Source organism: Nycticebus coucang, chromosome 7 (genome assembly GCF_027406575.1).
Source record: "Nycticebus coucang isolate mNycCou1 chromosome 7, mNycCou1.pri, whole genome shotgun sequence".
In the NCBI taxonomy this organism is placed as follows: Eukaryota; Metazoa; Chordata; class Mammalia; order Primates; family Lorisidae; genus Nycticebus; species Nycticebus coucang.
In genome coordinates this window covers 31,403,558-31,547,736 of record NC_069786.1, presented here as the reverse complement: position 1 = coordinate 31,547,736, position 144,179 = coordinate 31,403,558, and the positions used below count along the sequence as shown (strand labels likewise).

General features: G+C 37.1%; 1 protein-coding gene and 1 non-coding gene across 8 annotated transcripts; both read right to left on the bottom strand.

Moving 5' to 3' along the window:
• Positions 1-30,510: 30,510 nt before the first annotated feature.
• SPOPL (speckle type BTB/POZ protein like) lies at positions 30,511-105,730 on the bottom strand. 7 transcript variants are annotated; one of them, XM_053597566.1, is made up of 12 exons: positions 105,145-105,730; positions 90,855-91,086; positions 60,394-60,529; positions 60,105-60,226; positions 59,680-59,831; positions 57,810-57,937; positions 51,705-51,882; positions 51,568-51,623; positions 49,831-49,953; positions 38,492-38,634; positions 38,348-38,401; positions 30,511-34,744 (listed from the first exon to the last, which is right to left on the bottom strand). In XM_053597566.1, exons 3-12 carry the CDS (start codon positions 60,469-60,471, stop codon positions 34,600-34,602), a joined length of 1,179 nt encoding a protein of 392 aa, XP_053453541.1. In that variant the 5' UTR covers positions 60,472-60,529; positions 90,855-91,086; positions 105,145-105,730; the 3' UTR covers positions 30,511-34,599. The 7 variants fall into 7 exon arrangements, with proteins under 7 accessions (XP_053453541.1, XP_053453545.1, XP_053453547.1 ...); XM_053597570.1 differs by having other exon boundaries at positions 90,855-91,035; XM_053597572.1 differs by lacking the exons at positions 57,810-57,937; positions 59,680-59,831 and adding an exon at positions 55,966-56,062.
• On the bottom strand, positions 64,976-65,037 carry LOC128591029 (U7 small nuclear RNA). The gene has a single exon (XR_008381473.1). It is a non-coding gene; the product is annotated as a U7 small nuclear RNA (small nuclear RNA).
• Positions 105,731-144,179: the final 38,449 nt, after the last annotated feature.

Genomic DNA, 144,179 nt, shown 5'->3' with positions numbered 1-144,179 from the left:
CAATGTGTCTTGGAAAAGCTCTGTTTGAGTTGAGACAACCTGGGGTTCAATATCCCTCTTCAAGGAGTGTGTCAGAGTCTTTGTTGATACTTGGAAATTTTTCATTTATGATATTCTCTAGTATGGCTTCCATTCCTCTGGGACAGTGGTTCTCAACTTTCCTACTGCGGCAAACCTTTAATGCAGTTCCTGTGGTCACGACCCACAGGTTGAGAACTGCTGCTCTGGGGCATTCTTCTTCCCATTCTGGAATACCTCTAATTCTTATGTTTTAATGCTTCATGAAGTCTCATAATTCTCTCTGTGAATGTTCTGCTTTCTCTGTATATTTTTTCCATCTCTTTAACAGTCTGTGCTAGCTCAAGAGATTTATCCCCTGAGATTCTTTCTTCTGCATGATCTAATCTGTTATAGATACTTGCTACGGCATCTTTATGCTCTCTGATTGACTGCTTCAATTCCTTGAGCTCCATTATATCCTTTCCATATTCTTCATATTGTTCATCTCTTATTTGATTCTGTTTTTGAATTTCCTTTTGGTTATTTTCCACTTTCTCAGCAATTTCCTTCATTTTTTTTACCATCTATATTTCAAATTACCTTTCTGTCATTTCTAACATTTCTTTATAGGTGGAAATTTCTGCAGTAACTACCTTATTATTCCTTGGGGGTGGGGGTTGGGGGTGGAAGGTTGCTGTGTTCTGGTTTTTCATGATGCCAGGATTTCTCTGCTGTTTCTTCCCTCATGAGTGTTTTCTTTTTGTCTGTTTCCTTGCCCTACTTTTTCTTTTTATTTTCTCCTGCTCTTTAAGTTACCATGTCTCTGACCTAAGCAGTTGAAGTGTCCTTTTGGTTAAGGATTAAAAGAAAGAGAAGAGTGAAGAGTAAGAAGGAAAAAAAAGATTTTTAAAAAGAGAGAGACAAAGGAAAGGGGGAAGTAAATGGGAAAAGAGACAAAAAGAAGAGAGAAACAGAAAGAGAGAGACAGGAGTAATACTTGTGTATAGTAGAGTATTTGACCCACATCCACAAATTCCAACCTCTGGGGGGTGGTACTGGGTTGGGTGGGTCCCCTGAAGTCTGGAGCTCTTTGCCAGCCTAAGCAGACACAAGACTCTACTTCTACCAAATAGTGAAAAAAGAAAATACTATAAATCAAAGTAAAACAAACAAAAAACCTTAAGGGATACCACTGGGGGGGGAAAGAATAACAGAGGAGAAAAACTAGGAAAAATGAAACTCTTATTAAAGAAGGAAACAATGAAAAATTATATTATATGAAAAAATAGAAAGAAAAAAAGGAAAAGAAAAATCTAGGGGGGGAAGTTGGAAAAAAAATTTAAAAAGAAAAAAGAACTGGCGTATGTGTGTGTGTGTGTGTGTGTCTGTGTAGGCTATATGTATATATAGATAGCCTGGGAAACAGGTGATCTTCTAGGGTATGTGATGCTATTCACCACGCTGATACAACTATATAAGATGGAGACTGGAATTCTCTGCCTTGCTGAGGAGACTGTGTCCCATCTTCCTAACTTCTTTGCCCTCAAACCTCATAGGATTTGGAACCTGAAGCTCTCCTCAGCCCACTTAATAGACATGCTTTTCCAAACCATGCCCCTTGGCTACACAGTGGCTTTCCTAGGAAAGTGTGTGTCACTAAACTCTTCCCAGGAGTGGCTGCCCACTTATCAGGGGCACTACAACTAGGCTCACACTAGTACCCTGGGGGCCAAGCCTGCAAGGCAACCTTCCCACAATGGCTATACCTGGCTTACAGCCAAACAGTGCAAACTCCACTCTGCCTAAATGGCTCAGTCCTGGCCCCTGTGAGCTGTTCAAAATCACTCACTCACTTGCCCAAGGTCTCCCAAGGTAACTCAACCAAGTGCCCAGGTCCATAAAAAACCCCTCAGGGCAGGGCTTCTCTGTCTACAAACTATCCCGGCTGTAGCTATGCCTGCACTGGCAGGCCTTCACCTGAACACAAGGACTTGCTTTTTCACTGCTTTCATCTTCATGTTGGGGTCCTGAAGTGTCCTGCTGCCTCCCTGTGCCCTGAAGGGATGTTTCTGGGCAGAGCCCACAAGCCAGAGGTGCCTGAAGTCTTTTCTCCCCAACATCACCACACACAACTGTAAAGACACTGTCTCTAGTCCACCATCTTGATCCATCCCTTCTTTAGGTGGAATATTTTGATTCTCTGAGTTTTCCTTTCACTCTCATGCTGATTTCTTCCAGAGAAAATAGAATCAGAATGCCCTAAGCTTCCTACCATAAAAATATAAAACTTACTATCTTCTCTTCAGATTCTGTTCTTCTCTCTTGTAAAAATAAACCAAAATAACTTTTTGTATATTTAAGTCCACCAGCTTTATTTAATACCATTGAAGTGCACATACACAGCAATTTTACACAATCCACTAGACTGTTTCTTGCATATTCATGTTTTCCTTGCCTCTGAGCTATTCCCATGACCTTAGCAAGTTTTGTTTATCAGAGTAGTACATGTACATAATAAAAAAGTCAAATAGTAAAATAACTTATTTTGAGAAAGAGTCGTCCCCTACTTTGTCAATTTCTCCTTCCCAGAGCCAAACCCTGTCATTTCTCACCTTTTCCCTCTGGAACTTCCTTTTTATTTCCAAACTCCAAATTTGTTGATATTGGTCTTTCTTGATTTTAAAAATTTATTTAATTTTTTGTTCAGACATTGTCTATTAAGTGCAGACTAACAAAGATTAAAAGCATAAAGTCACAATTTTGGTTATGGTAATCTTCAACATAAATATTAATAGGTTAGTGTGAAAATATTACTTCCAGTTGACCTACATAATATGCTCTGATTATATTTCCTTTCTAACTATTTTGGTTCCCTAGAGTTAACAAATGTTTCTGTTAGTATATTTGCTTAGTTTTCTACATATTAATCACTAGCCTAACCACAGACTCTCTGGAAGAATTTTCTAAATACATGCAAAAGTATTTGATGGAAACTCAGATTTACAGGAATAAGTAAAGAACATTGAAATAGTAAATATTGGGTAAATATAAAATATTTTATTTCATCGATCTCTTTACTTTTAAAAAAGATATTGAATGTTTAAAATGATAGGTATAACATGGTATTCTCAGGCTTGTCATGCATTTGAAAATAAAGTGTCTGACCAACAATGGTGCAAAGAATAGGGAAGCAATAAATTAAATTAAATAGTTGTATTTTTTTTATTTTGTATTTTTTTTTTTATTAAATCATAGCTGTGTACATTGATATAATCATGGGGCATCATTCACTAGCTTCACAGACTGTTTACCAAGTTTCACATATACCATTTTAAGATGTACCGCTGGTGTAATCCCACAAATCCCCTTCTGTCTACTCACCTCCCCCCACCTCCCCCCTCCCCTCCCCTCCCTTTCCCCCTTCCCCCTATTCTTAGGTTGTAACTGGGTTATAGCTTTCATGTGAAAACCCTAAATAAGTTTCATAGAAGGGCTGAGTACATTGGGTACTTTTTCTTCCATTCTTGAGATACTTTACTAGGAAGAATATGTTCCAGCTCCATCCATGTAAACATGAAAGAGGTAAAGTCTCCATCTTTCTTTAAGGCTGCATAATATTCCATGGTGTACATATACCACAATTTATTAATCCATTCGTGGATCGATGGGCACTTGGGCTTCTTCCATGTCTTAGCAATTAAGAATTGGGCTGCAATAAACATTCTGGTACAAATATCTTTGTTATGATGTGATTTTTGGTCTTCTGGGTATATGCCCAGCAGAGGGATTACAGGAATGAATGGCAGATCTATTTTTAGATCTCTAAGTGTTCTCCATACCTCTTTCCAAAAGGAATGTATTAATTTGCATTCCCACCAGCAGTGCAAAAGTGTTCCCTTTTCTTGACATCCGTGCCAACATCTCTGGTCTTGGGATTTTGTGATATAGGCTAGTCTCACTGGAGTTAGATGGTATCTCAAAGTAGTTTTGATTTGCATTTCTCTGATGATTAAAGATGACGAGCATTTTTTCATATGTCTAAAGGCCGCACCCCTGTCTTCTTCAGAGAAGTTTCTCTTCAAATCCCTTGCCCAGCCTGCAATGGGATCACTTTTTCTTTTCTTGATTATGCGTTTGAGTTCTCTGTGGATTCTGGTTATTAAACCTTTGTCGGAGACATAACCTGCAAATATCTTCTCCCATTCTGAGGGCTGTTTGCTTGCTTTACTTACTGTGTTCTTGGCTGTGCAGAAAATTTTTAGTTTGATCAAGTCCCAGTAGTGTATTTTGAAGCTGCTTCAATTGCCCGGGGGGGTCCTCCTCATAAAATACTCGCCCAGACCGATTTCTTCAAGGGTTTTGCCTGCACTCTCCTCTATTATTTTTATAGTTTCATGTCTTAAGTTTAAATCTTTGATCCATTGAGAGTCTATCTTAGTTAATGGTGAAAGGTGTGGGTCCAGTTTCAGTCTTCTACAGGTTGCCAGCCAGATCCGGGGTTGAAAGTTATTTTGCTTTAGGAGATTAAAAGTCGGTGACCACCCTCTTCTGGCTTGAAAAGTTTCAGCAGAGAGATCTGCAGTCATTCTAATATTCTTCCCTTTGAAGGTAATGGTTTTCTTTCTCCTGGCATCTTTGAGAATTTTCTCCTTCATATTAACTTTAGTGAAGTTAATTATGATATGCCTGAGGGATGTCTTATTGGGGTTGAGTCATGCTGGGGTTCAGAAGCTGTCCATTGTCTGAATTTCAGAATTTCTAGGCATGTCTAGAAAATTCTCTTTCACAATTTCATGCGTAAGGGCCTCTGTGCCCAGCGAGGCCTCTTCATCTGTTTCTGGAACTCAAATGATTCAGATATTCGCCGCCTTCGAATTATCCCAGAGCTCTCAGAGAGAATGATCCGTTTTTACTCTCCATTTCTCTTCCTCTTTGAGAGTTTGGGAGCGTTGAAAGGCTTTATCTTCAATGTCAGAAATCCTTTCTTCTGCTTGCTCCATTCTGTTGCTGAGGGATTCTACTGTATTTTTCATATCTCTGAGGGCTACAAATTCTTGCTTCAGTGTGTCTAAGTCTTTGGTGGTTTTGTCTTTAAATTTGTTAAATTCTTGAGACAGCTTTTGAATTTCTCCTCGAATTTCTAATTCCACTTTGTTAATCTTATCTGCAATCCAAATTCTGAATTCGATTTCTGACATCTCAGCCAGTTGTTTATGAATGGGATCTTCAATTGCATCTGCCATATCTTTCCTTGGGGGGGTTGATCTATTCTGGTTATTCATGTTACCAGAGTTTTTCTACTGATTCTGCCCCATGGTTGTTTTACTCCCTTTGATTTTTTCCCCTGGAGCTTTGTCGAGGGCCTGTACAGTGTTGTGGCCTGAGAAACTGGAGCCCTGTCTCGTGTGGTGTGGCTAAGTGGTTCTGTCTCGTTTTCAGCTGGTTTCTGTTCCACCCTAGTGAAACACATACTCTGGATTGAAGTCTCAGCTGTGGAGAAATATAGCAATTAAGTCACCCCACCCCCCACCGGCAAACAATTGGAAAAGAAAAAAAATCAAACCTTCCTACCACCATGCACCCAGGGCACCACCTGATTTGTCCTCAGGTGATTGGTTCAGTTCAAAAATGTCCAAATCAATTGTCTCAGTCTGCACCTGTCTCAGGTGAGAGAGTTTAAGAGGTCTCTGGGAACTGGATCACAGGGGTCTGGTGACTACTCTGGTGTGGCTTGCTCCAGTGCTGTGTGGAGTCAGGAGGAGCCACCCAGCCAATAGATCAGTCTGAGAAGGTTGCTGCCTCATTCCCCACCTTGCACCACTATCACACCCAGTCACTGATATCTTTGCAGTTGGCTGACCCAATTGCCTGTAGTGAATCAGTAACCCAGGAGTTTGCACCTGCCTGAATCACAAGGAAGTCTGCCAGGCCGCTGTGCTCTGCCTCTTTCTAGCAGGAGGAGGTTAGGCCTGACAACCTCGGGCACTTGATGAAGGTTTGGGGGGTTTTCACTCAGGTCCAGTCTTGCCCCTGATTAATGTTATTGACAGAACAGAACAGAACAACTCTGCAGTTCCCCTTCAGAAGAGAAGCTGAGTTGAGTTCCAAATCAGCTTGTCTTTGCTCTTGTATTGTCTATAGGCTGACGGTCCCCTGAGGGCCAGGTGCATCTTAGGTTTAGTAAAGCGGACCTCTGGGTCAGCCCCACCCTGGGAGTTTCCCCGGTTTGCAGGTGGAGTTGCCTCAGGCAAATCCTATACTCAGAGTCTCTGGTTGCCCAGGGAGACAGGGGGTGTGGCTTCAGAATATTCGGTAGTGAGCCGTATTGCTAGCAAAAGAGGGCTGCTGCTTTATCGCTCAGGCAACCGCTGCTCCAGTGTAGCTCCCTTCCAGCCAACCATCCTTTCTCTGCTCCTGTACTCCAGAGTCTGCACCAACTGGCTGCAGCCCAGGACTGTCTACACCCCTTGAGCAATTGCCCAAGAGTCTGTACCCCTGGGGGACAGGCCTCCAGTCCTTGGAGCGAGAGCAGAGGGGAATGCGGGGAGCATTGGGAGCCTGGGGTTGTGGGCACAGAACACACACAACTTTACACAGCTTTATGCCTGGCTGTATTGTCACCAAAAGACAGCTGTCGCACTGTGCCTCAGGGAACTGCCACTCTGGTGTGGTCCCCTCTCCGCCGACCAGGACTGGCCTCCAGACCTCAGTGTGAGTGAAGGGGAGCGTTGGGAGCTCAGAATTCCAAGTAGAGACTATATACAGTTTATACAGTTTTATGCCTGACAGGAGGATGCCATGGCACCCTAGTAGGGGAGGTAGGTCCAGTTTTTAGAGGGTCTCTCCCATGGAGTGCAGTGGGAGGACCTTTGAATTCTGCCCGATTGTTTGTGGGGCACTCTGAGCCGTTCTCATGGGGGAGGGGACTCCCATCCGCTTGGTGATGGATTTTGTACCTTTTGTTTGTATCCTTGTGGTCGTAGCTTGCCTCAGCAGGGTTGACGTGCATTCTTCAACCTTCTCTCTTAGTGCAGCTCAAATCTACCAGGTTACTTGCTGAATTTTTGTCCTTTAACTCTCCTACTGGACGGGAGCCTCTGTGGAAAGCTGGCTTCAGTCAGCCATCTTGTCTCCTCCCCTCAGTTGTATGTTTTTATAGGTTACATTAAATGATGCACTATTCAGTATAAGTAGATTATGATCTATTTCATTAGGATATATATTTAATCTAGAACAACCACTAAAAATACATAGCTTAAAAGCAAACAGAAAATATAAATTAAAATTTTAAAAACCAGAGAAAACCAGGAAAGGAACAGGAGAGGAATGAAAAACAAAAGGGAAATATAGGGGAAGGAATAAGATGGTAGATTAGAAGCAAAGGATCAAAGATAGTAGATATTTAAGCAGATATTTACTATCAATCAGCCTACCTGGGGAGAGCATTGTGAATCATCATAGAAATGATTGGAGACAATCAGAATGAAAGAGAGGTTGACAAAGTGATCCATTTGGCAAGATTAGAAGGTTTTTGGGAGAGACCCCTACATATGGGGAAGGACAGGAGGAGAGAACGCTGGGACGCCATATTTCCCCAGTGGACACTGTAGCCCACGCTGAGAAGGGGACTCCATCACCACCACAGATCTCCAGACCAATCAGGAAGCTTCTTGGAGTCTGTGCAGCAATACAACACCAAAGAATGGAAACAGCAGGTGCCAGGAACCAGCCTAGCCAAGTTATTAGGAACCTGGTAGTAGACAGGAAAAGAAACACAGAAAATAGTGGGATCAGAAGGACCTTTCCTCAATAGGACAAGGCAACCTCAGCTTTATTGCACAGATTTTATATATAGTAGCTTGAAGGCATGATTTTGCCATAATTGCATAACTTGATTAAAAAGCAGCCCAAAAGCAGAATAGCATTATCAGCAGTCTGAGATGACAAAAAGGGTATATCTCCATTTGAATCTGGTTCAAGAACCAGCCATAACAGGAAACAGCTGGGGCCAGGTTGCATTCGGTCTTTGACTCAGATGCGGATCCTCAAAACTGGGGGACTTTGCCTCCCAGGAGGTCAGCTCCCAACAAGCAGGGACTGGGTGGCTTGAATTCTACAAGCTGCAAGATGAAAGCAACAACTAAGATGTAAGGGAAAACCCATGAGACTAAAAAAAGAATTATCAGCAGAGACATTACAAGACAGAAGTGATAGGGAACACACTTTTTGTCATCTTAAACAGAAGTGATTCCATAACACTGAGAAGAGCATCCTCCCTAATTCATTCTAGGAAGACAGTATCACCTTGATAACAAAGCCAAGAAAGGGTACAACATAAGAAAACAACAGAAGAATGTTCCTTATTAACATATATGTCAAAATTCTTAAAAAAAATTATAAAACCAATTTGACAACACATCCAAAAGAGGATTCACAATGATCAAATGGGTTTCATTCCAGGGATGCAAGGAGAGTTCAGCATACACAAATCAATAAATGAGAATTACTACACAAATGGAAATAAAAACAAAGATCATATGATCATTTCAATAGATGATTTGATAAAATCTAGCACCCTTTCATGATAAAAACCCTCAACAAACTAGGCATAGAAAGTATATAACTCAAAATCATAATAGCTATATTGACAAACCCACAGTCAACATCATACTGAATGGAGAAAAATAGAAAGCGTTTCATCTAAGAACTAGAATAAGATGAGGGTACCCACTGTCACTACTTATATTCATCATAGTATTGGAAGTCATAGCTAGACGAATTAGGGAAGAGAAATAAATAAAGTGCATCCAAATTGAGAAAGAGGAGGTCAAACTCTTCATAATGGGTGATAAGATTTTGAATCTAGAAAACTCTAAAGAACTCCACCAAAAGACTACTAGAATTGATAGATTCAGCAAAGCCTCATGTTACAAAAGCAATATGCACAAATTAGTAACATTTCTATGTGCTATTAACAGTCAAATTCAGAACCAAATAAAGGACCGAATGCCATTTACAACAGCTACAAAGAATATACAATACCTAGAAGTATACTTAACCAAGGAGGTGAAAGATCTCTACAAGGAGGAACTACAAAACACTAATGAATGAAATCATAGATTATACAAACAAATAAAAAAAATCCCTTCATCATGGATTGGCAGAATTAATGTCATTAAAATGTCCATACTTCCCAAAGGGATTTATAGATTCAGCATAATCCCAATCAAAATACCAATGTAAATATTTCACATGCCTAGAAAAAAAGTCTTGAACTTCATTTGGAACCAAAAAGAGCCCAAATAGCCAAACCAATCTTAAGCAGAAAGAACAAATCTGGAGGCTTCACATTACCTGATTTCAAATTATACTACAAGATCAAAGAACCAAAATAGTTGACAACTTATTAGGCCATATAAAAAAAGACCCACATGTTTGTTGTTGACAAAAAACTCACTATAGATAGAAGGACACCAATTGGTTCAAAGCAAAGGGTGGGAAAATTTGTATCACGTAAATGTAAACTGAAAAAAGCTGGGGTAGTTACATTAATAATACCAAAGTAGACTTTAAGACAAATGGTGTCATTGGGGATAAAGAGGAATATTTTATAATGATAAAAGATTAATTCATTGTGAAAATATAAAAAAACTAAATGTGTGTGCCTAATGCAAAGAGCTTGAAATAGAGTAAATAAAAAGGCAATAAAATAATAAAGAATTAAAATCGGCAAGAATAAAAGAAGAAATAAACAAATCCACAATTTTAGTTGGTGAGATTAACATCCCTCACTCAGTAATTGATAATGAAAAGTAGACGAAAGTTAGGATAAAAGATTTGAATAGCAGTATCAACCCACTTTGACCTAAAAGACACTTGTAGTTCATTATACAAAGCAACTGAAGAATATACATTCTTTTTTTAATACATACGAAACATTTATCAAGGTATGCTATATTCCCAGTCATAAAACAAGTATTGACAATTAATAGCCAGAATGTCCCCTGGCCATAAGAGAATTAAATTAAAACAATAAAAATAAGATATATATAACCCCAACTATTTGAAAACCAAGATAAAATATTTCTAAATAACTCTTAAGTCAAAGAAAAATTAGAAATTAGTTGAGATCACAGGGAAATTAAAAAATTGTTGAAATGCAACAATATTGAAAAAATAACCAAAAGCAATTTGTAAGATGCAGTTACAAAATTTTCTCAGGGGAAGAGTTATAGCTTTAAATTTATATGTCAAGAACGAATAAAGCAATAAAATCTATGATCTAAGTTTTGACCTTAAAAAGCTAGAACATTGATGGGCAAATTAAACCTATAGTAACTAAAAAAGAAAGGAAATAACTAGATAAGTTCGAAACTAATGAAATAGAAAATAAAAAACAAGGTCTGTTACTAAGCCTGAAGAAGCTTTGTGCCTTTTCACTTGTGGAACTTAGCTGAGCCACTCCAGCCAAGGCCAGCCTAGAACAAGTGAACCTCAGCGGACCCACACATACTTCAAGGAGCCTATCGGAAATCCACATAGTCAACAAACACGTGGCTGAACTAACTATGCTTATTGGTTTGCCACCGTCATTTTGCGATTGTTTGTTCTGTAGCATTTGTGTGGTCATTGGTAACTGGTCTAAAGACTAATACCTCTGATTGAGCTCAGTCCATTGACTTTGATTCCCCCTTCCTTCAAGATAATTGCATTTTTTCCAGGGACTTTATAGATCTTCCCTATCCATTTCTGTGGTTAGGGGCTCCCTGCTTACCTACAGTAGATCACCATAATTTTGATTCTTGGGACACAGTGTTGAGATTTCAGTTCCTACTATCTTAGAAGGCCCCTAGGGTCCTTTGCAAAAAGTTCCTAGCCTTTTATCAGAAGTTCCTTCCCAAGGAGATGGGCAAATTGTGAAGCCTCAAAAAATCAGAAGGTCTGGCACGGTGCCTGTAGTTCAGTGGTGAGGGTGCCAGCCACATGCACTAGGGTTGGTGGGTTCAAACCTGGCCAGAGCCTGCTAAACAATGACAACTGCAACAAAAAAATAGCCGGGCATAGCTGGCGCCTGTGGTCCCAGCTTCTTGGGAGGCTGAGGCAAGAGAATCGCTTAAGCCCAAGAGTTTGAGGTTGCTGTGAGCTGTAACACCACGGTACTCTACTGAGGGCGACATAGTAAGACTCTGTCAAAAAAAAAAAATCAGAAGGTGCACTTGTACCCTTCCCCCAGAAGATGATAATCTAATCAGCCAACTCCCATGAAACTAACAGGTATTTCTTAGGTTGTGCCTTCGCAGAGCTCTGAAAGCTTTTCTGGCCCGAAAAAAGTCTCTGACACTATATTGTATTCTGGGTAATTATGAAAGTTTTGAGACAGATCATGTCGTAGTTCATTATTTAGCTTCTAAGAAACACAATCAACAGCATCCTTTCCGATTCACCTGTCCAAGTTTCAACTTGCTCAGCTTGTCAGTGTTACTGGAAGAGCTTCATTTGTTTCCATCTATGTTGACTTTACATTTCTTGATTTTTGTGAATCTCAAAACTTTCAGAATGACCCACATATAAAGCTTGGTGTGACATCCTATTACCCATATGTATCCCTTTATCTGGGGTTTTACTTTCTGTAGTTTCAGTTACCTGAGGTGAATTGCAGCCAAAAAATATTAGTTGAAAAATTCAAAAACCAAATAATTCATAGAAAAAAAACCAGGAAAAGAAAATTCAAAACATTTTTAAAAAACAAAATTTGTTTGAAAGAATTAATTAAAGCTGACTTTACCAAGATAAATCAAGAAAATGAGAAAAAATCCCACGATCAAGAATGGCTAATATTGCAGATTCTACAAACATCATAGAATTCTAAAAGAACATAATTAACAACTTTATGCCAACAAGTTAGGCAATATATATAAAATTGTCATGAGTAGGGCAGTGCCTGTGTTTCAGTGAATAGGGCGCCAGCACCATATACCGAGGGTGGCAGGTTCAAACCTGTCCCTGGCAAAACTGCAAAAAAAAAAAAAAAAAAAGAAAAAGAAAAAAGAAAAATTGTCATGAGTGAAAAACACAACTTACCAAAGTGGACACAAGACGAAATACAAAATCTGAATAGCCTTATGTTATTAAAAAATTTCAATTGTGATAAGAATATCTCAGTAAAGAAAATTTCTGGCCTAGATAACTTCATTGATGAGCTATTTGAAAAATTTAAGAAGGCAATATTAATATTACATAAATTCAGAAAATAAAAGAGGGGACATTTCCCAACCTATTTCATTATGCCAGAATAATCATAGTACCAAAACCTAATATAGCTATTGCAGGAGACACACACAAACACAAAATATCTTTCATGAACCTATGCACAAAATTCCTTAATCATATATTAGCAAATCTAATACAGAGATATAAAGACAGAGTAACACATCATGTCCAGAAATGCAAGTTCGGTTTAAAATTAATCAATGTACAAGATTCTGGATATGCTAATTACCCTGATCTGACCACTAACAATACATTCATTATATGTATCCAAATATCACTATGTACTTTGTAAATACATGATAACAAATCTGAAGAAAGGAACAAGAGTACATGTCAATTAAAAAATAAAAAAAAAATTTAGAGAGGCAGGGTCACCACAAAGGTTGGGGCTTCCTGGAGTGTAGGGGCCATGCACCCCAGGCCAGACCTGCTGTGTTCAAAGCCCAGTCACCACATCCCACATCTGCACTGGGATGGCGAAACTAGCGGCCCTGGTGTGGTGCAGGTAGCTGTGCAAGAGGCTTTTCTCTTGTCTATTTCCTCAGCGGCACCTTTAGTCAGGAGAAGGCGGTGGTGAGAAATAGGATTCTCCACCAGATTCAAGACCATGATCTTCCCATTCTGTGGAATGTGCAGTTTAACTTGGGAAATAGCAATTGGTGGAACAATCAGCACTGGAACTCCATCCAAGGGAAGCACCTCATCACCAACTAGCTAGGAATGTTTGTGAAAAGAAGGATTAGCTGGTGAACAGCTGCTGTAATGTCAACGTTCCTAGCACAAAACAATACTATTGTGATGGGTGCTGGCCCAAGGACTGGGGCAGTACCTACGAATATTGTGTTTCCTGCTGCCTGCAGCCCAAGAAGCAACTTTTGGAGCACTTCCTCAACCTGGCAGTTGTAGCATTTCAGAATCACCTTGGGGTAGTTGAAGATCACTTTGAGTTGTGTCTGGCTAAATGTAGGACCTCATCCCAGAAAGTGCCCTGGAGCTTTTAGTGACATTTGGAAATGGACTCTGCCATCCTCCTGCAGGCACAGTCTGATAGCAGTCCTACTTGACTCTTGCTTTTCTGAGAGGTGTGTGAGACTCTGCTCCCTCTCACAGCCTCTTACCTTCCTTTTGCCAACAGAGCATGCTGCATGAGAACACCTACTGGGATCTCATAGCAAAGAATTGCTACAAAGAAAGCCCACCCTACCTCTTCCCAGCCTGACAGGTGCAGTGGACTTGCTCCAGTGTGGGCAAGGAGGCTCCACTGAAGAACTTGCCTTTTGGAGCTAGACTTCAGCCATCTGGCTAGTACATTGGAAGAAGACTTTTATTCTGTTATTGTCATCTTTGGCTTTCTTCATCACCCAGCATTACCAGATGGAACTCTTTTGTAAAGCATCTTGGAACCTCCAGCCAATCCCATTTGGGAAAGATAAAAGCATGGGCACAGCTTGTGGCGCTGGCATTGTTAGATGGTTTGACCCTGGTATGTGTATCTGCACAAGGACCTGTGACTTGGGTTCATCAGGGACCAGGTGTTTATTTCCAATTTGATATAGGCCTTTTCACTGTAAAAATTATTTATTCGATTCCTTTGAAGTAGGGGGGAATTATGATGTTTTATGTAGGGAAATATCTTGCCATTCTACTTAAATATATGCAAAAAAGCTTTTTTAAAATAAAAAGCTGAGGAATAAATTAATGTAATTCACTGCATTAAAGTAATAAAAGAGAAAAAAACATATGGTCTTCTCAACAGACTAAATTCAACACCATTAATTATTAATGAGAAAAGTAGGAATAAGAGGGAACTTCCTCTGTTAAAACCAACTATGATTCACTTTGATAGACCAAAAAGAGAGGATCGCTTGAGACCAGGAATTTGAGACCAGCTTGGGTAACATAATAAGATCTCATCTCTACAAAAATAAAAAACAAACAAACAAGCAAATAAAAGCCAGGCATGGTGTTGTGCACCTTTAGTCCTGGCTACTTAGGAGGCTGAGGTGAAAGGATTGCTTGAGCCCAGGCATTGAAGGTGTTAGTGTTGCATTGTACTCTATCCTAGGCAACAGAGTAAGACCCTGTCTTCCAAATTTGAAAAAAAACAAAAAAAGCTTCTATGATAAACTACAGTTAACATTAACCATTCACATTATATTAATGGTAGAATAGTAAATGTTAAGAGACAGAGAGAAAAAGAGAAAGAGAAAGAAAAAAACTTAGACATGAATAGAAAAGAAGAAGTAAAACTTTCTTTTGTCACAAAGAATAAAATTTATGTATAAAATTCTAACGAATATACAAAAGCAAAACAACCCCCCCAATAGAGTTTTATTATAAACAAATAAAGAAGATCACAAGTACAAGATCAATACAAAAATTGTGTATCTATATCTTAGAAGAAACCCATGGAAAACAAAAATTTTAAAATAGCAGGATTTCCACTTCTAGTCAGGATTTAGATGGCTGTAAGAGCCTATTATGTTCATGCTGCCAACTAAAATAAGCCATGCAAAGTACAGTACCATAATTTTTTCTAAGCCCAGCAGACAACTGAGTATGTCATTTAAAGAAAAAAAAAAAACATGCAAAGAAAACTCCAAAAAGTGGCACACTTTACTTTTCCTAAGGGAGAAGAGATCCACAGCTGTCCTCATCTGTGGTGGAATGGGATCTACCATAGATTCAAAGTGAAACAAGCCAAAACTTTAAATGTAAGGCTGTGTAGACTAGTATGACAAACTAGGATTCTGAAAGCCACAGTCACAGAGCAATAGTGGCACCAACCTGACAAATATTCCTAAGGGGACTTTATACAGTACTAGAGACAGTACACCATATCTGAAGGTAGAACAGGAAAGACAACTCTAGGCATGCAGAACCTCTCCCAGATGAAAGGCAATCACCCATTGAATTGGATGAGCAGAGCAGAAGAAATGAGAGATCAATTAAAGGTCCTTAGAGGTTTTACCTACCAAAGGTTGAGGTCAGAGCTGAAAAACTGAGAGAATACTCTACCCCCTTCACTTCTACCACTGTAAGCTTTCAGGTTCAAAGTGTTGGGGGTGAGATAAGTGATATCCTTCCAAGGTTTCCTAGGTAGAAAGAGATTTCCCAAGGAATAGAAAGTCTGGAATAAGACTAAAGACCAAAGGAAACTTCTAAGCCGGTAATTTGGCTATAAAACACAAGAGATATCTGGAATATTGACAGTGTTCATAAGGGAAAAGTCTTGATTTTGGGCAGTTGTGAAACGTATAAACCCAAAGTTGCAACAAAATCCAGAACAGAATCACTACAGATCATATAGACTCAGTCCCATTAGCCCCATTTTAGAGCATGACATAAAAAAGAGCATGCACTTTTGTGGGATAAATATTATTTAATTTAGTTTCTATTCCTTTTTTGCTCATGTATGGCAAGAAATCAAACATTGCAAAAAAAAATTAAGAAGAAAGAAAACATGACCCATAATCAAGATAGGAAATAATCAATAAGAGAAGACCCAGGTATGGCCTAGAAATAGGAATTATCAAAGATTTGAAAATATAATGAATATATTCAAGAATATAGTGAAAAGATGAATAATATACATGAAGAGAATAAGAAATGTCAATAGAGACACTGAAATATTGAAGGAATCAAATGAAAAGTAAACTTATTAGATATGATTAACAGCACATTGGACTTCATTTAGAAAAGAATCTGTAAACTTAAAATTAGGCCAACTGATAATACCCACACTGAAAAACAAACAGGATAAAAAATAAAAATAATAATAATTAAATGAAACATCTGAGATATGTGAAGCAATGTCAAATTATCTAATTTATACATAATTGGAGTCACAAAAGGAGAGGAGAGAAAGACTAGGATAGAAAAAATATTTCTCAAAATTGATGGAAGGCATCAACCTATACATCCAAAATGCTCAGGAAATCCCAAGGAAGATCATTTCAGAGAAAATGATACCTAAGATCAAAACTGCTGAAAACCAAGAATAAAGAACAATTTTTTTTTTTTTTCAAATTGAAAGTTTACTTTATTGTGTCTTAAACAAGAAGTAGTACAATTAATCGAAGTAGGGTCCTAATATGCCCGGCTAGTTTTTCTATTTCTAGCAGAGACAGGGTCTCACTAAATTTTAAAAGCAATAAAAGGAGAAAAAGACATATTATCTATAGCAGAACAAAAAATCACCAAACAAACAAACAAACAAAAAAACCACTAGAGGCCAGGACACAAAGCAATAACATCTGTAAAACGTGGAAAGAAAATAATCTATCAACTTAGTATTCATATCCAGTGAAATGGTCATTTAAAAATGAAGGGAAAAAAATAGAACCATTATAAGACAAAAGCTGAACGAATTTGTCTCCACCACAACAGCACTAGAAGAAATGTTCACAGAAAGTTCTTCAGGTTAAAGGAAATTACTCTAAATGAAAATAGAGATCTGAAGGAAAGAACAAAGAAAACTACAAAGAGTTAATATCTGGGGAAATGCAAATTATTTTGGTAAAAAAAAAATCTCCATAGATACATGTATATGTAATCTTTAAAATATTGCCTGTTTAAAAAAGAAGATAACAATGTATTTCTGGTTTTATAGCATGTGCAGAAGTAAAATAAAAGCAGACAAAAGTACAGAATGTGAGTTGGAATTACACTGCTATATGTAAGCATTAGTTGAAGTAAATTGTGATAAACGTGCATACATATCATCAATTTGAAAGTAGATCAAAGGAATTATAGCAAATACTTCATTATGCAAATAAAACTGAACAATTAAAACTATGTATTTCACTCCATATAAAGCAGGAAAGGAGGAAGAATAAAGAATGGATGGGATAAATAAACACTAAATATTAAGATGAGAGAGTTAAACACAAACTTATCAATAATGATATTAATTAGAAATGGAGTAACATACCAAGTAAAATGCAGAAATTTTCACACTAGATTAAAAAACAAGATCCAACTATATGCTATTTAAATAAAACACCCTCTAAATATAAAGAGAGGGACAAACAGAAGGCAAAGAATGGGAAAAAAGATATGGTTTGATAAGAGTGTAAGAAAGCTGATGGGCAATATAAATCATTAAAGTATCCTCAAAATGAAAAGTATCACTATGGATAAATATCTTTTATGAAGATAAAAGGATCAACTTATCAAGAAGACATAACTCTAAGTGTAAGTAACCTTAATAACACAAAATGCACAAATAAAATTAACAGAACTAAAGGGATAAACAGACCAATCTATAGATGAAGTTGAAGATTTTAACACCATTTTCCCAATAATTGCTAGGAAAAAAGCACACAAAAGTAAGTAAACATCTAGAAGATTTAACTAGCACTATCAACTCTACCTGTCAATTATTGCACACAACACTGAACAACTGCAGAAAACACTTTCAAGTACATAAAGAACATTCACCTAGACCATATTCTGTGCCATAAAACAAATATCAATACATTTCATTGAAATGACAGAGGATATTCTGACATCACTACATGTAGATTTAAATAAGAAATCAATAAATCTATGGTATTTAGGAAAATTCTCCCAAATATAGACAGTAAACCTATGGGCCATAGAATAAATCACAAGGGATATGAGAAAATATTTTGAATTGGCAATAATGAATAAACAAAACAAAAAATTGAAGGGTATAATTTTAATCTTTTATTATTAATAATATAATGAACTCTTGCTTTATGAAGAGTTTGGAAGATGCAGTACATTGGAAAAATAAATCCCCAATAATATGAAGACAAATATTATTATGTTCATGTGTTATATTTTCCTCAAGTATATTTTTATTAAATCTTGTTTCATAATAATATGGCTTTTTCACCCTAACTTTATATAATAGTCCATTTTTACCCTATCATCCAATATAATTTTGGATAGGATATTGTTCCCCTAGTAAAGTCCATACATCTCAAGCCAAGATTATTCCTAGGCATTTTCCATTTTATTTTCTGCCTTTGTGATTGGAATATTATTTCCCATCAATGGTTTCTTCCAGTAAACATATCTGGGTCCTCAAACTTTTTAAACAAGGAGCCATTTCACTGTCCCTCAGACCGAACAAATTCCTATGCACACTGCACATATCTTATTTTGAAGTAAAAAAACAAAACAGGAACAAATACAATCACACTGTGCCGCATATGGCCCGCGGGCTGTAGTTTGAGGACCCTATTGTCTCTAGATTTTTCCAGCCATTTTACCAATCTAGCATTAAATTCTAAATTCAATTTGGGTATTCTAGGAAAACAATCATTTATAATTTCCAAATATAAGCCTATTTTCCCACACTTACATGGCTTTTTTTTTTCATGTATATTTCATAGATGAAAATTCCTAGAATAATTTAAAGAGTAAACACATTGTCGAGTTCTTTGTATTTTGGCCCTGATTTTAATGGGAATAACTCTAAAGTAAGATGGGAATAACTCTTTAATGTGTCATAATTGCGATCTTTTTGGCTCCTGCTTTTAGAGTGATATCCCCCATGGTTTGTGAAAACATCCTCTGTCATATTTGGTTTATAATGATTTCTTGTGTGAAACAGATGTGAAGTTTTATTAACATCTGAATTCGATTTGGTGTTCCTGGCTATTAATTTACCTTGATATGGCATATAACCAGTACCCCTAATACTGAACCATCCACAGAGTTCATGGTTAACATTAGATGAGGCAGTTTGATTTGTTATTTATTACTTCAAGCTAGTGGCATTTGATTTAGGATTCTAATGATAACATTCATATTTATAGCAGAGACAAGTCTGTGAGGCTTATTTTTTGAGGATTCTCCCTTAGTAAAGGGGGAAAGGGGATAGAAACTAGTATTGACTAGGTTATGGCTACTCCTAGGACATTGCATTACTATCCCACACATATAATTTCATTTATTTTTGCAATTTTCTAAGGCAATCTGGTTTATACTAGCTTGATTAAAATTCCTTATTTAAATTTATTTTTAGTATTTATTTCAATTCACTTATCATGGGCATTATCAATGCCTAGAACCTTTGAAATAATTCCTATATAAAGCCATCTTACTTCCAGGCCTTTTGTAGAGGTAATTATTTGATAGTTGCTTGCATGTCTTCCTTGTTTTAGTCAAATTTGGCCAATTTTAGAGCTTCTATTTCAAGCACTAAAAAGGATGCTCCTGACTTAGTCCCACTATTCAGAGTTCTCTCACTTGGATTCCTACTTCTAATAATAAAGATTTCTCTCTCTGTCTCTCTCTCACTTATACTCCACAGTAACTAAAAAGCACGGCCTCACAGCCCTTTCCCACACTTAATAGCTTTTTTCATATATATTTCATAGATTAAAATTCCTAGAATAATTTTAAAGAGTAAACATATTGTCAAGTTCTGTATTTTGGCCCTGATTTTAATGGGAATAACTCTAGTGTGTTTGAGTTATTGAATCACCATTCTCTCTTATGCCTGAGTCTGAGTCTTCTCATTTTTTCCCTTAAAAGCACTTTTTTATCTACACTTAGCTTGGAAGTAACTACTGTTCAGATGTCCCACACAATACCCTCTATTTCCCATTCACGAGGTTTGTGTTTTGTTATTTATTTAAATAAATTTCATGATATCTATCACATATCAAGCTATCACAAGCTGCTGAATGACACCAGTGCTGAGTAAGTTTTTCTTAATACTAGGTGCATTTAAGCCATTGCATTTGTTATATTAGTTGCACTTGATCTTTGAAATGTTATCTTTGCTTTCTCCTTTTTCAGTGTTCCAATTGTTATTCTTCCCTCACTTTGCCACACACAGTGTTCAGTTTGTGCTTTTCAGGATTTGTAGTCTATTTAAAATTCTACCAATAGAATAAATTGATAGGATAAAGCTATTCAATTAAAAAAAAAAACCTTGGTTCGGCACCTGTAGCTCAGTGGTTAGGACGCCAGCCAAATGCACTAGGGCTGGCGGGTTCAAACCGGCCCTGGCCTGCTACACAACAATAACAACTGCAACAAAAAAATAGCCAGGCATTGTGGAGGGTACCTGTAGTCCCAGCTACTTGGGAGGCTAAGGCAAGATAATTGCTTACGCCCAAGAGTTTGGGGTTGCTGTGAGCTGTAACGCCACAGCACTCTACTGAGGGTGACACAGTAAGACTCTGTCTCAAAAAACAAAACAAAACAAAAAAACCAAAAAACCTTAGAAACTTATAACTCAAAAAGCATTTCTAATTTCCATTTATGGAAGAGGAAGAATTCTGTATTTTATTTCTTTATTCTAATTCTTTCTTGCCTACTTTCCATTTTATTTATAATAGATGGTGATTTTGTCATTTACATTTATAATAGTGGTATAAGTTAGCCTTTCCTGTAACAGTTTAATCCTCACTGCCAGTCCTTTAAACTTCAACTTCTTAAAATTAGATTTAATTTGATCTATTTTTAGCATTTCTTATGCTTTGGTTACTATGTCAATATACTTAAAAACATTTCTATATAGTTTAAATGTTAACTTTAAAAGAGAATTCTTGGCTCAACATTTGTCTCACTTAAAGTGTTACCAGAGAAACAGGATCTAATATATATTTTTATATGCGATGCTCATATTACTTATCTTTCCAATGTAAAGTCTAAGTTTGGATCGCCATTCATGAATTCCACCTGGAACACTATGAATATTCTCATTTCTAAAATTCACTTAAAAAAAATTCTGGTATCTTTGTCGATAGGATGGCTTCTTTGGAAACATCAGTTATACAAACACTAGTTCTCAATTCATCCTTTGTAAATTCATGGCCTTCAATGTCAACTGGACCATCTATGTTTTCTTCTCCATATCAGTTATTTCAAAGCTCCTATGCTTGCCTCAAAACTTTCAGCTCGGCATGCTGTGGCAAATCCAGCTTGCCACCTGCTTTGTAAATAATTGTAATGAAATATGGCCACAAGTTATTTCTTTACATATTGGCTATGGATGCTGTCATTCTACAATGGCATAGTTAAGTAGGTGGGGCAGAGAATGGCCAGCAAAGGGTAAAGTATTCACTACCTACTTTACATGTACGTACAACAAATTTAAGTTTCCTGATCCTGCTTGAAACCCCCTTTGATGTGAATAGATGAATTCACAAGGAATACAAGGCACAAAATTAGCATAATATCAATTTTAAGGCAAAAAAAGGTACAAATTTGATTTTGCATTGTGCAGGAGACTAATGAGTAATATCCCTGTCTGGCATTTGACTCTGTTCTTCTCTTCTCTTCTATTTTCTGACTCATTATCACTCCCACCAAAGAGTATAAGAAAACAAAATAACAAACCCTACTTAATCCTAAACCTACAGCTACAGTTTCCCCTCACCAAACATCCCATGCTCTTACTTGGCACATCCATTTCCTCACTCCAATTCTACTTCTTTCCTTACCCCAAAGACTTCATTCATTTCCTCTTTGAACTACCTAAGTTATATTTTAACTTCGTATTTGGCTGCTCAACAGCATGTGACACTGTTTGCCACTTCTCTTGAAACATCCTCTTTGTCAACTGCTGGGAGGGATACTTTTCTGATTTTTATCTGATTACACATTGTCTTTTGCAAGCTCCACTTTCTCTTTTTGTCCCTGATTTATTATTTGCATAATGATGTTTCCTGACTTGGTAACAGATTATGCTCATATTTAAGATTCACATACCCAATGAGAATGCACTACAGCAACCTTAAGCTTCAACTCAAAAGGCTCCAAATCGAAATGGGTTCCCACCCCCACAAAATTGCTTCTACTCTTGTGAATGGTACTACCCTATCAGTACTACTACTATCAGTGAATGATACTACCCTCTACCCAGTTACCCAAATGTAAAACCTGTTTGTCACTTTTCCTTCCCCTCTCTGCTTTCTACTATATGCAATTTATCTCCTTGTCAATATTTCCTCTCAATCTCCCATTTTTTTCTCCATCCTAATGTCCCTAGCCCAACACAGAGGACTAGCTAGCATCTTGCACTTCTTTAGAGAGTCTCCCCACCCTCTCCTCCAGACCCCTCCAAACTATATGAAGATTGATAGATTGTTGATGATAATGACATACCCCCATTCAAAAATCCCTCTACGCTCATAGGTTAAGTCAGACTACTTTAAACTTTGGCTTACTGGTTTACATTAGTCTTCTCTCCCCTTAACATAACTAGGAGATAGCCATGTTGTCTCATTCCCATAAATGTTCCATATAAACCTTGGCTCGGATGACATCCCACTAAGCTGACTCCTATTCAATCTCAATTTAGATATCACTTCCTTAGGAAGGCTATGAGACTTCAACCTCCACCCCAGGCTAGGTGGTCCTCTTGTATTCTTATCACAATTATCACACAGTTATACAATTGTGCTTTCTTTAAACAATATACACCATATAAAGACACAGACCATTTCTACTTTATCACTATAAACCAAGTTCCACACAGAGCCAGGCATTCTGTTAATTGATAGAAAATAAACTGAATCATCCTGATTTTCATCTATTTTTGTCCTTGTGACAAAAGCAGAGCATCTCTGGGAGCATTTCTCAATCTTGTCTTCTACTGACTCAAATGTCTATTTTATCATTTCTGGTGTTTATCAAATTTAATACGTCTAACTCTCCTACTCTTTTTCAATTGCATGCCATTTTCATTTTTTATCTATCTGTTCAATTTTTGTAATAACTCTCACATTTTTTAACACTTTATCAAGTATACATTCTAAAACCCTTTTGCTTGAATAAGAGAGTCCTCAGGGCACTGGTTGCTTTTTTTGTGTTATAATTGTTATTCATAAATCCCATATTTTTTCTGCTTGCTTGTATCTATTGAAACCTGTTGTGATTTGGAGTAAAGGAGTAAGATACTATAGGAATCACTTGGTTGTTATATTACAGACTGGCACAAAATTACACCAGAATCCTTTAGTAGAAACTGGTGGGGGGCTGGGAGGTCTGGAGGGCATAGGAGAGAAGGCGAAGTCTAAAGGAAGCACAACAGGGATGACACACTTTTTTTGAGACCATCTACTGAAAATTTATTCAGTATACTCTGTTGCAAAATAAAGAAGAAAGGCAGCAATAGCATATTATGTTTAAGGTTTCTACCAATGTGCCTTCTTCTAAAAACAGCCGTCAAAGCAAATGCTAGTCTAGGCTTTCTCGTATAAACAAATAATTCTGAAGTGGCAGGTGGAGGAGACACAACATACCAGTATTATTGAAGTATTAAGGTGCTGACTACTGTAGAGGAGGTGGCAAAATGTATGTACAGTTCATTAGTAACATGTAGAACAGAACTCACCACTATCCTATTTAAGGTTTTTCAACCTACCTTTTATTCAAATAGAGTGTGTGAGTATTTGTGTGTGTACATTTGAATACAAAGAAAGATTTTCACTAAGGCATTCTACTGCTGTGTTGGCAATAATTTCAAGGCATTGTGTTGTTACTAAGCTGATTCAGGAATATACTGCCCCAAATCTGCTTTTAGATAGCAGCAAATAATTTAAGTTGTCTAATATAAGTGAAATTAAGAAGGGGTAGGAGTGACAAGAAATGGTATGTAGCATTAGAGTAAGTCACTCGATACATGTTAAAATAAACATAAGTAATATTTCAGTTAAGAAATAAGTGTTACGACTCATGGTAAGATCGGGGAGAATGGTCTCCAGCCACCTTTGGCTGGGGACTCTGCTGAGAAACATTGCTTTGAGAGCACAAGGAGGCAGCAGGAGACTCCAGGAGCCAACAGAGGCTGGGAACAGTGGAAAGCTGGCACAGAAAGCAAGTGCTTGAATGCCGACAGAGGCCCAGAGGCCAGCCTGTTTGGCAGCAGTTTTCAGAGAGAGAGGCCCTGCCCTGCAGGCTTTTTTTTTTATGTGGACACACTTGCTGGAGTAACCTTGGGACAGCTTGGGCAAGCACGTGTAGCACCCTCTTGTCCCTTGGCTGCTGGCCAGGCACAGCCATTGTGGGAGAGCTGCCCCAGAAGAATAGACTGCAGAGTTAGTGCAAGGCCAGTTCTGTCACACCTGCTGAGCTGGGCAGCCACCTGTGGGGAGACGTGAGCAAAACATGCTTCTTGGGAAAGCCACTGCATGGCCAAGGGACATTGGAAAGGTCAAGGTGTGCCTAAGGGCTCCAATTTTGCTAATGTTTTCAGCTACTTTATTTTTTCCAATTTTTTCTCTTAGGGTTTTTTTTGTTGTTGTTTTGCTTTGTCGTATTTTTTTTTCCATTTTTGCCTTCTTCAATAAAAAGAGCTGTCCCTTTATTCTTTCCTTCCATTTCTTTTTGTAAAGCTTTTTCTACTTATCTTTCCCACATAAATTTCTCAAATAACAACTAAGATATATCCCTCTTTTATAATGATTTTTAATTTTCTTTATATACCTTTATTCTTTTTTCTGATGTTTTATTCTTTGTCAATCTATAGTCCATTATGGGACAGAGCCTTACTCTGAGGCCTGAGCTAGGTGGGCCACAGCATTGGCCTGGCTCAAAGAGAACTTGATTCCCTTGTCTAGGGGGTCCTTCTAGCTTTGGACTTTGGAAAGACACTATTGGTAGGTTTCCATGGTGACATTTTTTTTTTTTTCTTCTCTATTTGATGGAGTTGGGGGTCTTATATTTGCTCAGGCTAGTAAGAAGCTCTTGACCTCATGGGACCCACCAATCCCAGCCCCCTAGATTCCAGGAAGTGTGGGTGTGGGTAAGAGCACCCTGCTGAACATCACTATTACTCCTGTCTTTCTCTTTATGTTTTTCCTCTTCTTTTTGTTTATCTTTCCTTTTACCCACCTTTTTTTTTTCTCTTTTGTTATATTTTTTCCTTTCTTGACCTTCAAAATGCTCTTCCTTTTGGTCCTATACTAAAAGGACAATTCAACACCTCATCACAGAGACAAGGGAAGGAGAAAGTGAAAGGAAAAAGTAGAGGAAAGAAGCAGATAAGAAAAAAACCATTAGGAGAAGGAAACAGTAGAAAAATGCTGGTAACATAGAAGACCAGAACACAGCAACCCCAGCAAGGGATGATGGGGTAGCTACTGCAGAGGATTCCACCTATAATGATAGAAATGAAAGAAAGGTAATTTAAGATATAGATGATAAAAATAATGAAAAAAAAAATGCTTGGAAAGTAGAAAATAACCAAAAGGAAATCCAAAAATAGAATCAAAGAAGGGATGAAAGATATGAAGAATATAGAAAGGATATAGTGGAGCTTAAGGCATTGAAGCAATCAACAAGGGAAACTAAAGATTCAGTACAGGGTATCAATAACAGATTAGACCATGAAGAAGAAAGAATCTTAGATGTAGAGGACAAAGCTCTTGAGTTAATACAGGCAGTTAAAAAGGAAAATAAACAACAACAAAAAACAAACAAACAAACAAACAAACAAAAAAACAGAAAGAGAGAGAGAAAGCAGAACGTTCACTCTGAGGAGTAAGGGACTTCATGAACCATTCAAACATACTAATTTTAGGGTATGTCAGAAGGGGAAGAACATCCCAGAGAAATAGAAGTCCTGCTGCAAAATAACATAAATGAAAATTTCCCAAATATCACCGAAGATTTCAACATACTTCTTTCAGAGGGATACTGGACCCCAGGGTTATCTCAACTCAAGCAGAGATTCTCCAAGACAAATTGTCATGAACCTGTTCAAAGTCAAGATGAAAGAGAAAATTCTGCAAGCCTCCAGGAGTAAGCACCAATGACCTACAGGGGCAGATCCATCAGGGTGACAGGTGATATCTCAACTGAAACTTTTCAAGCCAGGGGAAAATACGTTACCCACCTTTAACCTTCTTAAACAAAAAAACTTTCAGCCCAGAATTGTGGACTGCTAAGCTAAGCTTTAAAATTAATGGAGAAATCAAATCTTTTATCTCTTGGATAAAATAGCCCTCCACATGCTGTCTCCAGAAAAAAAAAAACTAGCCTCAAAGAACAAAACAAGATTCAGGGTGAAGGGGTGGAAAACAATATTTCAGGCAAATGGAAATCAGAAGGAAGAGTTGCAATCTTTTTTTCAAACACAGAGGATTTAAAGGAATCAAATTTAAAAGAGACAAAGATGGATACTTCATACTGGTCAAGGGCACAATACAACAAGAGTACATTTCAATTCTAAATATTTATGCACCCAACTTAAATGCTCCCAGATTTATGAAATAGACCTTAGCTGGTCTGAGCAGTATGATATCCTATAACATCATAACAGCAAAGGACTTTTAACACCCTTCTTATAGGAGCTGGCAGCAATTAAACAAAGATACAAAGGACTAAAACATGATCCTAGAACAAATGGGCTTAAGAGACATATACAGAAAAACACTATCCCAAAACAAAGTAATACAGGTTCTTCTCATCAGCCCATGGAACATTCTCCAAAATAGATCACATCCTAGGACACACATCAAACCTCAACAAAATTAAAAGAATTGAAATTATACCTTGTATCTTCTCAGACCACAAGGCAATAAACATGGAACTCAACTCCAACAAAAATTTTTATTGCCACACAAAGCCATGGAAACTAAACAACCTTATGCTGAATGACAGTTAGGTCAAGGAAGAGATAAAGGAGGAAATCATTAACTTCCTTGAGCATAACAACAATGAAGATACAGCTACCAAAACCTGTGGAACACTGCAAAAGCACTCCTAAAAAGGAAATTTATCGCATTAGATGCCTCCATCTGAAAAACAGAAAAGAGAGCACATCAACAATCTACTGAATCATCTTTAAAAAATGTAAAAGGAAGAGAAATCTAATCCTAAACCTCACAGAAGAAAATACATAACCAAAATTAAATTATAAATAAATGAAATTAAAAATAATCATTCAATAAATTAAACAAAAAGTTGGTTCTTTGAAAAGATAAATAAAACTTAGTCCCAGCTGCTTGGGAGGCTGAGGCAAGAGAATCGCGTAAGCCCAAGAGTTAAGAGGTTGCTGTGAGCCGTGTGACGCCACGGCACTCTACCCGAGGGCGGTACAGTGAGACTCTGTCTCTACAAAAAAAAAAAAAAAAAAAAAAGAAAAGATAAATAAAACTGATAAACCATTGGCCAGATAAACTAGAAACAGAAAAGTAAAATCTTTAATAATGTAAATCAGAAATGCAATGGGGGAAATAACTGATATAATAAGATATAATATAAGAAATTATAATAAGAAATTATATAATTTTATAATTATATAAATTATAATAAGAAATTTTATACAATAAGAAATTATTTCTGACTACTATAAAAAAACTCTATGCCCAGAAATTTGATAATATGGAGAAGATAGACCAATACCTGAAATCATGCTATCTCTCTAGACTTAACCAGGAAGAAATAGATCTCTTGAACAGACCCAAATCAAGCAATGAGATTGAAAAACAACAACAAAAAGCTTTCAACCAAAAAATGCCTGGGACCACATGGCTATCTATCACATCTTGAAAGAAGAGCTTCTACCCAGACTGTAGAACCTATTCTAAAAAACTGAGAAGGAACTTTCCCCAACACATTCTATGAAGCAAACATCACCTTGATTTCAAAACCAGAAAAGGACCCAACTAAAAAGGAGAACCTACAGACCAATTTCACTAATGAATATGGATGTAAAAATACTCAACAAAATCTTAGCTAATAGACTGCAGCTACTCATTAAACAAATTACACACCATGCTCAAGTAGGCTTCATGCAAGGGATGTAAGGCTGGTTTAACATATGCAAATCCATAAATGTAATTCACCATATCAATATAAGCAAAAACAAAGACCATATGATCCTCTCAATTGATGGCAGAAAAAACATTTGAGAAAATTCAGCATCCTTTTCTAACAAGAATACTTAAGAAAATAGGCATTGGTGGCACATTTCTTAAGCTGACTGAAGCCATCTATGACAAACCCACAGCTAATACCATACTAAGTGGAGTAAAACTGAAAGCTTTTCTACTTAGAACTGGAACCAGACAAGGATGTCCACTATCACCACTATTATTCAACATAGCTCTGGAAGTTCTAGGCAATGCAATCAGGCAAGGGAAGGACATAAAGGGCATCCAAATGGGGACAGAGGAGGTCAAACTCTCCCTCTTTGCTGATGACATAATCTTATGCTTAAAGAACCCCAAAGAATCAACCACAAAACTCCTAGAAGTGATCAGGAAATACAGTAATGTCTCAGGGTATAAAATTAATGTCCCAAATCAGTAGCCTTTGTATAAAACAATAACAGCCAAGTTGAGAAGCAAATCAAGGACACAATTCCCTTCACAGTAGCTTCAAAGAAAATGAAATACCAGGAATATACCTAATAAAACAGGTGAAGTATCTTTACAAAGAGACTTATGAAACCTTAAGAAAAGAAATTGCAGGAGACAGTAACACATGGAAGAACATACCATGCTCTTTCAACACTGTCAAAATGTCTATTCTGCGCAATCTACAGACTCAATGCAATCTCCATTAAAATACCAACATCATATTTTGAAGAACTACAAAAACCAGTTTGTTTTCTATGGAATCAGAAGAACCCAGTGTAGCTAAGGCTGTTCTTAGTAATAAAAACAAAGCTGGAGGCATCACGCTATAGACTTCAGGCTATATTACAAGTGCACAATAATGAAAACAGCATGGTATTGGTCCAAAAATAGAGACATAGATATATGGAACAGAATACAAAACAGAGAGATGAAATCAGTCTGTACTTGCTTTCTGATCTTTGATAAACCAAACAAAAGCATACAAGTTGGGAAAAGAATCCCTGTTCAACAAATGGTGCTGGGAGAATTGGATAAACATATGTAAAAACTGAAACTGTGGACTCACACCTTTCACTACTTACAAAAACTGACTAAAGAGGGATAAAAGATTTAAATCTAAGACATGAAATAACAAAAATCTTAGAGAAAAAATGTGGGAAAAACTGATGATGTCAGACTAGGGAAAGATTTTATGACAAAGACTTTAGCAGCTATAGCAACAACAAAAAATAACAAATGGGACTTAAGTAAGCTGAAATGATTCTGCACAGCTAAGGACACAACAACTAAAACAAAAAGAAAAGCTTCAAAATGGGAAAAGATATTTGCAGAGTATGACTCTGATAAAGGGTTGATAAGTAGAATCTACAGAGAACTCAAATTAACAAAAATGAGCAAACAATCCCATCTACCACTGGACAAGAGAAAGGAACAGAATATTCTCTGAGGAAGACAAAAGAATGGCTAACAAACATTAGAAAAAATGCTCATTGTCCAAGATCGTCAGAGAAATGCAAATCAAAATCACTCTGAGATATCACCTAAGCCCAATGAGAATAGCCCAGATCACAAAGTCTCAAAGCTGCAGATGCTTGCATGGATGTAGCGAGAAGGGAACACTTATACTCTGTTGGTGGGACTGAAAATTAATACAACCTCTTTGGAAGGAAATACAGAGAATTCTTAAGGAACTCAAATTAGACCTCCCATATGATCCCACAATTCCACTACTGGGCATCTACCCAGAAGAAAGAGATTCATTTTATCATAAAGACATTTGCACTAGAGTGTTTACTGCAGTTCAATTAACAATCATCAAAAAGTGGAAACAATCTAAATGCCTACCAACTCAAGAATGGATTAACAAGCTGTGGTATATGTATACCATGGAATATTATTCAGTCGTTAAAAAAGATGGAGACTTTACATCTTTCGTATTAATCTGCATGGAGTTGAAAGATATCCTTCTTAGTAAAGTATCACAAGAATGGAGAAGAATCTAATGAAATCAATAGTAACATGAAGCCAGTATACAATCTAATACACACCCACATAAGAAAAAATCTTAAATTAATTCAAAGTGGGGGGTGAGGGAATAAGAAAGTGGGGGAAGAGGGAGGGGATGGAGGTGCTCCTACTTAATGGACAAAATGTTAGAGTATATGGCACACCTCTTGGGAGTGGGACACAATTATAAGAGGGACTCTACCTAACAAATGCAAACATTGTAACCTAATTCTTTGTACCCTAAAATTAACCTGAATATACATATATATATATATATGCCTTTATTTAGTAGTTTACAAAATGTACTAGATTCTTTAAGTAGAAAAGATAACTACCATACAAATCTATCAGATCAAATACATGACTATTTTGCAAAGCATCAGAGATAATCTAAAAAAAAGTTTGTATTTTTCAAATAACACAAAATAAGCCAATAAATTTTGAATAAGTAACAACTTTATTTTAACTCAATGTGTTCAAATGCAAAAAATATTTTCAGCAACAAGATCCAAGTAGTATGTATCTCATCATTAACATCAGCTGCTTAAAAATGAGGCTGAAAAGCTCAGTATAAGTTTTTATACATTTGAATCTTGAAAATCAATTTCCCGCAGATTTAATTTTTAAATAATTTTTGCAGAATTTTATTTTCAAAAATGGGACTTTATTTCCTCATTCTTTAAAAACTTAATTCAAAATTTCTTAGGTTGCAATATACAATGATTAACAACAGAAAAAGATTTAAATACAAGAATGCCTTTTCAAACACAAAGTTCACATACTGCAAACAGAAGACACCGTGTGATTTCATTCCCAGTGAAGAGGAAGTCTTGCATATGGTAGGCACTCGATATTTTTCAACTGGACCTAAAATATACATTATTCCATGAACACTTAAATAAAGCAGAGCTTGTAATTGCTATAAAAAAGGTTTGTAAAATACTCTTATGTGCGCTGAAAGTGCTATATTTATAATATGAGCACACTAAAACAAACCACTCACCCACCCACCTTCTTTTGCAAGAATGCGTTGAATATTTTTTCCATCAAAGAACATGCATGTCCAAGTCAGAATAATTCACTTCTTTAAATATAGTTGGCTATGACTGAAGCTTGTTGAGTTGAAATTTCATAAACCTTAACTTATCAAAGTCCCCATTCCATTTTAGTAACACTGGATAATATCTATGATCCACAAGTTTACAAAGAATGTCTGCTTAGATTTTAAATTTATACATAAAATTTAAATGAGTAACATAACAATTATACTTTTGGCTATTTAAGCTTTTAGTTAGATCTACTAGTTTTAAAAACAATCGATAGTGTTTATGACAACTTTTTATGAGATTTTTGTTAATATTTTAATTTTATTACAACTGATGTCCAAAAAAGGCACTGTTTTCACATTTCATCGTGCAGTAAACTAATCTGATGTCCAAAAGGGCACTGTTTTCACATTTCATCGTGCAGTAAACTAATCATAGTTTTGAGAATTATTTCATCCATCAATTAATTATCCCCCATAATAAGCACATTAAAATGAAGTATTTCAACTAATCTAAATTTTCAACATTTAACTGGTTCCTATTTTCAGAAATTCACTCTTTTGAACATAACACAAAGCCCAAGTGAATACTGGTATACAAATACACACACACACACACATACACACACGCTGACCATGTAATTCATGCAAGGTTCTCCAATTGCCGTTTCTAGACAATGACACATGACTATTCAAGGAGGTAACATTGGCAAGCCATATCATGGCACCTTCATATTTGTGCTCAACATTAAAATTTAAAAATGAAAAAGGCACAAATATAGTGTTTCTAAATCTTACTCTAAAGAAAAGTTATCCAATGATTATTTTTAGAATATTTAATGTTTAAAACCATTCACTACTTTCTATGGAAAAGTACTGTTTAGGTGACAAAGGGGAAACAGGGACAAGGTGACAGTTTAAAAGGCTGGACAGAATCTGTGTCCATTTTGAAAACAATGTATGTAGTTTTAAAAATGGCAGGAAGAGGGACTATTAGAGCGTTAATGTCAGAACAAATTAAGTTTTTTTATCATTGCTTTAAGAACCCGCAATACCAAAAATTTACATAATAAATAAAAAAATAAATCAACTACCATATGATTTTGTTAGTATAATGGTAGGCATATTATCTGAGAAGTGGACATTTCTACAAACATGGAATTCTTATAGCACAGTGTTGGACATTTTTGGTCAAAATGTGCTACCAAACTAAAAAAAAAAAAATTATAATAAAATCTTTAAGATCTGCAATAAACACTACAGTAAATAAGAACAAGCTGAAATGCTCATTATATGGTATTACTGCAGTCACTATGTTAGAAATGTAGATTCAAGCAGTGAATTAATTCACAATGTGCCGGTATGGTGTGCATTTGATATACATGGATACAATAATACCTTTTTGACATCTGACAAACATAATTCTATAGCCTGAGGGAATTTTTGTTTTCTTGTAAGACCCTTACAAGGCAAAATCTTAAGTTAAAAGTGTATATACATGTATATGTATTTTTTTAAATTGTACATTGTAAACTCAACAGGCTCAATCTTATGGTGGAGCTAAAGAAGTCAAATTTCTACTTCATATAACACTCTTACATCAGATGAAGTCCATAATCTGGTAAGAATCTTTCTTCTATCCTAAGGGATTCCTCCTTTTTCAAATTTAAGTTACCATAACAGTGACTCAAAGAAATCAAGATATCTGAAAATATCATTGTTTCAACTTCCAGTTTGCTGCGGATGTTTATCTAACAGTGTTTGTTCAATGCAAATATGAATCAGTTTTGATATATTAGGGTTGCTTCGGTTAACACCTAAAAAAAGATAGCAAAAATAAAATCTATTTGAAAACCTCAAGCTTCATTTTTTTTCCTTTTGTCCTGAATTCCAAAATTAAATAAACAAATTATATAAGTTTTAGTCTGGAGAATAAAGTTATGTGTTCAAGTTTACAGTATATGGATTTTTCTCCAGTGACCCACTTCTTCCCTTGTGGTCAAATATAAATGTTGCCTAAGAAACATGTTGTCCCTATCATAGTAAGTCAGATGTGGTGCCCTGATAATGATCACTCCTGCTTCTCTGGGATAATGCACCAGAACAGACTTCCATGAGAAACAACTATCAAACACTGAATATGTTTATGTATTTAAAGCTAAAATTCATTTATAATAAAGAACTGGCCCATGAAAAGCAGTTTATAAATAGTTTATCCTGTTCACATTATGCAGAATTCAACATCATCCACAATGTTACTACAATAACTAAAACACAAAGGAGAAAAACTTGGGGGGGGGGCGGGTTCATAGTGTGGACTGACATAGTCTAGGAGTTCTCTCCTTTAGTATATATCTCCCACAGGTGAATGGTATCAGTTCATTGTTTGAAGGATAGTAAACTATACAGAATTCATTTACTGTTCAGATGCCTTTTCCAAAGTGTGATAAAACAGGTTTATATTCAGTAATGAGTATCTGTACTCCACTATAATCAAGGATATCTCTCTTATCGATTATCACAAACATCCCAGTTGCCTCCATCTATCTTAAAAAATTCTTTCAAAAGTTAAGACACAATTATACCTTATTAATTCCCTCAAAAGCAAAAAAATATATGTACCATTCAACATACAAAAGTTACACATAAAAAGTGCATATATATCTTTCTTAATTGGCCCACTCATTAAATTTACATTTGGTCATCCTACTTTTAACAGAATTCTTCATATAAATGTAAGTCAATATAAATTAAAAAAAATTACTTCCATATAATACATGCTTTCTTCATGAAGTCAAAATCTCAATCAGTTCTCAATCATTGTAAACTTGAGTAAACCCACAGTTTGTTAGACAGTTAACATACACACAAACATCACAAATTTTACTAAAAACTTGGGCCAATTCATTGCATATTTGCCCCCTGAAATGAAAAATAAATTAGAACTGAAGCAGTGTATTGCCATAACTTACCTTGTAGGTAAGCAGGTTCTCCTATGTTTATAGATACTTAGACTAAATATTACCAGTCATCTCCAACAAGTGCTTTTAAGGAGATCCTAGTTTTAAACTTTGAGATAGCATAGGACAAACCCCATAAAATTCATTTTTCTTTCTCAAAATAATGGAAGATCCTTTTGAAACTTATCTTCAGTTATCAATATTACTGCATTATGGAGCTAGTGCAATCCTGCATAGCCTTGGTCAAAATGACAAGGCACAATAAAAAAATTAAAGTATTATATGAACAAGAGAAGTCATCAAAGATAATTTAAGGCCTTGAAGTGAATTAATCAGTCTAATTTAAAGCTGAAGAATAAACCATAAATTATCCACCTGAAATGTAAGCAATATGATTTTTCAGCTTCTGTTCTGTGGACAAAATAACAGAAACAACTCTTGTTTATGGTTTGTATATTAGAATCCTTCTGGACCTGGAGGAGTACAAGTTAATTCCACTTTTCTACTATTCATGGAAGATTCAGGACTGTTTTAGTCGTTTGCGTGGAATGCCGAACTGTGGACACTGTGAAGATGCTAGCGCTCGGAAGGCTTCTGCTACTAAGTGAGGGTGAGACTGAATCATGGACTTCCATCCTGATGTTTCCATTATGTCGGTTGCTTGGCTTAAAAATAAAATTAAGAGATGTTTACTAAAGAATTGTTTAGTAAACAATTGTTAACTTTTGCATTGTTAATTTTTATATTGTCTATTTCAAAATGTTTGAACACTATCTACCTCTCTGTGTATTCAAAACATTTGACTTTATTAAAATATCATCTTTATCTCACTGGTATTTTCTGTTGCAACTATTAAATTTTTCTGGAAGTTCTACTCTTCTGAAATATGTGAAAGTGGTCTCCATATTTCCACTCCCATTATAACCATTTCTGGCCCAGCTCTTTCCAGAGCCCCTTTCTCTTCTTTTACCTACCTCTAGTAAGGCAAGTTTTCTCTAGAGTTCAAATTTTTGTTTTCTACTCTTCTCCCTTAATATGCATTATTCATTCTATCTATCTATTCTTCATAATGTTAACTACCATATTGATTTGTTAAATCCTAGGCCTCCTAACAGGTTCATTTCCAACCACCTGCTCTTTTTACTTAGATGTGCCCCAAGACCCATATATTCAGTATTGTCAGATGAGAACTTATTCTCTCTCACCTCAAGCCCCAAATTCTTCCTCACACATTTCCAATCAGATGAAGCTTCTAAAATCACCCAGTGATTCAGGTTTAAAAACCAGTAAAACATGCTTTACTCTGTCCTTCCCAATCATTAAAACCCTAGCTTAAGGATTGAAAGGTTTCAAAGTTGTCTTGAATCCCTGGATAAGGCACATATCATCTCTCATTTAGATTATTAAAAGTTTCCTAATTTCTCTGTTAGGTTCCTATACTGCTCCTCTAAAATCCAACTTCCATAATGCTACCTTAGGAAAATAAATATGACCATATCAGAACTCTTTCTATAGTTTCACATTGCCTATATCCAGGTACTTTAGAAAGAGAAACATGGCTGCTTACAGTTGGTTCCATACTTCCCTTGTTTAGCTTTCTATTTCCCACTTCCATGCTCTGGTTATCCTTCCTTGCCTCCTCTCTTCTCTTCCTCATACCACCCACTATCCAAATAATATCCATGTATTATAGATTCTCCCTTCAAAATATTTATGAACTTTCATTTCTCTCTAGTCACAAAGTCACCAATCAATTTTAACTTTACCTTCATCTTTTGCCAGATCTACTCCAATAACTTTCCAACTGGTCTACCTGTATCTAACCTTGTTCCTCAACTACTACCACCACCCCAACTTCCCCAGAATCCATTCTCCAATCCTGCATATAGAGACATAGTTAAAAATTCATACCTGATCGGGCCCTGCCCCAGGTGAAAACCCTTTAATGGACACACATTACTCTTTGAATGATGTCTAAAATTCCTAATGTTATTTTACACAGTCTTCCAAGATCTGACCTTTCCTGCTTTCTCCATGTACTTATCTCTACCTCTCATGTACCTCTCATGTACATTATCTCTACCTCCTCCCCCTCATCTCCCACTCCTTTACTGCTCTCATCAACAAAATTTTGCATATCCTTTTTCTGAGCTATACTTTTCTTCCTCTCTTCCTACTTTTTCATCAGGGCAACTCCTACCAATACTTCTGGTCTTAAATTTTACCACAATTTCTTGAAAATGATTTCTGACCTTTAGATTAGATTAGGTCCCTTTGTTATATGCTCCTATGGGTATGCTACACATTCTTTCTCATACTTTATTGCAATTACTTGTTTAATCTACCGCTAAACCATTAACTCCATGAAGGCAAGGAAAACAACTGTGTTGCTCACCATTGTATTGGCTATATGGAATAAAGTGTCTTGGGAACTTACTGGATAATAAAACATAAGTATCTGTCAGATGAATAATCAACTACTATTTTATTCTTCTATACTTTGGATTATGCTATACTTTGTGTTTGCAATGCTGCCTACTTCATTCTTAGTTTCACTAACTCCTATTCATTTTTTAAGACCCAGCTCAGTCATCTCTAGGAAGCCATCTCCAAATTTCTAGGTTTAATCTTAATCAGTGCCTGTACATATCGTCTAACATATTACTTATTATATTACAATGGGGTGATATATACTCATGTGTCTCCAATAGATAAATTCCTTGAGAACAAGATTCCCCCCCTCAAAATTTTTATATGCATCACCCTAGCATTGTCCTTGAGATACAATAGATGCTAGGTAAATATTTGTTGAACTAAACAGTAGCTGATCTTAATAAAACTTTTTTTTTTTTATTTTAACAAACATCAAATTACCAGTGTGTCCTTATGTTTAAAACTTAAGTGATTCTGGTTTAGAATCTCACAGATACTTCCATAGATACTTAACATACCTAAACTTTTCATTTATTAATTCATTATCTACTGAATGTCTGTACATACAACACCCCTTCTCTAGGTAGTATAAAATAAGCTAATTTTTTGACAGTAAAAACGTTTTACAATGTAAAGTTTTTCCTAAAGCTTGACAGTGGCTAAGTACAAAGGATCACAACATTGTCCTCTGCTGCTAATACAACATATTTTAAAGTCAAAATAATTTTTTTTAGGATCACATACCATGATGATACCATATTAACAAGTACTGACTAATTTAACATGCACATGCACAGCCAATAATTTAAAAATACTCACTACTTTTTACTTTCAGAAAACAGAATTCACAAACAGGAATTCAGTTAACCAACTGCACATGTATCAAAACAAGTGAAAGCAATGGAAAATAACTGAGTCAACAAATTAACTTTATTGTCTTTAACGCTATTTTTTTCACTTTTACCAACTTTTGATATTTGGGAAAATGGAATTTAAGGGTTTATAAACAAAAGTAATCAAAAGTGGATGCAAAATATTTAACCTTTTAACTCTTCCCTTTTTGATTTTAATTATAAAAAATAGGAAAGTCACTAAAAATGAAAAGGGAAAAAGGAGAGAATAATATATTCTAATAGTTTAAATTCGGAAGTTAAAGGCTTAAAAAGATACAGGAACTACTCAACTGTTATAAGTTTACCAGAGAAGAGAAAAGATCAAATTGCTATCACTTTTGGAATATTAGGCAGCTAGCCTAATACAGTATATGATGCAAGGTACTTGGGCTAACAGAAGAAGCCATGACTTAGCATTCAAATGTAAAGACTTTCTAAGGTAATCTAGTAGGTACATGGGTACATTCCTTATAGGATTAAATGAATATTTTCCACATTGTCTTTTTTTTTCTTTGTTTTTTGAAATAGGGTCTCACTATGTTGGCCCAGACTGTTCTCAAACTTCTGGGCTCAAAGGATCCTCTCCTTTTTGCTTTCCAAGTAGCTGGGATTAAAAGCATGTGCCACTGCAACTGACTTCCCCACATTTTTAGAAATGCTTTCTGAAGGAGCAGGGGCAGGATCTCTACCAGTCCTTATTATATAATACTTGGACTCAGCTATAAACCATGTGGCACGTGTGCTTAAGAAATGAGACCATGTACCATCCAAGAAGCTGATCTACAAGAGAGCACAGCTTCAGGAATCCACTAAGTAGTCTTTTTTTTCTTTTGCTTCATAAACTAACATCTAGATTCATACTTATTGTAAATGAAAGAAAAGCTATGCAAACAATTTCATTTAAACAGATCAACTTTAAGTCAGAAACTGAAGTCATCTTACCTGCTGTTCCAGTTTTTCCCATCTTTACACCCAAGTTGTCGAAGTACACTGCACCTGCATTGAAGATTTAAACATGCTTAACAAAAAGTACAATGAAAAAATGTTGAAGGTGTCACACCCACTAAAATTGTAAGCATAGCTTACCTATTAATAAAATCTATGGTTTGTGCTTTCAATTGTTCCGCACTGTGCAAATCTGCAAGGACAAGGGTATCAGCAACATTTTCTACTGAGAGGTTACTACACAAAGCTTCTTCACACATGACTTTCAGCCGTTCCAGTGCATACTACCCAAAAAGAAAACATAACCATTAAACATTTACTCGAAGCTTCCAAATACATATTTGTAATTTAGAAAACAAAAGTTAAAGCAGATTGTTTTTTAACTAAGGTTATTTTAAAATTCTTTAAGTCATTGGTTTAACTTAATATAAGGAAAATATATATGAATGCATTTAACAGAAAGACTACTTTTCTTTAGGAAATTTCAATTTGCATAACCTCAAAATACATGTATTTTTAAAACAGGGTTTATGCTAAAAATCTACCTTATTAATATTCTCATTGAGTATATTTCTCTTCTTTACTTTTTCAAATACTAGAGCATATTACCCTGTACACGGCATGTTGCCACCTCAGTCTTAAATATGAATTCATTATAAAGCTAAACAAATTGTATTCATAACCACCAAAAATTCATGCAGATATTTGTATATATGTTATACAACCCTTTAGCAGCTTTACTGAGATATAACTGACATACAATAAAGTACATTTGAAGTTCACACTTTGAGAAGTTTATAGCACCATAAAATGCAATCATTACCCAAAAGTTTATTCCTATTCCTTTGTAATTTCTCGCTCTCACCCACCCCAGGCAATAATTCTGATATGCTTTTTATCACTATAGATTACTTGGCATTTTCTGGAATTTTCTATAAGGGAATCACACAATATATGCTCATTTTTGTCTTGCTTTTTCATTAAGAATGTTCATTTTTAAATTAATATTAAATCATAGCGTGTACATTAATGCGATCATGGGGCACCATACAATGGTTTTATTAACAGTTTGACACATTTTCTTTTTTTTTTTTCTTTTATTGTTGGGGATTCATTAAGGGTACAATAAGACAGGTTACACTGATTGCAATCGTTAGGCAAAGTCCCTCTTGCAATCATGTCTTGCCCCCATAAAGTGTGACACACACCAAGGCCCCATCCCTCTCCCTCCGTCCCTCTTTCTGATTTTCCTCCTCCCCATAACCTTGTCATTAATTGTCCTCATATCAAAATTGAGTACATAGGATTCATGCTTCTCCATTCTTGTGATGCTTTACTAAGAATAATGTCTTCCACTTCCATCCAGGTTAATACGAAGGATGTAAAGTCCCCATTTTTTTTAATAGCTGAATAGTATTCCATGTTATACATATACCACAGCTTGTTAATCCATTCCTGGGTTGGTGGGCATTTAGGCTGTTTCCATATTTTGGCGATTGTAAATTGAGCTGCAATAAACAGTCTAGTACAAGTGTCCTTATGATAAAAGGATTTTTTTCCTTCTGGGTAGATTCCCAGTAATGGGATTGCAGGATCATATGGGAGGTCTAGCTTGAGTGCTTTGAGGTTTCTCCAGACTTCCTTCCAGAAAGGTTGTACTAGTTTGCAGTCCCACAAGCAGTGCAAAAGTGTTCCCTTCTCTCCACATCCACGCCAGCATCTGCAGTTTTGAGATTTTGTGATGTGGGCCATTCTCACTGGGGTTAGATGATATCTCAGGATTTTGATTCGCATTTCTCTAATATATAGAGATGATGAACATTTTTTCATGTGTTTGTTAGCCATTCGTCTGTCATCTTTAGAGAAGGTTCTATTCATGTCTCTTGCCCATTGATATATGGGATTGTTGGCTTTTTTCATGTGGATTAATTTGAGTTCTCTATAGATCCTAGTTATCAAGCTTTGTCTGATTGAAAATATGCAAATATCCTTTCCCATTGTGTAGGTTGTCTCTTTGCTTTGGTTATTGTCTCCTTAGCTGTACAGAAGCTTTTCAGTTTAATGAAGACCCATTTGTTTATTTTTGTTGTTGTTGCAATTGCCATGGCAGTCTTTCTTCTTCATGAAGTCTTTCCCCAGGCCAATATCTTCCAGTGTTTTTCCTATGCTTTGAGGAGTTTTATTGTTTCATGCCTTAAATTTAAGTCCTTTATCCATTTTCAATCAATTTTTGTGAGTGGGGAAAGGTGTGGGTCCAGTTTCAGTCTTTTACATGTTGTCCAGTTCTCCCAACACCATTTATTGAATAGGGAGTCTTTCCCCCAAGGTATGTTCTTGTTTGGTTTATCGAAGATCAGGTGGTTGTAAGATGTTAGTTTCATTTCTTGGTTTTCAATTCGATTCCAAGTGTCTATGTCTCTGTTTTTGTGACAGTACCATGCTGTCTTTACCACTATGGCTTTGTAGTACAGACTAAAATCTGGTATGCTGATGCCCCCAGTTTTATTTTTATTACTAAGAACTGCCTTAGCTATACGGGGTTTTTTCCGGTTCCATACAAAACGCAGAATCATTTTCTCCAAATCTTGAAAGTACGATGTTGGTATTTGATAGGAATGGCATTGAATAGGTAGATTGCTTTGGAAAGTATAGACATTTTAACAATGTTGATTCTTCCCATCCATGAGCATGGTATGTTCTTCCACTTGCTAATATTCTCTGCTATTTCCTTTCTGAGGATTTCATAATTTTCTTTAGAGAGGTCCTTCACCTCCTTCGTTAGGTATATTCCTAGGTATTTCATTTTCTTTGAGACTATGGTGAAGGGAGTTGTGTCCTCAATTAGCTTCTCATCTTGACTGTTATTGGTGTATACAAAGGCTACTGACTTGTGGACATTGATTTTATATCCTAAAACATTACTGTATTTTTTGATAACTTCTAGGAGTCTTGTGGTTGAGTCTTTGGGGTTCTCTAAGTATAAGATCATTTTGTCAGAAAAAAGGGAGAGTTTGACCTCCTCTGCTGCCATTTGGATTCCCTTTATTTCCTTGTCTTGCCTAATTGTATTGGCTAGAACTTCCAGCACTATCTTGAATAGTAAAGGTGACAGAGGACAACCTTGTCTGGTTCTAGTTCTAAGAGGAAAAGCTTTCAGTTTTACTCCATTCAGTAAAATATTAGCTGTGGGTTTGTCATAGGTAGCTTCAATCAGTTTTAGAAATATGCCACCTATGCCTATACTCTTCAGTGTTCTAATTAGAAAAGGATGGTGGATTTTATCAAATGCTTTTTCTGCATCTATTGAGAGGATCATGTGATCTTTATTTTTGCCTCTGTTAATATGGTGGATAACGTTTATGGACTTGCGTATGTTAAACAAGCCTTGCATCCCTGGGATGAAGCCTACTTGATCATGATGAATGACTTTTTTGATGATAAGCTGTAATCTATTGGCTAGGTATTTGTTGAGAATTTTTGCATCTATATTCATGAGTGAGATTGGTCTGAAATTCTCCTTTTTGGTTGGGTCTTTTCCTGGTTTGGTATCAGGGTGATGTTTGCTTCATAGAACGTGTTGGGGTAGATTCCTTCTTCCTCAATTTTTTGGAATAATTTCTGTGAGACAGGAATAAGCTCTTCCTTAAAGGTTTGATAGAATTCTGGTGTGAAGCCATCTGGACCAGGGCATTTTTTGGTTGGAAGATTTTTTATTATTTCTTTGATTTCAGTGCTTGAAATTGGTCTGTTCAGGAGCTCTATTTCTTCCTGGGTAAGTCTAGGGAGAGGGTGCGATTCCAAATATTGATCCATTTCCTTCACCTTGTCACATTTCTGGGCATAGAGTTTCTGGTAGTATTCAGAGATGATTTCTTGTATCTCTGTGGGATCAGTTGTTATTTCCCCTTTCTGATTGAGGTTACTAGAGATTTTACTTTTCTAATTCTCGTTAGTCTGGCCAATGGTTTATCTATTTTATTTATTTTTTCAAAAAACCAACTCCTTGTTTCATTAATTTTCTGAATGATTCTTTTGTTTTCAATTTCATTGATCTCTGATTTGATTTTGGAGATTTCTTTTCTTCTACTGAGTTTAGGCTTAGATTGTTCTTCTTTTTCCAATTCCATAAGATCTCTTGTGAGATTGTTGATGTGCTCTCTTTCTGTTTTTCGAATGTAGGCATCTAAAGCAATGAATTTTCCTCTCAAAACTGCTTTTGCAGTATCCCACAGGTTTTGGTAGCTTGTGTCTTCATTGTTGTTATGCTCAAGGAAGTTAATGATTTCCTGTTTTATTTCTTCCTGCACCCCTCTGTTATTCAACAGAAGATTGTTTAATTTGCATGCCTTTGTGTGGGGTCGAGCGTTTTTGTTAGAGTTGAGTTCCACTTTAGTGCCTTATGGTCTGAGAAGATACAAGGTAAAATTTCAATTCTTTTGATTCTGTTGATATTTGTTTTGTGTCCCAGGATATGATCAATTTTGGAGAATGTTCCATGGGGTGATCAGAAGAATGTATATTCTTTATCTTTGGGATGGAGTGTTCTGTATACGTCTATCAAGTACAGTTGTTCTAGGGTCTTATTTAAATCTCTTGTATCTTTAATTTCTGTTTAGAGGATCTGTCCAGCTCTGTAAGAGGAGTGCTAAAGTCCCCTATTATTATGGTATTATCAGGTATCATATTGCTCAGACTGAGTAAGGTCTGTTTCAAGAATCTGGGAGCATTTAAATTGGGTGCATAGGTATTTAGAATTGAAATGTCTTCTTGTTGTATTTTTCCCTTGACCAATATAAAGTGACCATCTTTGTCTTTTTTGACTTTAGTTGCTTTAAATCCACATGAATCTGAAAATAAGATTGCAACTCCTCTTTTCTTCTGAATGCCATTTGCCTGAAAAATTGTCTTCCATCCCTTGACTCGGAGCTTTGTCTTTTGAAGCCAGGTGTGTTTCTTGCAGACTGCAAATGGATGGCTTGTGTTTTTTAATCCAGTCAGCCAATTTATGTCTCTTCAGTGGGGAATTCAAGTCATTAACATTTATTGAGATAATTGATAAGTATGGTAGTATTCTATTCATCTTATTTTGTGAGAGTCCATTGCTTAGTTTTATCTTTTGCATCAGTGTGGAGGTTAGGTTCTGTCCTTTAATTTCTGAGTTCTTACTTTGCTGCTGATGTACTGTGGTGGTCAGTATGCAGAACAGCTTGAAGTATTTCCTGTAGAGCTGGTCTTGTTGCGGCAAATTTTCTCAATGTTTGTATATCCATAAATGATTTGATTTCACCATCAATTTTGAAGCTTAGCTTAGCAGGGTACAGAATTCTGGGCTGGAAATTGTTCTGTTTAAGTAGATTAAAGGTAGATGACCATTGTCTTCTTGCTTGGAAAGTTTCATTACAGAAGTCTGCGGTCACTCTGATGGATTTGCCCCTGTAGGTCAACTGGTGCTTACTCCTGGCAGCTTGCAGAATCTTTTCTTTTGTCTTGACTTTGGACAGGTTCATCACAATGTGTCTTGGAGAAGCTCGGTTAGAGTTGAGGCGACCTGGGGTCCGATAGCCCTCTGAAAGCAGTGTGTCAGAATCTTTGGTGATATTTGGGAAATTTTCTTTTATAATATTCTCTAGTATGGCTTCCATTCCTCTGGGGCATTCTTCTTCCCCTTCTGGGTTTCCTGTAACTCATATGTTGGAACACTTCATAAAGTCCCATAATTCTGACAGTGAACGTTCTGCTTTCTCTCTCTTCTTTTCTGCCTCTTTTACTATGTGAGTTATCTCAAGAGCGTTGTCTTCTACCTCTGAAATTCTTTCTTCTGCATGATCTAACCTGTTGCTGATACTTTCCATTGCATCTTTAAGTTCCCTAATTGACTGTTTCAGTTCCTTCAGCTCTGCTATATCCTTTTTATATTCTTCATATCGTTCATCTCTTATTTGATTCTGTTTTTGGATTTCCTTTTGGTTATTTTCCACTTTATTAGCAGTTTCCTTCATTGTTTCCATCATTTCTTTCATTGTTTGCAACATGTGTATTCTACATTCCCTTTCTGTCATTCCTAACATTTCCTTACAGGTGGAATCCTCTGCAGTAGCTACCTCATGGTCTCTTGGCAGGGTTGTTCTGGACTGGTTCTTTATTTGCCTGGAGTTTTCTGCTGATTCTTCCTCATGAGTGATTTCTTTTATCTGTTTGCTTGCCCTAATTTTCCTTTCACTTCCTCTTGCTCTTTAAGTTCTCGTGCAGTTGCGGGCGGGTTTAGACCGATTGAACACACGTGACTACTTGCCGGTTTTCCACTGTTTTTGTCCTCCTCTTGGGGTCCAGAAGTCTCTTGCTGACTCTCTGTATCCTCACAGGGGTGATGATAGGCAGATCCCACCAGCCAGAGATGCCTGGAGTCCTATGTCTCCGTACTCATGGTGCCCAGATGCAAGGAAGCTGTCACTCGGCTGCCATCTTGCTCTCCTTCCAACAGTTTGACACATTTTCATCACACTGGTTAAACATAGCCTTTCTGGCATTTTCTAAGTTATTGTATTAAGACAATTATATTCTACATTGACTAAGTTTCACATATACCCTTGTAAGATGCACCGCAGGTGTAATCTCACCAATCACCCTCCCTTCGCCCCCGTCCCCCTCCCTTCTTAGGTTATAACTGGGTTATAGCTTTCATATGAAAGCCATACATTAGTTTCATAGTAGGGCTGAGTACTATGGATACTTTTTCTTCCATTCTTGAGATACTTTACTAAGAAGAATATGTTCCAGCTCAATGCATGTAAACATGAGAGAGGTAAAGTCTCCATCTTTTTTTAAGGTTGCATAATATTCCATGGTGTACATATACCACAATTTATTAGTCCATTTGTGGATCGATGGGAACTTGGGCTTTTTCCATGACTTAGCAATTATGAATTGGGCTGCAAAAAACATTCTGGTGCAAATATCTTTGTTATAACGTGATTTTTGCTCTCCTGGGTATATATCTAGTAGAGGAATTATAGGATTGAAGGGCAGATGTATTTTTAGATCTCTAAGTGTTCTCCAAACATCTTTCCAAAAGGAATGTATTAATTTGCATTCCCACCAGCAGTGTAGAAGTGTGCCCTTTTCTCCACATCCACACCAACATCTCTGGGATTTTGTGATATGGGCTAATCTTACAGAAGTTAGATAGTATCTGAAGGTAGTTTTGATTTGCATTTCGCTGATGGTTAAAGATGACAAGCATTTTTTCATATGTCTGTAGGCAGCACGCCTGTCTTCTTCAGAGAAGTTTCTCTTCAAGTCTCTTGCCCAGCCTGCGATGGGATCACTTGTTCTTTTCTTGCTTATACGTTTGAGTTCTCTGTGGATTGTGGTTATTAAACCTTTGTCGGAGACATAACCTGCAAATATCTTCTCCATTCTGAGGGCTGTCTGCTTGCTTTACTTACTGTGTTCTTTATTTTTTTTTTAATTAATTTATTTTTATTGTTAAATCATAGTTGTGTACATTAGTGCAATCAAGGGGTACAATGTGGGGGTTTCATATACAATCTGAAATATATTCTCATTCTTGGCTGTGCAGAAGCTTTTTAGTTTGATCAGGTCCCAGTAGTGTATTTTTGAAGCTCCTTCAATTGCCCGGAGGGTCCTCCTCATAAAATACTCACCCAGACCAATTTCTTCAAGGGTTTTCCCTGCTCTCTTCTAGTATTTTTATAGTTTCATGTCTTAAGTTTAAATCTTTAATCCAGTGAGAGTCTATCTTAGTTAATGGTGAAAGGTGTGGGTCCAGTTTCAGTCTTCTACAGGATGCCAGCCAGTTCACACAGCACCATTTGTTAAATAGGGATTCTTTTCCCCACTGGATGTTTTTAATTGGCTTGTCAAAGATCAAATAATGGTAAGTAGCTGGGTTCATCTCTTGGTTCTCTATTCTGTTCCAGACATCTACTTCTCTGTTTTTGTGCCAGTACCATGCTGTTTTGATAACTATCGATTTATAGTATAGTCTGTGATCTGGTAGCGTGATTTCTCCTGCTTTGTTTTTATTTGTGAGTAATGTCTTGGCTATCTGAAGTTTTTTCTGATTCCATATAAAACGAAGTCTTATTTTTTCAAGATCTTTAAAGTATGACAGTGGAGCCTTAATAGGATTGCATTAAAACTGTATATTGCTTTGAGTAGTATGGACATTTTAACAATGTTGATTCTTCCCAGCCATGAGCATGGTATGTTTTTTCCATTTGTTTATGTTTTCAGCTATTTCTTTTCTTAGAGTTTCATAGTTCTCTTTATAGAGATCTTTCACGTCTTTTGTTAGATAAACTCCCAAATATTTCATCTTCTTTGTCAGTACTGTAAAGGGAATAGAGTCCTTAACTGTTTTCTCAGCTTGACTATTGTTGGTATATATAAAGGCTACCGATTTATGAATGTTAATTTTGTAGCCTAATACGCTGCTATATTCCTTGATCACTTCTGAGAGTTTTGTAGTCTAATCCCTGATGTTTTCCAGATATACAATCATATCATCTGCGAAGAGTGAAAGTTTGATCTCTTCTGACCCTATATGGATACCCTTGATTGCCTTTTGTTCCCTAATTGCAACGGCTAAAACTTTCATTACAATGTTAAAGAGCAGTGAAGACAATGGGCAGCCTTGTCTAGTTCCTGATCTGAGTGGAAATGATTTCAGTTTAACTCCATTCAATACAATATTGGCTGTGGGTGTGCTGTAGATGGCCTCTATCAGTTTAAGAAATGTCCCTTCTACACCAATTTGCTTAAGTGTTCTGATCATGAGAGATGCTGGATATTATCAAAAGCTTTTTCTGCATCAATTGAGAGAATCAAATGTAGAAAAAGAAGGAAGACTACCCAACACGTTCTATGAAGTAAACATTACCCTGATGCCCAAACTAGGAAAAGACCCAACAAGCAAAGAAAATTATAGACCAATTATCACTAATAATATAGATGTAAAAATATTCAACAAGATCCTAACAAACAGAATCCAGCAACATATCAAACAAATTATACACCATGACCAAGTCGGTTTTATCCCAGGGTCTCAAGGCTGGTTTAATATACGTAATCTATAAGTATAATCCAGCACATAAACAAATTAAGTATGTTCATTTTGAGATACATGCATGTTATTGCTTACATATCAATAGTTCAAGCCTTTTTATTCCATTATGTATAGATATACCACAATCTGTTTATCCATTCACCTGTTGTTGAACATTTGGGTTGTTTCCAGTTCTTAACTATTACAAATAAAGCTGCTAGGAACATTCACATACAAGTCTTTTTATGGGCATTAGCTTTCTTTTCACTTGGGTAGAAACCTAATAGTGGACTTACTGGCTCACAGCTTCTAAATCTATGTTTAATTTTTCAAGAAACTGCCAAATAGTTTTCAAAAGTGGTTGTATCATTTTACATTTTCTATCAGCACTGTATAAGAGTCCAAATTTTTCCACAACCTTGTTAACAGTTAATATGCTCTTCATGGTTTTAGCCATTAACTTGGTGTACAGAAGTATCTTATGATGGTTTTAATATACATTTCCCTAATGACTATGACATTGAGTACCTTTTAATGTATTTCATTGGCATTATTTCAGAAAGTATCTGCCCATTCTGTCCATTTTTAAAAATAAAATTTTTTTCTTATAATTGAGCCTTCATATTTTTGATAAAAGTTGTTTCTTAGATTTACACTATGTAAATATTTGCTCCCAGTCTGTGACTAATCCTATGTCTTTTGAAGTTCATGTTATCATTTTTTTCTTTTATGGTTCAAGTGTTTTTGGTGTCAAAGCTAAGAAATCTTTGCCTAACTCAACATTAGAGATTTCCTACTATGTTTTCTTTTAGAAGTTTTAGATTTTTAGGTTTATGATCTATTTTGCATTAATTTTTATATATGGTGTGAGCTATGTACCAAAGTCCATTTTTTGTACATATGGGTATTCTGTTATTCCTGCACATTCTGTTAAAGACTGCTCTTTCTCCAATGAATTGCCTTTGTACTTTTGTCAAAAATCAAATATCTATTGGGCAGCACTTGTGGCTCAGTGAGTAGGGCACCGGCCCCATAAACTGAGGGTGGTGAGTTCAAGCCCGGCCCCAGGCAAACTGCAACAAAAAAATAGCTGGGTGTTGTGGCAAGTGCCTGTAGTCCCAGCTACTTAGGAGTCTGAGACAAGAGAATCGCCTAAGCCCAAGAGCTGGAGGTTGCTGTGAGCTGTGACATTACGGCACTCAACCAAAGGCAATAAAGTGAGACTGTCTCTACCAAAAAAAAAAAAAAAAAAATTAAATACCTATATATGCAAGAGTCTATTTTTGTACTCTTCTTCACTATTTGTCTGTCTTGACACCAATACAACACTGTCTTAATTATTGTAGTCTTAGAGTAAGTCCTGACCATGCAGTGTTAATCCTCTACTTTTTCAAAGTTGTTTAATCATTCTAGATTCTTGCACTTACATATACATTTTAAATCGGCTTGTCAACTTCTTTAAATAAAAAAAGCCTTTTAGAATTCTGATAGGGACATTTTGATTCTACTATCAATTTTAAGTAAATCAAAATTTTAACAACATTGAGAATTTCAATTCATGAACAATATTTATCTTGTTACTTATTTAGGTTTTCCTGAATTTCTTTTAGGATTATTTTGTAATTTTCAATAGTGAGAATCTGTCACATTTATGCCTATTTAATATTTTTGATGCTACTATAAATGGTATTTTTTGATTTAAATTTTTATTGAGATAGTTATAGATTTAAGTACAATTTTAAGAAACAATAGATTCCATATATACATGACCCAGTTTCCCCCAGTGCTAACATTTTCCAAGTGTTAATCTATTTACATACACATTTACGTACATACATATATGTGTAAGCTTTGGACTGAGAACTATTAGTTTTGAGATTTTTCTGATCTTTTTAGTTTTACTAACTAAAAAAAATCACCATTACAAAAGATTATTATAAAATTGTTAACATTGTGTTTTTTCTTTCTATGCTGGCATATTAAAAAATGAATTCTATGAATATAGAAAATTACATTACGTAAAATACCCATTATTTTCTCACTTTTTAAAAAGGTCATGCACTATACATTAAAACTAAAAATATCTGAAAATTGCAATAAATTATACATGTTACTATGTGTTCTTATAAAAAAGAATATACACTTAAAACTGGAGTTTTCACTTTAATCTCCAATGACGGGGGGAACTGTTTCTTTTGGCTCAAGATATTGTTACATCTTGTTGATTTTTTTAAAAAAATCATTTCCATATTATCCCACTATATGCTACTTCATAAAACTCTTAAGAACCATCTACAAATAGTAGAAATTAATTCAATCTTTCAAGTCATTTGGAGATTTCGTTTGCTGGTCACCTTCCATATACATCAATCTTGAGGATATTTTTCAGCTCTTTAAAGACCTAATTACTTACTTTGTCTGCAGCTGCCAACAAGTTGTCAGCCATTTTATCAAGGTTTGGTGCTTTCCCTGTGTAAATGAATCTCATCATTTCTTTAAAAACCTCAGGGTCTAAGTCATTTATTTCCACTCGATTCTGATAGTGAAAACAACAAAAAAGTTAAACGTAGAGAACATACACAACACACACCAATGAACAAAAGTGAATCTGACAGTAATTTAAAAGCCTCAAATCTAAAGTACTTTATAACTCAAATATACATATACAGATATTTCTAAAATTTGCTTTAAAATTTAAGTAAGTAAATCTTCACTATGGTAATTAGGCAAAGAGAAATGGGCAAGTCTAAGAGGAAAAGCATATATTATGTGAGAGATGTCAGTGACCAGCTGCAGAGCCCAGACCCTGACACTTGGACCATTCCAACCACCACCATGTGGGAATAAACCTCAATTTCTCAATAAAAAGAGTTTAAAAGGAAACAAAAAAACTATAGGCCAAACAAAATGCATCTGTGTTCAGCATCTGGCCTTTATACTACAGGATATTGACTATTAACTTTTTCTTTGTTGAATTCCTAGGTCCTAACATAATGCCTACGACCCTATAACCACCATCTCTATTCCCAGTATTAAGCAAAAGACAGGGCCAGGTATTTGAGATAATAACAGATAATAACTACTTCAGAACTCTCCCTTTTGCAAAAATGGCATGTATTATTATATACCATCACTTCCTTGCTTACTCAAAGCAGTCAGGACCAAAGAGGACTAGTGTCTTTTATTTATACATTTTGGTTTCTCTCCTGAATCAACTGAAGCTAAATGTCTAACTCTTAAGAGAAAACTTTTCTCACCCATTGCTGTCAATAACATCTGAGATCACTGATGTCTCCCCACTTGGAAGTTATCAGAAGGCTGATCACAGCAGCTTCCCAGACCAACCATCAAATGAAGAAAGCAGCTATTTTATTATAGCCTCTAATTTTGCAGAAACAATAAAGTTGAACTACACAAATAAACTCTGAAGTTGTCTATCTGGAGCCCTAAGACTTATGTGTTATGCAACCAGCAATGAATCAACCTCTGATATCTAATATATTTCAAGATAACAGGTTAAAAAAAATCATCTGTGGGAGTCAAATACGTAATATCTTTTTTTTTTTTTTTTCGTAGAGACACAGTCTCACTGTACCACCCTCGAGTAGAGTGCCATGAAGTCACACGGCTCACAGCAACCTCTAACTCTTGGGCTTACGCAAAATAGGTAATATCTTGATTCCAGTTAATGCACAATAATGCTGGAGTAATCTATGTACTTTGTCTTAAACCTAATAAATATCCTTATTTTAGTGATGACAAAAATGTAGACATTATTTTTGTGGCCAAAAAACTAATTCAAAAATCAACCCATAAAGTCTAGAAAGGGGGAACATAATAATACAACTTAACTAGAGGCCTCTCAAATAGTTATGTACCAGAATTGTACTTCTGGATAACAACTACACGTTTATTTACCTTCCAGATGGGTATAAAAATAGCTGTTACTTGGAATATTCACTGAGCATCCACACTGAGTTATATCTATTGTTCTATTACAGAACACATTTTTTCCCCTCATCTTTCTACTTGGTTCTAAAATGTCTCCCCAATTATCACAGCATGAGATCATGCTCCACTGCTTTTAAAATATAAATTCCACTATTTTACATTTGTAGAAATTAAATATTAGCCTTGAAGCCATGTTTACCTTTTTGCTTTCTTCCATTTCATGTTCAAACATTGCATTAAAAACCGGGGATCGTGCTGTAATAAGATTAAGCATCATTATTTCACACATAAACTTGTCTTAGAGAACACACCGTATCACCCTAAAGTGGAAAGTACCTGCAAGCACAGATTTATGAGCTTGAAATTCATGTCCTCTCACAAAAAAACTGCAATCTGTGAATCTTGTGTTTTCCCAGAGATTACCTAAATCTTCTGCTAGTCGACATTCAGGCACCTTCAAAGTATTTGTATTAGTATATCCTGATATATTAACTGAATCTTGGACCACACTCACCTAATAAAAAAGGAACAGCAAAAGAGACACTTTCACAAAGTAATATAAACAATTACTTTCTAAGTCTATACTTAATCTTTTTATGTTTAAGATTGTTTGGATGATTCAATGTATTCCTGATCAAAAATCCTAATATACAGGAAATGAATTTAAGGGTACAATTTAAAGGAGAAATATTTAAAAAGAAACATGTATGTTTCTATAGTGACATTTTACATAAATAAATGGGTTACCAATTGATTGAATGTTTGATTATTAAAATATTTTGATAATTACAAAAAATAATTCTCAATTGAAAAGTTACAATATGATGTAAATTCCAACAAGAAGAAAGTATTTTTATATGGTAAAGGAAGAAATTCCTTTTTTTTCCTCACATATGAACAAGGTGGCTCATGCCTGTAATCCTAGACTCTGGGAGGCAGAGATAGGCATATTGCTTGCACTCAGGAGTTCAAGACCAGCCTGAGCAAGAGCTGGGCACTGTGGTGGGTGCCTGTAGTCCCAGCTACTTGGAAGGCTGAGACATGAGGAACACTTGAGCTCAGGAGTTTGAGGCTGCTGTGAGCTATGATGTCACAGCACTCTACCAAGGATGACAAAGTGAGATTCTGTCTAATAAACAAACAAAAAACATAGCAAAAGGCTCTTAGTGACTTTTTACAGTATAAAAACAGGTTATAAAACTATAGCCTATCATATGCAAATTTGAAAATTTTTAAAGTGTTATTTCTACCTGTTTCAACTTTAGTAAAATTTGGTTAACTACATGGCAAAGCTGATTTAAATTTTAAGTTGTAAGTATTCCCACAAAATGTTTTGGCACAGTAACTGAGATAACGCCGGAAAGGCTATGTTAACCACTGTGATAAAAATGTGTCAAATGGTTTATGAAGTGAGCGTATGATGCCCCATAATCATATCATTGTATACAGTTATGATTTAATAAAAAAATTAAAATAATAAATAAATAAATAAAAGTTCACAAAAATATTTTATGAACAATCAAAGCAAGAGCAATATAAATAATTAATTCTGTTGCACACTTGTTATCCACCTACAAAATAACCAATCAGTATAATATTATTACATCACTTTTACGTAGATTCCAATGTGATATGGATTAAAGATATATGGATTATCTCCCATTAAAGATAATTATATACTGAATAAAATCCTAAAACACTATTGGTAAGTCTTGCTTGTATACCAGATTTAAGGAAAGGTATTTTAGTATTTTATTGGAAATGTTATATTACATTTAACAAATTAAAGAAAATATTACCTCAACTAGTAAAAAATGTTTCAGAGTAAGTAAACCTTTTCTTTTAAAAAAAGTAAAAAGTGCTACATCAGGTTATCTATTGTTTTAAGGTGCTAAATTTGGGGGTCTTCTGTTATGAAATCACAGATAGCTGCATTCATTTAAAAACATTTTATAAAGATTTTATAACATACAAGTATAAATAAGAACACATATAAATACAGTAAATAATGTAGAATATATAAATTAGAAATGGATAAATCAGACCAAACTACTAACATACAAAACAGTAAGTGTAATAATGGGCCACTGGAAAATGTTCAGATAAGTCTGAGAAGTCCCAATTCACCCAGAAGTATAAATATAAATCTCATGTGAACAGATACTTCTACAGAAAAACCAGAAAATCTCAGTCTTTCAGAGGACATTTTTATTAATCACATTTTCCCCCTCAACTTGCATGTTAATGCTTAAAATCATGTGTGTCATAGAAATCATCTAATCCATTCACCTTATTTTTTTAAATTTCAGATTAATATGAGGGTACAAATGATTCGGTTACAATTTTTGCATTTGCTAGGTGAGGTCCCTGGGTCCCTGTTGCAGTTGTGTCCCTCACTCAGAAGGTGTGCCATATACCCTTACATTGTACCCATTAGGTGAGACATTCATATCACTTTATAAAGAGATTTCAAAGTGAGATCAAGACAAGGTATATCACAGTGCCAGTTATTATGAAAGCAAAACTAGATCTAAATTTCCAGTTGCCTCTTTTATGGCTCTTTGTACAAAACAATACTTTTTGATATTATTTAAAATTTAAATTATTTGAACAAAATTATGATCAGAAAGTATTTATCACAATAATTTTGTGAGTTTTCTAAACATGAGAACCAGGATATTGCCTACCAAAAAGGTTCTTCCATCCCATCAAATTTTTAATCACTTAAATTATCTCTAAAATTTTAATAACTACAAATAAAAAGAAAAAAAAAGAAAGAACTTCATTACTCTTTATGCGATTATAACCTCATGATATAGAAACTGAAAACCTGTTCTAAGACTGCACGTATGCACAAAAGTTATAAAAATGTAATGCAATAATTAATTTGGAAAAAGATTTTTTATATTCTATTTATTGTCTAAAGCTATTTCAAAATAATGTAAAAATTTGGTAAAAAAATCAAGTGATAAAATAAAAGATTAAAATGCATTAATATCAGGCATACATATTGATATCCCATTTATATTTTATATAAAGCAACCATTATTTGGAAGAATTTATGTAACTAACATACCTATCTACATAGTATTATCACAGCAATCACTAATTTTAACTAAGATACATAATTAACATTTCAGACTCCAAAGAGTATTCAAGAGACTATTTATAGTACAGAAATTAATGATCTAATTAAAAATTAATAGGCAATGAATTCTGATGATTATTCTCTTGACACCTGTAATTAAAAAGAATAATAAAATTTTAGCTTTTTTTTAAATCATGTATTCAAATAGTGGTAATAAACACTCTTACTGAATGGAACCTAGAATGAAAAATTCAGGAAAAAGGCTGAGATTCTTTCCTAAAGTCAAATTTATTCTCTTCTTTAAAAATTAAGAAAAGAAAAAATGCACAGTACTCAAAAATGTTAAATGTTTAAAGTAAAAACCTCAAACTCATTTAACAGCCCTTTTTCAAATTTGTTTTTGGCTCAACTCTAAGAACATAATTTAGACTGAAGATGAATATTTGAAGGATCTAATCAATTCTGTGACTATTCCAACAACTTGGGTCTTCTCTAATGTGAAATTAAGGTAACTACTGGTTCCAATTTTTAAAAGTAAGATTTTTCCAACTAATTTTAAAAGCTAGGAATTTCCAAAGCTGCACAGTTCGACAATTTTGCCACTGTATTAACTGCTTACCTACCCCTTCCAAAGTGAGAAACTTGTAACAGTCCACTATCCCATTATCTTTTAGAATAGAGGGTCCTAGAATTTTTTATTTTTTTTACTTTCATAAAGAGGTGTTATTTTTAAAAATCTGGTGACAGAAATAGGGTAGTCAACTTTTCATTTTGCCAAAAAGGTTTTTTTTAGAAAATAAAATCCTACTTCAATCCATTATAACAACTATTTAAAAACACAAAGGCTATCTGCTATGCTTGGAATATAGCCCCCAAAGTTCATGTATTGCAAATTTAATATTCAATGCAATGATGTTGAGAAGTGAGTCTTTCTGGGATGATTAGGTAACCCTCATAAATGGATTAATGCCTTTGTTAAGAGAGTAGGTCTATTAAACCAAGTACTGGTATTTTCTACATCTTTTACCATGCTATAATGCAACAAAAAAGGCCTCACTGAATGCAGCCTCAGTCATGGACTTCCCAGTCTCCAGAACCATGAGCCAATAAATTTCTGTTCTTTTTAAATTACCTAATCTCATGCATTCTGTTATAGCAACAGAAAATGGTATAAGATGCTATCTTAGTAAAAGATAGGATGGAAAAAAGATGGGTCCTTAAAAATAAATTAGTTTAGCTTCATGAAAAACTCATATTTTATATGTACATATGTATTTTTTTTTATAGTTTATGGGTTTGTAGACTATTAGGGTATTTAAAATCTGTTGGATTTCAAAACCAGTTTTTCCTATTCTTCAATTTCTGTTTTCTAGATTCCTTTGGAAGAGAGAGGATAGAGATGTTTACATTGGTAGACATCTCTATTTCTGGCTACTTCAACCCCTGTATAAAACTTGTCTAAGATTAAGCTATGTTTTGCACAAAAAGAATAGCACCCAACTGCCTTACCTGTCTACAGCACCACTTGCAGGGGAGGGAGAGGAGGCAGTTCTTTAGGTAGGGCAGTGCAATGCTTCCTCCTCTTCTGCAAGCAGTGCTGGAGATGCTGTAGAAGGAAGGGCATCCATGAGAGGGGTAGAAGAAATGATGGAGGGCATGAAGAATGCTGGTTGAAAGTACTTTTTGCCCACCTATGCTAAATATGATGCCCAGGTATAAAAGTCTCCATTAGTTAATATAAGGTATAATTCAGGATCTAAAAATGAATCTATCAATTTAAAAATGTATGTTAAAAAAAAATGTATGTCATAGCAAGTTCTATTTTTGGGGTCCCCAGTGTTTATAATCTAGCATAAGAACACTAAGCACACTTCAAAAATACCTATCAAAAAGAAAGTCTTAAACTTAATTTCAGCCTTAATTCTGAATTTCTTGGTTGTCTAGGTTCCAGGACAGTATACTAAGAAAAATATTTTAATATTTCAATCTTACAAGAAAGTAGTATTTTCTGAAAAGGTTCACTTACAAAAAAACTAGCTGCAGTGTATACTTTAAACTCTAAGATAACATTTTCAAAAATGTTAAAATTTCAAAATGTAAACATTTCAAAAATATTAAAAATTCTGAAGATTGTACATTAAGGGCATTTTAAAAGTTAAATAGTATAACATTTATGTACAGTACTACTTAGAATATCTGCTTACTACTTTAGTTTTTTTTTTTTTCTGAATTATTTAATGATAAACCCTGCTCAAGAGACTTGTGGTATGTGCCTTGTCAACCAAATAATTGTATTCATAACTAATTCATCATACAGTTCATTTAACTTGTCTAACTGAAAATAAGATGCACTATGTAGTCTTCTGGGGTCATATTTCAATTATTCTTCTGACATAATATAATGTTATGCAATTTAGTTTGTAATATTTCCAAGAAATTTTATACATTTACCATAAAGAGATTAAAGCTAATTTAGTTGCAGTTAGACAGTTATCACATTTCTAAGATACAAACCTGTAGAAATGTATTTAATATATAGTTTACCTGATCACAGCCTTTTCAACTACCTTTCTTATGAAAATGCCTTAAGCATTTCAATAAAACTGTTTCTGATGTTTATTCTCTATAAACCATTTCACTAGCATAAAATCATCTGTAAATTCACTCTAAAGATTATTCTTAAAATTTCATACGGATAACTAATTAATGGTAACAATCACAAAAGTAAATCCAAACATCAGATTAAGACAAATCAAAACTTATTGGTAGAAGTAATGCTATCAACTTTCAAAATATGTCATTTTGTGCATATAAACATACCTCATACATTTGTCAATAGACATGGGCATATCTTAAAAACTTCAGAACTATTCTTAGAATGCTATTTGATTAAATTAATCTAATTGCCTAAATAGTCAGAAAGCTTCCTAGTTTTTTTCCAGTACTTTTGGGTTAAAAGTGATAAACTCTAAGAAATCATATGTAATATATATCAGTCTAAAAATTTAAAAAATGACCATTTATATCAAAGTTGTAAAGATAATACTTTGAAATTTTTGTGTAAAGATATGTACATCTATAGTCTTTTCAAGAGGATGAAGGAGTTAATATGTAGTAGCATAACTGCAAATACAATTTATAGCTAGAGACATGACAAAATTTTTTCAGACTGGGCCACCACATTGATTTATAAAAGATTTTTGTCATCTTTTTCTAATCAAGAATTTACAAATGAAACCCAATCAAATTATACTATTTAATTTTTAAAGTGTACCCAATATTAATCCAGTTTATGCTTTTGCCACATCACTAAATATAACCATGGAGTTCCTTAGAGTAAAAAATGTACCCACCTCACAAAATAATGTAAGCTTGTCATCTGGTAAAAGACCATTAGCTTCATCAAGCAAAAAATCCCTTCTAATGAATTTTTTAAAACCCCAGTCCTTCCCTTGCACAAATCGATATGCTCTTTGGCTTTCTGGTGGAAAACAGAATAGGAATTTAAATAAAACAGTATCCAAAAATCATTTTTCTTCATGATAACCCAGTTAAATAAAATGTGCAGAAATAGAACTTGGCCAATATATCCATCATAAAATTTACAGATATTTGTGTTGATAAACAAGATATTAACAGTTAAATTACACAGAACCAGATCACTCCACATGGCTACTCAAATTTTGGCCACCGTCAATGAGCTCAATTTCAGACTTCTGGATCTCTAAGTAAAAAAGCCAGACCAAATCTCCTGGAGAAGGAAGAGATCTTTTTAACAACCTAGGCCTCAAAGACAATGAAATGGGATCAAAAGATGTTGGTATAGATATACTACTCATCATCTAACATCAGAATCTGGTTAGAATATACTTCTCATTTCCTGCTTTTCCCCATAAAACTGGATGTTTTAAGTCAAATAAGGCATCTTTTAACCTTTCCTGGCATATCAATCCCACTGATTTAAGTTTTACTCAACTGCAGAAAAATCTAACTGGTGAAATAGCCAAATGAAGATCCTTGGCTGGCATTCATGATTTCCTTCTTTGGGATGCCATGCCCTACTCTTGCTCCTTTTCTCTCTCCCACATCCTATCTTCCCTTCTTTCACTCCCTGCTCTATGTTCTCTTTTCTCTCTCTCACATCACTTCTCTCATCTACTTCTCTCTAATATAAACTTATACTTTTATCCCCCCCAAAAGATCCTTATAATTCCTAAGTCTCTAAACATAATCTCCTCATATATATATATATATATTCCACAGAAGCCCAAAAGATATTTTTACTATAATCTGTAGAAGATTTAATAAATGTATGAACTATCAAATGTACAATATAACAACTGTATGCCACAAAATAAACAAGATCCTCTACAGAAATTTTCATTATCTATTATACAAAGAAAAGAGGTGAAAAGCCAGTAACAAATTTAAAAAGTGCTATACTTTCTGAAAGGTGAGACAATGTGAAAATATGCATTTTTTGGCAATAAAAGGTATTATTTAAAAATGTGCATGGAGGAGAATTTTTGTAATTAAGTCACTTGATTCTATAACTCACTTCTAAAAATATTTAAAATTTAACCTGGCAGTTCATGGGATATTTTCCTACTATGCACAATGTAAATTTCCTACTATTCCCTTCTGTTATGAAGCTCCAGGCTACAATATTTCATATGCCTATATATGTGAATCACGGACTGAATTTAATAGATCCCAAACTAAGAAACAGTTTTTGATTTTAACAGGCCATTTCAGTCAGTATTCAGTTCGTGGCTCAAAAAATTCCAGTGACAAAATATTAACATCAAGGCATTCATTTCCTTTCCTTCTCACTCTACTTTGGATTTCAGTACCTGGCAAAGAGGACAAGGGAGAAGAGAAATATTTCTTGAACACCTATGATATATGTCAGTCACTGAACCAGGCACCTTGCCCGAACAGCAACTATTTTTCTAAGTGACAAGTGGATGTCAGTTTAAAACATGAAGAAGTTAAATTTTAATAGTATTAACTACTTTTACATGGTTTATTAAGTGTAAGACTTAGTAAAAAAGTTATCGCTGTATGCTGGAATTTGAAATTATATAATAGCTAAATTAAATGATTTTGGTTAATTAAATTTTCCTTGAAAAGAGAAACAAAACCCAACTTTTCTAAGTAAAGGTGCAGAAGTCACAGTATGTAGTTACAGAGACTTCTCCACTCAGTTTTCAAATCACTTACCCATTGCTTTTGTTTCTTCCCTTTTAGCATTCAGAAGGGAAAATTTGAATTTTGCTCGAACTTCACTTTTGGGGCAGCTGACTAAAAGCAAATATAAGGACAAGTAGTCCTTACTTTCATCATCTAATCCCTTTGGGTTTACCCTCAGGCACCTAAAATAAAACAATAGGCTCACATGGAGGAATATACTTGAAGCATCCAAAAGAAAGAGGCAATACTAAAATCATTTGTTAACTATTGTCACAAACAGCATTCCTTTCAATATCACCACAGTTCTTTACAATTCACCATACTATTAGGAATATGTTACCAATATAAAATCAGACTAAAACCCCTTCAGGAACAACAATAATAATCAAACCGTAAATAGCTGATGATCACATCAAAAACAAAAACCAAAATTTCAAAGCACACAGAAATCTTACCATTTCATTTTGTCATTTGGGCTAGATGAAAATGTTGAACTTTTTAACACTTCACCCATTTCCTCTCGACAAAAACTGAAGTTATTAATGGTCCACATGTAGGAAAATTTTACTACTTTAACCTAAGAGATTCAGAAAACCACATTTATAATGATGACTTTCATGGTTTTAACTTGTTACATATTAAACATTCTATGATGACTTTTCTAATGCTTCTATTAACTATGCCACAATAAAATATTGTAAAATTTATAAATGATAAAGTTAAGGCATTTTTAACAGCGCATACCTGTGTATAACACCAGCTTTCTGCTATAGGACCAATAGACATATCTCCAGGTACAGGTGGGGTAGATTCTTGAGACATTGCCACTTTATTGCAGTCTTTTAAGATATGCAGTATCCTACACAGTTGATTACTTTACCTATAAAGAAAAGAAATTTAATTTACTGATCAAAAAGTCTGACAGAATCAAGATAGAATATGTAAACAGTCCCAAAACAATTAGATTATAAAGCAGCAGTTCTCAACCTGTGGGTCGTGACCCACAGGAACTGTATTAAAGGGCCACAATATTAGGAAGATTGAGAACCACTGATATAAAGAATTACAAATAATTCAAATAATATTTAAGAAATAAAATCATACCTTTGTAACACACAGCACTTGAAATCTAAACATACTTTATAGATAAGACATTATTTTATGAAGGCAAGTTTCCCAAAATATCACAAATCAAAACATAATGTACACTATAAGAGTAAGATTATAAAATCACAAAATGTCATGAAAACTTAAAGACATCAATTAATATCTGATTCATTTTCCTTCATCTTTTCATTTACATATTTATGAAAATCGAAAGTTTAAAAAGTTAAAACTATAACCACTAGTTACTCATCTGTCAGACCCCAAAAGTTTTCATCAAGTAAAACACAGAATAGCATATAACAGGCAACGCTTTGTAAGAATTATATAGATCTCCACAAAAGTCTACATCTATCTCAGACAAATAGGCCCTCTGATAAGACTGCATCCCTATTAAGGTACTTCTTACTGAGACATGCTATATTATGAAACTTTCTCCCATTTAGCTATTCTTATACTACATCCATTTAGATGCATAATTAACTCTTCATAAGCTAGCCAGAATATTAGGGACTAGATGATGCCATTTCACAACTTGGAAAAATCTATAAAATAAAGAGGCAAAATCACAATGAACTAGATAAGTAGTTACACTCTGCAAGGCCAAGAAAGTTTCAAGATAACATTACAACATAGAGATTCAAGTCTGAGAATTCTCTGAAGAAAATTACATGAGTCCTATGAATAAAATTCCTAAGGAAAAGAAGTGTGGGGGGGGGGAACTCTACTCAAAATGAAAAGGAAAACATTTGTACTATCTTTGTATTCCATAAAACAGTATCATAAAATGAGAAAACAAAGATTGAAAAAAGCTGCCTGAAAGACACAAAGAAACAAAAAGAGCTACAAAAAATACGAAAACATTTATACTACAAATGAAGAAATACATTAAAAGTCTGTACCACAAATAAAAAATACATTTAACAGGGGGGAGAAGAGGAGTCTTATAGTGCAAAGATTTCCCCAAATCAGAGAAAAGTGATTAAAAAAAGGTGACAGATATTGAAGACAGAAAACAAAATCAGAAATATTCAACAATTGTCCTAGAAGCAGACTCCCCTTAGCTGAATGAAGAACTTGAACTATTCCATATAGATAAGCTCCATAATAACCAAAACAAGACACCATCACTGACACATGGTTCTGTAAAATTCAAAAGAGAAAAAAATTAAAAGTATATGTTTCTTGAACAAAAATCAAACCTAAGGAAAACAAAATAATTACGACATTGTTTTAAAGAGAAAGAAGACATATCATAAGAATTTTATACTGTATCATGTTTTTATTCATTTCCAGATGTGTGAAATATGTATGCGAATCTCACAGCTATGGAGGAGGATATAAATTCACTAAGTTATTTTCCAGTTAAGGTCAGATGAATCAAAAGGAAAAACAAAACTTCCATAATGAAGAAGTTCTAATTTTTATACCTTAACACATAAAACAAATTTATAATTTTTTTTCTTCTTTTTTTTTTATAGAGACAGAGTCTCACTTTACTGCCCTCGGTAGAGTGCCGTGTGGCGTCACACGGCTCACAGCAACCTCCAGCTCTTGGGACTTACGTGATTCTTTTGCCTCAGCCTCCCGAGCAGCTGGGATTACAGGCGCCCGCCACAACGCCCAGCTATTTTTTTTGTTGTTGTTGCAGTTTGGCCGGGGCTGGGTTTGAACCCGCCACCCTCGATATATGGGGCCGGCGCCCTACTCACTGAGCCACAGGTGCCGCCCATAAATTCATAATGTTTTGAAACTGAACGGACGTCAAAAATATAATACTTAAGGGACTGTGACAAAACAAGTTAACTGAGTATTAAGTAAAACTATGAAATAACAGTTATTCTTAAGGCACAAAATCAATGACGCTAAGGCATAGTTTTGAAACATATGAATGATGGAAGACATTCATCTGATTCTTATAATCCAGAAACAGCTGATTCAAATCAGAAAGCAGGTTTGGTGAAAAACCATTCCACCTCCTATAATTTAAAATTTAGTTCAAAGAAAGAAAGCTTGTCAAATTAATTATAATGAATTCATTGATATAGGTATTTATTAAGTAGTCAGTTATAATAATATACTCTTCAAGCTTAGGAAACGTTTTAGTGAAAAAACACACAATGGGTAAATAATCAGGGGAAGAAATTGTAGTAAACAAAATCAAAGCAAATAAAAAGAAGTATAGGATGGAATAACGGCTATGCAATGGCTGAAAATTCTGTTGTTTTTTTTTTGAGACAGAGCCTCAAGCTATCACCATGGGTAAAGTGCAGTGGCATCACAGGTCACAGCAATCTCGAACTCCTGGGCTCAAAGGATTCTCCTGCCTCCACCTCTCAAGTAGCTGGGACTACAGGTGCTCACCACAACACCGGCTATTTTTTGGTTGCAGCCGTCATTATTGTTTGGCGGGCCCAGGCTGGATTCGAACCCACCAGCTCAGGTGTATGTGGCTGGCGCCTTAGCCGCTTGAGCTAAGGCGCAGAGCCAGAGGTTTTTTTTTTTTTTGTTTTTTGCAGTTTCTGGTTGGGGCTGGGTTTGAATGCACCACCTCCGGCATGTGAAGCCAGTGCCCTACTCCTTTGAGCCACAGGCGGCTCCTGAAAATTCTTCAATCAGATAGCAAGGAGGCTATTTTAGATACAGTAATCAGTTAAGGCTTTTCTGAAGAGTTAATATTTGAGGTGAGACCTAAATGATTTTTTAAAAAACAGCAGAAACAAGTCAAGGGAAGACTGTCAGTAAGAGAAGAGAAAGCATAGCAAGTACAAATGTAGGAAAGAAACGGAGAAAACTTTAGAAAAAGAAAGGCGTCCATGTGGTTGATGTCACTGAAGAATTTTAAGTAGGACAAAAACAGTGTAATTTAGAGAGTAGGAAGATCAGAATGACAGCTTTTAGGGACTAATTTGGCAATAATGGATGGTGAAGAATAAAAGTAGGAAAACAAATTAGAAGGCTATTGAGAGTAGTATGAGTAGAGATAATGCCAACAGAATAATATGGTACACCAGTGGAGATGGGGGAAATGGCCCATGGATTGAGGAAAATATCTTAGAATCAACAGAATTTGCACAAAATTAAAATTAAAAGGAAGAGCAATCAAGGATAAATCCTAGTTTGGGGCTTGAACAAGTAGGAAGATAGAAATACTATAAACTAAGATGGAGAAGACAGGGACAACTATACGGTGTAGTAATTTGGGTGAGCTGGGGGATTCAATTTCAATAAGGTGCTATTTGAAACATCAGAAAATACTTCAAACAAAACTTTTAAGTTAATCCTTTATGATTAGACTGCTTATGTAACTTTACTTTTCAGTGATGGAATCTAGACTGTTGTACACACACAAATATATTTACAACTCACATACAAAATCCTATCCTGTGATTTAGCTGCAGCACAACATAATGAACTGAGGAATCAGCAAGGCAGCCAGGATGACAACACTGCAAATATTCTTAGAAGCATTTAAAAGTCAAAATGAGCTTTACATAAGTGAAATAGAATGGATATACCTTAAACAAGCAAGAACAAAGGGGACACATGATGGAAAAAATAACATTTCCTTAAAGAAAAGTGTATGCAATTCACTTGAAGAACATTATTCTCTGACATTGTTAACAAGAATTACCTATTTCAACATAAAAAGTAGATATTCTTTTAAGTATCTCTAGTTTTCATATTCAATTACTTTCATAAACCAGAAATAGTTACTGATGTACTTTTATCTGAAAATAGTAACATGTAGGTAGTCACAACAGTTGAGATAACTAAGAGTACCAACCATTTTAAAAGATGTTGGTTAAGAAAATGAAGATATTTGGATGGAAGTGGAAGACATTATTCTTAGTAAAGCATCACAAGAATGGAGAAGCATGAATCCTATGTACTCAATTTTGATATGAGGACAATTAATGACAAGGTTATGAGAGGGGGAAAGCAGAAAGAGGGACGGAGTGAGGGGGGTGGGGCCTTGCTGTGTGTCACACTTTATGGGGGCAAGACATGATTGCAAGAGGAACTTTACCTAACAATTGCAATCAGTGTAACCTGGCTTATTGTATCCTCAATGAATCCCCAACAACAATAATAATAATAATAATAATGGTAATAAAAAAAAAAGTAAAAAAAAAGAAAATGAAGATATTGCCCCCACCAGTTTTCAACTGCTTTTTTGAGGTATACTTTTCTGTTAATTGTTGTTTTATCATTTTTTCCCTTTGGTCTTCCAATGAGAACCAAAAACCATCTAGACAAATTCTGAAAGAGCAGTTAACACTTGCTGATGTATAATTTATATACAACAAAGTTCACCCAGATCAATAATTTTTAGTGACTTCATACAGGCAGTTGGTGCACCAATAAACACAATGGCACTATACAATACTTTCATCATTCCAAAAATGTCTATCTCCAAGCCCAGATAACCACTAATCTTCTTTCTTTAGTTAAATCTTATCTACAAATTTCATGAAAACAGAATTGTCTTATGTATGCCTCTTGCCTTTTTTCCTGAATATGTTTGTTTCCTATTTCTTTGCATATCTCAATTTTTGGTTGAAAGCTGGACATTTTAATTAATATACTATAACAACTCTGGATTCTGACTTTTCTATGGTTTGTTTTCTTATTAGTAAGTTGCCTAAAGTTAACTGCAGTTATATATGTTACATATTGTGTAGCTGCTGTTGTCTCTGTTTAGCTTTTTATTCTTTTCTTTTTTCTTTTCTTACGCTGGCTAGCAAAGTTGTAGGCTGTCCCCTTATCTTCAAACTGAGTTTGCTACTTTTAGCTGATAAACCCATAGGTTTGCCATTACCTCCCCTCATTCCCAAATCAAGTCCACCCCATTTGGCAGCAAAGTGCTGGCTTTTGTAGCTAGTCTCAGGCTGGCAAAACTACCATTGTTTATTGAGCAGAAACAGGTACAGAAATACAAGTTGAGTATTTCTTTTAGGAAAATTCATAGTTAATTAAATAAATGTACTAAAAATCTCTATGAATAAAATAGGAGAGAGCCTTGTCCTTGTCAATACTTTTTTTCCAGTGATCTTGAAGAAAGCTGATAAAATAAACCATCATAACCAATCATGAAAACAATAAACCAAGAAAAATATTTGTAATGCACATAAAGCTAGCTTCCCTAATATGTAAATAATTTCTACAAAGTAGAAAGAAAATGGCCTGACTCAGCAGCTCGTGCCTATAGTCCCAGCTACCTTGGAGGCTGAGGTAGAAGGACTGCTTGAACCTGGGAGTTTGAGGCTGAAGTGAGCTTACTACATTCTTGCCCTGCAACAGAGCGAGATCCTGTCTCCAGAATTAATAAAATAAAATTAAAAAATAAAAACAGAACATAATCAAATAGAAGTAAAATACACAAATAATTGACAGGGAAGAAAATATACTCATAATTAGAAGAATAAAAATTAAAACTAGATTGAGAAGCCACTTTTTAGTTATTAGACTAGCATCATTCCAAAAGATCAGTAAGAGTATAATAGTCTACGACATTCCCAGTGGAAATATAAATTGTAAAGTTGTTTAATAATCTCCCTTTTTATTTTTTATGTTGAAATGTCTGCCAAAAAAGGTGAGAAAATGATGCTAAAATATAAGCTATTAATTTTTTTTAATTGTTGCAGTTGTCATTGTTGTTTAGCTGGCCCGGGCCATGTTTGAACACGCCAGCCTTGGTGCATGTGGCCAGCACCACAACCACTGTGCTATGGGCACTGAGCCTAAGCTATTAATTTTAGAAGTATAAAAATGTAAATGGTGTTATTTGATATCCACGAGAATCGTTTATATGGTTTCTGGCAACTAAGAATGATTTCAAAACAGTCAGAAAAAGGGGCTGAGATGAACAAGCCAATTCACAGAAGAAAGGAAAAAATAGTTTAACATCATTTGTAATCAAATGAAATACAAAAAAAGAACCTATAATCATTTTTTATTATAGTACCTTCAAAGTTCATTTTAAACTGCCAACCCATACAGCCAGAAAAATCACAGAGAAGCAGAAAAGACTATATTGAAGATAAGGCTTCTCTATAGAACAATTTTATAATTAGTATCAAAATAAATTGTTAGATTTATCCTGAAATTCACCTTGGGAAACGTAATTGTGAAAAAAGATACTTATAAATCCACTATGTTTTTATAATACATTTACATATGGAAAACTATACAATCTTTAAGAATATATTAAATTTTATTTATGATGAGGAAAAGTGTACAAGATATGTTGCATACATAATAAAAAAATTCAGACAAAGAGCATGTCTAAAAGGACCCCATCTTTATAAACATAAGTGGCATATAGAGTTTATAGAGGTATTGGAACATAAAAGAAAATACTGGCAAATAGATGTACTGACTTGCACTTTGTCATTGCTGTTATAATGCCAAATACATCTAAATATTAAGAGACTATCTCTGGGTGACAAGATTTTTTTCTTCTTTTTATTAACTAATATTTTCAAAATGAGTTGCTTCAATTAATATAGAAATATAAGTCATGTTTTTTAAAAGAACGAAGAAATATGGTTATTTTTAAACACACAGGGACCCACAAAAAACAGATATCTTGTGTGTGTGTTGCTGTCAAAGTAGTAAATATTGTGGTGGTAGGTAAAAGGAGATGGTGAGTCAAAGAAAACTTTAACCTTAAGTTTTTATAAGAAGATATTAATGTAACTTAACACTAACAAAATACATAAATAAAAAACAAGTTTTAGAAACCTAAACAGTAAAGAGGGAAATGTCCTTTAAAACTAGGAAAGCTGCTGTCTTCCTGAAGTATAATGCACAATATAACTCATATATAAAGCAAACTAAATAAAAACAAAAGATATTTGTTTTCTCTCTAGCTCTTCCTTCAAATGATACAGTTATGGGGTAGGGGTATGAAGAATTTTGGTGAGCAGACTGCATTTGTGAGCAACATTTATATATTACATACCCTGTTTATTCCTCAGAAATTCTGTGAGATGGGTGGTAATAATCCCAACTTAATAATGAGAAAACAGATTGGATAGTTTGAAAGTTTACTTTAGGCTATAAGTAACAAGAAAGTGGTCGAACACAAATTTGCCTCTCTGCAAAGTCTATATGCTTTTTCTGCAGAATCATGCTGCCCCTTTGAATATTATAAAGCTGAAGCAGCCCTTAACCTAACAGGACCCAATTCTTATTTTAAAGATGAGGACCGCAATGAGAGAAATAGACTAGAACAGGAAAAAAATAAACTGTCCAAATTTATACTGCTATATAAATATTGGAAAAAAAACAACAAAGATCTACAAATGTCCATTTTAGTGCTAGTTCTAGAATTTTATTTTCCCCCTTTCTCTTTAAAAGAAAAAAAAGTTAAGAAAAATAGTAAGACCATCCTAATCTTGTTCTTACAGAAAAAATTAGAAGGAGAGCATACAATTAAAATAAGAACTAAAGAATAACATGGAACAATCAGTACATTATTAATATCAACAAATGGATAAAAGGCTTCTTGAATGTTGTGTTATATAAACTTATTTTTAAAATTTCAAACATGATGTTTCCTACTTATTAAAAGAAAATTAAATAATATAGACACATACAACTACCTAATTTTATTAAAATTTTTAAATATTTAGAAAAAATATAGGGCTGGGTGCAGTGGCTCACGCCTGTAATCCTAGCACTCTGGGAGGCCAAGACGGGTGGATTGCTTGAGTTCACGAGTTTGAGACCAGTGTGAGCCAGAGTGAGACCCTGTCTCTAAAAATAGCTGGGCATCATGGTGGGTACCTACAGTTCCAGCTATTTGGGAGGCTGAGACAAGAGAATCACTTAAACCTAAGAGCTTGAGGTTGCTGTGAGCTAAGATGCCATGGTCTTTTACTGACAGTGACAAAGTAAGACTCTATCTCAAGAAAAAAAAAAAAAAAGGAAGAAAAATATAAAGAATAATTCAAACAACCATGTATCCATCATACCAGTGAATTCTACAACCACCAAATTGCATCTTTATACCAGAAATAACCTATATCCTGAATTTGCTGATTATCATGCCAATGAATTTGTTCATATTCTTTCTACATATCTGTGGATCCCTAAACTATATAGATATAGATACAGATACAAGGAGAATTTCACATATATGTAATAATGTACATGCCCACAGATACCACCCAAATGGTGGTGTAGATCACTTAAAAACTCCATCCCTCCTCAAGAACAAAAACAGAATCAGTTTGTTAGAATTCTAGAACCCAATCAAAAGCTTATAGCCAGAAAATGCTTAATGAATAAAGAAACTACTGAATTTCAGGGAAAAGGGCTGTGCCATTTTGAGATAACTACTTACTGTGGCCTCCTTCCCAATTTGGTGGTGACTATGAAGTCATCAGCCTGCAGTGCTGTCATACAATGCTGGAACCTGTGAGAATGGTTGTGTGCTTTGACCCATGTGGTAGCTCCCTGAAGAACTGGGTTAAGGATGAGTATCACCAGCCTTGGAGCTTTTCCAAGGTAGGAGATACCGTCCTAGGCTCTGGCGTTAATCAAAAACATAAACAGATAAATGCACTAGCTCCAGCCATCTAGAAAAGGAAAATAAAACCTGGTGTAAGCAACAGCCAGACAGAAAAGCTTGGGTAGGAAGAAGCTAGGAAAGAAGATAAGTGTTATAAGAGCTTTGAAAAGTCCCTACAGGTACCAGGGAATCTAGATAGCCATGTGCATGCTGAGGGCCAAATATATGCTTGAAAAGATAGAAAACCCTAAACATTCAACTCTGGCTGACAAGTGCTGAGCAACAGGAAGTGAAGACTAAGGCAGAGCTATAAATGGCTTGGCTAAGCATTGAAGAAGTGTCATGACAGAAAGCCAACCTGCAAAGACTGGAAGGGTATTTTTATTCTTATGTAAAAATACTCATATGTTCATAGAAATCAATAATTTGAAAGTAAAAGGATGAAAAAAGATATTTCATGCAAACAACAACCAAAATAGCTGTTTGACTATAATGCTACAAGATAAAATAGGCTCAGTCAAAAAAATTGTTACAAAAACAAGGGGCAATACATATTGATAAAAGAGTAAATACATAAAGATAAAAGAAGATATAACAACTATAAGCATATACGCACTAACTTATATCAAGCAGAAACTAACAAAATTGAAGAGACTAGACTAGGCGTCCTCAAATTTTTTCAACAGGGGGCCAATTCACTGTCCCTCAGACTGTTGGAGGGCCAGACTATAGTTAAAAAAAAAAAAAAAAAAAAAAAAAAAACTATGAACAAATTCCCATGCACACTGCACATATCTTATTTTGAAGTAAAAAACAAAATGGGAACAAATACAATTCACCCCGCTTCATGTGGCCCATGGGCCGCAGTTTGAGGACCTGGACTAGACAATTCTACAACAGCCAGAGACATTGATACTCAATTTTTAATAATTCATAGAAGAATGAAGATCAATAAACGGAGGACTTGAGCAAGAGTATAAAACAACTAGACCTAATAGACATTTCATCCATCAACAGCAGAATACACATTCTTTTCAGTACACATGGAACATTCTCCAGGACAAAGCACATGCTAGGCTTCAAGTCTCAAAAAGTTTAGAAAGATTGAAATTATATAAAGTGTCTTCTCTGATGGCAATGGAATGAAACTATAAACAAATAATGGAAGAAAAAATTAAAAAAATTCACAAATATGTGGAAATTAAATAATACATTTCTAAGCAACCAACAGGCTAAAAAGAAATCACAAGAAAAGTTAGAAAATACATTGAAACAAAAGAAAATGAGAACACGACATGTTAAAATTTATGAGATGTAGCCAAAACTTAGACAAAAATGAATAGCCTTAAATACCTGTATTTACAAAGAAGATCTCAAAAAATCAGTAAGCTAATTTTACAATTCAAGCATTGAAGGGGAAAAAAGAACAAACTAAAAAACTTAAAGATTTACAAGGGAGGAAATTACAAAAATTAGAAGGAAAACAACTGAAATAGAGAAAAGAAAAGCAACAGGAAGTATCAAAACAAAAGTTGGTTCTTTGAAAAGATGAACAAAAACTGATGAACCTTTAGCTGGCCAAGGAAAACAGAGAAAAGATTCACACAACTAAAATCAGAAATAAACCTTAGAGAAATAAAAAATATAAGAAATTACTATGAATTAATATATACCGAAAAACTAGATAACCTCCTACAAGAAAGGAGAAATTCCTAGAAACACACCAACTATCAAAATTAACTCAAGAAGAAAAAGAAAATGAACAGACTTAAAACCAGTAAAGAGACTGAATCACTATTCACATTTACATGTAAATAAGCTGCATATTCCAATTATCAGACTCAATTAACATCAGAATCTATTACTGAAATTTATCCCATTATCAGTAATAGGGGAAAGAAAAGATCACTTTAATGGTTATAAAAAATGCACTTGATAAAATTCAATACTCATTCAGAATAAAATCTCTTTATAAACTGGGAATAAACTTGCTTAACTTTATAAATTGTCTACACACACACACACACACACACACACCTATAGTAAGATTACCCTGTGAGATGGGAAGACAAGAAGACTACTATCTCTATTTCCATTTAAAACATGTACCAGAGGCCCTGGAAAGTACCTTAAGGCAAGAAAAATAAAAATGTAAGAACTGGAAAAGAATAAAAACAAAAAGGTCACTACTCACAGATAACATGAATGAGTACAGATAAGTAATTTTGCCACAGGTGCTGTATATAAAGTCATTTGACAAAACTCTACTGTAGGAGGTGGAGCATGATGGTGGACAGGATGGACATGTAGCCCACCTCTCCCAAGCCATCAGGTGAGAGGAAAGGGGGTCTGGACCCTCCCCGTGTGTGAATTATTGGTGTGGACAGACAGCTGGAGACCTCAGTGAATTGGCGGATTATTATATATGAGGGGTAATTTAAAACCACAGCCTCTGTTGTAGAGATTCTTCCCTGCTTGGCCGTGCTGGCCAGCAGGTCCCTCCCTTATGGAGGACAGCAGCTTGCAAATGCTGACAAAACCCAATTGACGAATATTTATTCCTGAACTGAGGGAGGCATCCGAAAGGAGAGCCACTCAAAACCACGGGGAGCTGGGCAACCTGATGGAAAATTGAAGGGAAGTGATCCCGCCTGGGAAACAGACATTTTGAACTACCCAAAAGGGCAGGCACCTTCCCTCAGTCCAGGAATGATTGAATAGCATTCCTGGTGGAGAATGTTGGAGGGGGCTGGCAGTTCAGGCTGCGCTGCGAACTGGCGGTCCCGATCCAAAAGGGAAACTCTGAACCATAAAACACAGAATGAGGTCCCTGACCGCTCCAGCCACGGAACCGGTTACAGCCGCGGAACCGGCCAGCAACCACGCAAACCCAGAAGTACACTCCCCCACAGCTGATTGCAGTCGCCAGTTTGCAGGAGAACCTGGGAGCAGAGTGGAAAGATTTGAAAAGCATGGACTCCTACAATGAGTGGAAAGGTCAGTCGCGAGTGCTCTCTGGAGCAGAACAGCCGAGGTTACACAATACTTAGGTGACAAACTTTTACAGAAACTCCAAAATGGTGATTGGCCATGGAAGGTGGTTACCATGGTAACAGTATAAACTATGAATCAGGTATAAGCCTGGAAACCACTCACAGTGACCCCGGGTGTCCAGAAAGTATATTGAAGTGTGAATATATTCCTACAAAAGTTGATCCCTACATCATACATATAAATGTATATTTCTACATACAAGAATAATATTTTTGTGGTTGGTGCCTTTTTTTTCTTTTCTCTTTCTTTTTTGTTCTGTTTTTTCCTCACCATTTTCTTGGAGGAGTTTTGGTTAATTTATTATTATTACTTTTTATATAGATATATTTTTTATTTCTATTTTTTCTACTTTTAATTTATCCTTCCTTGTCTTTTAACTTTTCTACGAACACTACTTTTTTCTTTTTCTTTTTTTTCCAATTATTTTATGATTATCACTATTTTTTATTGCAGATGTTTTTATTTTGCTGTTGTCGTGGGTGTTGTCTGTATGTCTAGGTGTCTCTGTCTATTTCTGTATCTATGGGCTTGTGTGTCTAGTAGTCTTTGTATCTGTTTATTTGCTCATTTGCTCTCAATGAGCTGGGTGTTACGACCTGAAACTCTGAGCTCCCAGCACTCCCCTCCACTCTCACTCTGAGGTCTGGAGGCCTGCCGCCCAGGATTCCAGATTCTTGGGTGATTTCTCAAGAGGTGTGGACAGGACCTGGACTGCAGCTGGACAGTGCTGATTCTGCAGCACAGGAGTGAGGAGACGACAGGCTAAGAGGGAATCACGTGGGAGCAGTAGTGACCCGAGGTACAGAGCAGCAGCCGTCTGTAGCAATAACAAGGCCTACTCCCAGATATCCCGTAGCTACTCCTCCTATCTCCCTGGGCAACCAGATGAGGCCGGGCATCTTCTCAGATGACAACCACCATGGAACAGACCCGGGATTGAAACACAGGCCCCGTGAGTAAAGGGTTTGCCTGAGGCGGTACTGGCCAGGGTGGAACGCAGGGACTAGAAAACGCACGCGCAGAGCCAGGAAACTCTGAGGATGTGGCTGATCCAGAGGACCACTTTACTGAGCCTAAGACACACCCAGCCCTCAGGAGAGCATCAGCCTATAGACAAAGGAGGCCAGGAAGCTACAGCTGATAACTAATCGTGCTGCGAATACAAACCTGCAGGAGTAAAGACAGGGCCTGAGGCCACACGTTCTGGGAACTCAAATAAGCCTCTCCTCTCAGAGGAATTTAGCAGGGTCAGAAACAAACTCCCACAGGGATGTTCTGTTCAGCCAGTAACATAAACTAAGGGTGGGGCTAAAACTGAGTGAACACCCCCAGCCTCCATCAAGTGCCCGAAGTTGACAGGCCTCACGACCCCCTCCTGGATAGAGGCAGAGAGCAGCGGCCTGGAAGAGCAGATACGGACTTCTGTGTGATTTAGGCAGGTACAAACCTCTGGAGTATCTGCTCACTGCAGACAACTGACTGGATCACAGCCCTGCGGGGCTAGCAGCGACTGGGTGTGACAGAGCTGCAAGGTGGGGAAGGAGGCATCAACCTTCCCAAACTGATCTATTTGCTGGGTGGCTCCTCCTGACTCCACGCAGCACTAGAGCAAGCCATATAAGAGTAGTAAATCAGAATCCTGTGATACAGTTCCCAGTGACCTCTTAAACTCTCCCACCCGAGACAGGTGCTGACTGAGACAACTGACTTGGACCCTTTGAACTGAGCCAAACGTCGGAGGACTATTCAGGTAGTGTGCTGGGTGTGTGGTTGTAGGAAGCTTTGATTTTCCTTTTCCAATTGGTGCCTGTGGTGGGCGGGGTGACTTAATTGCTGGTATTTCTCCACAGCTGAGACTTCAACCCAGAGTAACTGTCTCACTAGGGTCAAACAGAAACCAGATAAAAACAAGACAGAACCACTTAGCCCAACCACAACAAACAGGGCCCCAGTTTCTCAGGCCACAGCACTGTACGGGTCCCAGACAAAGCTCCAGGGGAAAAATCAAAGGGAGTAAAACAATCATGGGGCGGAATCAGCGGAAAAACTCTGGTAACATGAATAACCAGAATAGATCAACCCCCCCGCCCAAGGAAAGATATGGCAAATGTAATTGAAGATCCCATTCACAAACAACCGGCAGAGATGTTAGAAATCAAATTCGGAATTTGTATTGCACACAAGATTAATAAAATGGAATTAGGAATTTGAGGACAAATTCAAAGGTTGTCTCAAGAATTTAACGAATTTAAAGAAAAAGCCACCGAAGAGTTAGACACACTGAAGCAAGAATTTGCAGCCCTCAAAGATCTGAAAAATACAGTAGAATCCCTCAGTAATAGAGTGGAACAAGAGGAAGAAAGGATTTCTGACATTAAAGACAAAGCCTTTGAATGCTCCCAAACTCTCAAAGAGGAAGAGAAATGGAGAGAAAAAAAAAGGATCATTCTCTCAGAGAGCTCTGGGATAATTTGAAGAAGGCTAATATCTGCCTTATTGGAATCTCTGAAAGTAATGAAGTGGCCTCGCAAGGCACAGAGGCCCTTCTCCATGAAATTATGAAGAAAAATTTCCAGACATACCAAGAGATTCTGAAATTCAGATAGCAGACAGTTTCAGAACCCCAGCATGACTCAATCCCAATAAGACATCCCCCAGGCATATCATAATTAACTTTACTAAAGTTAATATGAAGGAGAAGATTCTCAAAGCAGCCAGAAGTAAGAAAGCCATTAACTACAAAGGGAAGAATATTAGAATGACTGCAGATCTCTCTGCTAAAAGCTTTCAAGCCAGAAGAGGGTGTTCATCGACTTTTAATCTCCTAAAGCAAAATAATTTTCAACCCTGGCTCCTGTATCCAGCTAAACTGAGTTTCATTTATGATGGAGAAATTAAATTCTTTAATGACATTCATATGTTGAAGAAATCTGCCATAACCAAACCAGTTCTTCAGGATATCCAGGACTTATCATCCATAATGACCAACCCAATTCTCCACCACAAAAGTAAACTCACTCAGAAACTTTTGATCAAACCCAAACTACCACACTGGAGAAATACCTAAAATGTCCATGGACTTTTGAAAAATTTGATACACAAAATTTTACCAGACTTATAAATATTATCCATCAATGTGAACAGCTTAAACTGTCCTCTAAAAGAGACATAGGTTAGCTGACTGGATACAATAACTCAGGTCAGATATTTGTTGCATAACTTAAAAGACAAATATAGACTCAGGATGAAAGGATGGTCATCCATATTTCAGGCAAATGGTAATGAGAAAAAAGCAGGCATTGCAATTTTATTTGCAGATACAATAGGCTTTATACCAACAAAAGTAAGGAAGGATAAGAATGGTCGCTTCATATTTGTTAAGGGTAATACTCAATATGATGAGATTTCAGATATTAATATCTATGCACCAAACCAGAATGCGCCTCAATTTATAAGAGAAACTCTAACAGACATGAGCCACTTTCTCCAGCTCCATAAGTCGGAGATTTCAACATTCCTTTGACAGTATTGGATCAATCCTCCAATAAGAAGCTGAGCAAAGAAATTTTAGATTTAAACCAAACCATCCAACATTTGGATTTAGCAGACATCTACAGAACATTTCATCCCAACAAAAGTGAGTACACATACTTCTCATCAGCCCACAGAACTTACTCCAAAATCGAGCACATCTTAGGCCACAAGTCTCACCTCAGTAAATTTAAAGGAATAGAAATTATTCCTTGCATCTTCTCGGACCACCATGGAATAAAAGTTTAGCTCAATAACAACAGGACTCATACAAAAACATGAAAGCTAAATAACCTTATGCTGAATGATAGCTGGGTCAGAAATGAGATCAAGAAGGAAACTGCCAAATTTTTGGAACAAAACGACAATAAAGACACGAATTATCAGAACCTCTGGGATACCGCAAAGGTAGTCCTAAGAGGGAAATTTGTATCAAGAGAACGGAAAGAGAGGAAGTTAACAACTTAATGGGACATCTTAAGCAACTGGAAAAGGAAGAACATTCCAACCCCAAACCCAGTAGAAGAAAAGAAATAACCAAAATTAGAGCAGAATTAAATGAAATCGAAAAGAATTATATACAACAGATCAATAAATCAAAAATTTGGTTTTTTGAAAAGGTCAATAAAATAGATAAACCTTTGACCAAACTAATCAGGAAAAAAAGAGTAAAATCTCTAATCTCATCAATCAGAAACGAAAAAGATGAAGTAATAACAGACTCCTAAGAAATTCAAAAAATCCTTAATGAATATTACAAGAAACTTTATTCTCAGAAATACGAAAATCTGAAGGAAATTGACCGATACTTGGAAGCACATCACCTTCCAAAACTTAGCCAGAATCAAGTGGAAATGTTGAACAGGCCCGTATCAAGTTCTGAAATAGCATCAACCATACAAAACCTCCCTAAAAAGAAAAGCCCGGGACCAGATGGTTTCATGTCAGAATTCTACCAAACCCTTAAAGAGGAATTAGTACCTATATTACTCAACCTGTTCCAAAAGGTAGAAAAAGAAGGAAGACTACCCAACACGTTCTATGAAGCAAACGTCACACTGATCCCCAAACCAGGAAAAGACCCAACAAGAAAAGAAAATTATATACCGATATCACTAAAGAATATAGATGCAAAAATATTTAACAAGATCCTAACAAACAGAATCCAGCAACACATCAAACAAATTATACATCATGAACCAAGTCGGTTTTATCCCAGGGTCTCAAGGCTGGTTCAATATACGTAAATCTATAAGTATGATTCAGCACATAAACAAATTGAAAAACAAAGACCATATGATTCTCTCAATCGATGCAGAAAAAGCTTTTGATAATATCCAGCACCCCTTCATGATCAGAACACTTAAGAAAATTGGTATATAAGGGACATTTCTTAAACTGATAGGGGCCATCTACAGCAAACCCACAGCCAATATCATATTGAATGCAGTTAAACTGGAATCATTTCCACTCAGATCAGGAACCAGACAAGGCTGCCCATTGTCTCCATTGCTCTTTAACATTGTAATGTAAGTTTTAGCCACTGCAATTAGGGAAGAAAAGGTGATCAAGGGTATCCTATAGGGTCAGAAGAGATCAAACTTTCGCTCTTCGCAGATGGTATGATTGCATATCTGGAAAACATTAGGGACTCTACTACAAAACTCTTAGAAGTGATCAAGGAATACAGCAGCGTCTCAGGTTACAAAATCAACATTCATAAATTGGTAGCCTTTATATATACCAACAACAGTCAAGTTGAAAAAACAGTTAAGGACTCTATCCCATTCACAGTAGTGCCAAAGAAGATGAAATATCTGGGAGTTTATCTAAGAAAGGACATGAAAGATCTCTATAAAGAGAACTATGAAACTCTAAGAAAATAAATAGCTGAAAATGTTTTTTGTTTTTTTTTTGTAGAGACAGAGTCTAATTTTTTATTGCTCTCAGTAGAGTGCCGTGGCATCACACAGCTCACAGCAACCTGCAACTCCTGGGCTTAGGCAATTCTCTTGCCTCAGCCTCCCGAGTAGCTGGGACTACAGGCGCCTGCCACAATGCAGAGCTATTTTTTTGTTGCAGTTTGGCTGGGGCCGGGTTTGAACCTGCCAGCCTCAGTATATGGGGCTGGGGCCCTTCTCACTGAGCCACAGGCGCTGCCCCAATAGCTGAAAATGTTAATGAATGGAAACACATACCATGCTCATGGCTGGGAAGAATCAACATCGTTAAAATGTCCATACTACCCAAAGCAATATATAATTTTAATGCAATCCCTATTAAAGCTCACTGCCATACTTTAAAGATCTTGAAAACACAATACTTCGTTTTATATGGAATCAGAAAAACCTTGAATAGCTGAGACATTACTCAGAAATAAAAACAAAGCAGGAGGAATCACGCTACCAGACCTCAGACTATACTACAAATCGATAGTGGTCAAAACGGCAGAGAAGTAGATGTCTGGAACAGAACAGAGAACCAAGAGATGAATCCAGATACTTATCGTTATTTAATCTTTGACAAGCCATTTAAAAACATTCAGTGGGGAAAAGATTCCCTATTTAAGAAATGGTGCTGGGTGAATTGCCTGGCAACCTGCAGAAAACTGAAACTGGACCCACACCTTTCACCATTAACTAAGATAGACTCTCAATGGATTAAAGATTTAAACTTAAGACATGAAACTATAAAAATACTAGAAGAGAGTGCTGTTAAAACCCTTGAAGAAATCGGGCTGGGTGAGTATTTTATGAGGAGGATCCCCATGGCAATTGAAGCAGCTTCAAAAATACACTACTGGGACCTGATCAAACTAAAAAGCTTCTGCACAGCCAAGAACACAGTAAGTAAAGCAAGCAAACAGCCCTCAGAATGGGAGAAGATATTTGCAGGTTATGTATCCGACAAAGATTTAATAACCAGAATCCACACAGAACTCAAACATATAAGCAAGAAAAGAACAAGTGATCCCATCACAGGCTGGGCAAGGGATTTGAAGAGAAACTTCTCTGAAGAAGACAGGCGCGCGGCCTACAGGCATATGAAGAAATGCTCAGCATCTTTAATCATCAGAGAAATGCAAATCAAAACTACTTTGAGATATCATCTAACTCCAGTAAGATTAGCCTATATCACAAAATCCCAGGACCAGAGATGTTGGCGTGGATGAGGAGAAAAGGGAACACTTCTACACTGCTGGTGGGAATGCAAATTAATACATTCCTTTTTGAAAAATATATGGAGAACACTTAGAGATCTAAAAATAGATCTGCCATTCAATCCTATAATTCCTCTACTAGGCATATACCCAGAAGACCAAAAATCACATCATAACAAAGATATTTGTACCAGAATGTTTATTGCAGCCCTATTCATAATTGGTAAATCATGGAAAAAGCCCAAGTGCCCATCAATCCACGAATGGACTAATAAATTATGGTATATGTACACCATGGAATATTATGCAGCCTTAAAGAAAGATGGAGACTTTACCTCTTTCATGTTTACATGGATGGAGCTGGAACATACTCTTCAAAGATATCTCAGTAATGGAAGAAAAAGTATCCAATGTACTCAGCCCTACTATGAAACTAATTTATGGCCTTCACATGAAAGCTATAACCAAGTTACAACCTAAGAATAGGGAAAAGGGGAAAGGGAGGGCAGGGAGGGGGGAGATGGGCAGAGGGTGGGGGATTAGTAGGATTACACCTGTGGTGCATTTTACAAGGGTATATGTGAAACTTAGTAAATGTGGAATGTAAATGTCTTAGCACAATAACTAGGAAAATGCCAGGAAGGCTATGTTAACCAGTGTAATGAAAATGTGTCAAATGGTCTATGAAACTAGTGTCTCATTCCCCATGATCACATCAATGTACACAGCTATGATTTAATAATAAAAAAAAAACTGTACTGTATTTTTATATGTCAACAATCAGAACATAAATTTTTTTAAATATACCATTTATAGTATAATTTAAAAATCTACTATCTAGAAATAAATCTAATGAAGGATGCAATCTCTACATGGAAAACTACAAAATGATTTTGAGAGAAAGTAAAACTAAACTGAATTAGTAAAGAAATACACTATGTTCATAAATTAGAAAATTCAATACTATAAAGACACCTGTTCTCTCCAGACTGACATGTAAATTCAACGTAATCACAATAAAAATTCCAGTGCTTCTTTTTGTGGAAATTGACAAGTTGATTCTAAAATTTACATGGAAATCCAAAAGGGTGAAAAACAACCAAAACAATAATTAGTAACAAGATGAAAGAATTAGAGAGACAAAAATGTATCTTCCACCTCAAGTATAGCAACTGAAATTAAGAAAGTATAGTACTTCTGGTACAAAAATTGAGAAGCCAACCAAAGAAAGAAAAATAAAAGAAACCAGAAACAGACACACAGAGTCTGTTCATTTATGACAATGATAACAATGAAGTACAATACAGAAAGTACAATCTTTTAACAAACGGTGCTGAAACAAATGAAAAGCTGTATGGGGGGAAAGACTTTGACTTCTACTTCACATCACACACATAATCATTCCAAATATATTCCAGATATAAATATCAAAGTAGAGAAACAAAGATTTGGGAAGGGAAATGGGAGAATGTCTTTAAAACCCCGAGATAGACAGATTATTTGTCAAACAGGACAGGAGTTAAAAGAAGGTATCTGATATCAATACTTACATCAATACCCATATATAAGTATCTGATAAAGGATTTACAACTAGAATATACAGAGAATCCCTATAAATTCTTATACAAAATGCAGGCAATTCGACAGAAAAATGTCCAAACACTTAAATACTGAAAAAGAAAATGAAAAACAAAGATATTAAAAAGATTAATAAGCATATGAAAAGGTGTTAAACTTCCTTTACATCAAACATACTAAATCAGCAATGTGATACTACAAACATACTAAATCAGCAACGTGATACTACAACAGAATGGCTAAAATGAAAAAGACAATACAAATTGTTGGGACATACGGAGAACTGAATCTCTAAAATTGCAATTATGATCAAAGTATAAGTTAGTATAACCACTTTAAACAACTGTTTGTGATCTCTATTAATGTGGAAGAAATCAATACCTAATAACCCATCAATTGCACTCCTGGACATATATCCAATAGCTTACATTCATATGTTCATCAAAGGTCGGTACAAAAATGTTCATAGATTCTAGATATAATTATGAAAGAGTAATAAAGAATTTTTGATAAAAACTAAAAACAATCCACCAAGAGTAGAATGATAAATTGTGATATATTTCTACAATGGAATACTACAGTAATGAAAATGAACAACCTGAAACCAATATCCAAAATGGATGAATCTCACAGAGACAATGTTGAGCCAAAAAAGCCAGACATAAAAGAGCATATGCTGTGTGATGCCATTCATACTAAGTTTTAAAACAGGAAAAACTAACTTATGCTATAAGATGTCAGATATATGATATCACAATTGCAGAGGCAGAAGTGACAAGACTTTGAGGAATTGTGCATGACATCAAGGTTTATAATTTAGAAAACAGATTTAATTCACTAATAAAAGGGATTCAAGGAAGAAAAAGTATGTTGGGTTTTGGAACAACTGAACAAAAATTTGAGGAAAATTACAAACACATTCAAAAAGGTCACAAAAATACACATCATTTTTATTATGCCTTTACAGAAGTGCACACACAGACGGATACAATTTGAGGACTATTACTTTTTGGCTTCCTATGAGCCCCATCATGCAAAAAGCTCCACTATTTTAGCGGAGAGAACAATCACCTCTGGTAGCTAACATCTGCAAGTATGCTTGCTACTGATTCCAGCAACCCACCACCAAACTTCTTCACCAAGTTAAAAACTTGGTGAAGAAAGAACAAACTTGGTGAAGAAAGAACTTTTGAAAGAACTTTTCTCTGCAAACGCACCTTCAGTACTACAAAGAGAATCATTGTGAAAATTTATAATAATCTGCTTTATATGCAGCTTTGCAGAAACTTAACTGTTCTGGAAAAAAAGAGCTATCTAAAAGTTGTATAACTAACATTTTCCTGAACAGCAAGAAGACTTTCACTATGCCAGTCTGAAGTATTTATCTAATTCGATTCTTAAATTAATTCTATAAGAAAAGTAATAATTGCCTCTGCCAATACTATAGATGAGAAAACTACAGTTACTTTGCAAAAAAGCTACTTAACTTACCAAGGGTCAAAGCACTAAAATGTGGCAGTATCTGCTTGGACTTGAATCCGAACTTAAATTCTTAAAAGACTTGTCTTTTCCAGCATATCAGTAACAGAAAATAATGCCTGGTTTTAAAAGCTCAGAACAAAAAGGCTTCATACTCTCTTCCCAATTCATATGTATAAAGGTATATAGCCTTTTATCAATTTTCTAATTTCTGTTACCTGAATCACCTATTGCACCCAACATGGAACTTTGAAAAAAATACTGTATATGGCTGAAGGCAGTGAAGTAAGCACTTTATCTATCTCTTTTATTTCCCAACACACCAAGGAGATAACAAATTTTTACAAAAAAAAAAAAAATGAAGTCACAAGCAGCTAGAAAATCAGAGAGGGCAATACTGGTAGATTAGAAATTTCTAGAAATTCAAGGCAGACAAATGGGAATAAATTAGCAGAGAAATCAATTAGATGGAAAAAAATTAGCAAATACCAGAAGAAAAATCACAATCCAAGATACTAGAGAAGGCCATGCTTCTTTCAAGTAGACCCAAAGAAAAACCAACCTTCAATCAAATATAAAGAGCAGGAAAAGGCCAAGTGGCAATCATCCAGATAATTATTTTAGAAACGGTATTTAGGTTGAGACAACTGTGGCTTTCCTCTTTCCCAAGGCTGGCAGTTGTGGCTTTTACCATCTTGCCAAAGGATGGGGACCACCTGTCTGGGTATGTTTCTTATGAGAGTGTGGGCTCCTGAGAGACAAAAAGAATACAGATAGGTCTAACTTTGAGTATCACAACAAACATTAGGGATGAGACTGGGGTTGGGGGAAGAGGGGAGAAACAATAATTCCTAACAGAAATTAAATGGTTATTAAAGTACTCTACCACACAAAATAAAGCCCTCGTTACTTTGACATGTATGAGGGTTTCCAACTTATTTAAGATGCTGTAGGGAAATCATCATATTGAGACATCTTTTCACTTCCACTGAATGTGTCCACAAACTTCTCACTGAAGGAAGAGGACTGCTGGAGAAACAGACTGACACAACTGCAGTGGAAACCATGACAGCCAGATGTTATCACTTAGTAACACAGCCCTTCATCCTAAAATAGTAATAAAAAAACCAAGGATAACAGACATTTGGGAAAAACTAATGGCATAAAAGAAAAGACCCAAAATGAGAATAAAAATAACCCTTATAGAAATGGACACAAGATCAGGAGACAGAATGGTATATTTATAAAAATTCTCATAAAATATATTTGAATGAAGTAGGAACAATCAGAGTGGTCAGAAACAAGCGTTCTTAATTAAAAACAAAAGACAGAGTACTTTTAGGAGACAGGCTAAAAACACAAAAAATAAAGGAAATAAGAGAAATTAGGAACTCACAGAACAGATCGAGGAGGTCCAATATTCATCTAAGAGGAGGGACTCATTAAAAAGGTAAAAACAAGAGATACATAAAGAGAGAAAAAAAAAGATCATTCACCTAATCTGAAGGAAGACAAGATTTCATAGGCCCTGCCAACTACTAAGAATGACTACTGAAAAAGATCTACACCTGGACATACTCTGGTACAATCCCATAATTCCATAAAAAAAGAAAGAAAATCTTAAAATGTCCTATGTTATCTACAAAGAAATAAGTCAGACTGAAATCTGAATGCTATTAAGGTAATAAATGCTTTTAAGGTTTTTGAAAAAAAAATTAAACTTATGACTTCCGTACTCCAATGTATTCAACAATGAGGACAAAATAAAGGACATTCTTAGACAGCAAATACTTGAAAAGTCTGCAATCCTATACTGAAAATTACTTAATGTAGTATTCTGAACCCAATAAACTCTAAATATTTAGTTTTAATATGGCACATCCTTAAGAGTAAAAACACATTTGAAAATATTTCAGCAAATATTTATTTATAAACATATTACTATAATAAATTATGCATATTGTAAAACATACCAAAATTAAAATAAAAAATAATCCGTTAAAAATTTAACAGGTAATTTAAATTTAGAAAATATTCAAAGTATACTGGTGCTCCCCAAAATTCTTGTGCACCCTCTTTAATGTGGATGCTCCTTTTTAAAGACCAGGTCTAAACAAAGGGAAAAAAAAATCCAAGAAAGAGAGAACATGAAATTAAGATACAACAGCTGAATATAGGCAGTCTCTGGGTTACAAATGAGATAGGTTCTCTAGGCTTGTTCTCAAATCGAAAATGTATGTAAGCTGGAACAGGTACATGTACCTATTACCTGTAATACCCTCCATTCCTAAGTGCAAGTCAAAAGTCAGATATTTATAACTCAGGGACTGCCTGTCTGTCTTAGAGGAAGAGAAGTACATTAAAAAAGAAATCCACTTCAAATGATGAAGTTTTAATGTACATAGGATTACACTTCATTCTCTGTGGGGCCACTCCACTTTGTTCTGTAGTATTTGTATAATCACATTAAATATATTTCTAGGCTGGAAATTTTTAGAAGTGGCTCAAAAACAAAATATGAAAAAAGTCATACCTATAGAACAAAATGCAAACACCTTGATGATGTAAAATTAATTATAACTGGGAGATTGAAAGAGTAAGGAGAGAAAAAACTATCATTCATGAGATAATAATATTCAGAATTAACGAATAAAATTTTTAAAAAGAACATTATTAACAGAAACTACTAACACAACCAAAAGCAAGCACAATTCACCGTGGGGAATGAAACTGGGAGAGGGAAGGTGATGTCTTATTCTCTTTACTCTCTTATGTAATGTGAAAATCAATACAATTACAACTTGTAATTTTTTGAAGTATTATACACAGAAAAAAAGCAGTATATAACACAGCATGCCAATTTAGACCATTGAAATTAATTGCTAATTGCCACAGCCAACTCACACAAAACATTTCTACCACCACCACTCCACTTCATTAGATGTCTTTTACTACAGAGTTTTATGTGTAATTTTGTGGTCTTACCTAAATATAATCTCTATTTTATGCATTTCTATAGGGCAAAGCCTAATACAGTGCTGTTTGTTTACAAATAAAAAAGGGAGAGGCTAGTTATATGATCTGAGAGAATTAATGGAATGGCTAATCAGATTTAGAAACAAAAAACAGGTCATTCTAATCATTTAAAACTAGTTCACCTGAAACTGACTAAAACATATACCAAAAGGGAGAGAATATCTCCTCTGAAATAGAAACAACTGTGACTTATAGCAGATGGATAAAACTAAATGGCAGCACATGTGGACGCCAAAGCTAACAAAAAGAATGTTAGAGGGGCAGGAACAAGGGGTGTTGGAAGATTCAGCAACAGCAATAGCAGAACTCAAGAAAAAAAAAAAATACTGCCTAATTTTTCCTGAAGGACAGGAAAAATATTCCTTCTTCCTGGCTACATATATTTCTATATATAAGAAAAAAGCTAAATGAGCTGGGGGTTGGGGGCAGGAAGAAGGGTTGGAGGAAATGGTACACAAAAGTCATAGGTGATGGTAATGAATTTACACAGAGCTTCAGCTAAGAAAAAAAAATGCGTAAGGGTTGAGCAAATACCTTCATGTATCTTATACTCTACTTACCTGGGTCCTTTAGAATAAGTAGAATCACTGTTGTACAGTTTGAGCTCTCTGCCCAAGTAAAAGGTGACTTTCCTTCAGTTTGACAAGTTTTTCAATTTTATCAGGTTGAAACTGATAATTTTATAGGTCTAAAGCAGGAGAACATAGGTAATTTCATGTGGTCAAACCCAATAGTCCCACTCTATAAGAGACTACAGTGTTAGACTTACTGCTCTATATTTCTCTAGGGCAGTGATTCTCAAAGTGTGCATCAGACTTACTTGGAGGGCTTGTTAAATCAAAATGCTGAGGTCCAACTCCAGAGCTGAATTCATCGGGTGGGTCTAGATCAGGCTACTAAATTTGCCCTTTCTTTTTTTAAGAAAAGACAGAGTCTTGCTTTGCTGAGGCTATGGCCTCAGCCTAGCTCATTGCAACCTCAAACTCCTGGGCTCAAGCAATCCTTCTACCTCTCGCCTCCCCAATAGCTGGGACTACAGGCACATCCAGCTAATTTTTCTATTTTTAGTAGAGACAGGGTCTTGCATTGCTCAGGCTGGTCTCTAAACTCCTGAGCTCAAAAGATCCTATCCTCCCACCTTAGCCTCTCAGAGTGCTATGATTAACAGGTGTGAGCCACCAGTCCCAGCTTCAAATCTGTATATTTAACTATGTTTCAGCTGATCTTGATAGGGCCGAGCCAGGGATCTCACACTGAGAACCACCATTGTGGTCCAATAGCTGGTGCTGAGAGCTATTAATATCACTGATACAAAAATCTTACCATCACTACCCCAGATGTTCTTCATTCATCTTCCACCTCTAACTAAGTCTTCTATTTTATCTGGGTACTGTGGGCTACCTCCAACTACCTTTTTCCAGAGTTTCATTCCAATGTTATGGAATCTCTTTTGAAATCACAACATCCTCTACCACTCAAAGTGAGGAAGTAGTTACAATTACATTATATAAACATTTGTGAACACTTTACAAGGGTAGGCAAAAGACTTCCAGGTATTTTTAGACCAACTCTTTTTCTATTTGCTAATTGCAAAAAGCTATTAACACAGGTTGCTATACAAGCAGAGATTTAGAGCTTCTCTGAATACTGCTGCCTTGTCCTTTAATGCCAAGTTCTCCTTTTTAAAATCAAAGCAAAAATTATAAATGAAAAGTGAACTTCTGTGTACTATAGTAGAACCTCACAAAAACCACTGCAATCCTGTTGCTTTTATGTATTTTTAAAGTGAAGAAATAAATCATTTAACATTTTAAAATATAGTCATAATGTTATTTTCCATGAAATGATAAAAATGGGGAAAAAAGCCCTGGGGTCTTTTGTGTTGAGGTACCTGAATTCTATTTCTAGCCATTTATGTTTCATGTCATGTGCCCTTTGAAACATCACTGAGCTTTTAGCTATTTAAAGAATTAAATCAGAGGCAATCACTAAGACCTGCCCAGTTCTACTGAAAGTTCATATGCAAAACTTCTCAAACTGTAAACAAAGATTTACTCAACACCACACAATATAATTTCCTCAAACTGAAGTCAACTACACAACTGATTTTCCTATAGCATAAACACATCAAAGATATTCTGGACGTTTGGAAACTATTTTTTTAAATCATATGTAAACAGCTACATTTGTAAGTCTGCTAGTTGTTTCAAGTTCAACTGTTTTCTTATTAATTATGTAATAAGGGATACACAAGGTATAATAAAAAAATTCTAAGCCCAGTGTACCTATGCTAATAGGCATATCTCTTTAAAATATGTAAATATTTCACTTTTAAGTTTTTTCCAGAAGTCTTACAAAGACAGTATTAGGATTTATAAAACTCAGATTTAATTACCACCACTGTTTATAGCTACAGTTATTAAACCTCCTGAGGTCAGATTTTAAATTAAAACAATATCTAAACAGTATAGAGAACTTACTTGGGCTATAAAGTTTTACTAATTTCAGTAATGGCTTAAAACTCTTGAAAGACAGAAATGGAAATTACCTACACATAATCAGTTTTTTGTAAAACATTACAGAATATATTATAAACATTTGTTATATAATTTAAATTTTCTTAAGTCAATTTAATTCAAGCTCTATTTATAAATTACAGGAACATACTTCATTTATCTACTTCATAGGGGAGTTATTTCAATTAAAAAGTGATCAATAATTTAACCTCATCTCTTCTTTAAGCACCAACATTATACTTTAATCTGCCAACCTTAAATGTCACTTCTTCTGTAAAACTTTTACTAACCACCCTTTGGTCTCGATACTACTTTTCTCAGCAACCTGAGCACATTCATAAAAAATTCCTCCCACAAAGAATTAATTAAATTTATTGCAGTTAATAGTAAAATAATTGATAAGGTTTTACTTCCCATATTAAAATTTCACCCTTACATTTATTATTTCACTTGATCCTAACAATACTATAAAGTAGTTACTTCTATTTTACAGGTAGGGAAATTGAAACACAGAAAAACAGTAACAGGAATTAGAGTTGTAGTAATCGTTACATCAATTACATCAATTGTTAATCAATTACAGTAATTGTTACATCAAATATACATCAATTTTATAATATCCTCCTGCCAATCTCTAAAAATCAAGTATCCCCCCAAACCCCAACTACCCTTAGTAACTCATCAAAAATCTGCCATCCACCATTTTGTGTAAAAAAGTATGTAATTTATTTCCTGTATTACACACAAACCTATCTCCTTACAGTTAAGAGTAATTCCATACTTTGAAAACCTGTGTTAAAGTAACAGTTCCCTTTACTAGGTTTCAAATCACTTTGTTTTCCATTTTTATTTTTGTGGTGAGGTCTCACTATGTTCCACAGGCTGGTTTTGAACTCCTGGATCAAGCCATCCTCCTACCTCAGCCTCCCAAGTAGCTGGAATTATAGTCAAGTCGCTTTCAAAAGTATCTAAGCAATGCTCTTTGTTCTAGAAGTCCAGCATACTGGAACAATTTCACATTTGTCTAGCATTTACTGAACAAATATTTATTAAATACCTATGTAGGTCAGGCACTGGTGAAACAAAGATTACAAAGATAAAGTCAGAGAGGCAAATATCTACTTAAAGCAGATAAACTTGAAACACTAAAATAATATCTCTTTCTTATACCTGTGAAGGGTCTGAAAAAGGCGTTGGAGGCAGATAGAGATCTTCCAACTCCCTGGTGTTATTTCCAGACCACTTTTCCATACTTCCTGTTTGGCAACTGCATAAGAAAAATATTATATCGTCTTTTCCCTTGCTATCATGTACTCATCTCTTCCAGTTAGGCTCCTTATTGAGGACTTCAGTACTTGTCTCCCTCCACAGCCTTCTTTACTATCCCTACTACCACCTCAGACGATTTCATGCCTGTGGACTTTCAATCTACCAGCATCAAAGTTCTTTGACCCTTCCTGAATTATCTCACCCACTTGACATTTTAGCAGTCTTTTCTAAATGAGCTTATTACCTAGAACAGCTTGACCAACTCTGAAAATAAACCTCAGTGTGTCTTTTTATAACAGACCTTATTCCTGTTCTGTCATCAATTTAATCCCCCAACATCTCTCATTACTAAAACTTCCTTGACTCTTTTCCATTTTTAAGTCACTATCCCGATTATGGCCTCATTTTCTTCCTTATCAAACCCAAAGCCCAAATGTATCAAAGCACAAAGCTTTACTAAACAGTGGTACTCTACGTGTTCCACGACAGAACTGCTTAGCCACTATTTCAGTTCACGTAACCTACAATTTCCCACCAATCCCACCTACTGCTAACCTGATGACTTCATGAATCTCGCAGGCTGTAGTACTTGACATGCTCTAAGTTCATGTACCCAAACTGTTAATAAGGGCAGCAGCATCAAATATCCCTTACCCTCACCCAGGACAGAAAGGAGGTAGATATCCCTGAAGGACCCAGCGACACCATTTTGGGCCTTTCATCATTTCAGGCTTTTGTCCTCCATTTTAAAGACAACCTGAAAATCCTTTGTTTCGTTTCTTAGTAAACCACACCTCTCCTACTTCCCGAAGTGCACTGGCCTCCTAACCATTGAGATTGGTGGAATCCTATCAGCTTTGAATTCTAGTATAGGCATAAGAAATAACCATCCAAAGGCCAAGCTTTGTTTCCCATGCCCCTCACCCCATATCCACTGCATAAAAACACCACATACTACGAGGAGCACAGAGTTCTCAGTCCCAGTTGCGTCTGGGGGAACACGGACAGCCCTGGCTTGAGCCTGAATAAATGCCCTCGTGTGATTTGCATCGGTGTCTGGCTCTGTCATATGGTCATTGGGGATTCCGATTTTCGGGTGTAACATTTGGTGCGTTGGCCGGGAATCCCCAAGACCCCACCCAGAGGGCCAGTAAATGTACGTGTCTTTGTCTTTGTGCCTTTGTTCTGCCCAGGTTTTGAGTTGTGGTCACAAGATGTGGATGCACTGGAGGGCCACGGACTGGAAGACGTTCCCACCTCCCTGGGGGAAAGCTGGGACGTGGAATCCCCAGCCTCCTACAGTGGGGATCACGTGGAATTGATCCCCCTAGGACTTCTGAGTAAGAGCAGGCTATGCCCGAGGATGAGCACTAGCCATCCATTTACGTTCAGTTTTGCTTCAATTCAGCCCGTGGCTGTGTCTGCCTTTGTCTCTGTGTAGTCTGTGTTGTGTTGTGTGTTGGTTGGGAAACTCTGAGGATGGGACAGACTCAGACAACTCCCCTTTCACTTATCCTTGACCACTTCCAGGACTTCCGGGCCCAAGCCCAGAACCTGGGTCTAGTGGTAAAGAAAAATAAACTTGAAACTTTTTGCAGGAGGGAATGGCCAACTTTCCACACTGGATGGCCGCCTGAAGGAACTTTTCACCTCCCCTTTATCCTCTAGGTTAAGGATATTGTCTACAGACCTAAGACGGGCCATCCCGATCAGGTCCCATACATCACCACCTGGCAGGACCTGGTGAGAACCCCCCTCCCTGGCTGAAAAGTCTCTTACCACCCAGTTGGAAAAAAATGAGGCCAGTACAGCAGAGGCCAACACAGTGTTTGCCCTGCGGGAAAAGCCTAAACCCAAAGAGACTAGACACCCCCCCACCCGCCTCCGCCCCCCTGTATCCTGTGTTAACGAGTGAGGTGAGCCCAGAAGAACTTTTTCCCCCCCAACCCCGCCTTACCTTCCTTTGATCCAAGCACGCCATTATGCTCAGCAGGTCCCAGGAGAAGCTGAAGTAGCAGCAGCGCCACCTGCCAGCAGCCCACCACATACCCGCGGGAGGGCCTTACTGGACACATCTGGGCAGCCTGGGCAGGCTGTAGCCAACTCTACGGCCTTACCGCTCGGAGCGGTGGGCCCTCCTGAGGAGGGAATTTACACTATTGGCCCTTTGCCACAAGTGACCTATACAACTGGAAAATGCAGAACTCTTAAGTTCTCAGAAAAACCCACTGCCCTTATTGACTTATTAGATTCTGTCCTTTTCACTCATCAGCCCACTTGGGATGACTGTCAGTAACTGCTACTGGTCCTCTTCACTACCGAGGAGAGGGACCAAATCTTGGCAGAGGCACGGAAGTCCATCCTAGACAACAATAGGCAGCCTACCACAAATCCAGTATTAATTGAAGCTGCATTCCCACTGACCCAGCCAGATTGGAATTTCAATACGGCAGAAGGTAAGAAGAGACTTCGAGTTTACCGCCAGACTCTAATGGGGGGGTCTCCGTTAAGTGGCAAGGAAGCCAACTAATTTGGCTAAGGTAGGAAAAATACAGCAAGAGAAGGATGAATCCCCTTCCACCTTCCTAGAGTGGATCATGGAGGCGTTCTGCACTTACACGCCCATGGATCCAGAGGCGGAGAGGAGTAAAGCTGCAGTTATGATGGCTTTTGTTAATCAGTCAGCTCCAGACATTAAAAGAAAACTTCAGAGAATAGACAGGTTGGCAGAGAAGACCCTGCAGGACTTGCTGGTGGTGGCTGAACGAATATACAACAACCGAGAGAGCCCAGAGGAAAGACAGACACGTGCCAACAACAAGCAAACCAAAGACCTCACTAAAATCCTGCTCGCTGCCACGGTGAGCAGCTCTGAAGAAAAGGAATGGAGGCTGCAGGAAACTGGCCAATGGAAAAGGTAGGAGTCGCCCCGGGGGGATCGAGCTCGGCTACGGAGAGACCAGTGTGCATACTGCAAGGAGACTGTTCATTGGGCCAGAGAATGTCCAAAAAAACGGGACAAGGAAGACCTCCCTCACAACCGAGTCCACGTCCTAGAACTTGAGGAACTCAGTGACTAGAGGGGATGGGGTTCAGATCCCCTCCCCAAACCCTGGGTAACCCTTAAAGTGGAGGGGGCGCCAATAGACTTCTTAGTAGATATAGGTGCACAACACTCAGTCCTAGTTGAAAGTAGAGGCAAGTTAGCTTCCAAGAAATCCTGGGTGTAGAGTGTTACTGGGATGAAACAATATTCATGAACCACCCGGAGAACAGTGGACATAGGGGCAGGCCAAGTGTCATACACATTCATGGTTATCCCAGACTGCCCTTACCCCTTACTGGGTAGAGACCTCCTTAGTAAAATCGGAGCACAAATTTCTTTCAAACAAGGAATGCAACAGGTCACAGACAGACAGGGGCATCCTGTCCATGTTCTCACTCTGCGCTTGGAGGATGAGTATGGGCTCCATCAATAACCTCTACCACCAGCCCAAGCAATTATCTCCGGGTGGCTGGACTCCTACCCGTCAGCCTGGGCTGAAATAGGGGGAGTGGAGCTGGCAAAACACTGGGCCCTGGTTCTAGCCAAGTTCAAGCCTAGAGCTGAACCGGTGCGAGTACAGCAGTACCCCAAGACCCCCAAGGCCAGAAAAGGAATTCTGCCACACATTTGGCGGTTATTAGATGCCGGGATTCTAACCCCTTGCCAGTTCCCATGGAATACTCCCTTGTTACCTGTAAAAAAAAAAACCCTCACTAATGATTACCAGCTAGTTCAAGACCTCCGGGAAGTTAATAAACGGGTAATGAACTTACATCCAACTGTACCAAACCCCTGCAACCTCTTACACTCGCTGGCCCCATCCCAGACCTGGTATACGGTATTAGATTTAAAAGACGCTTTCTTCAGCTTGTCGTTGGCGCCCCATAGCCAGGCCCTGTTCACCTTCGAGTGAGGCATCAGTGGACAGCTAACGTGGACCCACTTGCTACAAGGGTTTAAAAACTCTCCAAATATCTTTGATGAGGCCCTGCACAAAGACCTGGGTAAGTTCTGCAGGCAGCACCCCAATCTAACTCTCCCCCAGTACATAGATGACATCTTTGTGGTGGCCATCAATGAACAGGACTGCCTGCAAGGCACGCGGGACCTGCTTGTCACACTGGGGGATCAGAGGTATCAAGCATCGGCAAAGAAGGCCCAGATCTGTCAGCAAACTGAGTTACCTGGGATACACACCCTTAAAGATGGACAGAGGTGGCTCACTGAGGCCAGGAAGCAGACTGTACTTAAGATTCCAACCCCAATAAACCCCAGGCAAGTGTGAGAGTTTATGGGGTCTGCAGGGTTCTGTCAACTTTGGGTACCAGGCTTTGCTGAAATTGCAAAACCCTTCTATGAAGCCACGAGGGAGGGGCACCCCTTTGAATAGACGACAGAAAGAGAACTAGCCTTTCAGAAACTTTAGACTGCTCTGCTCTCTTTCCCTGCTTTGGTACTCAGGACTCCCTGATATTACAAAACCATTTCATCTCTATGTAGATGAACATAAAGGGATAGCCAAGGAGGTGCTGACCCAGACTTTGGGCCCTGGAACCACCCAGTAGCCTACTTATCAAAAAAACTAGACCCGGTAGCGTCAGGATGGCCCCCTTGCCTCCACACTGTGGCAGCCACTGCACTGCTAGTAAAAGATGCAGACAAACTCACCATGGGGCATTGCTGACCATGCCCCATGCCATCGAGGGGTTCTTGAAACAACCCCCCGACCGGTGGATGAGCAATGCGCGTCTAACACACTATCAGAGCTTGTTGCTAAACCCACCACAAATCCGGTTCTTGCCCAGCACTGCCTTAAATCCCCCCACTCTCCTGCCCAACCTGGATGTGGAGACACCATTCCACGATTGCCAGGATATCCTAGCCCAAGTCCACAGCACGTGCCAAGACCTGACGGACCAACCGCTGCGGGATGCAGAGGAAACCTGGTTCACGGATGGAAGCAGCTTCATTAAAGATGGTCAAGGGTATTCGGGGGCAGCGGTGGTCTCCGAGGCAGGTACACTTTGGGCTGAGCCTCTTCCAGCCGGAACCTCCGCCCAACGGGCCAAATTAATTGCCCTCACCAAGGCTTTAGTTCTAGGCCAAGGAAAAAAACTTAATATCTATCCTGACAGTCAGTATGCATTCACCACTGCTCACATACACGGGGCCATCTAACAGGAGGGGGGTTGTTGACAGCAGAAGAGAGGACCGTTAAAAACAAAGAAATACTACACTTATTAGCCACCATCTGGCTGCCAAAAAAGTTAGCCATCATCCATTGTCCAGGACATCAAAAGCCTACTACTCTGGTGGCAAAGGGCAATTATCGGGCAGACAAAGCCACCAGAAATGCAGCCCTCAGGGCCACACAAGCCTTGACAGTTAACTTACCTCACACTGGGCCTCCAGTCCTGCCAGAAGAGCCTGCATACACCCCTGAGGACTTGGCATGGATCCACTCCATCCCTCAGGCACATGAACCCTCCCAGTATAATGGCTGGTGGCGCACAGCTGATGGGAAAACTATCTTCCCTGCGCAGTTGGGACTAGACATCTTGCAGCGTATGCACCAGGCAACCCAGATGGGCAGTAGGAAGTTAAGAGATCTAGTCCGATATGCATGGATTAAGATCAAGCAAACGGATACAAAAGTGGACCAGATAGTAAACGCTTGCAAAGCTTGCCAGCTCACTAATGCCTGAGCCAAGCTTAAGAGTCAAGGCACCCATACAAGAGGGACCAAGCCTGGTGCATATTGGGAAGTGGACTTCACAGAGACTAAACCTGGTAGGTATCAGTACAAATATCTCTTAGTCTTCTCAGGGTGGGTGGAGGCCTTCCCCACCAAAAAGGAAACCATGCAACTCGTGGTGAAAAAAGCTGCTTGAGGACATTCTTCCCAGGTTCAAAAAGAAAACTGGAATCACCTGAGTGCCACCTTCCCGGCGGGTCCAATTCCAGAGCCTCACAAGTTCCGGCCAGGGGACTGGGTATATGTCAAGAGACACCGGCAGGAAACTCTCGAACCCGGGTGGAAAGGGCCTTACACTGTGATCCTGACCACCTCCACCACACTCAAGGTCGACAGCATAGCCACGTGGGTCCATCACACCCACGTCCGGTTGGCAGACCCGTTTGCCATCAAGGATGATTACACTCCACAATGGAAGCTCAAGAAAAACCATGCCAACCTGCTCAAGCTCAAATTCAAGCATCCAGAACAATCGCCCTGATGACAACCCTGACTCTCTTATGAACTGTATGTGCCCCCACCCCCCCGCCCCTTGCTTAAGTTCACGAGAAGTCCTCAGCAGCCTGCACCAACCTTTTAACATAACCTGGTAGATCCTGGGAGGAGCCGAGGGGGGAGTTCTAAACCAGACCTGGAGCTTACAACCTCAGGGTGACTGGTATCCAGATCTACAGGTAGACTTAGATGATTTAATTGGAACCATTGGGTAGAATACCAGTCAGTATTATGTGTGCCCTGGTTACGGGATAGACAAGTGTGGCGGAACTGAGCATTTTTTTCTGCGGAGCTTGGAGTTGCATCTCCACGAGCAACATCTTGTGGGATCCCCCTTACAAAGGGGACCTCATTACAGTAAGGAGAGCCACAGCAGCCCCACCATCTTGCCTGCAACCCGGAGCACAGGGCCCTTCAGATCAACTTTGCAACCCTGTCCTCATCAGATTCACAGCAGAAGGAAAAAAGGCAGTAGGATGGGAATGGGGAAAGACTTGGGGGATTTGCCTGTATGACAGCGTTCGGTTGCCCTACATGGACAAAGTGGGTACGTTCACCTTAAAAGTTATTTACTCTGCCCCCAACTCAGGCCCCTTTTCAGCTGTTGGTCCTAACACGGTTTTGCAACCAAGTCCTGGCTACTCCGCCCCCACTCCCCACCTCTATGGCCTCTACTCTCCTCTCTCCTAGCCCCTTTCTCAGCCCTTCACCAATCAACCTCACTGGCCCCCGGATCCTATTTGGGACCTTCTCCTCAGCACTTATCTGGTACTCAATCAATCGTGGCGGGAGTTGACTAACACAAGTTGGCTTTGCCTTGATGTGAGACCCCCCCTACTACCAAGATAGCTTTACTCCTGGTGAGGCCACAGCTTGCCGCTGGCAGCATAGTCGCACTCTCCTTACCCTCCAATCTGTCTCAGGGAAGGGAACTTGTGTAGGAAGAGTGCCCACTTCCCACAGGCACCTATGTAATAAAATCTACCAGTGGAACGGAATCCTGTATCTACTGCCCCCCAGAGATGCCTGGTGGGCTTTCTCCACGGACCTGGCTCCATGTATACATTCAGGAGTTTTAAATGCAACCAAAGATTACTGTGTCCTTGTGCAACTAATACCTACATTAATTTACCATGAACTAGAAACTTTTTCAGAGATTTGAAAGCACAGACTTTCGTTTCAAAAGGGAACCGGTGATGGCACTCACTATCTCCACCCTGTTAGGACTGGGGTTAGCAGAAGTGGGCACTGGGATCTCAGCTCTAGTCCTCCAAGATAAAAACTATGGGGCACTAAGAGCAGTCATCGATCTAGATATAGAAAGGATAGAAAAATACATTACTCTACTTCAGGACTCCCACACTTCCCTCTCCAAAGTACTGCTCCAAAACTGGAGGGGGCTCAATTTGTTGTTCCTGCAACAAGGGGGATTGTGTGCTGCTCTGGGCAAGGAATGCTGTTTTTATGCTGACCATTCTGGAGTAGTTAAAGAATCCATGACCCTGGTATGGGAAGGATTACAGAAACGCAGACACGAAAGAAAGCAAACTCAGAGTTGGTATAAGGCTATGTTTAATTGGTCCCCAAGGCTCACCACCCTTATTTCTGCCATAGCTGGACCCCTAATTCTGCTCTTACTAGCCTTAAAATAGGACCATGTATAATTAACAAACTTATAAGGTTTATAAAAGAACAAGTGGGAACGCTGCAACTAATGGTTCTCAGGGCCCAGTATCAGCCCTTGAGCACCCCCTGAGCATCTCAGACTCACCACTGAGGCCACTGAGGTCCCATGATTGGGTCCTCCTAGTAACAAAGAGAAGGGGAGAATGAAGGAACCAGCGATGCCATTTTGGGCCTTTCATTTCAGGCTTTTGTCCTCTACTTTAAAGACAACCTGAAAATCCTGTTTCATTTCTTAGTAAACCACACCTCTCCTACTTCCCAAAGTGCACCCGCCTCCCGACCCTTGAGATTGGTAGGACCCTATCAGCTTTGAATTCTAGCATAGACATAAGAAATAACCAATCAAAGGGCCAAGCTTTGTTTCCCACACTCCTCATCCCACATCCACTGCATAAAAACACCACACATGACAAGCACAGCACTCTCAGTCCCAGTTGCATCTCGGGGAACGCCAACAGCCCTGGCTCGAGCCTGAATAAACGCCCTTGTGTGATTTGCATCAGTGTCTGGCTCTCTCGTATGGTCATTGGGGATTCCGATTCTCGGGTGTAACAATATCCCTAATCATTTGCATCCTAGCCCACTTCCAATGGTTAAGGTTCACCTCTCCCCCAGTACTGTCATTGAAGTAAACTATTATTTACACTGCATCTGGGAAGAGTTAGGGAAAGAGAACTTTTTATCATTGTACAAGTACATGTCATGTGTTACTACACTAGACCATGACAAAAGCCATGAGTAAAAAAAAAAAAATCTACCAAACCCATTCAGGTTTATTTTAATGTAACCATCACCTCTTGGAGGCGGGACATAACTATAAGAGTGACTTTACCTAACAAATGCAACCAGTGTAACCTGGTTCTCTGTACCTTCAATGAATCCCCAACAATAAAAAATTAAAAATTAAATACCTAATACAAATGCTAAATAGGACAGGATGCTGAGGCAAAAGACATAAACTGGCACTGTCCTAGGCAAAAGTAGGATATACTATCATCCTTGAGAAAGATAAGAAGAAAGATGTTTTTGAACTCTAACTTGTAAAAGTTTTAGAAAAAGAAATAAGAAAACAGCATGCCTTAGGGTAAAAGTTAGTAGAGATCCTTTGATTACCATTACACTTTGCATGTCCATAACCATTAAAAAGGCTTAATTCTCCTCAAAGAAAAACATTCTACCATGTAGCTCAGTGGTTCTCAACCTGTAGGTCCTGCCCAAGGAAATGTATTAAAGGGCCGTGCCATTAAAAAGGCTGAGAACCACTTAATTGTAGCTGCTTAGTTTACAGAAAAGAGAAAAGAAAGAGGAGAGAGAGGAAAGAAATTGAAAGGAAGACAAAGAGGGAAAGAAATGAAACAAAATGATCCCTGAAAGGAATATGTTAGGATACCCCTAGATTTTAATCCACTATCTTCCAAAATGTAACACAGGGCCAAACTGGACTTAATAAAAGGAAGTTAATGCCATTCGCATAGCATTATCTCCTTCACAAGGAAATGCTTTGCAAAATAAATTTCATAGGAACACTTTAAGGACATAAATGCCATCTCAGTTCCTCTAAAGATGAAATAATAATTCCAAGATTCCTGTGACTAGCAATATTCAGTAGCTACTTATGAATATGCAGAGCACAAGCATTTATCAAACAGCTGCTATACCTTGGATCAGTACTTTGTAGCAATAAGAAATGAAGTCAGATATAAAAATACTAGCTTTAAAAATTTAGGCATATGAGATGTTTGAAATGGAAAACTGTGGGTTTATCTGAATTAAGAATCTAAACATGTTTTAATAGAAGTCAACAACTAATCATTATACTCAAAAGGCATAGGAATGGCTCTTCCCCACATATGATTCTAACATAATGTGCATTCATTAAGGACTAAGAGGAGACTAACTACAATCTGAACACTAAAAAGGATACATGGGCAGAAATATTTTTTCCATCCTTAGTTTTCACCACACAATTCAATAATGAAAATTAAAGATTAGCAACACATTTTTTCTGTGGAATTTATTTTAAAAATTCCAACAAATAACAAGAAATTAAATATAAAACATAGCATGCTATAGGCACATAGTAAAATTTATCTTCTCAATGTTATTTTCAAGTTCTGAAAACTTAGCAAGTTCTCACAGATAGTGTTTCCCTTCTTTAAAAAGTAGCAAAACCTCACAAAATATTGAATGAACACAATCCACCATCTGGGTAGACAGTCAAGTAAGAACAACTGCATTCCAGTATTATGTAATTAGAGCTTTGGGCCAATGTTGTAGATTCACTCCATAAAATAAAAAAGCCTGCAAAACTTTTTACTAGCTTGCAAAATCTTAAAAGTTTTCCCACATTTAGTAAGTTAGAAATGCACCATTTGTCAGAAAGTCAGTAAACTATACTATGAACCTATAATTTTCATGACAGTCTCATTTCCATAAATTATACTTAAATTTGTTTCATATTCTACATCTTGCCAACTGGCAACGCACCCAGAATTATCTGATGGATTTTATGAAAATACACAGGTCTCTCTATTCCACTTTCCCTCGATGTGCACAAAACGGTCTGTGGGTAGGAGTTAGGAAAGGAATCATGTTTATTTTGGGAAAACAACCTACCTACATCTTAATACCACTTTACACCCACCAGAATGGCTAAAGTAAATGAAACACAACATCAAGCAAATGTTGCAGACTATGTGAAAAAACTAAAACTCTCATTCACTACCCATGAGACTATGAACTGTACAACCACCTTGGAAACTGAACAAAAGCACACATATGACCCAAAAGTTATACTACAAGGTAAATTTCCTAGAAAAACATATGCATGTACGCCAAAAGACATGTAGAGGAATACAAAAATATTCCATAGGGGCCCTATTCATTATGGCCCCAAACTAGAAACAACCTAGATGTCCATCAACAGTAAAACAGACAAATTATAATAAATACAGTCATACGATGGAATACTTATAAAGCAATGGGAATGAATAAACTATTGGTACACACATGGTTGGATCACATAAATATGTACATTTACAGTAAGAAGCCAGACACAAGACTGCAAGTGCTGTATAATGATATGTGCACGTCTTTAATGTATGTTATGCTTCAAAAGTTTACTTAAAATAAAAATGCAAAGGAATATTTAATAAATACATACAAGGCTTTGATACCCCGAAGTTTATAATGGACACTTTTTTCAAATGTTCCCCCATGCTAATTTAAAGTATTTTTAAATTAAAACAAGGCTATATTAAGATAACACAATGCAAAAGTCAAATCCTTTTTAAGAGAAAGCACTAACTTGAAAACAATTTAATAACTAAGCTCTTCTCTTCAGCAGGGTAGTTATAAGGATTAAAACAAAGAGTGCATAAAGTCCTTAGCACCGTATCTAAATAATCATGACTAGATACTTAATGGACCCCAAATAGTAAACACCACGTCTGACCATAAAACTAAGGTTTAGTAGTAAATCCTTAGCAAAGCATTCATTCTCTACCCCCTAAATTTGAGAAAAAAAACTATATTTGTATAATGTTTTCCAATAGTAAATCACTATAGTGTAATAAATATTTAACTTATGCTATCAGTTATTACATGATTCCATAAGTACAGGCTTAATATGCAAAATATGAGACTAGCCAATAAAAATAAAACACCATCTTGGATAATAAATAACTAAAACAAAGGTAATTTTTCATTTTTGAAAATATTAAAAAAAAATATTAAAAAGATTACCTCTACATTTGGTGACTACATGGATGGTAAAGATATTAATCAAAACTACAAACAAAAGATGCAATGTCAAGTGTGAAACCTTTGAACAACACAGACAACATCTCTATAATCTGCCACCCATATCCTCTAGCCACAATCCCTGCCTTTGGAGGTTTTCAAAATACTTAAAATATCATTCTTTACACCGCCCTCCCAACTGCCTCCACCTATGTTTAACTTGCCTTTCAGAAACACTCTGTCCAAGTGTCATTTTCCTTAGAGACTTCCCTGATGCCCCTTCTCTATGCTTCCAAAGCAACCTAAATAAACTGCTATGACAGTACTAACCAGACTAGAATAACAAATATTTATTTCATTGTTCATTCTCTAGTCTCTAAGTTCTAATCACATACCTTAAAGTCAGTAGTATTCAGTGCCTAATAAATAGTATTTGAAACTTACCTTCTGAATGAATGACCTATGAAAAAAAAAATAGAACAGCCAGATGGTACTAGAGACATGGATCTGAGCTCAGGAAGGAAGATACGGCTCATACTCTAGATTTTATTCTAAATTTAGGACTGTAGCTTTGCCAAATTAAAACAAAATTCATCATCAAATAGTTTTTGGGAGGACTGACTACTAAGAAATAATATTAAATTTTCTATATGTTGCTAAACACAATGTGTACTTTTTAGTTTTCCACTTAATTGATTTCTGCATTCAAAAGTGTCAACTGGCCACTCTCCCCTTTTTCAAAGAGACAATTTGCTAGGCTTTAGTGATACTAATGAAAATTTCCTCCAAATTCTAGATACTTCTTCTCAGATTGTCTTGCTCCATTTATTTTTCCCTGTTTAAATGCTAAGGATTCATGGGACTTAGTCCTAAACCCCTATCTTCTCTCTACATACACTCTCCTTAGGCAAGCTCAGCCTCTACCCCAGGACATCAATTACACATATAAACATTATGTTATTTCTAAATTTATCTTCAGATCAAAGCTATTTGCTCAGCTTCTGACCTATATATCTAATTCCTACCAGACATCTTCACTTGTATACAGAGGTCACTAAAAGTTTGGGGACAGATTGTTGTTATGCTCCATTACTTTACTTCCAAGAAACACAGTTGACAGCAACCTTTCTGATTCCACGGTGCAAGTTTCAATTTGCTCATGTGATTGGTGTTGCTGGACAGGCTTCATTTCTTTCCATCCATGTGGATTTTACAATTCTTGATCTTTGTGTATATCAAAACTTTCATAATGACCCACGTATCTCCCTCTCAAGCATAAGAAGTCTCAAGCTGAATTATGATCCCTTCCTTGAAACTACCAAACAAAAAAACTGTTCCTCTCCCAATATTCCCTAAGTTAGGCACAAGAACTATTAGCCTAGAAATCAGCCTTCTTCCTACCCATCTCCAAATTCTACCAATTTTACTTGTCAAATCAGGCTACTTTATATTTCTACCACTCTGAATCAAGCTTCTACAATCTCCTGCCTAAATTACTATAATAGCTTAACTTGATTCTACTCAAAGCATGATCTGTGAACTAATATTAGTCCACAAACTTTTTTTACTGGTCTGAGATAAAGTAAATATAAAAACTGAGAGGAAGAATTTACAAACTTTTATAGCTACTTCACACTGCTACAAGATATCCATTTTATTGTGAGTTACTAGAGTATTAGTATGAAACGAAAATTTAAAACAAAAACACTGGTCCTTTACCACAGATAAGATTTACAGGTGCCTCTCTCCAAACTGTCCTGGACAGAGCAACAAAGTGATGTTTTTAAAGCAAAAATCTGAGTAACTTATTCAGCGTTTAACATTCTCTGGTGGCTTTCTATTGCTCTTAAGATTACGTATAAAATGTTTAGCATGAATTTTGGCCATAGTGATCTGCTCCAGTCTGTTTCCCAACAACCAACCTCATGTGTTAAGGTCCAATAAGAGCTGGATCCTACAGTTCTAGAAAAGTTGAAACTGCCAACATCAGCTAGGTAACTACAGTTCATCTTTTAGGTTTCAGCCTAAGGACTTTCTTCATTAGCGGGCTTTCACCATTTACAATAATTTTTCTTCGTAGCAGTTATCGTAACTATTATTTTTATAATTCTTTTTCATTTCTTTATTCCCCAGACTTTTGCCTCCATGAATACAGGCACCCTTTTCCATAAATATGTATCACCAGAGCCTAGTGCCTGGTTCAGATGTAGTACTCAATAAATTTCTGCTAAGTGAGCAAATCCAAGTCAGAAAACAAAACAGTGAACAGTACCACCAAATGCAAATACCTTCAATATCAGGTCATATGTAAGACTTGACATAAGATTGTGGACCAAGTGCTTTATAAAAGTTAAGTCTCCTAGGTTGTTCTACTAGACAACCTAAAAAGATAGGGAAACTCCACTGCTGAGCCTAAATTTTTAAAAATAAATAAATAACACTTTCAGAAAGTGAAGAATCCTACCTCATCAGCAAGAAAGTGGAAAGTCTCAGATAACAACAAAAAGACTCCAAAACTACATTGTCTGGCTGCAATACTTATACCTGTGGGATTTTGTGGAAGTTTAGTCTGTTTCTCAGGTTCCTCATTTGTAAAATGGAGACAATAAAGCCTTTTGAAAGAGTTATTATGGAATTTAAATCAGTTAATGTATCTAAATGGTCAGTGCCAAACTAGAATATAAATTATAAAAAAGCAGAGACTGAATTATTATTATTCCAATATAGCTTTTCTCAAGTAGGGCTCTGCAGGAATTAAGCCCTAAGAAAACTGATTTGAGCAACTACTTTCTTAGTTTCTTCAAGCATGGTACCTAACTAGTACCATTTTAAGTGCACAGGTGATGAGGTAATCCATTGCATACCTTAGATGCCTTACCATTAGGGCTTGATTTTCACCGGAACTGTGTTTGAGAAGGGCCACTTTCACATATGTATCCCCAGTGCCTGGCATGTGACAGGTGCTAAGTAAATATTTTTGGAAAGAATCCCTATTTTAAAAAACAAAAGAATAGTGCCGCATACAGAATAGACACTAAATGCCAATTTTATTCCAACTCTTCAAAGTTGTTAGGAGCTTTAAAAGTCTGATTCTGGAGGAGTCATTTCTCTTCAACCCTCACTGCCTATAATATTCAAGGCCAAAAATGAAGAATTAAGCCACTAAGAAAGCCAAGAAACAAAGAAACCAATGTTGGAATGAACCTATGTGGAAGTATTACAAGGTGAAAGAGAGGTATAATCTGGATAAGCAGGAGAAAGAGCGAAGGTTATTCTAGGTCAGGGAAGGGCATTCGCAAAGGTAGTCTCACCCACTGTATGGAATATGCTACACTGGGGGCATGAAAAATAATTTTTGGCTAGAAATGGGAAAATATTTTTATTTTTCAGAATACTGGGGCCCAGAGGATAAATAACTTGTCCAAAGGTAGACCTGGTAGGTGGTAGGACAAAGGTTTAGCAGTTCCGCTAGCATAGGCTCTTAACCACTAGACAACATTGTTCTCAAGAATGATGGAATGTTCTGAAATATTCCACCAGTCCCATTGTATCGGGAGAGATGTAATTTCCAAGGTATGAACCTTTTACTACTTCAGCTTCCAGTCCAAGAAAGAGTGGATTCAATTAAGAAAGAGGTAGGAAGACAAGCATTATAATGGGCCAAAGTAGGCCCAGGATTATTCAAATATAGACAAAACATTAGAAGCCTGGAAAGGATGAGTAAAGGCCAGTGTTAGTCATGTAAGATAAAGAGACGCAAAGTTAGGATAAACAGAAGGTAAATTTTACTTGTACTGGGCTCTATGAATGCTGCGCAAGACAAAATCCTACCATCATTTTTCCTTTCTGTGAGAACACAAATACACATAGTCAAGAAGAGGCAGATTAGGAAAAAGGGTAACAGCAGAACGTAAAAAAGGCATCTTTCAAGACTTGGATCCTGAACCGCAAGCTTAGCTTGAGGTACTCAGGTTAAGTAGAAGCGAGAACGCACCACAGGCCCAGTGTGAGCCAGGAAGCGGGGGGGCTGAGGGCATGCCCACTGTGGCCTCCGGAGGGCGGAGAACTCACCCTAAATGGTCTGACAGAGACGGCAGTTTGGAATGTATTGGAGAGGAGGAGATACGGACGTGGACGCTGTGGGGGGTGAGGGCGAAGGCAGTTTCTCGCTCTGGACAGTACTCCGGGGGGTAAAGGGGCAGGCCAGAAGGCGTATGGGTATAAGGGGGGGGGGGCAGGGGCGGCAACAGCGAGAGGCCTGTGGAAAAAACTAAGCGGGATCCGGGTGGGCGGAGGCTGGGAAATCACTGAGGGACGGGGGCACCTCCAGGGACAGGACAGACGGCGCGCGAGGGGAGGGCGGTCCGGGGGGCGGGGAGGCAGCCCCCGAGAAGGCCGCACGCGCGCCGCAGGAGCCCGGCGTCGGGACCGGGAAGGACGAGGCCGCCAGGCTCCGGCGAGCCACAGGGGTAACTGCAACCGACCAGGACTGCAGCTGGACCCCCGGAGGGAAGGGACACCTACCCGGGCGTCCGGGGCGACAGCGGGCAGTAGGGCGACGGCTCCTGCGCGGCTGTGGCGGTGGGGGTGATGGCGGCTAGTCTGTGGCGGCCGCCTCCGCCGAACCGCATCCCTCCTCCCCGGCCCGCCCTCCTTCCCTGTCTCCCGCTCCTAAACTTCTTCCCCGGGATAAACAAACGCGCCGCCAGGGCGGCCACCTCCACCACGCCCGCCCCCGCGTAGCCCCCCACCCCCCCGCCCCGGGCCCGTCCGGGCTCCGGCTTCCGAGTTACGGCTCCAGCCCCAGCCCGGCGCGCCAGGGCGCGTGCGCGCGGCGGTGGCTCGCCAGCTTCTCCCTCCCTCCAGCGCCGGGCACTTCCGGGCGGGCCCAGATCCGCAGCCGCCGCGGCGTCGCCTGGCACTGGGCAGCCTGCTGGACAGGCTCCGCCACCCAGGCAGCTAGGGTACCGGGCGCGAAGCGTCCTTGTTTTGCTGAACGGTTATTTGGCCAAGCGTAAAACTTTTCTAGGCCAGCGATTCTTCCTGATTGGTCTAATCCACGAAGGAGCGAAAGAAAGGTTTTTCTGTGCACTGTTTTCTAGGAGCTGTACAAGCCTGGAAAGCGTAGGTACAAGTTTTGCTGAGCTCCAGTTGGGAGCCGCAAACTATAAGGACGGCTGACACACAGCCAGCAGTATACAGACCGCGACTGTCAACCGACAACAGCCCTGGTGGACAGACGAAGGGCCACAGTGGAACAGTTTTCGGTTGGAGGAGATGAGCCTCAACTAGGAGAGTCTGCCGAGAGGAGGCCGCGGATACTCAGGAAGTGAGTGCAGAAAGAGCAGGTGGCCGCCCAAGGACTGGATGTTAGTAAATAAAGCTGTGTATAAACATGTCTGAAGAGATGCGTGGTCTGCCTGTCTCTTCGGACATGTTGAGTTTAGAGAAAAGGCGCAATAACAGAACTGTTTATTCAGCACGACCATGAAAGATACTTGATCTAGCTGCCAGGAATAAACTTCAGCAAAAGGGTTTGAGGAACCAACAATTGAGGCTTTGCCAGATCAGACAGGAATTATCATTCAGGGGTCTCACCTCTTTTTACTTTGTGCCTATATCAACTTCTGATAGCTTACCTGGCTTGCCAAGAAAGGGGAGAGGGGTATTAAGTGCGCAGAGTACTGTACTAACCATAGAATTTTGTATCATCTCTTTAATCCTGTAAACTTTTATACAATTCAGTGGTGTAAATTATTCCATTATACAAATAAAACAACGAAGATCAGAAATAAGTAATTCATCCAAGGGTTACTAAAGTTTGAATAATGCATGTCTCTCTTAGATCCCCTTCACTTCAAATTAATAGTACATTGGCAATCTTATTCACGTATTAATGTGTTTGGGGCTAAAAGTTTTCAGAAAAAGATAACTGTTACCAGAATAACCATAGAATTGAAAATTGCCTTGGATTAAATTGGTAAAAGGTTAATGCAGATCAAGGAACTCCAAAAGTTAAAAAGTAGAAGTGGGGGGGGGGGGAGGGTGACGGGGTGGAGAGGCATAATTGTGCAAAGATTTCATCGTCTCCGAACACCAGCAAAGAACACTAGAAACTATTTGCTGCACTCACTGGGAATCTGTTTTAACTTTGTAATATGTGAAAAAAGTTTTTAAAAAAATATGATACCTATTATAATGTGGAAATTAATTTTTGACCAAGCCTTTTAGCTATCTCAACCCCTTAAGAGAGGAATATATCACCCCTCTCTTTCATTAATCAGAAATTATTAAGCACCTAATCATAGTAACACACTCAAAGAATCAAATTATAAGTCCTTCAAGTATGTAGATTTCCAACTGGAAGTTAAGAGTGATATTTGCTGACCCTTGGCACTTGACAGTTCTAGTTGGGAAGTGAGTCAATAAACTTCGACCCCAAGAATGTCAAATTGCTCTTTAGAAGATTTTCATATGGGCTTTTCTCAAAGCTTGATCTTCTCACCCTAAGTGTTAGGACATACTTTTCCACTTTATTGTATTTTGTGACTTTTTCTACTAGTAAAGTGACATAATATCAATAGTAACATAACAGTAAGAGTAAACATGCTTATAAGTAATAGTAATAAAACTGTGATGGCTTAGCAAGGTAAAAGATGGTATGGTCAATAAGCTTGGAATAAAGCTTCATGCTATCAATATATTACCAATCCACTAAAGAACTACCTTTCTAGATTTTATTTTCTATGTAAATTACCTATTGGAAAACTAGACTGGTAACAGTAGACTTTCATTTATTGCTGTCATAAATAAATTTTTTAAATAGAGATATATCTTAGTCAAGGTGAGCTGAGGAAAAAAGAAAATTTAAAAAATAAAAGAGAGAAATAACAGCTTTGTCTTGTTATATCCTGTAATGAAGACATAAATGTGCCTCCACCCAGCCAGTATCAGGATTACATCACTTTAGGTATTAACCATTGAGATCACCAAACTCCTTAATAAGCAAATTCAGATATTCACTTTGCTGCTCATTGTCAATTTTCTGTACAAAGCTGTTCAAGCTCCTCAAAGTATGTGGCTGACTTGAAAGTTCTATTTATTGAAATTAATAATGTCACAGTGAAGATGAAAATGAGAACAGCCATTCTCTGAGTTTAAGGAGCATAGATGAGTCTCAGACTTTGGATCTCTTTGACCCAACTCTCTGAGGCTCTGCCTGAAGAACCAACCAAGATTTCCATTATGATAATTTAATGACTGCAGCATCTTATTCCTCTTTTCTAAATTAAATACCACAGATGCTCCCATTTCATGGCTTGATATGCACAATAAACTCACCACTGCATTCCACGCCACCACCTGTGTTGCACATCACTTTCCAATTCTATTTGTCACAAACTAACTTATAGAAAATTCACAAATCCATTGTTATATTCTCTGTAGAAGTAAAACAAAAGTAGCAATATGCTTATTGGAAAATATGTTAAATACTTTACGGATCCTAAGTGCATACATGTTGGGCTTGTTGCCTCTGGACATTTTGCTAATACCCCTGCTTGTATCCACATGTTTTTTTCTTTTTCTTTCTTTCTTTGCTTTTTTTTTTGTTTGTTTGTTTTTTTAGAGATGGGGTCTTGCTACGTTGCCTAGGCTGGAGTACAGTGGCTATTCATTGGAATGGTCATAGCACACTGTCATCTCAAACTTCCTAGCTCAAGCAATCCTCCTTCAGCCTCCTGAATAGCTGAGACTATAGAAACCAAGGATGTGCCACGTAGACCAGCATCCTACATATTTTTTGAATGATTATCCACTCCTGTCCCAAATTTTCTTCAAGAGAACAAAACTCAGCTCTTACTTCCATAAGTTAACAATTGAGAGTACATTTTTTTTTCACTAATTTAATATCGCATCTCATCTGTTCTTTTTTTATCTCTGTTGGTTGATTTATATAACAACATGCAAACCAAGGAAACCTGAGGGCTGCACTTTGTTTTTTTATGCCTAAGAATCACTTTTTTTTTTATTGTTGGGGATTCATTGAAGGTACAATAAGCCAGGTTAACTGATTGCAATTGTTAGGTAAAATCCCTCTTGCAATCATGTCTTGCCCCCAAAGAGTGACACACACCGAGGCCCCACCCCCACTTCCTCTGTCCCTCTTTCTGCTTTTCCTCCCCCCCATAACCTTAATTGACATTAATTGTCCTCATATCAAAATTGAGTACATAGGATTCATGCTTCTCCATTCTTGTGATGCTTTACTAAGAATTATGTCTTCCACTTCCATCCAGGTTAATACAAAGGATGTAAAGTCTCCATTTTTTTTAATAGCTGAATAGTATGCCATGGTATACATATACCACAGCTTGTTAATCCATTCCTGGGTTGGTAGGCATTTAGGCTATTCCCACATTTTGGCGATTGTAAATTGAGCTGCAATAAACAGTCTAGTATAAGTGTCCTTATGATAAAAGGATTTTTTTCCTTCTGGGTAGATGCCCAGTAATGGGATTGCGGGATCAAATGGGAGTTCTAGCTTTGAGGTTTCTCCATAATTCCTTCCTGAAAGGTTGTACCAGTTTGCAGTCCCACCAGCAGTGTAAAAGTGTTCCCTTCTCTCCACATCCACGCCAGCATATACAGTTTTGAGATTTTGTGATGTGGGCCATTCTCATTGGGGTTAGATGATGTCTCAGGGTTGTTTTGATTTGCATTTCTCTAACATATAGAGATAATGAACATTTTTTCATGTGTTTCTTAGCCATTCGTCTGTCATCTTTAGAGAAAGTTCTATTCATGTCTCTAGCCCATTGATATATGGGAATGTTGGCTTTTTCATATAGATTAATTGAGTTCTCTATAGATCCTAGTTATCAAGTTTTGTCTGATTGAAAATATGCAAATATCCTTTCCCATTGTGTAGGTTGTCTCTTTGCTTTGGTTATTGTCTCCTGAGCTGTACAGAAGCTTTTCAGTTTAATGAAATCCCATTTGTTTATTTTTGTTGTTGTTGCAATTGCCATGGCAGTCTTCTTCATGAAGTCTTTCCCCAGGCCAATAGCTTCCAGTTTTTCCTATGCTTTCTTTGAGGATTTTTATTGTTTCATGCTTTAAATTTAAATCCTTTATCCATCTTGAATCAATTTTTGTGAGTGGAGAAAGGTGTGGGTCCAGTTTCAGTCTTTTACATGTAGACATCCAGTTCTCCCAACACCATTTATTGAATAGGGAGTCTTTCCCCCAAGGTATGTTCTTGTTTGGTTTATCGAAGATTAGGTGGTTGTAAGATGTTAGTTTCATTTCTTGGTTTTCAATTCGATTCCAAGTGTCTATGTCTCTATATCTGTGCCAGTACCATGCTGTCTTGACCACAATGGCTTTGTAGTACAGACTAAAATCTGGTATGCTGATGCCCCAGCTTAATTTTTATTACTAAGAACTGCCTTAGCTATATGGGTTTTTTTTCCCGTTCCATACAAAACACAGAATCATTTTTTCCAAATCTTGAAAGTACCATGTTGGCATTTTGATAGGAATGGCATTGAATAGGTAGATTGCTTTGGGAAGTATAGACATTTTAACAATGTTGATTCTTCCCATCCATGAGCATGGTATGTTCTTCCATTTGTTAATATCCTCTGCTATTTCCTTTCTGAGGATTTCATAGTTTTCTTTATAGAGGTCCTTCACCTCCTTCGTTAGGTATATTCCTAGGTATTTCATTTTCTTTGAAACTATGGTGAAGGGAGTTGTGTCCTTAATTAGCTTCTCATCTTGACTGTTATTGGTGTATACAAAGGCTACTGACTTGTGGACATTGATTTTATATCCTAAAACATTACTATATTTTTTGATGACTTCTAGGAGTCTTGTGGTTGAGTCTTTGGGATTGCCTAAGTAAAAGATCATGTCGTCAGCAAAGAGGGAGAGTTTGACCTCCTCTGCTCCCATTTGGATTCCCTTTACTTTCCTTGTCTTGCCTAATTGTATTGGCTAGAACTTCCAGCACTATCTTGAATAGTAAAAGTGACAGAGGACAACCTTGTCTGGTTTCAGTTCTAAGAGGAAAAGCTTTCAGTTTTACTCCATTCAGTAAAATATTGGCTGTGGGTTTGTCATAGATAGCTTCAATCAGTTTTAGAAATGTGCCACCTATGCCTATACTCTTCAGTGTTCTAATTAGAAAAGGATGCTGGATTTTATCAAATGCTTTTTCTGCATCTATTGAGAGGATCATGTGATCTTTATTTTTGCCTCTGTTAATATGGTGGATAACATTTATGGACTTGCGTATGTTAAACCAGCCTTGCATCCCTGGGATGAAGCCTACTTGATCATGATGAATGACTTTTTTGATGATAAGTTGTAATCTATTGGCTAGGATTTTGTTGAGAATTTTTGCATCTATATTCATGAGTGAGATTGGTCTGAAATTCTCCTTTTTGTTTGGGTCTTTTCCTGGTTTTGGTATCAGGGTGATGTTTGCTTCATAGAATGGAATAATTTCTGAAAGTACAGGAATAAGCTCTTCCTTGAAGGTTTGATAGAATTCTGGAGTGAAGCCATCTGGACCAGGGCATTTTTTTTTGGAAGATTTTTTATTGTTTCTTTGATCTCAGTGCTTGAAATTGAACAGCTCCTCTGTTCAGGAGCTCTATTTCTTCCTGGCTCAGTCTAGGGAGAGGGTATGATTCCAAATATTGATCCATTTCCTTCACATTGTCAAATTTCTGGGCATAGAGTTTCTGGTAGTATTCAGAGATGATCTCTTGTATCTCTGTGGGATCAGTTGTTATTTCCCTTTTATCATTTCTGATTGAGGTTACTAGAGATTTTACTTTTCTATTCCTCGTTAGTCTGGCCAATGGTTTATCTATTTTATTTATTTTTTCAAAAAACCAACTCCTTGTTTCATTAATTTTCTGAATGATTCTTTTGTTTTCAATTTCATTGATCTCTGATTTGATTTTGGATATTTCTTTTCTTCTACTGAGTTTAGGCTTAGATTCTTCTTCTTTTTCCAGTTCCATAAGATGGCTTGTGAGATTGTTGATGCACTCTCTTTCTGTTTTTCGAATGTAGGCATCTAAAGCGATGAATTTTCCTCTCAAAACTGCTTTCACAGTATCCCACAGGTTTTGGTCGCTTGTGTCTTCATTGTTGTTATGCTCAAGGAAGTTAATGATTTCCTGTTTTATTTCCTCCTGGACCCATCTGTTATTCAACAGAAGATCATTTAATTTCCATGCCTTTGTGTGGGGTGGAGCGTTTTTTTTAGAGTTGAGTTCCACCTTTAGTGCCTTATGGTCTGAGAAGATACAAGGTAAAATTTCAATTCTTTCGATTCTGTTGATATTTGTTTTGTGTTCCAGGATATGATCAATTTTGGAGAATGTTCCATGGGGTGATCAGAAGAATGTATATTCTTTATCTTTGGGATGGAGTGTTCTATATGTGTCTATCAAGCACAGTTGTTCTAGGGTCTCATTTAAATCTCTTATATCTTTGTTTAATTTCTGTTTAGAGGATCTGTCCAGCTCTGTAAGAGGAGTGTTAAGGTCCCCTGTTATGATGGTATTATCAGATATCATATTGCTCAGACTGAGTAAGGTCTGTTTCAAGAATCTGGGAGCATTTAAATTGGGTGCATAGATATTTAGAATTGAAATGTCTTCTTGTTGTATTTTTCCCTTGACCAATATAAAGTGACCATCTTTGTCTTTTTTGACTTTAGTTGCTTTAAATCCACATGTATCTGAAAAAAGATTGCACCTCCTCTTTTCTTCTGAATGCCATTTGCCTGAAAAATTGTCTTCCCTTGATTGAGGCAAAAATTGTCTAACCCTTGATTGAGAGCTTTAATTTGTCTTTTGAAGCCAGGTGTGTTTCTTACAGGCTGCAAATGGATGGCTTGTGTTTTTTAATCCAGTCAGCCAATCTATGTCTCTTCAGTGGGGAATTCAAGCCATTAACATTTATTGAGATAATTGATAAGTATGGTAGTATTCTATTCATCTTATTTTGTGAGAGTCCATTGCTTAGTTTTATCTTTTGCATCAGTGTGGAGGTTAGGTTCTGTCCTTTAATTTCTGAGTTCTTACTTTGCTGCCAATCCATTGTGGTGGTCAGTGTGCAGAACAGGTTGAAGTATTTCCTGTAGAGCTGGTCTTGTTGTGGCGAATTTCCTCAATGTTTGTATATCCGTAAATGATTTGATTTCTCCATCAATTTTGAAGCTTAGCTTAGCAGGGTACAGAATTCTGGGCTGGAAATTGTTCTGTTTAAGTAGATTAAAGGTAGATGACCATTGTCTTCTTGCTTGGAAAGTGTCATTAGAGAAGTCTGTGGTCACTGATGGATTTGCCCCTGTAGGTCAACTGGCGCTTACTCCTGGCAGCTTGCAGAATCTTTTCTTTTGTCTTGACTTTGGACAGGTTCATCACAATGTGTCTTGGAGAAGCTCGGTTAGAGTTGAGGTGACCTGGGGTCCGATAGCCCTCCGAAAGCAGTGTGTCAGAATCTTTGGTGATATTTGGGAAATTTTCTTTTATAATATTCTCTAGTATGGCTTCCATTCCTCTGGGGCATTCTTCTTCCCCTTCTGGGTTTCCTGTAACTCGTATGTTTGAACACTTCATAAAGTTCCATAATTCTGACAGTGAATGTTCTGCTTTCTCTCTCTTCTTTTCTGCCTCTTTTACTATCTGAGTTATCTCAAGAACTTTGTCTTCTACCTCTGAAATTCTTTCTTCTGCATGGTCTAACCTGTTGCTGATACTTTCCATTGCATCTTTAAGTTCCCTAATTGACTGTTTCAGTTCCTTCAGCTCTGCTATATCCTTTTTACATTCTTCATATCGTTCATCTCTTATTTGATTCTGTTTTTGGATTTCCTTTGGTTATTTTCCACTTTATTAGCAGTTTCCTTCATTGTTTCCATCATTTCTTTCATTGTTTTCAACATGTGTATTCTAAATTCCCTTTCTGTCATTCCTAACATTTCTTTATAGGTGGAATCATCTGCAGTAGCTACCTCATGGTCCCTTGGCTGGGTTGTTCTGGACTGGTTCTTCATGTTGCCTGGAGTTTTCTGCTGATTCTTCCTCATGAGTGATTTCTTTTATCTGTTTCCTTGCCCTAATTTTCCTTTCACTTCCTCTTGATCTTTAAGTTCTCGTGCCTGTGGACTAAGGGTTCGATGAGTCCTTTTGGTACAGGACCAGAAGGGTGAGAAGGTTGAAGAGCAAGAAAGGGATGAAAGAAAGGAGGACCGAGTGATAAGAAAAAACAAAAAATAGGGGTGGGTAAAAGGAATATTGACAAAAAGAAGAGAGGCACAGAAAGGGAGACAGAGCAATATAGGTTTACAGTAGGGTACTTTGACACAACCTTAAAAAAAACCCACCTTCTGGGGGTGCCCAGTTGGGTGGTTCCCATGAGGTCAGCAGGTCTTTGCTAACCTGATCAGACACAGTACACCACGTCCACCAAATAGAGAGGAAAGACAAAAATGCTATAAATGAAACCAAAACAAGCAAACAGAAAACTTTATGGGATAAAATTGGGTGAAAAACCAAATAATAGCAGCAGAAGCACTAGCAAAAAATTAAGTTCTAGTTATTGAAAAAGGCAGCAATGGGAAATTATAATTAAACTAGAAAAATTGAGAAAGAGAAAAGATCTGTACGGAAAAGGTTGAAATTAAAAAACAAAACAACAGGGCGGCACCTGTGGCTCAGTGAGTAGGGCACCGGCCCCATATGCCGGGGGTGGCGGGTTCAAACCCAGCCCCGGCCAAACTGCAACAACAAAAAAAATAGCCGGCGTTGTGGTGGGCGCCTGTAGTCCCAGCTGCTCGGGAGGCTGAGGCAAGAGAATCATGTAAGCCCAAGAGTTAGAGGTTGCTGTGAGCCGTGTGACGCCACGGCACTCTACCCGAGGGCAGTACAGTGAGACTCTCTCTCTACAAAAAAAAAAAAAACAACGTCAACAACATCAAAATAAACATAAAAACAACCAAACCAAAAAAAAAAAAAAAACAAAAACAAAAAAACACACAACAAAAAACAAAGCAGTATATATATGTTGTTGAATATTGTCTGGACAACACGTGGTCTTCTGGGGTATGTGATGTTAATCACAGTTCTGATACGACTGGAGGCTGCTGATTTCTCAAACCCCAGCAGGTAGACACCCTAAATCTCTCTTCAGCTCACTTAAAAGGCACTTTGAACTTGTAAACTTGTTGAGCAGAAGCTTTCCCAGGAAAGTGCTTGTCGCTGGAATCACTGGTGAAGTGGCTATCCACTTACCCAGTGTGCCAAAACCGGTCTCACTCTGCCCCTGAGGGTTAGGGCTGCAAGGCATCTCAGACCCCACCCTTAGGCTACTCAGTTGATAGGTTACCAGCTCCCACCCGGATTCTAGGTCTGCAACTCTGAGGGTGGAGCTTGCAGGGGCAGATCACTCACAATGGCTCCTTGTGGCCCACAACCAAACACTATTAGCTCCATCTGGCTCAGCGGCTCAGACTGGGGCCCTAGACAACGGCCAAAGTTCTCCGTGCTCCCACTCAGGCTCTCCCCAAGGCAGTTCAACTGAGTGCCAAGTCCAAAGACACCAAAACAGTTTACAGGTAAGGCCTTTCCGGTTTGCAGTCTTGCTGCTACTGAACTTACAGTTGCGGGCAGGTTTAGACGGATTGAACACACGCAACCACTTGCCATTTTTCCACTGTTTTAGTCCTCCTCTTGGGGTCCAGAAGTCTCTCACTGACTCCCTGTCTCCTCACAGGGGTGATGATAGGCAGATCCCACCAGCCAGAGATACCTGGAGTCCTATCTCCCCATACTCACGGTGCCCAGATGCAAGGAAGCTGTTACTCGGCCGCCATCTTGCTCTCAACCCCAAGAATCACTTTTTATTTTGTAAACAAGACAAACCTGACCAAGTGAAACTTGCGGGATTGTGATAGTTTTCCCCCAAAAGGGCGAAAACGCCTTAGAAATTTCTGCTAATTTTTATCTGAAGTGTTTTAACTTTTTTCCATGTGTAAGAAATCTGTTTTCATTTGTTTTTATTGTACTAGCTGAACTACTTTTTCTTATTATCCTTGATCTCTTCTGTATTTATTTTTGCTCAGTACACCTAGGTCTTAATTCAGCTCAAGACATTTTAAGTAATTTTTTCACATAATCTAAATTTGTTTATTAGAGTGTTGTTAGCATACCTTTTTTTTATTTTTCCAAAGTCTCAAAAAATAGACAACTAATATTTATACATAAAAATAGAAGACAATTTCAAAAAACAGGTCATGACAAATCTTATCGACAATAGAAAAAGAAGAAATACTTAAATTCATTCTACTTCATCTGGATATACCTGATATTAAAATTGGAAAAAATATATTATTATAAAGGGAAGTTACAAGCATATTTGACTTATAAATGAGGATGCCATATTCTAAGCAACATATTAACAAGGTGAATTAAAAATTATAGTTCAAATAATGTACTTTGGTTAAAATTAAATCCAACTTACGTGAGAATTAGTCACTATTTTCTTTTCTTTCTTTCTTTTTCTTTTCCTTTCCTCCACCTCCTCCCTCTTCTCTCTCTGTCTGCTCTCCCTTCCCCCACTCCCCACCATGTCATTAATTGTCATCATATCAAAGTTAAATACATAGGATTCATGCTTCTCCATTCCTGTGATGCTTCTCTAAGAATAACGTGTTCCACCTCCTTCCAGGTTAATACAAATCCTGCAAAATTTCCAACACATATTCTTAAATATAATATAATTTGGAGTTTAACTGGAGATTCAACCTTTCATGAAAAAATGCTATTTTACTGTTCAGAATTTTAATCTGGAGATTACCTGAATTTGTCTCATCTATCATACCATTGTGTTTATGCCTATTGTAAAAATCAACCAAGTAATTTCTCTTGGGATGTCCTCAAATGGGGTGTATTTTAATACATATTGCATTAAACCTCTTTATTACTGAAAATAAATAAATAAATTGGCTGAATAGTATTCCATGGTATACATATGCCACAGCTTGCCAATCCATTCCTGGGTTGAGGGATCTATTTCTACATTTTGGCAATTGTAAATTGAGCTACAGTGAACAGTCTAGTACAAGTGTCTTTATCATAAATGATTTTTTACCTTCTGGATAGATGCCCAGTAATGGAATTGCAGGATCAAATGGGAGGTCTAGGTTGAGTTCTTTGAGGTTTCTCCATACTTCCTTCCAAAATGATTATATTAGTTTGCAGTCCCACCAGCAGTGTAAAAGTGTTCCTTTCTCTCCACATCTGCACCAGCATCTGCAGTTTTGAGATTTTGTGATATGGGCCTTTCTCGCTGAGGTTAGAGGGTGGTTTTAATTTGTATTTCTCTAGTAATTAGGATGATGAGCATTTTCTCATGTGTTTGCTAGTCATTTGTCCGTCTTCTTTAGAGAACGTACTGTTCATCTCTCTTCCCCATTGATGTATGGGATTGTTGGCTTTTTTCATGTGGATTAATTTAAGCTCTTTATAGATCCTAGTTATTAAGCTTTTCTCTGATTCAAAATATTCAAATATCCTTTCCCATTGTATAGGTTGTCTATTTGCTTCGGTGGTTGTCTCCTTCTCTGTACAGAAGCTTTTCAGTTTAATTAAATCCCATTTGTTTATTTTTGTTGTTGCAATTGCCAGGGCATTCTTCTTCATAAAGTCTTTCCCCAGGCTGATATCTTCCAGTGTTTTTCTTATGCTTTCTTTGAGGATTTTTATCATTTCATGCCTTAAATTTAAGTCTTTTATTGATCTTGAATCAATTTTTGTGAGTGGAGAAAGGTGTGGGTCCAGTTTCAGTCTTTTACATGTGGATATCCAGTTCTCCCAGCACCATTTATTGAATAGGGAGTCTTTCCCCCAAGGTATGTTCTTGTTTGGTTTATCGAAGATTAGGTGGTTGTAAGTTGGTTTTATTTTCTGGTTTCCTATTCGATTCCAAATATCTATGTCTCTGTTTTTGTGCCAGTACCACTATGGCCTTGTAGTACAGCCTAAAATCTGATATTGTGATGCCCTTGGCTTTGTTTTTATTACTAAGAACTGCCTTAGCTATCCAGGGTTTTTTCTGGTTCCATATAAAAAGCAAAATCCTTTTTTCCAAGTCTTGAAAATAGGATGTTGGTATTTTAATAGGGATGGCGTTGAATCGGTAGATTGCTCTAGGAAGCAATAAAAAGTGACATAAAAAGTGATCGTACATTTAAAATGACATTTCACATTGAGACTTAAGGTGGAAAGAAAAGAATGCCTCATTTGCTAATGATTTTTCACTATTTTAAATATTAGGTCTTTTATGTGGATGGAGACTCCAAACCCCTTATTTAATAATTTACAGGTTATCATATACATAATTTCATTTTCCCTTCCCATGTGTTTATTTCTTTCTCTATCTCTAGATTTTCACCGTGCTTGCGAATTCTTAGTTTTATAGTATTTTTATATGATACTGACTTTTTAAGGATACAAGGAACTTCAGAACTCAAACATTGTACCTACAACTCTTGTGTAGCAAAAAAGGATACATAAGTTTGATGTACTCATTACTCAAAAATCATTCCCAGAGAATTCTCAGAGAATAAAAACAGGGTCATTTTTAAGTCCTCTAAGTCCTTCATTGATAACCCTGTTTTTATGCCCCCAGCCACATTATGTCAATATTTCAGAATGCTCCTTGTTTCAAATTAAATAATTTAAAGCATATATTTAATGCTTTGGTCCTCTGTCAGGTCTACAATAGGAGAGATGATTTTTATTGCTTTTCTTGTGAAAAATGTGACAGGTAGGGGTTGAGTTGCATTTGAGTAGTTGACATACTGCTATGCTATATTCCATTCAATTAAGTATTAATTTTAATCAGGTTTAAGTATTTTGAAGGCTCCCGAAATGTTAGGAATCCCTAGATTCTAGATTATTAAGTGCTTAATGAATTAGAAATCATAATACCTCTGTAGGGGAATCTGTCATCTGGGAAAAATCTTGGTCACCCTACCTGCAAGTCCTCTATTCACAGTGTAATAGGAAAAAAAAAAATCTCTTCTACAAGAATATCCAAACCACCTCCAGGTACCCCCTGAGGACTGTCATTGAAGGTCACTTATAGCTGCTGAAAGTTTTTTACTTTGCCAGGATCCAGGTGGGCACTGCCGCCATGAACTAGGCCCTGCTGACCTCTCTTTAGTTGGACTAACTAAGCTTTCTCTCCTTTACTAGTACCTGGCCCTGCCCCTTTTCTGCTCTTAGGTCACTGGAGAAGTTGCAGTTGACTCTGCAACCTCGAGACAGACCCAGGGGGAGCCTGGAGCCCTCTACTCTGCCTCCAGGCAGTGGTCACCAGCCTCTGCAGCAGCCCTGATGGCTGTTCAGGTGCAGCTGCTCAGTTTCCTCTTTCAACTCTGCTCAGTCATCACAATGTCTCTGAGTCAGGCTCTGTGGTCTCCTCCCAGACAGACACACATCCAGCATTACATGGCTCAAATGGGAGTTAAGCATCTGCCCCTGCATTTCCCAGAAGGTGGTTCTCTGTTTCTGTATCCCTCTTCTTCCTCTAAATTGGGGCCACTTTACCCCTCTGGCCTCTGAACCTGACTCAAGAAGTGGCAGCACCCTCACCTAATCTCTGGATACACAAAGGGACCCTGCCTCCTGGGTAATCTCAGCCTGGATCACCCCCTGTTTCACTCAGACTCAGGACCCTCTCCTCCCCTGGGAGAGACATAAAGCATTAGGCCCTGCTCCTAGACCAGCAGTCTGGAAGTCTGCTCTCTTTGGTTGAGATTCTACATGAGATTACCAGGTAGCCAATCACAGATTAGGTGAACCCAGGAGCCTTGGAACCTCTGGGCCCCAGTGTTCCTTGACTTGTTGATCTTCTACTGCTCTGTTATAACAGTTATTTTGTTCAGTATCACTTTCCCTTCTGCTGCCTCCCTGCTTTAGAAATTAAGCCCTGCTGTCTTGCCTTTGTCAATTCTGCATTCATACCCCTACACAACACTGCATGGCCACCTGCCTCCAGATGGTTCTCTCTAGTATTTAGAGTCTTTTGCTGCCAGCCCACCTGCAAAATTGGAAAACCCCTGTATGACCATTACCAAAATTAGAAACCAGACTACAACATCTCTGGGGGCACTGGGCTACATCTCCCAGCACTCCGTCAAGCCAACTCCTGCAACCGTCATAGACACCCTTCTTTCCAGCCCCTTCTCCCCTCCCCCACATTTCTGGCCCTAGTGATCTGGGTTTTTGCCTTCCACTCTTTATCTTCCCAGCCTTGCTGAAGTTTTAACATACTCTTGACCTTCCCCAGATGAATTATGCCAAGCAAAAGAATGACCATTTTGAGGGTTGCATAAACCCTGGGTATTCTTTTGAAGACCTCATCTTACATCTTACCAAACACTGGAAAATGTAGCCTTGTCCCACATGAGAATACAATGGTTTTTAATGAAAAATTAAACAGATTTATATAGTTCTCCTCTTGAAATATTTATTAATTTCATTTTATAGTTCCTTTTGTATTTTAGAGCCAGGACATTTTATTTTCCAGCTCTCAAAACAGTTTGATAAAATCAAAAATAGCTATAGACCCTGGGCACTACACCTGTAGCAAGAACCTGAGCCTTAAAAGATTAAGAAAATGCCCCTGTGAGGGAACTTTCACACTTTTCTATGACTCAGTTTCAAGCCCCTCACACCCATTCTCACTTAAATCTCTCTCTTGCTCAGTGTCCAGTATAAGCTAATGGACTTCCTGGTCTTATGCTTTGTCTTGGCCACTCAGTCCCCCCAGGGCTCACGCAGTCACTTCCCTTGTTTTGGAGCCAGCCTGCATGCATTGCAGGAGTATCACAAGCCCTGGGATTCCCTTTCCCAGTTTTCCTTCTGTCTGTCTGATGCCCCCACCCCGGGAGACAGCTGCTTTGGATTATGGCATTTGCTCACTTGACCCTGTAGACACAATGATGTTCTCCTAAGACTGGAATTTCTTAAGGCTGCAGTATCATCCAGCTTTCCCATCACCCCCTCACCCCTGACAGAGCAAGGTCTAAAAATGCATATTGGATGTTTGAGTCTTACCCTGCCTTCTGGGACTGACCATCAGCAAAGCCCACTTATGTCCGAAGAAGAATAGCTAGCAGAGCTCACACTGTAAATTTTCCTATGTAAGTGCCACACTTCTCAGGACTTTGCCTACTTCTCTAAAAGAGGCCTTTTATGACTCAGTTATGTACAATGCTGCTGCTATACATCTTCATTGCTTTCCCGGTTACTCTTTTGCAGATTGAGAAGATGTACATGAAAGCCAAAATTCCTACTGCAATTACCCCTGAATTAAATTTTTTCTAAATATTAACCATTACTCACAGTTGAAGTGGCCATCAGCAGTTTGGCTTTTTATTTCCAGGATTTCTGTGGTCTTTATATTAGTAATTCTACAATGTCAATATTTTTCTTAAAATCGAATCACATGTAATTCTGTGCACACAGTAAGTCAGCTAGGAGGAGGAAACTTCAACAGTATAGTTTTATCCCTTTTCTCCTTTCCCAGAAAAAAAATTCAGCTACCGTTTAAAAAAATTGCATTCTGCTGCAGACTGCAATTTTTTGAGGAAAGGTGATGAAATGCTTTTGTTTTGATGTTGTCAAAAGCTCAGCAAGAATTTGCCTCTATTTTAACTGTGGAGCCTACTATGTGCAAAACAGGTGTGAAAAAATCCCCACTTCCTTGCTGAGCACCTGTTCCACCTTTTTTTTCTTTTTCTATTTTTTAAATTTTCTCAGTTGTAATCACTTAACCCTAAAGGTCTAAATATTTATACAAAAAGTTACTGTGCTTGATTTATCCAATCTCTTCTGAATTTTATTTTCATTTTACTTAATTGTGTGGTTCAAGATAGACTTAATATCTCCTTTTTGAAAGAAAATATGATTAAGGTCCTGGAATGGGGTGGTGCCTGTGGCTCAGTGAGTAGGGTGCCAGCCCCATATACCAAGGGTTGTGGGTGCAAACCCAGCCCCGGCCAAACTGCAACCAAAAAATAGTCAGGCGTTGTGGCGGGCACCTGTAGTCCCACCAAAAAATAGTCAGGCGTTGTGGCGGGCACCTGTAGTCCCAGTTACTAGGGAGGTTGAGGCAAGAGAATCTCCTAAGCCCAAGAGCTGGAGGTTGCTGTGAGCTGTGACACTACGGCACTCTATAGAGGGCGACAAAGTGAGACTGTCTCTCTCTCTAAAAAAAAAAAAGGTACTGGAATATTTACTTGGTGCCTTGAACCAATTTGTGTTTCCACTGGCATAATGTCCACGGGTCATGTGATGACTGAGCCTATTTACCATCAGATTCCTACCTTGCTCTTCTATTATCCCAGCTGGCTTCTGCAGGCTCATTTCCTGATGGGTTAGGCTAACAGGGAGTACTGTCAGGCGACTGTACAGGTACAATAAACCAGTGTATATTTTCCCCTTCTCTTTGTCATAGGCTCCATCCCCTGCAGCACCTGGATGCTTCATCTGTTGCTGGACAGGCCTAACATGGAATAAACACTGGGCTCTGGCCATACCACCCAGGGTTCTGGCAATTCTGCCTCTTCTCTCCTGCTTCCTTAAAAGTGTAATAGCTTTCTATAGTTGCTAAGCCCTAGACTTTTTTTCAGTTTTTCCGTATATGTACAGTGGATTCCTTGCATCAGTTTCTTTGTTTGAAGTAGGAACTGTGGTTTCTGATTCAGTAGTCGAACTTGTCCATTTGATGTTTTCCTAAAGGTCTTAACCCTGCCTATAGAAGAAAGAATGATTTTCATCTAAGTACCATTCTAACTGATTGCCCCACTGGAGCACCTAAGGAATGATTTTCATAGGAAAGCAATCATATTAAATTTAGGAATTTGTGCTCCTCCAGATGGCTTGGCAAACGTCAGTGTTTTTTCACTTCTCACTCCTTGTACTTGCTCCCTACCTCCCATACCCAAACTGTGTCCCCTTCCTCTGTCTTCATCTTTAAAGCATATGACATCTACCTTCTGGGGTCACATCCCCAAGATACATAGTGACGTTTTGTTTATTGTTAAATCTTTTTAAAAATAATGTCCTTAATAAGAGTGTCGTATCTGTAGGATAGCAAAAAGAGCATTGGCTCTTTCATTCAGAATTTGAATCAGTGTGACCTTATTTGAATCACTTGGCCTCTTCCTGCACAAAAATGCTCTTGGCAGTAAAACAGGGGAAAAGATAACTTCATCAAAGATTGATGAGGAGAAAAAGAGATAAAACATATGAAAGGGCTGTGCCAATGAGAAAGTGCTAAGCAAAATGTAATACGTTATTACTTGAAAGGGTCAGATAGGCTAAATTAGTTATTTTTGTTGAAAGAATTGTAGTTTAAAAAAGTTAGGTGCAAAGGTATTTCCCAACTGGAATTTATACAGAAGTTTAACAGCATCACACAACCTTGATCTAATACAAGATTTCTCAGTCTCAGTTCTTTTAACTCTGGGACTGAGTAATTCTTTGTTGTTGGAAGCTGTCCTGTGCATTAGGAGATGGTTCAATCATACTTGCCAGCACCTACCATACAGATGTAATGGTCATAATACATTCATTGCGTATGCCTTATAAATGTTCCCTAGCAAAAAGGGAATAAAAGGACCTTAAGCTGGAAACCACTGATTTAACAAAATATACTTGAAAAAAAAGTTACCTCTTTTTTGAACCCATGGTGTCAGCTTATATCCTAGCAATCTCAAAGTCCAGGGTTCAAGCAGTCCTCCTGCCTCAGGCTCCCGAGTTGTTGGGGCTACAGGTGTCTGCTGCCACAACGTCCATCACATTTTCATATTTTCTAGTAGAAATAGAGTCTGGCTTTTGTTCAGGCTGGTTTCAAAATCTTGAACTAAAAGAATCCTCCATCCTTGGCCTCCCAGAGGCTAGGATTACAGGTATGTGCCACTGCACCAAGCCTAGGAAAAGGCTTTTAAAAATGCACTTTGGTCATAAAACATACTCTGTCTTAGACATCCATAAACCTCAGGGTGAAAGTAGTTATTGGCATAGCAGAAGTGTAAGTGATTAAATATTTATGCTGATCTTTCTTCTTTATACAATTAATAATACCTTTGTTATTTTTACTAGGTATTAAAAAACCACACTAAATACTTTATATCTGACTATTGTATGTTGAAATTGTTCGATGTCCTTTAAAAGGTAAGAGTAGTCAGACTGAATATTAGTAGGAACATATATTTCACTCAGAAAATGACTCAGATATTCTGGGTTTGTGTTTATATAAACCACCCTGCATACCTGCGGGAATTAGAATTTTATGAGCATCACAGCTAAGTCATAATCTATAGAATCCTTCATATTGTTATTCTTCTTAATATGATTCTCTTAGCTACCATTGAATTTCTAGGAAATTGTAAACCAAACCAGACTATTTAAAGTCTAGAAATTATTATACTTAAAATATTGATCACAGCTCTCCAAATATGTCTCTCCTAGTTTATATCAACATGTTTCAAAGACCAGTTTCCCATCTAACTGTGTCAGTTAGCCTTCTTCTTACCTTAAGAAAATATTGACCAAAGCAAGTTGCAAAACACATGGGACACCTTGTACTAAAAGGGTTACTTTTGCTGGGAAGTCAGAAGAGCTGTACTGTTCTTGCTGTGAGTATATTGCTAAGCTTAATGGACATTTCACGACTTTACTTATTTCCTTATCAATGCTTCTAATTCTCCTGGTTAATCTTCTTTTGTATGACCTATGGGCATTATTAATAATATTATTACACGGTAATTATTAATATTATATATTATTCTTTTAAAGGATTTTTTGTCATATGGTATTTCAATAAAAATAATCTTACAATTAAGGTGGGTACTGAGAGTTTAGGATACAAACAGTGAGATTAATTTGAGCCAGAAAGTTAGGACACTTTTATTTACTCTCAGACTATTGAACTTGAATGACATTGGACCAGGCCTACCTCTCCAGTTCACTGTCATTTCCTCAGTTCATCACATAGGACATCTAGCCTACACTTCCTATCTATCAGGCCCTTATGTAGGCATTTGTATCTATAAACTCTACCAGGACAAATCTTGGGCTAGAAATCCACTAAATAAGTATTCCCCAGTAGAATTCTTTTGCTTGCAGAAAAGGAATCTATTTGAGTTATTAATGCTTGCCCCATCTGTTTTTTAAGATCTGAGACAAAAATATTATGTAAATATACATAACAATCTGAGCCAGATCCCTGATTCCCATCCTAAATAAGGGGGGGAAAAAGTATTGATTAGGGGCTAATTAAGAGTTTATTCCTACTACCTCTGATTAAGAAAAACTATATAACTAAAATGGAATAACAGGAACCAGATTTACCTTCCTGCCTCTAAAAACCAAACAACAACCAATAAAAACAGACAAAATACATAAAAGATGGTTTTCAAGACACTGACTAGCAAGCAACAAAGGACAGTGGTTCTTAAAATATAAGAAATAAATGAAATGAGACCTACTATTGCCCCAGATTACTAACTTCAAAGGGTTTTCAGGTCATGACACATGGTAGAGGAACTGAGGTGGAGTCCAGTTATGAACCTGAACTGAGGACATAGACCTTAGAGTCAGGGAGATCAAGGCAGTGATATTTCAAAGGACAGGGTGAGAAGGAGGAGAGAGAGCTGTACTGGAGGCTTGCAGGAGGACCCTTGCTAAGTACTCAAAGGATGAAACTACATGAAGCCTAGGAAAGAGCCACCTGGGGGAATAGAGAGAGTCTGTATCTGGAGCACACATGAGGCCAGCGTGTTCAGGAATAGTGCCTGTTCCCACCACTAGCCAGACTGGAAAAATAATTCAGAGGCACCAGGTAGAATACCCAGAAAGACTTGCCTTAGTGGTTGGGAATAATTATCCCTAGCCTGTGAACTGCTTTCAACCTATAAAACAAATCATAAAAGCAAGATCTGAAAAGATTGCACTGTTTTTAAGTAACTTAACACCTTCCCTTAACAGAGCTCAAGAATATTCATGAGAATTCAAAAGTATTTAGCATTCAACAAAGTAACATCAAAAAGTATGCTTGCATTCAAAGTTTACCAGGCATACAAAGAAACAGGAAAATACAACTAATAATGAGGAGAACAAACAAATAATTGAAATAGGCCCCATATGGATACAGGTAATATAATTAGCCAGGGAAGGTCAATAAAGCAAATATTGGTACTATATTCCATATTTTCAAAAAGCTAATAGGAATGAAGTATATATATATATATTTTATTTTTTTTTAATTGAGACAGTCTCACTTTGTCACCCTTGATAGAGTGCCCTGGTGTCATAGCTCACAGCAACCTCAAACTCCTGGGCTCAAGTGATTCTCTTAGCTCAGCCTCCTGGTAGCTGTGAGTATAGGCAACCGCCACAATGCCTGGCTATTTTGTTTGTTTGTTCAGCAGGCTCAGGCTGGGTTTGAATCCACTAGCCCTGGTACATGTGACTGGTGCCCTAACCACTGAGGTATGGGTGCCAAGCTGGAATGAAGTATATTTTTAAAAAGACCCACATCTGGTCAGAATTTCTGGGTAGAACATAAACCGGTATGGCTGCTTTGGAAAACTACCTGGTGGTTCTTCAAATTGCTAAACATGTAATTACTATGTGACACAGCAATTCTCTTATATGTGTACCAATGAGAGATAAAAACATGTTCACACAAAAACTCATGTAGGAATGTTCATAGTAGCATTATTCATCATAGCTAAAATGTGGGCACAACCCAAATACCCATCACCTGACTTGAACACATAAACACAATGTCACCTATCCATACAATAATTGAATACGATTCATAAAAAGGAATGAATCACAGATCCATGCTACAAAATGGATGAACCTCGAAAACATGCTAAGTGGAAGGACCCTGACACAAAGGACCACACTTTGCTGATATAATTTTTCCTAAGACACTAATGACCCGAATTTGCCAAATTCACTCTCAACCTCTGTCCTATTTTTCCTCAATCTCTCAGCAGCATCAAAATAGTTCATCAGTGTATTCTAATTCTATTGATTTTCATGAAATCTCACTCACTTGGCTTTCTCTGACCAGATTTTATAGCCAGGTACATATTCCCAATCTTCCTTTAGATGTATAGTAGGTGCCTAATACCTAAAATGTATATGACAGAATTCTCATCTACTCTCTATAATTCTATTCTCTAAACACGCAGCAGGAAGGCCCATACCTACTCTTTCTCTAGCCTTTCTCATAGAAGTTAACATATAATCATTCACCAGGTTCTCAGGCCCAAAACTAATGAGTCACTTACCACGATTGATTGCTGTCTTTCCCTAGTCCTACCACGCCTAATGTATTGGCAAATTTAATAGTTCTGTCTCCATTCTGCAGAACTTCTACCTCTACTCCAAATGAGACACAGGATTTTGAACAAAGTGGAAACATGATCTGATTTAAGTCTTAAGAGGATCATTCTGACTTCTGTTGTGAAATTTGACTGGATGGGGCTGGTGATAAACATAGGGAACTACAATTAGGAAGCTATTGCAGTTGAAAAAGGATGATGATTGTTGGCAATAGAGGTGTAAATTATAGTTGACTTCTATTTGTATATTTAATGTAAGGCTCTAGATTTGCTGATAAGTAGATGTGGAGTGTCAGAGAAAGGAGGGGGGGTGGGTAAGGCAAAAGTTAGCAAAGAATGTTGTGACAAGATACCCAGTGAAGTAGGATAAAAACCAGGTGAGTATATGATCATCTTAAGCAAAATTACAGCATATTTGAATCCTGAAAGTGTTCATTTACCAGGTAGAGATATTTACTGTTTGCTGTTAACATAAAGAATCAAATCTCCAGTTTCATCAAATATATTAGAAACCATGTTATAGAAATAGCTGCTTTAATATCATTTTATAATAAGATGTATTTTTAAGAGTAAATAATAGTAGACAAAATAAGGAAGGCCACTGAGCGAACATTCTGTAAATCAGGACAGCCAGTTTATAAGGAGTCACTTCGTGTTTTTCCCTTGCAAGTGTAACAGAGGGATGGATGAAGATTTATTCCAAATTTTCCAGGTTGCTGTACCAGTGGATTAAGAGGAAAGTAGTTGGACTGGGTTTCTCAGGAAAGCTTATTTGTACCGTAAGGCTTGCTTCCACCCACTTTAAGTCTTCTTTTATCAAAGAAAGAATGCCAGAACATTTAGATTTGGAAGAATGCTGATCGATTGAACACCCTGCCACCAACACTCTGGGATAAGTAGGGATGAAACAGTTTTTAAAAACCCCAAAACACCTTCAGCCAGTTCATTAAAAACATATCTGTTTGAAATCTCTTTTTTGATTTGTGGCTTTTCTTGATGACTTCTCCAGACATTGGCTTTTATTTCCCTACAAATTTTTTCAAAGGATAATGAAAGGTGAGTAACAAAGCCTTTTTTTTTTCAGGCTCTACAGGAAAAAAAAAGTGTAGATTATTTGTGTCCTTGCTTTGATCATTCTTTCCATGACTCTCCAATAGGCTTCATAAACTATTACTGAGATCAAAACATAGCAATTCCTGTTATCATGCTGAACAAATGTCTGCCTGAGTGAATGTGAAAAAATTTCTTTTCATTCACCTGCTCAGAAGCATAGTTCTTGGAAATATATAGCATAAAACTCCTATAACCTTCTTCATTAAAAACTCTGATTCCTCACTGACAAGTGTTCTTTGGACTCTGAGCTTATGTAACAGCTTTGAAGGACTCAAGTATCACTTATTTTTTTTTTATTTTTTTTAATGTCGCTAAGTCTTGTACTGTTGTCCTTAATGATATCATTTTCCTTACTTTTATCATCCCCAGGGGCATGCAGCTGGAATCAATAATACCCTACTCATGCTCGACTCAGCTAACACGACCCCTATTTCCCAGCAAAGCGTGACCAGGTCTGGCAGTCAGAACGGTTTCCTTAGTGCCACTTGTAAACAGGTCTAGAACTATTCCTGGTTTATAATTGGCCTTGTTTTTGTTCCAGGGATTTATTTTCTCCCCTGTTCCCCACATATTAATCCAAGTCATGAATGTGCTATGCTTTTCTTGCCGGGCTTGAGATACTACCAAAGCTGCAACTGTGACTCTACCTCTCTCTCTGACTTGTACCAAACCTCTTTCCTGTAGCTCCTGGCTCCTTGAAAGAAGCTTTTTGTGAAGAGAGCTATAATCAATATTAGATGGATTCCTGATGCTGTTCTTTACCTGACTGATGGGGACCCTTAGTTACATAGCCTTGGATTGCCATATTCTTTGGCTTTTGGACGTTGAATGTCCTGGCTACTGTCCCAGAAGCTAGCTGCTCAAAGTTGGCTGGTATTTTCATGTCCTGTTCTTCACAGTCTCAGCTTCTCATTTCTTGCTGATACAAGTTGCTAAGTTACCAGCATGCCTCATGTCTTAGTCTGCCTAATTTGTGATACTATGGTGTTTATTCCTATATGTGCATATAAATGCATTCGTTTCCATTACTGTAAGACAAACACACTAAAGAATAAGCCACTGCATCTCCAACTTTCCCTACAATCCTCAGAGGATGGTGTGGAAATCAATATATAATCACATACACATTCATACGAATGGTAAAACATAACTGTAGTCCAGAAAGTAGAAGGGAAGAGGAGAGGGGGGTGAGGTGAGAGGAAGGAGGGTATTTGGGGGGACCTCACCTGATATGCATAATGCAATGGTATATTTCAAAACTATTAAGAAAGGGTATAATTGTCCTACCACTACAAATAAGTAGGCGAGGTGATGGATGTGTTAATCAGTTGAATGTAAGCATTTCACATTGTATATCAAATCAGTACACTGAACCCCATCACACAGCTTTGATTTAAAAAAAAAAAAACTAGTCTTGAGGCCCCTGGGAACCCTTGAATCCACTCCTCAGTTGATCCTAGAGAACTATACTTACTGTTTGTATCCTGCCCATCCACTTCTGGTTCTATGCCTCAACTGAATGAAACTAACCTGAGGTCTAATAAAAAGTACAGTTTATAATTCCTCACTTAATTTATTACTTGATGATATTTGGACTCCCCAGAACTTCAAAAGGCATACCTTTCCGTAACAATCTAATTTACATCTCAAGTTGCTTTAGATCTAAATAATGTGATTATTTTGTAGACTCTGATAGTTAACAGATGACAAAATTGTTACTCTGGTGCTGGAGCTTCATTCCCCACAGCACAACTTTGGTAATAGTGAATTTCATTCCATCTACTCAAAGCATTTTTGTATCGGAACAAGTTTGATGCTTTCTAAGGCATCTTTTCCATCCTGGCATCTTTTCCAGATCATTTCTTCAGTACTATTCAGAATGCTTTGTTTTCACTAATACACCAAAACGTGGGGAAGCTTTCTTTGCTCATTTGTTTACCTTATCATTTGTAATGGATATGAGATTCTTCTTCAGAACACAACATTGATAATAATCTCTGGCAAAAGCATAATTATGGCTCATGTTGGGCCCTAGAACAGTTTCATCGCAATCCCTGCTTCCCTGGCTCAATGTGAACTATGAACAGATTTCTGTGGTTCCACCAATAAACCACCAAGCAACTTTTTGTCTTGAAGAATTCCTATCACTACTGTTTTTAAATCTGTCTGGTTGTCTTCATCTCTAAGACAACTAATCTACTACTAATCTGATACGTGTTAGTGATTTTCACCATATAAGTATCTGTCTCTGCTTGCATCCTGGAAGTCAGACATTCTTGTCCAGCATGGTTCACAGCTATTGTCCCAAGGGTTTTTAGTTAGTCACCATTATCCTCCTTTATCCCTCTTTTTAGTTGAATCCCCTGTTGGCTTGACCACAGTCGTCGTCTTTATTTTTGATGAAGTAATATATTCTCCACTAGTTGCCTGAGAAAGGTTGTGTGGGGGTATATCAGCCAGAGTTCAACCAGAAAACCAGAACCAACAGGCTATATATCCTAGGAGCATTTATTTTAAGGAATTGCCTTATTTGATTGGGGGAACTGGTTAGACAAGTTCAAAATTTATGGAGCAGCTGAAACTCTCAGACACAGTGGAAGCTGCAGTTCACAGGTAGAATATCTTCTTCTAGCAAGAAACCTCAGTTCCTCTAATAAGCCTTTTGCCTGATAGCTGAGGGCCACTCAGATTATCTACGATTATTTATTTCACTTAGTCTATTTTCTCTATTATTTCTTTCTTGACATCCTGAAGATTGTCTAGGGCGAGTGTTCAACCTGTGGCCTATGAGCAACATGTAGATTATTTGAAGAATGTTTTGCTTATTTGTGGTGTCAGATCATCATGAAAAGTTATGCATGGACCTTTTTTAATGCTCATCAGCTGTCATTAGGGTTTGTGTATTTGTTGTGTGGCCCAAGACAACTTTTCTTCCAAAGTGCACCAGAAAAGAAAACAGGTTGGTAGAAGCTATAAGAAATCAGTGGTGACGTACCTGGATTTATGGATACAATTTACCTCAGGTGACCTAGAAATATAATCTTCCTTCTTCTTAGTGTTGAGAAGATTTTTACAAAGATTTATTTTTGGCATCCTTTTTTTTCTAGCCTCAGTGTAAATTACTGTGCTTCTATAAACACATCTCATCCTTTCTACACATAATAAATGAATTTAATTGATTAAGTTAAATTTTTCCTATTTACATTTGATTCCTTGATTGGATTTGGATCTTCTCAAGGAAAAAAAAAATCTCCTGAATGTGAAATTTTTGTAGCTGGTTTCTTTCATCTACTGTATTTCAATTCTTATTAGTTTCAATCTCATATTTTGTCCTTTTCCTGATCTAGCTTAAGCTTCTGAGAGACTCTAATTATAGCCATCCAGATAATATAAGCCCCATATAAATTTGAACTTCTAGTATAAAAATTCTAAGAATCTGAACATTCTGTTCTTTAATCATTAGAAAGCAACTGACAGAGTTTAGCATCCACTTTCCTGCTACTATGACAAATTCCACCCTGAACAGCATGGGAAAAATACATTCCAGCTTCATCTACATTAGCAATGAATTTCAATTCATAACCTTATACAGTGGTTTTAGAAGTACTAGCATTCCCTTCCCACATCTTTATCTGTAGTTGCAGCCTCCAACCCATTCCCTGAGACATATGGTTCTGTATTTCTTGGAAGGTTTGCAGCAATTCATTACTACATTTGAAATCCCTTAAGTCTAGCTACAATGCTGGGTAATTACTCCAATGTGGAGAAAAGTCAAACTCTTCAGCATGTGAACGTGCTTCTCCAATAACTCTAACCCAAATCTTTAAAGTAGAAACAGCATTTTTGCTTATTTTTTAGAATCATAGGGTGGAAGCTCAGTTAAATGTTTTGCATAAGGGTACCTTGAACAGTAATCCTTGGGACTACCTGGGCTTTATTCAGCATCAAACCTTTGCTAAGCATTTAAAAATATTTCCACACCAAAGAAAAGGGCTTGTCAATATCACTGCTCCTGCTTAATAGTAGTTTTTTCAACAAGCAAGTAGATTCACCCAAGTGAAATATTATTGTCAATCAGTAGTTGGATCAAACTATTTTTTTGTTACAGAGTCAATTTTACACACAATCTTGTAGAGATTCCCTATTTATAAAATAGGTAATGGCAGAGTTGCTTAGGCTAAAGGGTATGAGTTGCACAGGGAAAAGTCAACTTAGCTGTCTCTTCATAGCATGGTGAAGCACATCTGTAGAACCCCAGATCTCTGTAGAGCATGCTAGGAAAACCATAAATTTGTTTTATTTACAAGAACATTATAGTTATTTGCTTAAAAACTCATTGGCTATTTTTGCCATATAGACTTGTCAAAGACAAAATTACAATATATTTTGTTATAGATCTAATTGCTTTTTATTTATGAGCCATGAATAGTAGGGCTGAGTACATTGGGTACTTATTCTTCCATTCTTGAGATACTTTACTAAGAAGAATATGTTCCAGCTCCATCCATGTAAACATGAAAGAGGTAAAGTCTCCATCTTTCTTTAAGGCTGCATAATATTCCATGGTGTACATATACCACAATTTATTAATCCATTCGTGGATCCATGGGCACTTGGGCTTCTTCCATGACTTAGCAATTATGAATTGGGTTGCAATAAACATTCTGGTTCAACACAGAATGAAGCACTCACCCAGCAATGGCAGAGCAGTGGGCTTTGGACAGTGAGGACAATAAAACTGAACAACATAAAATAATTGATTGGTTGACAACAGATTACTTCTTTGCATGGGTTAAAGCAGAGAGGACTTTCTCACTACACTGATTCAGGTAAACTAGAATCTTGTTTTCAGGAAAAACTAGTCTGCTTGGGATCTATTTATTCTTTAAAGATTTTATGGTATTTAGCTTGAGCAAGTCCATTTTTGTTTGGTCTGGTTCATTATGACCTAGTGTAGGAGGTCAGTTTAAAACAATAGCATCCTATATATTTTTTTTTTTTAACAAAATGTAGCCAGTAAGTACCAGTTAGTAGATAGTTTTTGGAGAACTCATTGTGCATAGTGTTAAAATAAACATTGAGGAAAAGAAATTGCTATGGAAAATAAAATTTTAGAGCCTGAAGACAATCCGACATAAGGAGACCTATGGAAAATAACTTTAAGCATAAATGAATATAATCATAGGCAAATGTTTAAAAACACACTATACTAAGCACACCTGATTTGGTTTGATCATAGAAAGTAAGTGGATATCATCTTGTTAAGTAGGTTGATAGAAAATTCCTCGTGTTACCAACAGCTATCTACATAACAAATAGTTTTGGGGCAAAGGTGTTCTAGTGTTGACCAGGAATATATTAAACATAATGCTCTACTCACCAGTACTTTGGTATAGTTGTTTTTCTACTGTGACCACTAATAAATCTGAGACACACTATGATCCTACAGTACTATATGGTACTATATGAGTTACCAAGAGAAGATTCCACTACATTCAGCAGATGTACAGTTATGAGATTAATATAATATAACATATCTATGTGTTGTTATTGATGGAAACTTTATGCTGTGTTTCAGAGGCAGAATTTTCTGGTAACCAGAATAGTATAAGCCTTTATATTGCATTTCCTGACTGTTTCATCTAAGAGAAGTTTCTGTGTACTAGTGCTACAGAGTGACTAAGCTCATTGAAGGGACCATGAATCAAGGACATGAAAGAAGAAGGTTTGTTTTGAGAACATTTGAAGGTTGAAAGAAGATTTGGCAGAGAGAGAGCATTTCTGTGAAAGAATCTTCTCATGCTTACATAGCCTTAAATTCACTGTGCTTGTTTTTCAGTTGGTATATTTATAAAACACTTGTCTTCCAAAAGTGGGTTTGTATTTCGGTAAGAATGGTAATAATGTTTGTTAAACCTGTCTTTGTGACCTTGGCCAAATCAGACTGGATATATAACAAGAGAACACATTTGCTGCTCCTTCTGAATGGTGCTTCAACTCCATGGCTATGACACATGGATGGTATTCAGAAATAACAGTTGTATCTCCATACAGTGGTAATTAAATACCCAATGGTTCTAAAGGGAATGTTTTTTGTTCTGCAACCAAGTGAATACAATTACAGAAACTTGGCTGACTCCGAGTAGGCTTTCATCCTTTCATTAATTAACACCTACTTAGTCTTTTTATTGTGCTTTACTTAGGCTCTGTACAGCTGCTATATAGCATCTCAAGTTTCATCCAATATGGCTCTCCCTTATCCCAAGGACCTTGTTATGGTTATTCTTATATCTTCCCTTCTGCCCATCTCTGAAAATTCCTCACTTCCTTTTTTGAAACACCATACTATGATTAGATTTGCTTCCAGGGAATGGCCATGGCTTAGAAAAAATGATTCTCTCACTTGCCAGGACCCCCATATAGCTGAGTCATATTTAGTGCCAAAGGGAATGTGTGCTTTATTTGATCAGGCCTGACTTCTGAGCTGGGCCCCAGAAAAAAGAAAACATGGATTTTGTCAGCGTCTATCGAGCCAGAGAAAAGTGTCCTGATTGTAATCAGTCTTGATTTCAGCTGTGCTGGTACCAAGTGTGACACTGAGAACATCCACTATTCTGTGCTGGCAAACATACTCAGTGCAGCTAATGCTAGGGTCTATTATCTAGATGAGCTATAGAGCTTGTAAAATATCTCATTCTTAAGTTGGAAGTGACTTTGCCTTTGATAATTTCACCTTTCTGAAAAAACTTTTCTCCTCCCACCTACTAAGTATGTCAGCTTCCTTCCCATCCCCATGGTGATCCGTAAATGTCTAGCCTCAACTCGTGATGATGATTAGATTCAACATTGTAATTGCATGTGCCTGACTTTTCCACTCCGTCAGGAGCCTCTTCCCTGGAATAGCTCCCAGAGCGCGTTATATCCTGTTAGGTCAATTGTGAACCTATAGGACTGAATCTTCTAGTTTTATGAAAAAATATCACATTTAATTCTCTGTCATTTTCAGCACTGAAAACATTGTTTGTGCTTTAGAAGTATGAATCCTATGTAGGGCATTTGTAAACTTAAAAATGCTTTTTTCCATCTGTTATCTAATCTCTACAATTACCCTGTGAGTGTTGGCAAATCCCTATTTCAGAAATGAGAAAACTGAGACATAAAGGTTAAGTGACTTCTCTGAAGATCACACAGCAATAGAACCAGATTTAGGATCCATTTCCCTTGACTCCTAGAGTCAAAATATTTTTTTGTTAAAATTTGTCTAGTCATATTACTATTCTCTGAAAGCTATTCCCACCAGAAGTCTCATATTACTTAGATATTTCATCCCTTTAAACTCTTCAGTGTGGCTAGCATTTACAAAATCATACTGAATGGAGGCCGTGAACACTGCTTGGGCTGCCCAAATTAGCAAAAAGATGAAAAGACAAAACCATCAGATAGATTTTCTTTATGACTCCTTGAGAGAGGGGAGTATAACCTCAGATCCACCTTGATCCAAAGTTATGTTGAAACTCAGTCCTTATCACAGGACCACTGGGTTGCTTTCTCAGGACCACTCCAGCTTGGTTTCACAAGTCTTCAAATGATGTAACTGTGCCCCAGAACTTCATTGGCTTCCTTCCATGTTTGTGGATCTATGATCACTGCTTTAATTTCAGAGCATGGCTGAGAACTTAATAAAGATTATGAATCTTATTTCACATATGAGGAGACAGACAATATAAGATTAAGTGACCTGTTTTGTCAGGGCCAAAGATCCAGGTAAGCTTCTTTATTTATTAACTGAGTCACTCAGAAACATTTATTGGAAAACATATTTTATTCCAGGAACTGTTCCGGGTACTGGAAATACAACGATGGCAAAACAAAACAAAGAGGAATGCTTCAGTGAAGTTTATAATCCAGTGGAAGAAGGCAGATAATAAATAAAAATGGAAAATTACATTATAGAGTATATTAAAAGGTGACAACATGTGAAAGAAAAATAAGCAGGAAAAAAAGGGGTAAATAGTTCTGGGGGACCTGGGTAAATTTTAAATACTGTAGGGTGATCAGGGAGTTACTCTGTGAGAAGATGATATTTTTTAAGCAATAACTTAGAAAAGATGAAGGCATAAATAATGAGAATACTTAGGAAATCTTCTGCAAAGGCTTTAAGGCAGGAGCACAGTATCTTTAGAAGGTCAAAGCCAAGGCATCTGGGGCAGAATGAACCAGGTGCAGAACAGTGGAGTATGAGATCTAGAGGTCACAAGGAACCAGATCTATGTAGGGCCTTGTCAATCATAGCAAGAACTTGGAGTTTTACCCTGAGTGAGACAAGGAGACATGGAAAAATTTTGAACAATGGCTTGATATCTTTGGGTTTTAGTTTTAAATTGATTGCTCTGGGGTTTTAGAATTGAGAATAGATTAGAGTGAGGCCATGATAGGACCAGGGAAACAATTTAAGAGGCTTTTACAATAATCCAGGCAAGAGTAGATGGCTCAGATCAAGTGGTAGAAATATAAATGATGCCAAGAAATCAGATTATATATGTATTTTGAAGGTAGAGCCAAGAAGATTGCTGAAGGATGGATGTGGGAAGAAAAAGAGAGAAATTAAACATGAACAGTTCAGTTTTAGAAATATTTAGTTTGAGATGTTTAAAAGTAGTGTCAAATAGGCAGTTGAATAAGAGCCTAGATAAATATGAATGAAAGTAAGAGAATTGAAATAGAGAATTTAGTTGTCATGATATTTAAAGCTAGGAAAATACCAAGGGAGGGAAAGTAGATAGAAAAAGGAAGAAAAATTCAAGGATTAAGCCCTAAGATATTTTGTTATTTTACTCTAACTCTAGAATTCAGTTTTAGGTTCTTAACAAAGTGTATGCAATATTAGTTTAACATTCATCTCATGGATTAACTCTAGAATATTGAAGCCAAAATGTGATAACCCCCATGAATTCAAAGTTTGTTATGTGTAAAAACAAGCTTCCCTTAAGTGTCAAGTATATTGAGGTGCTGTTCATATTCTGATATTAAGAAGAGGAAGAGGGCATTTCATTAGGTTCCCCTCACTCCCAAACTCCAGATCTGATGCTGTCAGAGTTTGTTTCTCACTGTTTCTGTACTTTCTCCATGATGACTACAGTCCCTTTAATAATTAGACTCAAAGACCAAGTATTAGCCAAGTACTTGATTCCTGCATCTATGTCAATGTAGTGCTTTGTGGAACTTGTAAAGCTTTCAGACAACTATGTTTGTTTGTTTGTTTTTCTAGTAGAATAAGATTTTTCTGAGAGTTTCCAGGTGGCAAGGTGGTTGAATCCACATCAGCTTTTTGTCCATCTACCTTAGGTCTTTTTCAGCCTTTTTGATCTCCGGGCACCTTTGAACCTATAGTTAAACTTCCAAGGCACATTTAAATTATGTTGATCAAAAAAAGAAAAAAAAGAAAAAGAATATACTCACTGTACTTTGAACATCTTTTGAAAATAATTTAATGATCTTTAAACATTTTTGCAGCAGGCTGGGTGTGGTTGCTTATGCCTATAATCCTAGCACTCTGGGAAGTTGAGCCCAGTGGATTGCATGAAGCTCCTGGAGTTTGAAACCAGAATGAGCAGGAGAGAGACCTCATCTCTGAAAAACAGGCAGGCATTAAAGTGTTTCCTTCTCTCCACATCCACACCAGCATCTGCAGTTTTGAGACTTTGTGATGTGGCTACTCTCACTGTGGTTAGGTGGTATCTCAGGGTGGTTTTTATTTGCATTTCTCTGATGATTAGGGATGATGAGCATTTTCTCATGTTTGTTAGCCATTTGTCTGTCTAGGCATCTACCCAGAAGAAAAAAAACAAAACATTTTATCGTAAGAACATTTGCACTAGACTGTTTATCACAGCTCAATTTACAATAGCCAAAATTTGCTAACAACTTAAATGCCTACCAACCAAGGAATGGATTAACAAGGAATACTATCCAGCCATTAAAAGAGATGGAGACTTTACATCTTTTGTATTAACCTAGATTGAGTTGGAACTCATTTTTCTTAATGAAGCATCATAAGAATGGAAAAGCAAAAATTCAATGTACTGAATTCTAATATGAAGGCAGTAGATGATCTAATACAAGGTGGAGGGGTGGGGAATGAGGGAGCAGGGAGAGGGGAGGAGGGTTGGGATGGGGGTCACGGTGTATGGTGTATGGCATGCCTCTTGGGGGCAGGACACAAGTATAAAAGGGATTTCACCTAACAAATGCAATCAGTGTAACACAATTCTTTGTACCCTCAATGAATCCCAAACAACAACAAAAAATAGCTGAGTATGTGGTGGACACCTATAGTCCCAGCCACTTGGGAGGCTGAGGCAAGAGAATTCTTGAACCCAAGAATTTGAGGTTGATATGAGCTATGACACCATGGCACTCTACCAATGGTGACAAAGTGAGACTTTCACAAAAAAAATTTGTTTTTGTGGTGCATCTAAGGTACACTCACAGTATACCAGTGTGCCATGGCACACCAGTTGAAAATCATTGCCTTAGGTTCTAGTTTTGGGATTTAAATGTATATAAGAATCAGAAGGTGGTTTTTTAAAAATCCAGATTATTTTTGTTAAATATAATTTTTTTTAATTGATATGTAATAGCTGCAACTTCCTGGTCTTATCTTTAGAGGTTCTGATTCATTAGGCCTGGGGTAGAGCCCATGAATGTGCTCAGCTGGTGATTCTGATGCTGATTCAGAATTAGAAGAGACACTTTTGATTTTGACAGTGGACAAGTTGATTCTGTTAAATAATATCTTTGCTACAGGAAGAAACATTTTTATGGTTAGTGGGAAGTTTATGAACAGATTATGATCTTGAAAGAAATCCTAAACGTGGACTATATTAAAAAAAACAAAGTGTGCATTCTAAGAAAGAGAATGTGAGTTAATATCAGGGAGTTTAAAAAAAAAAAATGATGGGCGGCGCCTGTGGCTCAGTCGGTAGGGCGCCGGTCCCATATACCGAGGGTGGTGGGTTCAGACCCGGCCCCGGCCAAACTGCAACCAAAAAATGGCCGGGCATTGTGGCAGGCGCCTGTAGTCCCAGCTACTGGGGAGGCTGAGGCAAGAGAATCGCTTAAGCCCAGGAGTTGGAGGTTGCTGCGAGCTGTGTGAGGCCACGGCACTCTACCAAGGGCCATAAAGTGAGACTCTGTCTCTTAACAAAAAAAAAAAAAAAGGTTAGCTTTATCAACCCATGATAAAGCAAATTGTGAATGTGGTTTGTCATTGAATAATAAAAGAAAGCATCAATTTGAGATTGCACAGAAGAGCGTCCTCTCTGAGAAATAAGATTTTGCTAGTTGACTTCTAAAGCCCCATAAATTGTTTTTTAGAACGAAACAGGGAATGTATAAAAAACTAATCTCTTATGGCCCCACAATCTCACAGATTGCTTGAGTGCTTTAAGGTACACAAAAAAGGCAGAAGACTGGCTGGTATTTGCATTGTAATTTCCCCCTACTTCTTTCAACACAGAAACATTCTGTTAGAGAAAAACAAATTAGAACTGTTGCCATATATTTTGGTAAATGTTCTTCTCTGCTGTGGGTAATACAAGAGTGAATTATAGATGGCGTGAGTAGAGTAGGAGTGCTACTAACTTCAGACCAGAGCATATGAATGACAGTGAGAGAAACTGTTACATGAAGAGTCTGGACTGACTGATCGCTGAGGTCTCTTAATTTCAAGTTAAAGTTATCTAAGATCTAAAACTATGAGTCCACACAGAGTACTGATGAAAAACTGTTCCTTGTTTGCCAGAGAACTCACAGAATCACATCTTCTACCTCATTCCCTGAATAGTGTCAGGGGCAACCCCTTAAACCTCAGCTCCTTCTTCCATCTTTTAAAAGATTTATAGCTATCCAATACTTAGTTCTACCAAATACTTCATTACAATCTGGAAAAACAGTGATGGCAGTTTGCAAAAAAAGGTTTTAATTTCCATATATGCTTTTTGAAATTCATTTCAAATGTGCTCGTTGTCTTGTTTTGAATTTTTAGTGGTGTTTTTTTCTCTGGGTATTTAGTACATAATGATTTGCTAATCAATGGCAGTCTCATACATGCATACATACATTTCTGTCAGAATTCCAAAAGAACATTAGCAGTGGTAAAACGAAGCCCTTAGAGGTAGGCGTATTTTACTGTGAGATGACATTCCCTTTTAGGTCTCGTTTGCCGTGTGTCTTTGCACACCTAGGAATCGTATTATCTCCTTGTAGCAGAAGGCTTAGTGTTTTCTAATGTAATTACCTGGTGAAAGAAAGTATAATTTGGAGTGAATTATATTGTGCTGCTTGTGTTTTTTTAAATGATAGATTTAATAATAATAAAACAGGTAACTATAAGTAACATACTAAGAGCATAATATGAAATTACAAATAGCTTAATTTACTGAGGACTTTCTAGAATAGGTTTCTGTAATCATTAAATGGGATAATCTTAAATCTGTTTAGCCTACTGAGTTTATCTGAGGCAAATTTCTGTTCTATAAAATGTATTAAATCTAAACAAAACAGTTTTGTTCTTTAATTTAATTTTTAGAGGTCTAGCTTCCTTCTTCTTGTTATAATACCATTGTTTTCTTTAGGGAGTTACTTTTTGTCTACCATTTAATATTTGCACTTTTGTTAACTATCATTCAAAGTCCCCGATTCTCACCTGGCTAATAGGTAAGTATATGAACCAACCAGATGTTCTTGCCCAAGATTTGACTCTTAAAAAGAGAGACAAAAAAGAAGGAGAAATAGAGCCAATTCATCCCCACATGGGTGACCTAATAAAACCTCCAACTAGTTTGCTGCCTAGTTCTCACCACCTGCATCCCTGCATTGTTTTTTGGGCACACTTCTGCAGTTACTCCTTTGGTTCTGCGAGTCACCCATATCCTTTCAGTCAGTCCTTTTTTTTTATTTTTCAAGTTTGCCAGTGCTATCCTTTATTGTGATCTCCAATTGATACAAAAGACCTTGCACTCTTCTTCAGTCTGTGTGTTGCCTTTCTATAAGTTTATACAGAATTTAATATTTTATATTGGTGTATGTTGTGTATATGTGTATGTATTTATGTGCATATATGTACATATAAACACAGATATTATCCATTTCCATTGATGTGTGTGTGTGCATGCATACTAGTATGTAAGACATACATGCAAAATATCAAGATTGTATTGGCATCTTTATGAGAACTTGATCTTTTCTAATTAAAGGACGTTGCTGGATTTTAAACAGAAAACAAATGTATTTTAGGGAGGTCTCCCTTAAACACTTTCTCCAATTCATTGGTATGTTTGCAAGCCCCCTTTTATTTGAATGAGAAGTAAAAAGTTCTTTTTTACAAAAGCTCTTTTACAGCTAGAACTTTAAAACATATTCTTGCAATGCTAAATGCATACTATTTTCATAATAGGTCTGGGCTTGATATCTGGAGAAAGTGAGTTAAGTTCTATTAACTGCTGTGAATTCTGTTCGTATTATTAGGCAGTGAATTGACACATTAACACATTGTAGAAACATAGCAATAATAAAATTCTGGAATGTCTACTGAAGTTTTTTAAAAGGCTCATGAGAATTTAGAAGGAGAAGTTATGGTCTGGAGTACTGAAGCCTGGGAAGGCCAAGACTTTGGACTTAGTCTTGCCTATGCCACTGGATGATCTCAGACATTCATTTAACCTTTCCGTGGCTATAATTTTCCCAACTGTGAAGTGAAGATGATACTTTTTTCATAAGGTTGCATTAAGATAAAATGGGATGCCCTCGAGGTAGCTGAATGGAAAAGATACTTTCAAATTAGAAGCCTATAAAAATAAAAGACAAGATGATGAAGGAAATAGAAAATAATGTAAACTATTGCATATAAGGAATTAAGTAATTTTCATGAGGGACCCAAAATAAATATTAATAAAAGTATTGAAAAGCAGGTTTAAAACAATGCCAATCACAACTATACAGAAGATACTTATTCAAAAGGTAAGTCTGAGATGTGTTACCATTTTTTTAATAAGAAATATCCTTTATGATTGTATAAGAAGTAGGAATTAGTATCTAGCAGACATATATTATTGCTTAGGTTCTCCATTAGCCAGATTTTGTCTCATTTAACCGTCAGACAAACCAAATTGAGTACTGTTATCCTAATTTTACAGAGGAGAAAACAGAGACTCAGAGAAATAAAATTACTTGTCAAGATCAAAAATGATGGCGCTGAGATGCAAATTTCTTGTGTATGCCTTTCCCACATTGAATCAAGGCTTGACTCCTGGGATATAGCAGGCAAGGGTTAATAAGTACTTGGACTTTGTGGATTGTCTTGTTTGTAATACTTCTTCTTAGAACTAAAAATAGAATTACTATATGACCCAGCAATTCCACTACTGGGTATATTCCCACAAGAGGGTAAATTGGTATCCCAAAGAGATGTCTGCATTCCTATGTTCATTGTACACAATAGCCAAGATATGAAAAGAACCTTAATGTCCCAGGGGTGAATGGATTTTCAAAGTGTCATAAATACATACATCTATACACACACAATGGAATGCTGTTCATCCTTCAAAAAACAGACATTTTTGACAATAAGAATGAACCAAATGGATATTATGTTAAATGAAATTAAGTCAGACATAGAGAGACAAATACTATGTGATCTGATTTATCTGTGAAATCTAAAATGTCAAACTCATAGTAGAGAGTAGAGTGATGCTTATCAAGCCCTGGGGTAGTAAGAAGCTGGAGGGGGAAAGGAGAGAAGTTAGTCAATGAGTACAAAGTTATAGTTAAATAAGAGGAATAAGTTTTGATGTTTTATTGCACTGAAAGGTGACTATCATTAATAATAATGTATATTTCAAAAAGGTTAAAAGAGAGAATTTTAAATATTGTCATGACAAAGAAATGACAACTATTTGGGCTGATTAGTATGCCAATTACCCTGATTTGATCATTCCACAATGTTGAAGCAACACATTATACTCCATGCATACATACAATTATTAGTCAATCACAAAATAAAAGTTAAGAAAGAACACCTAAATTAGTCATTTCTTTCCACATAAGATTAATAGTTATTAACATTTTGGCTTATTTCCAGTCTTATTTCTAATATAATGAATTATTCTATCTTTTCTTATAAATATTAAGTGTATTTATTACAAAGAATTCAAACACTAGTGAACTATGCCCCATGATCATATCAATGTACACAGCTATGATTTAATAAAAAAAAAAATCAGTTAAGTCTCATCACATAAGAAGAAATTTTGTTATATTAGATAAACATTATCTGGGCATACTTCTTTAAGAAAAATAGAGAGTTACACAAGAAAATACTTTAAAATATGACTATATTATAGATTTTTAAGTAAGAAAGAAGCAAACTTCTATTTGACTAATGGACACACACCATACCCTCGTACACATACACACAAAACAGGGAAAAATCCCTCATCTGGTTTGCCTAGCTAGGTGAGTAACTTTTCTCTCCATTTCTGTGTTTCCTAAACACTGTTCCTCATCAGATAGACTACATGTCAGGGGATTTCCTAATGGGAGGGGGAAAACATTAGGAAATGACGATGGGGTATTATTACTGCTGCTTTTGTTTGTTTGTGTTTTGATCTTCTCAGGAGGCTGAAAGATATCTCTGTCCTCTTTTGCTTGTTTATCACAGTATTTCTAGTTACTATTTCTAGAACCATGTTAGACAATGATGGAACTGAAATGTTTGTGGTAGAAACCATTAACTTTATCTCAGGGTCAGAATCAGTTGCCTTACAAGGGTCTGATGGAAGCATCTTGCTCAGAGGAATGGCACAAAAGGAAAGGAGAGTGCTCAGAAAGGCAAGGAACCACCTGGCAGCTTGTGGCTTAGAGATACCATTATGCACTTGATGTACTCTGACATTTCCCAAAAGAATAAATAAATCTCTCCAGGGAGAAA

Excerpts from the sequence above, each read along its gene's own strand:
- SPOPL (XM_053597566.1), bottom strand. The coding sequence starts at position 60,471 with ATGTCTCAAGAATCTACCCCACCTGTACCTGGAGATATGTCTATTGGT. Across the intron at positions 51,883-57,809 it reads AGCTTACATTATTTTGTGAG|GTGAGTGTGGTCCAAGATTC; the intron begins GTGGGTACATTT and ends CTTTTTTATTAG. Across the intron at positions 49,954-51,567 it reads AAATGGAAGAAAGCAAAAAG|AATCGAGTGGAAATAAATGA; the intron begins GTAAACATGGCT and ends TTTCACTATCAG.